General features: G+C 35.3%; 1 protein-coding gene across 14 annotated transcripts; it reads left to right on the plus strand.

Annotated features, from left to right (window-relative positions):
• The first annotated feature begins 45,954 nt into the window (after positions 1 to 45,954).
• TMEM161B (transmembrane protein 161B) lies at positions 45,955 to 114,530 on the plus strand. 14 transcript variants are annotated; one of them, XM_057739659.1, is made up of 13 exons: positions 45,980 to 46,082; positions 65,815 to 65,918; positions 74,311 to 74,376; positions 77,391 to 77,474; positions 79,578 to 79,675; positions 83,081 to 83,237; positions 102,915 to 103,066; positions 103,498 to 103,558; positions 104,067 to 104,207; positions 106,897 to 107,010; positions 110,777 to 110,951; positions 112,008 to 112,104; positions 113,245 to 114,475. In XM_057739659.1, exons 6-13 carry the CDS (start codon positions 83,173 to 83,175, stop codon positions 113,520 to 113,522), a joined length of 1,083 nt encoding a protein of 360 aa, XP_057595642.1. In that variant the 5' UTR covers positions 45,980 to 46,082; positions 65,815 to 65,918; positions 74,311 to 74,376; positions 77,391 to 77,474; positions 79,578 to 79,675; positions 83,081 to 83,172; the 3' UTR covers positions 113,523 to 114,475. The 14 variants fall into 14 exon arrangements, 13 of the variants coding, with proteins under 13 accessions (XP_057595681.1, XP_057595606.1, XP_057595616.1 ...); XR_009054360.1 differs by lacking the exon at positions 74,311 to 74,376 and having other exon boundaries at positions 45,958 to 46,082; positions 112,008 to 112,338; positions 113,245 to 113,284; XM_057739623.1 differs by lacking the exon at positions 74,311 to 74,376 and having other exon boundaries at positions 45,958 to 46,082; positions 113,245 to 114,530.
• The last annotated feature ends 29,649 nt before the right edge of the window (positions 114,531 to 144,179 follow it).

Consider the following 144,179-nt stretch of genomic DNA (forward strand, 5'->3'; position numbering starts at 1 on the left):
ACTTGTGACAATGTCTTCAATTCTGCAGATGCATTTTGTTTGTTTCTTTCTGATCTTTCACTTGGTTCCCAGCCAACTCCACTTTTATCCCAGTCTGTGTTTCATCCTTTACTGCCTGATTCATAGAATCTAAATTTTCCTGGATTTGGGGAATTACAGGGAAAAGCTTTAAAAATTTTCCTGTAGTAAATGTTCTTCAAAACTGTGCTGTTCATTTGTATCATAAAAATGATATTTGAATTTGACACTGCAGAAAATTTTCACAGGCCTCATATTGTTTTCTTTTTCTATACACTTATAAATTAGGAAAAATCTATCTAGTCCAGTCTTCTCCTCATTGTCTATCTGGTTGTTCTCGGATCCATTGTCTTAGATATTAAGTTGGAGGGCTGGCTGATATGTACTATTTTTATTCAACTTTCTGGATACTTAAAATCTCTTTACTAATGTGCATCTGCTGGTCAAAGAAATATTTTGATTCTGCTGCCTGAGTATCTGAGTATCTTGCTCTGACAAGTATAGCTTATGCTTGGGCAATATGAGGCAACTATGAGTTATTCTCTTGCCATGGCTCTTCCTGGTTGTCCCCCTCTTTTACATATACAGCTATAAATTGACACCCACTTTAAACTTCTGAGCCCTCCCAGCTCTTCTTTTGGAGCTCCTGTCAAGTTAAATAGAGAGGTGAAAGTTCAGGAATGGGTGTGGGGAGAAGTAGAGAGTGAGGAGGTTGCAAATAGAACTGTCCTCCTTAGAAAACACCTTATACCCAGTGTGAAGGTGGTTTGCTTCTCGATGGTTGATGTGGGCCTCTTGTCTTTAAGGTAGGAAAAGACACACCATAAGTGGATATATGGAAATCTCCCACTGTTTTTCACCCAGAGCCTGACCCTGCACTATAGAAACGTGTGCCCACATATTAGAAAATGAAAATTTCCATTATCCTTGCTCCACTGTATTGCCTTTGCTAATTTGTCAAAGATAAGTTGACTACATTTATGAGGTCTATTTCTGGGCTCTCTATTCTGTTCCATTGCTCTATTTATCTATTATTTGGCTAATACCACATTGATTTGATTACTGTAACTTTATATAAAATCGTGAAATTGGGTAGTGCCAGTCTTCCAACTTTGTTCTTCAATATTATATTAGCTATCCTGGGTCTTTTGTCTCCCCATGTAAACTTTAGAATCAGTTTGTCAATATCCGCAAAACAGCTTGCTGGGATTTTGATTGGGATGGCATTGAATCTATAGAGCAAGTTGGGAAGAACTGACATCTTGACAATATTAAGTCTCCCTTTCCATGAACATCAAATACCTCACCATTTATTTAGTTCTTTGAATTCATTCATCAGAGTTTTGTAGTTTTTCTCACACAGCTCTTGTTCATATCTTGTTAGATTTATACTTAAGTATTTCATTTTGGGGGATACTAGTGTAAATTGTATTGTGCTTTCAATTTCAAATTTAACTTGTTCATTGTTGGTATATGGAAAAGTACTTGACTTTTGTTTCTTAACCTTGTATCCTGACAACTTGCTATAATATTAGTTCTAGGAATATTTTTGTCAGTTCTTTTGGATACACAATCATGTCACACGTTACACAAAAATTAATTCAAAATGGATCACAGGGACTTTCTAGGTGGTGCAGGGGACATGGGTTCGATCCCTGCTCCAGGAGGATCCCACATGCTGCAGAGCAACTAAGCCCATGCGCCACAACTGTTGAGCCTGTGCTTTAGAGCCCATGAGCCACAGCTACTGAGCCTGTGTGCCGCAGCTACTGAAGCCCATATGCCTAGAGCCCATGTTCCACAACAAGAGAAGCCATTGCAATGAGGAGCCCATGTACCACAATGAAGAGTAGCCCCCGCTCGCTGCAACTAGAGAAAGCCTGTGTGCAGCAACGAAGACCCAACACAGCCAATAAATAAATAAATAATAAATAAATTTATAAAAAAAAATGGATCACAAAACCAAATGTAAAATTATAAAGCTTTCACAAAAAAATATAGGAGAAAATCTCTGGGACACAAAGACCAGGCAAAGAATTCTTAGGCTTGATACCAAAAACATGATTCATAAAAGAAAAAACTGATGATTTGATAAAAATTTAAAACTTTTAGTCAGTAAAAGACTCTGTTAAGAGGATAAGAGAAGCTACAGAGTGGGAGAAAATATTTGAAGCCACATAACTGACAAAAGATAGGTATGTCTTTGACAAAAAGATATTCTGTATCTAGGATATATAAAGACCTCTCAAAACTCAAGAGTAAAAAAGCAAGAATCCAACTAGAACATGGGAATGGCAAAAGACATGAAGAAATATTTCATCAGAGAAGATATACAGATGGTAGATAAACACATGAAAATATGTTCAGCATCATTAGCCATTAGGGAAATGTAAAAAAAAAAATTAAAAAAAAGTTATTAAGTATCACTAAACACCTACCAGACTGGCTTAAAAAAATAATGACATCACCAAATATTGGTGAGAATGAGGAGAGTCTAGATCACTCATACATTGCTGGTATAAATGGAAAATATACATTAGTGGTACAGCCACTTTGGAAAATAGTTTAAAAAATAGTTTAAATATAATAATAGTGGTCTTAAGAAACTAAACATGCAAATATTTTCCAGCCTAACAAATATACTCTTGGACATTTATCCCAGAAGGCTGAAGACATAAATTCACACAAAAATCTGTATATGAACATTTAAGCAGCTTTATTTGTAATAGCCAAAAACTGGAAAAAGAAATGGATGTCCTTCAGCAGGTCTATGACAAGACAAACTGGTATACCCATGCTATGGAACACTACTCAGCAATAAAAAGGAGCAAACTATTGAATCACTCAATAATCTGGAGTAATATCACCAGAGAATTATTCTGAGTGAAAAAAAGCCAGTGACAAAAGTTTACACATATATGATTTCATTTATATGACATCCTTGAAATGATGAAATTATAAAAACAGAAAACAATTAGTGATTGCTAGGAACTGAGGAAGGGGTGGGGGGCAGGTGGGAAATGGGTGTGTTTATAAACAGACAAAAGATGGCTCCTTGCGGTGACGGAAGTGTTTTGTATCTCAACTGTACCAATGCCAATATTCTGGTTGTGTTAGTGTGCTATATACTATACCATATTGTACTAGTATCACATTATTATTGGGGAAAACTGGGTGGGTAAAGGGTGTACTGGATGTCTGTATTATTTCTTACAACTGCATGTGAATCTACAATTACGTCACAGCAAAAGGTTTAATTTTAAAATAGAATATTTCATAAAAAGGATATTTGAACATTTGCCAAGAAACCACAAGAGTGGCAAAATGGAAAGTTTTTTTAATGGAAGTGGGGAGGGAGCATAGAAACTGGAGGGGGAAGAGAGCCTTCCAAAAATAAAGAAACGCCCATAGGCAATATTCATGCTTACACTAATGTAAACATAAAGTACAGTTAAGTACTTGCTCAGGCAAAATGAACTGACTCAGGTCCCCCGGTTGTAACCTACTAAAAGATTTTGTCCTGAGAGAAGGAAGGATAGAAAGTGAATCTCAAACTGATAAGCACTCTTTCTCCAAGGCATGGTTTACTTACCTCAATATGAGACCTTTGGAATAAGACCCCATCTGAACCTTCTAGGATTTAACTTGACTACAATGCCATCTGATTTGCTTAGAGGTTATTTATTTTGCACTTCTAAGTATATTAACTGAAAATTGCTGTGAATTGGGAATCCTGTGTTTTTCATCTCCTATTTAGCTGGTGCTAAACAACTGTAAAAAAAGAATTTTCTGCAATTATTCATAAGCTTAATGGACAAATTGATGGCTTTTTCTTCTCTGGCCTCTGCTATCACCTCTCTATATTTCACATTATTTAATGTCCACTTCACCATTAAATTGCTATAGCCCTAATGTGATAGTTCTAATATGACAATAATGGCTAATCTTTACTGAAAACTTACCACATGCCAGACACATGCCAGGCGCTATTTAAATACTTTACCTTTTCTTTTTTTTTAACAGGAGAAAATCAATTTTAATTTTGTGTGTCTGGGAATCCCACATATATAAGAGGTACAGAGACAGAAAGGTAAAGTGAAATATATATACCATCCTGAGCTATGGAATGGGATAGGGACTGGGGCTTCCGGGGACAGGAGGGTCATTCACAGGACAAGAAGAAGAAGAGCAGATGTTTGGTAATTAATACTTTACCTTTTTTAAAAAAGTACTTTACATTTATTAAACTCACAATCTTCCTAGCAATCCTATGGGTTAGATTTTGTTATTATCACCATTTTACAGATGAGGTAGAGAGAGGTGAATTAATTTATCCTAGGTGACACTGGTGCTACAAATAGTGAAGCCAGGAAACAAATCCAAGTGATTTTACCCTAGAGTTCATACATTTAACCACTGTGCTTTATTGCCTTCCACAAAATTGTACTATATAGTGAAGTATAAGACAGTCCTCTAAAAGCCCGATGATACAAACATAAGATGTGACAGTTCCTGACTAGTTGTATCTTGCATTTTGATGTAGCTGGTGACTGAATTTTGGCTAATGGTATGTGGGCAGAAGTGATGCAGGTCATTTCCAGGACTGACCGTAAAGGCTTCCCACCATGATTTTTCCATTTGTTTTCCCCATCTTTTGGCTGAAGGGTGAGGAATTTAAGGACATAGAGGAGGGCAAGCCACAAGATGAAAGGAGCCTGAGTCCTTACATCATTGTTGACAAAAGAACTGCTGAGCAAAAATATCCATGTCGGACTCTTGCTTGAGTGAGAAATAATTTTTTATTGTTTTAACCATTTAAATTTGGCATTGTTTCTTGTTAGCCAATCTTGAGTAAATATGTTATTGGTAGTATTACCATCTATGTTCTCTTCTGTCTTTAGCTCTTTTTTTGTCTTGTATCAAACCAAACCCCTAATTCCCCAAGATTTTGTTCTCAGCCCCCTTGTCTTTAGTCTCTTTATTCACTCACCTGCTCAGTGATTTCGTGCTTCAATGGTTAGTTCCATATGAGTCCCAAGTTTCTCTCTTCACCCGTTCCTCTCTCATAAAGGGTATCTTTTAGTCACCTCTATCTAGATGTCCTCCTCCTAGCCCTTCAAACTTGTGATGCCTAAAACCTACCTTGTCGTCTTCACTAATTTGGATACTGCTGTAACTGAGCAGGACCCTATGGGGCCATCCCAGAAAAGATGCCCTCCACCGTGTCCTCTGCCTGCCTCTTGTCTATAGAATAATTTTAGCTTCCTAGGCCTTCCCCAAGTTCCAAAGAATAAATTTAATCTGAGAAGTGAGAAAATGTAGAAAGAAAGGAAGACAGTCAAGCAAGTCAAAATAATAATAGTTTAGCCATTAAACAAAGTCAAGGACCTTTATTTCCTCCTCAAGGGCTTTAGATAATATTCTGAGCCATATCTTGCTGCTACTAAACCCCCCAGTGGGTGGAAGGAGTTAACTATATGCTGTGCACAAGCACTAGACCCCAGATTGATTGGAACCATAAGGTCGGTGATGTTGACTCCCAATTACTTCACCACCAACAAATCAGGAACGTCCATGAGCTGATCACTCACCCCACGACCCCTCTCTCTCACCCTGTCTTTAAAAACCTTTCCCTGAAATCCTTCGGGGAGTTGGAGCCTTTTAAGCACTAGATACCTGGATTCATTGCTCGGTGCCCTGCACTTTCCTTCACCACAAGCCGCTGTCAATAGATTGGCTTTAATGCATGCAGGCAAGCAGACCGAAGTTTGGTTCAGTAACACTACCAACCCAGCTTCTTGCACCCAGACTGGAAACAAAATCTTAAATCTATCTTTGACCTTCTCTGTCCTCTGTCTCTCTCCTCACAATTCAATCATCTTAATATTCTCCCTCTATAGTTTCTCTCTTTCCTGGACGTTTTATTCCATGTCTACCATCACTATTCTTTTCTGGATTACATAGCCTCTCCTGAACTTTGTAATATCCTTCTAACTGGAATTTGGATTCATATCTGCTCACTCTAGCCTCTTTATTCCCCCCATAATCAAAGCTTTTAATCAAATCATAGTGAAGTCACCAATGGCTGTTAACTACTGTAATAATTTAAAATTTCACAATTTGGTATTCAAAGACATTGAGACAATTTTTTAGTTTTATCTTATTCTCCTATACCCCAATATATACCTCACACTTTAGCCAAGCAGTGTAACACGAATCTAAACAGCCCTGGGTTTTTTCAACTAATGTCAGAATCTCATTATTTCTACCCACACTTTTTGGTTTATGGAATAATGCCCTTTTGTCAAAGTCTATCTTCAAATACCACTTCATTCATGAAGCCTTTTTAAGAAGTACTTTTTATTATGAAAAAAATGGACAAAAAATGGACAAAAATAATGTAATGAAGCCCCATGTAACCATTAGATAGTTCAATAATTACCAATTCATGCCCAGTCTTTTTTCATCTCTACTCCTACCCAACCTCCTATCAGATCCCAAGTTGAACATAATCCCTCTATCCTCTTTGTATCTCTCTTGCAGCACTAAAGTTGTGTGTGAGCATTTAATAACTATTGGCATACATTTTATACTCCTAGGTTTAAAGTCTGTTGAGGGTGAGGTCTGCATGTTGCTGCCCTTCAGCACCCATCCAGCACAACATAGTACCCTGAATCTGAAAGGAAAAACAACAAAAATTTGAATTTGAATTGAAATACCTAATGCTATTTTAAAAGAAATTATTTTCCCCAGAGTTAATGATTGTATCTTTTGACAAAATTATCTCTGTACAAAGCCAACATGAGCACCAATCCTATTTTTAAATTTTCTGAGAAGGAGATCCATGTGCTTCTTTAGTAATCCAATGTCCTGTTTGGATTATCTCAATAATCACTCAATTCTATGCTGAGCCTCAGCTCAGGGTGACATTGGATAAATCATGTGGAATTAGCATAGTGAATATATTCTCTTTGCCTGTTTCCTTATTAGCAAATTGCATCTTCCCATTCTAGCTCACAAGAGAATTATGAGATTAAATAGGGTAGTCACCTATTGATTATACAAGTTATGAGCCATTCAGAATTTTTTTGCCCTTTTGAGATCTGTCATCCAATTTTGTGTTTTTATTATTCACTAGCTCTCCCCTCAAAGGATGATGCAAAGGGAGAAAGGGCATATTAAGCTTAAATTATTTAGCGGTGGGGTCAGTAAAAAAATTTGGTAGGGTGGAAAATTACAGGCATTAACTAAAATGAAGATCATCTGTTCTTCATTAACACGAATGATAAAAGAATCACATGTGAAGCATTTTGAATTCCTTAGAGAAAGTCTTTATGTTCATTTGTTTTTTTGCATCTGAGTGCATGTGTATTTTTATCATGGAATCCTTACTTTTTCAATTTTGATATTTCATTGGTTCAAAATTTTCATCACACCTTAAAAGTACATATAAAATTGAAACATGAACTTCACAAAATCATTTACTATGTTTCCATAATTTCTAATGCTGAGAATGAAATTGTGGGTTGTATTTAGTTTCTACTATGCTTATGCACACTTTGAAATGAAATACTAAATCCAACATTAAGTCAAAACTGGGATTATATAAAAAATTATGCAAAAAACTCTTCCTGAACAGTTATATTATGCTAAGTTGATGTGAGGGAACAAGTTACGTAGGTAACAATGAGCCTAGGGAATTATCCAGCATTGTCATATCAGGATGTTTCCATAGTTTTCTGCTTATTTTATGTGCAGTTACTGTGATAAAATTATGCTATACTGGGTGAGAGGGAGTATATGCCCAGGCCACCCAAGATGGCTGTTCTCTTGCTCTGTACATCCCCTATTCAACCAGTGCCTGCTTCACCTACACTCTGCTCACAAGACTGATCTTCCTACATACTTGCCCCAGGCCCCAGCTGGTGATTGTTCTAATCTTTAGATCAGAACATCTTCACCTTGAGAGCTTATCAAGGGGCGGTGGGGGTGTGCCCTTCTGCTAGTTTTCCTGGTAGTGGATGAGCCAAATTGACATCATTTCCTCCTCCTACTAGTACCCTCCCCCTCCCGCAAAGACTGCAGCCCTTTCCTACCCGCCCTTGTGCCACACACAGTGGGGTGTCACTCCAGGACCTTGCTCCAGACATGTAAGATTCCCACCCCTCATCCACTGATGTCTCTGTTGCTGACTACAGGTTCTTTCTTTGGTCTCCAAGCTGGGCAAGTATAGGGCTTGCAGGCCTGCTTTAGTGCAGCCCAACAGGGAGTTAGTGGGAATAATTATGTTTTGGTGGTATTGATGAATTAGGAGATTTGTAACAATCTAAGGACACATCTTTAAAAAGGCCAGGCTGCTTTATCATTGATGAGGGAATATGGAGGACGTGGAGAAGTCATCTAATCCTCTTTACTTGTGTTGGGTAATGCCCTAAAATTGTTCAGGGAAGCTTGGGGGCCATACTGAGACATGTTGGGTGCCCCATCTGCATGTCAGCCAAAGCAGTTCTGCTTTCATTGGTCTTAGGGAAATGTTGTGCATGGTTGCTTCTTTTTTATTTTTAAATTTAAGTGCTCACTACTAAAAGTATTTGAAAACTACTTATCAGATTCATCACCAACCCCACTCGCCTCTAATTAAGATTTCACTTAAACTCAAGGACTGACATATCAGTTAAGACCCCATATTTGAAGTCCAATTATAGATTATATGATTATTAGTACATTCCTGAGTTAGATACCATCTTTCAAAATCTTCATTCCAAATTCTTTTAGTTACCACTTCACACTAGGGAAATTATTGAGTTCCTTTCCTAAGAATTAATTTTTTAAGTATAACCCTCCCCCTCATTGGCTCTTAATCTTCAGTTGTTCTTCACTGCTTGACAAATTACAGGCAATCTCTGTATGCTGACATTTGAAGTCCTCAATCGTGTGGCACCTGAGCTATCTACCATTGCACACCTCCACGCACCCTGGAGTGCAGTAGTTAAAGGGCCAGGGCAAGGTCTCACATATGTTGGGTTGAATGAAATCTCATAGCAATAATATCAAGCAACCACATCTCTGTTACTATCTCTGTTAATGCTTCCCATTATTAGCCCCCAAGTAATTAATCTTTTAAAAAACTCTGAGGGAGAGAAAAATGTTTTTTTTCTTCTCCCTCAAAAAAAATGCTTCTTAAGTTTATGGCAAGTGAACATACATATTTCTTGGTTCTGTATTTCTTCTGTCTTTCAAGAAATAGCCTATTTCCTCCCTTTAAAAATATTTTTCAGGATACACAAGCAATATGTTTAACATTAAGTCTGATGCATGGTTATAAGGTTAATAAATGCTTAATAAAACCGCCAGTTTGTTTTTCTGAAATCACATAAGAAAATACAAATATAACTCCTTTTTTATGTGTATAAATATAGTACTTCTGCAAGATGTCAAATGAAGGATTGAAATCCTTCATTTATGACCCAGATAAATAAAATATAGGAATAAAACACAGAACTCTATCATAGTTATTTAAGCTATTAAGTATTAAGTATTTATGCTGTTAAGTTTTATTTTAGGAATAATTTAGAGGAGACATTTTTAACATTTACAACCAGGAAATTTTAAATCAAAAGTTTAGGCCGCCGTCTCCACATCTGCGCGGGCTGCGGCCGGGACTTCAAAAAAAAAAAAAAAAGTTTAAAAACCATGTGGTATATTTTGACTTAATATTAACTACAGTTATGCAAACAATTAGACTTATTTTCTGTTTACTTCTATTCCTAGAATACTTCTAATACAATCTTAGTGACCAATTTTCTAGACATAGCTTGCAGTTTATCAGCTTGCTTCCATTCAGTGATCATTAGAGCATTTGGATACACTAAATAGAAATATATGACAGATTTTGATAAAATATACAATCTATCTTGAATACGTGTGGTGATTGCCTAGGGACTAGATTTATGCATAATATATCTATATTTATATGTTATATATAAATACATATATATTTTAGAAACTATATTATAGAATGAGTGACTGTTATGTGTCTTCTATTATAGTATATATTTTTCTTTTTCCTTGAATGGCACTTTGCAGTTTATTGTATGAATCAGCTACTAAGCACAGCCAAAAAACTGGCATTGCGCACACATTGCTTGTTTTGGGGGGAAGGGGGGTGGGGGAGTGGCAGAAGGGAGGGAGGTTGTAGAGGTTATGGAAGCATAGAGAATAGTGAGGAATCTCAGTGGCTGGGTCCAATAGTTTCTTTAGAAACCGTAATCCAATCCAGTTCTCCTAGGCCTTGTATTTGCAATTATTGGAGGTTAGTAAATATTGTCATTTGTTTAACATAGTAACTTTTTTTCCCCCAAGTTCATGTCCTCCTATGACTGTATTATCATAAAAAGAAATATATAAAAAGCAATAATTTGCTACTGCTGCTTTCTCTGGAGTACATACCTAGAGTTGCCCATGTGGGAAGCAGCCGATTGCAAATCATCTACCAGTTGGAATCCTGTCTCTTAGAAACCATTGCTTATTTACGTCTTCCATTTGCACCTTGTTGCCTGTGGCTTGTCTCTCCCAGTGAGTAGTTACATGCACCCCTTATTGTGCTTCAGTTTCAGCTACCCTGAGGGAGCATCACATTTTCGAATCTTTAGTTTCACTCAAATCATCTCAAACATAATCTCAAATCTGGTGAAAATCAGTTCTTAAATGCTGTGCTTTTTTGTCACAAAATGGAAATGTTTTATCTATGTTACATCATTTTATTCACTTTACATTATTTATTCCTCAGTACAACCCTATGAGGAAGATATTCTTACTGTTCCCATTTTACATATGAAGCTTAGAGAGGTTAATAATTTGCTGAAGGCCACACAAATAAAAGCAGCTAGGAATTACACCTGCTCTATCAATCTTCAGAGGTCAGGCTTTTAAGCAATGCATAATATTTATCCAGCCCAGGAGGTACTGAAAAATCTAATTAAGAGAGAAAGAAACAAAAAATGAGAGAATTTGGAACAAATTAGTAAACAATTATACCCCATTGTATAAAACCATTATGTGATAATAATTACCTTTTCTAGTTCATGATCTGGACTATTATTTTAAAAAAATTATATATGTTGGGGAAGTACAGCACATCTAACCACACTTTTAAGAGACGAAAAATAATTATAACCTTAAATGTGGGTTTTCTCTGTAACTGGATAGCTGAAAGTTACCTAGATGTCAACTAATTATTAATTTTAAATGCTACCTTGAGTTTGCTCTCCTATATCCACTGATCCTTATTCTCTGTCTCCCCAGGGAAGTGTCTTTCTCCTCCTAGTCTCACCACTACCCATCACTCAGACTTTAGCACTCAATCTCTTTCAGTTCATCAGAGATCCCATCCATTCAACTTTAATTACTATGTAGATGATCCTCTGTTAGACTCAATGTGACAGTCTTCAACAGAGAACAAAGGTTGAAGTTACTACTTCTTCCTTAGTTTTTTTTCTTCTTTCTCATTCTTCTTATCTTAAGCTGACCCCTGGTAAACTAAACTCTATCTCATAGACCTTTGCTATTCTACACTCCTTAGAAGGCTCATCTGGAGAGAAAAATATAGGCTCAATACAAGAGTCCATACTCTTATGCCTTTGGATATCATCTGGCAACTGCATAGTTCACTTTCCTTATTTTCATTCAGCCAGTTCCTGAACTTGACTTGGAATGCTTTCTCCTTTGACCATCTGCGGGTTCTCACCTCAGGCTGCTCTTAGGCCATTATATTCCCTGTGATCTGTTTTTCCCCTGAGTCTCTCAGTTTAGTTTTCCTATGCATTCCTTTACTATTTGCCTAGTTCCATTTTAAGTCAACTGAAAAAGTACCATGGGGATTTCCCTGGTGGCACAGTGATTAAGAATCTTCCTGCCAATGCAGGGGACATGAGTTCAATCCCTGGTCCAGGAAGATCCCACATGCTGCGGAACAACTAAGCCCGTGTGCCACAACTAGGGAGCCTGTACTCTAGAGCCCATGAGCCACAACTACTGAGGCCCGTGCGCCTAGAGCCTGTGCTCCAGAGCAAGAGAAGCCACCTCAATAAGAAGCCCACGCACCACAATGAAGAGTATCCCCACTCACTGCAACTAGAGAAGGCCTGCGTGCAGCAACGAAGACCCAACACAGCCAATAAATACATAAATTTATTAAAATATATACATATTAAAAAAAAAAGAAAAGAAAAAGAACCATGTCCCACTTTACTTCTGTTCACGACCCTGAATTAGGTTATCCAGATCATTGAACCTGGATTCTAGCTGATGAGATGCTCCAGGGGGTATCACACCTTTAAAGAAAAGTGCTCCCTAATTTTGACATCAGGTTTATAGTTCTGTATAGGGTTAACCACTGGAGAAAAAAGAGATATTTTTACCAGAGAATTTATTTTATAATTTCCTAGGTAGGCAAAGTTACTCAAATAAAGTTAAGAATTGAAGACTAGACACCGAGAGTCCTGCTTCTCTTTTACTTTAAGACAAATATCCCAATTGCTGGATTCATTTTGACATCATATCTGTGGAATAAGTGTTGCACACACTGAACATGAAGTAGTGCATATGCTTAAAATAGGCTTTTATACCTGAAACTGTAAAATTTGCAGCAAAAATAATGATAAAGAAAACAATGACAGGCATTAGTATTAAGCTTTGCTATTTTAAATACGTCTCTACTTAAAATTACTTTTCTAAGAAAGACCAATTAAAGTAAGATACAATCAAAAGTGAAAAGATAGTAGCACCTCTCTTTGAAGTGAAAAAAATTCCCTTGGTCCAACTAGGAAGTGCTGACTTGGAAAAATTGGTAGTTTGACACTGTGAAAGAAATAAAATTGTCATGAACAAAGGTGAAAAGGGATTGTATTTGTCAAGCAGTGGCTCCTACTGGATGAACTGTCTGAGAGCTGTGGCATGTCACATCTTGTCTTGGAGAGTTAATGACTGGTAATGCTGAAGGAATAGCTCTTTTGTCAGATCATTACAGCAGTCCTAGTTACAACTGCCTCAAGATGTAATGACTGGTTCAAATAAGGGGCCAAAATACTTCATGTGAAACATGACTCAATCCAATCACCTTCTACAGATTAGAAGAGGGAATCCAAGGCAGTTTTACCTAGAAAGTGCTGAGGGTAAGCCCTAGGGTGAGAACACAGAAGCTGCTTTTGGTCCTCAGGAAATGAGGGTTGAAATTTGCATGGCCTCTGATTCTGTACGCGTAGTAGACTACACACTGCTCAGCCTTGCTCTATTATGACTATACTCTTCTTACTTAAGCATTCTGAAAGAGTGAGAAGAAAAAATTAAACTGGTAAATTGAATGAGGCTGGATGAAAGGTGTTATTACTCCTGAATTAAATGAAACACTTTATTGCTCCTTAGAAGAAAGGAAAAGATCCCACACAGTTTAGGTAACTCAAGAATATCAGGAAGACACAGGGAAATTGTCCCTTTCCAAGATTACCAGAGTTTAAATTTAATGCCTGGGTATATTGAAGGAACATTGGTTTTTCTCACCCATACTGCGTATCAGATATGGATGTGTATCTAGAACTCATTTACTAATGTTAACCTGGGGACAACACAGAAAGGCTCCTATTGGAAAAAAACAAACAAAAAAACAAAAAATCAAGGGACATCGTTACGATGAAAAATATACTTTAAACTACACTTTAACAGTTAATTTAAAAAATATTTTCCTCTGGTTTAAAAATATCAAAAAAGTTTTAAACGGGACAGTGCCTAATGCACTACCCAGCTCATGGTAGGTGCACAGCAGATACTAGTGTTCTTTCATTCCCTTTAGTAAAAAAGAACTAATCTCTTCATTTCAATTATAAAGCAGTTTAAAATTACAGAAATTTGGAAAAATTTTAAAAAGCTTGAAGGAGAAAACAAATCACCTTATAATTCCACTATCCAAAGGTAGACACAAAATACTGCTTATTAATTTCTCTTACTAAAATTCTAAATACTTCACAAATACAAAAATCACCTAGCAAGCTTTTCTCTATGATTCCACCTACTGTAGATTTCAGAGCTAGCAGTGATCCATTCGTATACCTCTATTAGTTAATTATTTCAGAAAGCCATAGCTACAAACTGATGGATGTCACTTAAACACCTAGATTCATCAGACACTGTATAAGTGAGGGGCATTGTAACAGAGTTGTTACGAGCTTTAAAAATTAGCTTCCATCTCTGGCAAAGGGAGAGTAGCTCCTATTGAGCAAACTTTCACAGGTAACAATGATAAAATATGGACAATATATCAAAAACAACTATCTAAAGGCATGGGAATGTGACCAAAGGTAATAAAAAACAGGAGGGAAACAGAAAAATTGATAAAGTTAATGACACTAAGTGAACTTCCTGCTTTTATGAGTTTTTGGCCATCTGGTGCCATGCTGGGTGATTAAAAACTAGATAAAAACTGGCAGTCTTACAGGCCTAAAGAACTAACGTTCAATTAGCTTAAAAACTGTGGATAAACAGACAAAGAGGAATAAAAAGCTAATGGGACAAACAGAAAGGGAATAGTAAAGTGGTAAGAATAGAGACAGAATAATAGTTACATTAAATATAAATTGGTTAAAAACACCAGCTAAAAGATAGAAAATTTCAGAATGGATAGTAAAGGGCAAGACCCAACTACATGTTCTGCTAAAAAAAAATTTAAATATATGACTAGGTTGAAATTAAAAAGATGGAACATTATATAAACCATGCAAACAATCAAAGAAGGCTGAAGTAGCTATGTTAATATCAGATGAAACAGACTTCAAGACAAAGGAAATTAACAAAGATAGGTACAATTCATAATAACAAAGGGATCAATTCATTAAGAAGCCATAATACTAAAAGACCTTTAAAGCACATGAAGTAAAAATTGACAATTAAATGAAGAAATAGGCGAACATATAATCACAGAATATTTAACACCCCTCTCCCAGCAATTCACTGAACAGCCAGAAAAAAAATCAGTAAAGATGTAGATCTGAACACTACCAATTTCCTTGACCTAACTGACGTTTATAGAATACTTTACACAACGGCTGCTGGAATATTCATTCTTTCCACGTACACATGGTATGCTCACTGAAATAGATCATATGCTGAACAATAAAACAAGTCTTAATACATTTTAAAAGACTGAAGTCTTATAAAGTATCTTCTCTGATCACAATGAAATTAAATTAAAAATCAATAATAATAAGATATATTTCTAAAAATGCAAATATTTGAAATTTACATTACCTGTTTAATTAGTCCACTGGGTTAAAAAGGGAAATCACAATGGAAATTAGAAAATATTTCAAACTGAATGATAATGAAAATACAACATATCAAAATTTATGAGATGCAGCTAAAACAGTTCTGGGAGAAAAAGTTATAGTTTTAAATGCATGTATTAGAAAAGAAATTATAAAAATAGCAACTTAAGTTTCCAAGTGAAAAAGTTAGACAAAGAAAAGCAAACTCAAAATAAGTGGGAAAAGAGAAATAATAAAAATAAGAACAGGAAGTAATGAAATAGGAAACAACAGAAAAAATTAACAAAGCCCAAAAAACAGCTCTTTGAAAAGATTAACAAAAGCGATAAATTCCTAGCTAGACTGAGGAAGACAACAAACAAACAAACAAACAAAACAACAGAGAACACAAGTTATCAGTGTGAAGAATAAAAGAGGGTGTATCAGTATAGATCTTAAAGAATTAAATGGATAATAAGGAAGTATTATGAATATCTTTATGTCAATAAATTCAACAATTTATATGACATAGACACATTCTTTCAAAAATATAACTTAACTTTTTACTAACAAAAAACGGAACAGAAAATCTCAATAGCCCTTTACTTGAAGAAACTGAATTTTTTACTGAAAAACCTTCTGGCAGGGAAAGCTCTAGGCCCAGATGATTTTATTGGTGAATCCTATCAAATATTTAAAGAAATAACTCTTGTCAGAAACAAACTTAGGAAATGTACCAGGAGAGAACACTTCCTAAAAAATAAAATAAATGGTAGCCACTTTAAAAGTAGGACATGTAATTCTAAGATATTGCATAGGCACTTAGGTTGCTACAATATCTTGGCTATTGTAAATAATGCTTCAAAGATAATTGGGATGCATGTATCTTTTTTTCTTTTTTTAAAATTAATTACTTATTGGCTGTATTGGGTCTTCGTTGCCACGTGTGGGCTTTCTCTAGTTGTAGCAAGCAGGGCTACTCTTTGTTGTGGTGTGCAGGCTTCTCCTTGTGGTGGCTTTTCTTGTTGTGGAGCACAGGCTTCAGGTGCATGGGCTTCAGTAGTTGTGGCACTCAGACTCAGTAGCTGTGGCTCTAGGGCTTAGTTGCTCTGTGGCATGTGGGATCTCCCTGGACCAGGAATCGAACCCATAAGCCCTGCATTGGCAGGTGGATTTTTAATCACTGTGCCACCAGGGAAGTCCCCATGTATCTTTTCTAATTAGTATTTTTGTTTCCTTCAGAAAAATACCCAGAAGTGGAATTGCTAGATCATATGGTAATTCTATTTTTAATTTTTGAAGAATCTCCATAGTGGTTGTACCAACATACATTCCCACCAATAGGGCACCAGGATTCCCTCTTCTCCATGTTTTTGCCAACATTTGTTATTTGTTGTCTTTTTGATAATAGCCATTCTTACATGTGTGATGTGATAACTCATCCTGGTTTTGATTTACATTTCCCTGATGATTAGTGATGTTAAACATCTTTTCATGTGTCTGTTGTCCATCTGCATGTCTTCTTTGGAAAAAATGTCTACTCAGGTCCTCTGCCCATTTTTGAATTGGGTTGCTTTTTTTTTTTTGATGTTGAATTGCATGAGTTCTTTGTACATTTTGGGTATTAACCCCTTATCAGATGTATTGCTTGCAAATATCTTCTCCCGTTCAGTAGGCTGCTTTTTTGTTTTACTGATAGGTTCTTCTCTGTGCAAATGATTTTTAGTTTGATGTAGTCCCATTTGTTTTTTGTTTTTATTTCTTTTGCCTGAGAAGACAGATCAAAAGAAATATTGCTAAGCCTGATGTCAAAGAGTGCTCTGCTGATGTTTTCTTCAAGTTTTATGGTTTCAGTCTTACATTTAAGTCTTTAATCCATTTGAGTTTATTTTTGTATATGGTGTGAGAAAGTAGTCCTTTTTGATTCTTTTGCATGTAGCTGTCCAGTTTTCTCAACACCATTTATTGAAGAGGCTGTCTTATCCCACTGTATATTTGTGCCTCATTTGTCATAGATTGACAATAAAAGCATGGGTTTATTTCTAGGCTCTCTATTCTGTACCACTGATCTATGTGTTTGTTTTTATGCTAGTACCATACTGCTTTTGTTACGGTAGGTCTGTAGTATAGCTTGAAATCAGGAAGCATGATATCTCCAGATTTCTTCTCCTTTCTCAAGATTGTTTTGGCTAGTCAGGTTTTTTGTATTTCCACACAAATTTTAGAATTATTTGTTCTAGTTCTGTGAAAAATTCCATTGGTATTTTGATAGGGATTGTACTGAATCTGTAGATTGCTGGGGAGTATGGTCATTTTAACAATATTAATTTTTCCAGTCTATGAGTTTGATACATCTTTCCATTTGTTTGTGTCATCTTCAGTTTCTTTCACCAATGTCTTATAGTTTTCCAAGTAAAAGTCTTTTATGTCCTTGGTTAGATTTAGCCTAGGTATTTTATTCTTTTTGATGCAGTTGTAAATTGGATTATTTTCCTAATCTCTCTTTCTGATAATTCATTATTAGTATATAGAAATACAACAGATTTCTGTATATTAATTTTGTATCCTGCAACTTCACTGAATTAATTTTTAATTCTAACAGTTTCTTTGGTGGTGTCTTTAGGATTTTCTATATATAGCATCATGTCATCTGCAAACAATGACAGTTTTACTTCCTCTTTTACAATTTGGATTTTTAAATTTCTTTTTCTTTTCTGATTAGGACTAGGACTTCCAATACTACATTGAATAATATGATAAGAATGGGCATCCTTGTCTTGTTCTTGATCTCAGAGGAAATACTTTCAACTTTTCACTGTTGAGTGTGATGTTAGTTGTGGACTTGTCATATATGACATTTATTATGTTGAAGTATGCTCCCTCTATACCCATTTTGTTGAGAGTTTTTTACCAGAAATCGATGTTGGACTTTGTCAAAAGATTTTTCTGCATCTGTTGAGGCGATCATATGATTTATATGCCTATCTTTTTAAAAAAGTCCTTAAAATATAAAATAGTTGAAAATATTAAAATGTTATATTTGCTAAAATAATCATTTGATCATTTCTTGCTTCTTCTCTGAATTCCTGTTATACTTTTTAAGACAGATGGTATTGCGTAGCTATGGATATTTGGGGTATCTGGGCAGGGGGAGGTTGAGTTGAGAAAATCATTTAATTTGGATTTAGGGGAATATATTTAGGTGACTCATTGTCAATTTTTGAATAGTTAACTTTTCTTCCATGGCGCTCCCCAGTGTATGAAGGATCTTAGGAATCCTGCTTCCAACTGTGCTGACTCACCTGGCATAGCTACAGAGCCTAGGGATGTATCATGATGTAAGTGTGTCCCATGGTAGCCAGCACTGGAAGTTATGCAGATAGTTGGGGGGACAGAGGGACTAAGCATCAAATATACCCAGCTAGAAGACAATTTGTGGCTTAGCTTTCCAATAATCAGAAATGCAAAATTGTAAGAGAAAATGTAGGGAAAAAAGTACTATAGAAGTGTCCAAGACAGTTAATAAAAATATTATGTTATTTTCTATATTTTGTTATGTTTGTGGAACTATCATTTTTTAAAGATTTGTAAATTTGTAAACTTTAAAAAGTTATATTTTGTTCTGATTTCTCATTCTAAATAAACATTCACTCTCCCAATTTTTAAATTTAGAATTTCAAATTATTTTAAAGAGGCTTCCCCCAAATTGTATAAGCTTCAAGCTGTACAAAAATTGGATCTGCCTCTATTTGAGTTGTAGGAGAAAGTGGGGGAGAAGGACAGAATCAAGGGCAGGATTCAGATGCTGCTTAATTCTACACTTTAAGAGCAAATATATATCAAATAGAGTTTAAAATTTAAAAATATATGAACAGACAAAAATAAGATGTATACTTTCTAAAATACTAAAATAAGAAAAAAAGCAAGCTTAATTCCACAAAAGGCAAAAAAGAAAAAAAAAGTAGTAAATATAAATAAAATGGCAGGAATAAATATAATCACAATAAATAAAAGTAAGTTGAATCCCCATAATAAAATAAAATCTTTATCTAATTGGGCTTTGAAAAAAATCCAGTCGTATCCTTTTTTAAATTTAAAAATTTTAAAATAGACTTTTAAATTATGTTGGAACAAACTCATGTCAGAACCACCTAGAAACTTAATATCAGAATCACCTAGAGAAGTCATTACATTAGAATCAGGGGGTAGACTTTGGGATACAGAGCTTTCTCTATTCAGGACCCTAAAAAGTTAAGCAGAATTATTGGCATATCTGGGCACTGACACTTGTCATTGCTTCTGGAGAAAGAGAGTACAGATGAACAGGAGAGAAGGTACCTTTACTTCTGCTCTTCACCATTTGCATTTTTATACCCTTTTGAATTTAGTTTCTTCATTAACTTGTTTTGATTTTCTTACCAATTGAATGTATTGTTCACTCAAACAATATCTTTAATAGAATATTTAGGGGACATCATCACACATTAAGAATTATGTGATTGGACTTCCTAGGTGGTGCAGTGGGTAAGAATCTGCCTGCCAATGCAGGGGACACGGGTTCAATCCCTGCCCCAGGAAGATACCACATGCCACGGAGCAAGTAAGCCCATGCGCCACAACTATTGAGCCTGCGCTCTAGAGCCCGTGAGCCACAACTACTGAGCCCATGAGCTGCAACTACTGAAGCCCACGTGCCTAGAGCCTGTGCTCTGCAACAAGAGAAACCACCGCAATGAGAAGTCTGCACACCACAACGATGAGTAGTCCCTGCTCACCACAACTAGAGAAGGCCCATGTGCAGCAATGAATACCCAACACAGCCAAGAAAATAAATAAATTAAATAAATAAATTTATTTAAAAAAAAGAATTATTTGATTTATGACAAAGGTGTAAGTCAGTGGAGGAAAGGATAATCTTTTGAATAAATGGTTCTGAATCAACTGAATATTTATATGCAAAAATTTTAACCCTGACCTCACATTATACACAATATTAACTTAAAAGGGATCAAAGATCTAATGTTAAAGGTAAAACAAGGAAACATCTAGAAGAAAATATAAGCAAATATCTTCATGACCTTAAGATAGGCAATGTTTTCTTAAATACAGAAGCACAAACCATGAAAAAAGAGACTTACAAAATAGACTTCATTAAATTAAGAACTTTCATTCATCAAAAGACATTTTTAAGAGAATGACAAAACAATACACAGTGTAGGAAAAGAAAAATATAAAACAACTATTGATAAAAAACTTACATCCAAAATACATAAGGCACCACTATAAATCAATAAGAGAAAGACAATTCAATTTTTTGAAAAATGGGCAAAAGATTTGAATATGCATTTCATAAATCTAGATATCTAAATGATCAACAAGCATATGAAAGAAGATTCAATATCATTATTTATGAGGGAAATTAAATTAAAACCATAATCGGATACCACTGCACACTAAAATTTTCAAAATTGGGTACTACTACTCTTGTGCATTGCTGGTGGGATATAAATTGGGAACAACTCCTGTGCTCCTACTGCTTCCATCCTCCCTACATGCACCAGCCAATTCTCGTCCTGCCACAAACTCCTTTGCTCGTCACAAGGTGATAGATTTTTCTCACACATAGTTTTGCCCAAAGTTCAACTGGCAAATATCAAGCACAAAATAACAGTTAAGTGTAGAAATCTGTACCAGCCTCCTTCCATATCTATTTATCTCACTTTTACTTTTTGTATGTCGCTTGGTTCCTTGTTGTAAGACAGGGACCTGTGTTTCCTCACTTATTAGGGGATGGGGTCTTGATGTATCATACTCAGTTTAACAGGTAAACATTTTATGCATTGATGAGTGAATTGCTTAAGAGAGGACACATGGAGAGCTCCTCAAAAACAGAAAACTTAAAAAGTTTGTATTACCCTCAAGGTGCTCTATACATACTAGTCACTCTACAAATGGGGAATTAATTTAGCGTTATTATGGTCAGAAAAAAGCTAATGATCAGGATATTTAAGAAAGTGGAGTTGCTCTCACATTCTAGGCATGACAGGGAAATGACTCTCCTACTTTGGTTGTGTCATCTTCATTGTATCTCATCATACAGTAGTATATTTTCTTTCTTCTATTGTAGATGCCCAGAGCAACAAATGAAAAAAGAAACCCACTTCTTTTTTCTCTTTCTCCTCACAGTTATCACACATTGAAATCACTGTTTTCTACGGCCAAAGATTTCCCTCTAGCTTCTCTTCAAATGTAACCTGTACTCTTCCAGCCTTTTCTCTCCATAGCAGTCTTACAGTCAAATCAGAGTTTTCAGGAGCTAGTGTTACCTCTTGGTCTCAGTGCTTTCAAAATTCACTTTCAGGGAAAGAATTGATAGAGAATTCACTTTTTTCCCACCGGTAACTGCTTTAAGGAATTACTGTTTAAAATGCAAACAAATGAATTTCTAATGGTGGATTTTTAAGTTCTGACAAGGTGGTAGGAGGTTGGTTTTTTAGGCTAGTAACCCCTGTAACCTTTCCTCTGCTCCTTATAACTATAACACATAATCTCTTTTCCAGTAAAGCTAGCTCTGTTTTCAACAGACTACAAAGTATAGCTATCTGATCTGCCCTTAGTCCCATGTAACTTTGATCTATTTTCTTTCAGAAGTATTCCCTTCTCAAAAAGCCAGGAGGAACTGGCAAGGAGTTGAAAAGAATTCTTTTTTTCCTCCCAAACTAAAATGACCTAAGTTGCAAGGACTGGGTGATCTCAGTTTCTCTGGAAAGTACACTGTTGTTTTTCATGGTTGGTACTAAACAAAGAACAGACACATCATTTGCAGCAGTTACCTAAAACAACCATTCAGTTTATGATCTAGGGGAACCTGAAAAAAAATGCAAGCATTCACGGCTTCTGAAAGAAGCATTAGCAGCTAAACAAGATCCAACCATTTCTGCCTTTGCACTGAGCATGAATATTTCCACAGTCAAGTAGGGAGACATCATTTCAATAGTTTATAACATATGGTGTTCAAAAGTTACAAACCTGCAGCTTTAACATTTTAAAGTCAGTGCCTCAAAGTATGGAAGGTCTATAATCCAAAGAGATCAACAGTATTACATATTATGTTAATACATTGCTATTATATGAAGTACAAGTAGGTAACCAATGCAAAAAACTCAGAGAGATGGTGGGCTCAATTTTATTTGGCCTGTGAACTGTGCCCTTGTAAAAGACAGCTATAGAACTCTTGAAATTCTCATTTAATTCAAACACTGCTTTGTCTTTTTGTAGAAATAGTAAACTACCAAACAAATGCCAGTGATATGAAGGTTAATATTAGTATCCTTATACCTCAGTCAAAACTGGACAGCTCAAAAAGATTTATACACTCTGCCCTCAATGTGTGTCTTTGACATAGCTTCTTGTTTTTACATAGAAACTTGGAATTTGTTATCTATAAGAAAGGAATGAACTTATCCAAGGAACTGGTAGCCTTGGCCTAAGGAACCAGCATGACAAAATGACTAAGCATGTTAATAACAATAATAATAATTGCACTTGCCATGCATAGCACTTAATGTGTCAGGAATGGCTTTAAGCCCTTAATGGATATTAACTCATTTATTCCCTGCAATACCCTATAAGGTAATTATTATTCCCAATTTACAGAGGACAAATCAAAAGAACAGTGAGGTAAAATCCTTCTTAACATTACCTAGTTAGGAACTGCCAGAATTTGAACCTAGGCACTCTGGCTCTGAAGCAATATTTATATCCATTTGAGTTCATTCAATTAGTTACTCAGTTATTGAGTCTTTAATCAAATATTTATCAAATATGCACTATGTTCTTGGGCTCCAGGGCATACATAAATGAGTTAAACTATATACGGTACTTGCCCTTATAGAAAGTACAGCAGTAAACACAAAATTAAATAATTACACAAACAAAAGTAAAATTGCAATGTGACAGGTACACAAAGGAGGGAATGTATGATGTTGAGAGTTAATCAGGGAGACTGGGGGAAGTTTTGCTGAAGAACTGACATATAGACTAGATATGAAGGATACACAGACTTGAACTAGACAAAGAGGAAAAGGAAGAGACTTCAAGGCAGAAGAAACACCACATAGAAATTCTCAGTTGTGAGTGGGAACAGGAAAAGTACTAGTAATTGAAGGAAGGCCAGTGACAGCCAATCAGAGAGCAAGAGTGAGAAGAGTTCAAGACACACTCAAAGAGTTGATAGGACCAGACTGGGCAGGAGTTTGGTAGGTTGTGTTAGGCTATGTCTTTGCCTTATGACCTTTTCAGAGTCCCAAAAGATTTTAAATATGGGCAGGGGTGGTGGTGGAGTTACTTGAATAGATTTGTGTTTTAAAAGGATCACTCTAACTTTAATATTGACAATGGGATGGAAGAGGACCAATGGGTATGACTAGATGAGTGAGAAGATTATTGTAATGGTCCAAGGTGAAAGATGAAGGTAGTCTGGACTGGACTGATGGTGGTGATAAAGAGAAATGGATAGAGCCAAGATACAGTAGGCAGAAAAATCGATAGGCCTCTCTTGCAAAATTATCTAAGTCAATTTGGTCACGCACAACTACTTTGTTCTTTTTGACAGATAAAAGTAGCCACCAATTTTTGATAAAAGTGAAGAGGGTGGTTACTCTGACAGAGCTTTGTTACTAAGTTATAGTGCAAGCAAGTATTAGATCAAATTCTGTCATATAAACAGACATAAAAAAAAAAGTTGCAAGGAGGCTTACATACAACAGTTCATACAATATCTTCTATAAGTTCAATTAAGTTTCAGCTCTCTGTCCTTTTATGTACTATGATGTATTAGTTATCTATTGTTGCATAACAAATTACCTCAAAACCTAGTGACTTAAAGTAACAATAAATATTTATTATCTCATAGTTTCTAGAGATTAGGGATGAATCACTTTGGCTGGGTAGTTTTGGTTCAGAGTCTCTCATGAGTCAAGATGTTAGCCGGGGCTGTTGTTACCTGAAGTCTTGACTAGGCCTGGAGAATCTACTTCCAAGACGGCTCACTCACACAGCTGGCAAGTTAGTGTTGACTACCAGCAGGAGACCTGAATTTCTCCCCACATGGATCTCTCTGTAATAGCTTCAGAGCATGGTGGCTGTCTTCCTCCAGAATAGATAATCCAAGAGAGAAAAAGGCAGAGTCTGCAATATCTTTTAAGACTTAGCTTTGGAAGTCACTATCTTCATTTCCAGAATATCTTATTTCCACAGGTCATCTCTATTCAGTGTGGGGGAGAGGGGAGAACTACACAAAGGGATAATGACTAAGAATCATTGGTGTTAAGGGCATTAAGGATCAATTTGAAGACTGGCTACCACATACGACTACAACATGCATGAAAGGTTCACTTAAGGTAGATGCAATAATATTTAGAGGCAGGATTCAGGCAACCAGAATCCAATGAAACAATAGTTGGATACAGGACATTTTAGGGATCAAATCTTGGTACCTTTCCTAAAGATACAGATTATGGTGCTTGCTAGATTTTTATACCCTATTCAGCAAAAGTGTAATGTCTAAAATATATTAGCCAATCCATATACCTTGAACAACACTAATTTCACCACTGAAAACCAATTGCCAATATTCATTAAGCTAATAAGCAAAATTCTGGTGTTGGTTAAGATAAGTATGACCAAAGCACTTGTTGTAGCTCCCTCTGGACTGTGGCCTTATGGCTAAATATCAGCTGATCATCCCCGGGAGTGTGAATTTCTAAGTATGGCAAGCAACAGCACTTATGATGTAGCCTAAATTAACACACATGTATATTCACACATAATAACACGTTATCCATGCTCAATTATTTTAAAATAAATTACATACATCATAATACCATCCATGATTTAGAAGGTGCAGCCCATGAAAAGAGTAACTATCCCAGCCAATGACAGTTACTGAATGGGGATGCTCATACTGGATAGAGTAACTTAAAATGGAAATTAATAAATGGTCGTTAGCAAAGCATTTCTGGGATTGGGGTATGTTGCAGAAAACACCTATATTGATTTTTATTTTTGAAGGCTAAGCATTTAAGATTATATTATAGGGTTATTTTGGGAATTACATGAATTAATACTTTCGAAGCTCTTAAGACGTGCCTGGCTTATAGTAAAATTGTCAGTAAATGTGATAGTGATGGTGTTGGTGATCGTCTAACAATGCTAGACAGATAGATAAATGCCTCTTTATGATTATCAGGTGTACTGGACACTGGGGTAGATTCTACTGACACCATATTCCTCTTCAGGACTGAAGGACTTGCTTGTCCAGCTGCTGGGAATGCTGTGGCCCACAGCTCTCAAGATGTCAGCTTGATCCAGAAATTGCCTTACCCAAGGTCACACCCACTTCCTGGGGGCAGTATTTATCCTATGACTGATCACTGATGGGTATACAAGGGCCCAGCACCCGTCTCAACTTGGAACACTTCTGAAAGGCCACCCCAGCTTCAGAGCCACCTATAGGGTTGGTTTAGGCTTTGTTATAACTATTTCACAGCCCAACTTCTCCCTCTATCCAATCCTGCATTTCACCACAAGTGTTAATTCCAAGAGAACCCCCTAATAAATTTTCCTGCATGCAAATCTCTACCTCAGGGTCTGCTTCCCAGGGAACATGACTAGAAACATCAACGGTTATTTAATGAATTAAAATGCTGCATAAACAAATGTATCCTTTTTTTTTTTTAAATCTGTCTTGAACTTTATTTTTTATTTATTTATTTATGTATTTATTTATTGGCTGCGATGGGTCTTCATTGCTGCACATGGTCTTTCTCTGGTTGCAGCGAGCAGGGGCTACTCTTCCCTGCGGTGTACAGGCTTCTCATCGTGGTGGCTTCTCTTGTTGTGGAGCACGGGATCTAGCTGCTCGGGCTTCAGTAGCTGCAGCACACGGGGTCAGTAGTTGTGGCTCTCGGGCTCTACAGTGCAGGCTCAGTAGTTGTGGCACAAAGGCTTAGGTTAGGTGCTCCGAGGCATGTGGGATCTTCCCAGACCAGGGCTGGAACCCATGTCCTCTGCATTGGCAGGCAGATTCTTAATCAATGCTCCACCAGGGAAGTCCCCAAATGTATCCTTTTTCATTGGTTGGTAATGATTAGCACAGGGTGTAAGTTTGAGATACAGGTATATATAATTAAAAATATTGTTCATTTAGATTAGACATATGAGATCTTAAGTTGGTGGTAGAGACTAATAGAATAAGTTATTAATTAAAGTGCTAATTATATTAAATATTATTGGAAAAGCTGTAACATATAACTATCATCTGAGTATAGAAAACATAAAAGGCCATGAAAACCTTTAACATAGGCAGTTAGTATATAGATTCTATTTGTCAGGTAGGCTAGGGAATGCTGCAGCAATAAACTATGCCAAAATCTCAGAGGCTTATCACATCAGAGTTTCTTACTCAGGCAAATCTGCTAAGAGTCCCTGAGTTTCTCCATGGCAGCCCTTCATGTAGTGGCTCAACATTCCAGATTGCTTCCTTCCTCTGGTAACTCCATCTGAATGATGCCTCATGGTTCTTTGTGCCAGGAAAGACAGCATGGTGAATCATGCACAGACTTGTAAATGGTTTGGTCTGGAAGTAACATATCACCTCTGGTCACCGTTTGTTGGTAGAACTAGTCACACAGCACTGCTTAACTTGTAGAACTAAGAAATGTAACTTTTTACATATCCAGAGGAAAAAAAGAGAATTGAAAATATTGAACATTGGTAATGTTAGCCACAAGAACAGTCTTATACTATCTGAGAGACACTAATATTTTGGTATTTGTAAGGATCGTCTTATTTGAGAAATTTACTTTTGGGACAAACTCTCTGTGTAGATCTTATCTTACCCTAGAATAGGAATTAATTTTAAGCTTCTGTGTTTATTATGCAATTTGAGTGGAAGTAAATTTAGTTCAGTATAAACAGAGAGAATCAGCAGCTAAAGTACAACCTGGAAAGGTGTGGACAGTCTCTTAAGTCATAAGATAAATAGTTAAAATACAGATCACATTTAAGTGAGCTGTGAAAATTTATGTAAAATATTTTTCCAGAGGCTTCCTTAAAAATGGAATAGTAAAATTTAAAAATAAGAATAAAATATAAATAAAAGTGAACTTTACCTGAATTTACTTTCACACTTGATCACTTATTCCTTTAAAGAAAAATAATAAAATTACTGTTCAGTAAATGCACCTCACACCCTATTTCTATGGCACTCTTCAATAAAAAAAGTTTCATATTAAAACATTCCATATTATTGATTACAAGACAGTGCAAAGTGAAACATAAAAAGTCAATGTAAAAAAAAAATCTGCAGCACCTGTACTCTCTAAAAGTAATTCCTAAGGAGAAATATTTTGGATGACTGTGTACTTTTTAATTGTCAATTTAGTTTTCAATAAAATATCTAATTTTAAATAAAAAAAAAGTCAATGTAAACAAAAAGTGAATAATGATGCAAATTATCTTGCTTTCCAGAATCTTGAAGATAAAAATAATTTTTTTTTTGGTGTGTAGTTCTATAAAATTTTATCACATGTAATAGTTAATGTAGTGATCACCACAATTAGGATATGAAGTTATTAATTATTCCACCACCGCAAAGTAACTTCCTCATGTTACCCCTTTATAGCCATACCCTCCCCCAACCCTAACTCCTGACACCACTTATTTGTTCTCTATCACTATAATTTTGCCATTTCAAGAATGTTATATAAATGGAATCATACCATGTGTAACTTTTTGAGATTGGTTTCTCATCAGTACAATGGCCTGAGGTCCGTGCAAATTAATTACCAAAGTTTATTCATTCACCCATTGGAGGGTATTGGGTTGTTTCCAGTTTTTGGCTATCACAAATAAAGCTGATTTGAACATTTATATACAGATTTTGAGTGAATGTAAGTTTTCATTTCTCTATAGTAAATATCCAGTAGTTGGATTACTGGGTTTTATGATACATATATATTTAACTTCATAAAAAACTACCAATAAAGAATTACCAACAGTTTTCTAGATTGGCTGTCCCATTTTACATTCCCCTCAGCAAAATATGAGAGGTACATTGCACCATATCTTGTCAACACTTGGTATCATCAGTGTTTTTTTTTATTTTAGTCATTCTAATAGGTGTGTAGTGGTATTTCATTGCGGTGTTAATTTGCAATTTCCTAATGGCCAATGACGTTGAACTATAATGTCTTACACAGTTTTCCGTTTTTACAGGTACTTTTTTAAACATAGAAATTAATTCTCACAAGTATAGTGTGATGTATTTCAAGTGATAAGAGGCTAATATCAAGTAAATCTGGAGAAATCAGCCAAATGTAATCACACTAATGCAGAATCAAAACAATTTAAAACTCAAAAGGAACATGGAGGTAATTTAGTCAAACTTCCCCATTTTACAGAGAACTGTGTCCCAGAAGGGTTAAATGACTTCTCACACAACTGGAATCATACCAAAAGCCATACTGCTGATGCTTGAATCTCTTCTATAATGTCCAGTCAAGTAGGTACAATTTATGCTTGAATCCTTCAAGTGACTGGAAATCCACTCATTTTTTGTCCCATTCTGTTAGAAAGTGTTTCCTGACATTGAGCTGAAATGGCTTATAAACAAATAAACAAGTCTTTAAGTGTTTTGACATCGACCTGAAATGGCTTATTATAGCTCTTGCCAGTGGGTCTAGTTTCATCCTCTGAGACTTTCCTGAGGAAGTATGGACCCTTTTCCATACGACAGTACTTCAGATGCTTGAAGACAGCCATCATGCTCTCACACATATACTCCAGGCCAAACATTTGCATTTTCCTCCAATTATTCTTAGATGAGCTTGTTTACCATCCTTCTTGCTTGTGTGTAAACTGGTCCTAGATTTCTTATGGTGGAAAATACTGAACAAAATATATCTAGTAACACAGCCAGAATTATATACATTTTCCAGTTATACAAATTCACTACAGGAAATAATAAAAGTTTCTTTTCAATTAGTGTATTTCTTTACATTGTTAAAAGATATTTGTAAGTGTATTTTAAAAATTTTAGGCTGAATACTTTTATTTTTAAATTGTTTCTTTTTTGAATGTGTTACATGCAAATGGCACAAAATTCAAAACGTCTAAGAAGGTTTATAGTGAAAAGTCATGATCCCTAGGCTTCTAGTTGAATATAATATAATATAGTGTAATATAACATTGCAGACACTAATATATATTATAATATATAAGACGCATAATTCTGACTATGACATTCCATCACATGGCGGTACATTTTAAAAAATTATTCATCTTAATTTTTTATTAGTATTATTAAAAGTGCTGTTATGGACTTCCTTATGTATATTTTATGTATATATTTTAGATTATTCTTAGACTCCTAGAAGAAAATAGCTGCATGCACAGTATGACTTGTTTTACTACAACTTTCCACAGTTACCATTTTATACACATACAGTGTTTATAAATATATACCAGTAGTTTATGTGCCCATTTCACCACACCTCTGCAAGCACGGAATACTATTATTTATTGATTTTTTTTTCAAATTTGTTCTCCTGATTTGCTTATCATTGAGAATGAATTTTTAAGTATGTTTTTATATCTCTACTGGCTATTTGTATTTCCTCCTTAGGGTGTTTAAGTCCTTGTTAATTTTTAGAAGATCAGTTTGTATGAGCTAGAATAAGAGTATCAGCCCACTGTCATATTCTTAACAAATATTATTTTGTCCAGCTTATTAATTTCTTAAAGGTGTTTTACATATACTAATACCAGTCCATTCCAAACAATTAAATGTAGTTACTATAAAAAATTTTTTTTGCTAAATATAAGGCCTTACAATGAACATTTATATTGTATTATATCTTATCTCTTTACAAGTCTGTTTCACCTATCAGATTTTAAACTAGTGCAATCCAAGGACAATACCTTAATCTTCTTCCTAAAGCTTAATATAGACATTTACAGAAAGTAGATGTTCCCTAAATTTATGATATCTGAAATGAGTGAATAAACTTCAAAATCCCTATTAGTTTGTTGGATTCTGCTTGTATGGTTATAGATCCCCCCAATTTTTAAAATTCTAATTATGACTATCTAGAATTTAGCCCAGAGTCAATATCAAGCTGTTTTAAGGTTTGTTATACCCCCTACCCTTTCCAACTTTGAATCGGGTAAAAATTTGATAAATATGGGTTTTCTCAAGTCCGTGAAATACAGTGTTGACCCATACAGGGACTGTAGTTCTACACTGAAAACCTCTGGAGAGGCTGACTGCCCTGCAGGAGTTAGTACCCTTTGGGTATTAAGTCACCGCCTGAAGGTACTATCATCTAACCTTTTTTCCTCCCCAATTTACTTGTAAATATATGATGAAAAATGTCAACAATGCCTGTTGGGCACAGACAAATATTGTCTACTGCATTTTATTGGTGTACTGATCTAGTAAACCTGTCAGGAAGAAAATAATATTAGAGAAATTCTGGTTGATAAACCCATACTGTATTTGATTGATTACTGCTTTCTCTTATAGATGCTCCCAGAGCATCCTTTTAATAATTCCTTTTAGATTCTTGCCTAAGATCAAAGTAGTACTGGTGGAGGGTTACAGTTTTTAGGGACTCTCAATAGAATGAATGAAGTCCCAATCAAGTAAAGACTGAGGGAAGGTTTCCAAATAATATGATATGGATTTCCATTCTATATTACTGGAACTCCTTTAGTTGTCCATGATCTTTTCTCTGTTTCTGAGAGTTTGAGATTGTCAGGGACTATTGAAAAAGTACGTTTTCCTATGAGTTGTTTGGATAGGATTGCAGAAGGTACTGGCATACAGACTGCTGTTACTCCTGCTACAGATCAAGGGAGTGGGGAGTGAAAAGCATTTGTCAATCAAACAGAAACTCTTTCTGATGATATGAAATACTCTTTGGGGGATCTCTGAATATTAGATTGGCTGCCACATGGCTTTCTGGTTCTGGAAATGCATGGTAACCCTGTCAGGTCTCTTCCGAACTCTGTCTCTGTCAAAGCAAAGACTGTGGGGTTTGTAATTTGCTAACTCCACCCTGATTCATATATTTCCTCCAAGGAGTCTCTCAGACCTTCTTCACCCTTCATCATCCATTTCACAATCCCCCACTCCCTCCAACTCAGGGAAGCCTAATCTTGAGATCCTCTTTATACTGTGTATTAACTTCATAGAGTTGCTGTAACAAATTACCACAAATGTGGCTTAAAACAACAGACATGTATTCTCTTACACTTCTGAGGCCAGGGGTCTGAAATTAAGGTGTCAGCAGGGCTGCACTTTTGGAGGACTTAGGGGAGGATCTGATTTTTGCCTCTCCCAGCCTCTGGGAGAGCTGGTCAGCATTCCTTCACTTGTGGCTGTATGACTCCAATCTTAGCCTTGTTGTCACATTGCCTCCCTTTCTCTGTGTCTTCTCTTCAGTCTGTCACATAAAGATACTTGTCATTGGATTTATAGCCAAGCAGACAATCCAGGGAGACTGATCTTTTCATCTCCAGATCCTTAACTTAATTACATCTGCAAAGACCCTTTTTCCAAATAAGGTAACATTCAAACATTCCAGGGATTGAGACATGGACATATCTTTTTGGGTGCTACTATTCAACCCACTACATCTGGCTTAAGGATACAATTTTTTCCTTCTTCTTTTAAGCTTTACTTCTTGAAGCTTTGAGGAAATTCAAGAAACCTCTTCTTTCTTCACCTTAGCTTTCAAGACTGTGTCTTCACATTGAACACTTTGGGAAATTCAATCTACTCCTTTGTTTCAGTTGCTTTTTTTTTCTTTTTTCTGGATTTTTCCCTTCCCTGGGCAAATGAATATTACACCAATGGGAGGAAACATCCCAAATAATTCCAGGTTTTAGATTTCCACTTTTCACCTTGAAGGCAGACATTTCCCATGTTTAGTGTTCTAGCACTTATTCTATTTCCCATAATTCCTCAAAGATGGGAACAGTTGTTCTCAGGTCTCATTTGTACCCCCTCCACCCTCAAATGATGGATTCTAAATTGGAACTGTTAGGTACTTTCTTAGAATTTCTTCTATTTGGGAAGAGTATTGCTTCTTGTCAGTATTTATGCTACTCTTCTGAGTAATATTAATAAGTTTGTATTTATTGAGTCACTACTATGAGCCTGGCTCAGTGTTTTGAATGCATTACTTCCATTACTCAGAACAACCCTATGAGAAAGATATACTTATCCCCATTTTACAGATGGGGAAAAGGAGACCAAGTTTAAAACTGGTTCCAAAGTGCTGAAACAGAGCATTAAATCCAAGTTTGCCTGACCCCACAAACACACATAGTCTTTTCTACTATGTCAACCTGCTTCTCAAGTTTCCTTTGTAGTGAATGAAAAAAATAATATTTAGGGAGTCTGCTTTCTTTCTCAGCTCTAACCTTATACCAGAAGCTGTAAGTGGGCTTTTCCCTTCCTTGATCATCTTCTGCCTTTGAACAGAATTTTAAAAAGCTCGTTCTTTGTCCTCTCTTAGTATTTTTTGCAAGTCTCACCTCATTTGGGAGCTTCAGGTTTCTTGACACTATGCTTGAAGGCCCATGTTACCCTCTTATAATTATCCTTGGTATGTGGTTGTTTTCTCCCAAGGTTTCTGTCACTTCCAATTAGCCAAGCAATTCCTCCTCGTTGGTCAGAATTAGGTTCCCCAGTTGCCCTGCAGGGACATCAAATCATGAGAAAGGCAAATCAAAAACTTGTCAGATGATTTGTTTTTAGCCCAATGAAACTTTTAGGAGGTGTCCAGCTATTTGAATTTTCTTTTTTGATTGTTGCATTGCTGCAGGTATTGACAAATATACCGTGTATATGTATATACTGTAGGGTATCGTGGTATCAATATTGAATTCTTTTATGAATAATTGCCTGTGGCAGTACATATTTGGAACCAGTTTTAAACCTCTTCAATAAAACACGCTAAAGCAGTTCCAAGCTTCCCATTGTCTATGTGTACACCTAGTCATTCTAACACATTCCTGTTTCTCATCCCCCACTCAAGTTCATCACATGGAGAAATATTCTTTATTTCTAGTAAAGTAGTTTGTGTATCTCATTTTGACTGTAATCCCAAACCAGAAAGTGGAAGATAGGCTGGGAAATATGACCTCTCTGAAGTAAAACATATATCAAGACATCTATGAATTAAGGTCATAAAACAGAGGATTGTGAATTTTGATGAAAAAAAATTATAACTTAATTTTTGCTAACCTCTAAGTGAAATTTAGCATTTCTTTCAATTGTGAACCCAGGCAACAGACCAGTGTTATTAGAAATACCACTGACTTTTTCACCAATAAAAATCACAAATATTTCCTCGTCACATTACTATAGTTGTAGAAATCTCAAGATATAGTGTTCACTACCTTAAAATTATAGACATTATTCGACCCTTTGCTAGATTTTGTTTTTCAATGCGTTAATAATGAAGCACATGTACAGCACGCTTTTATTGAATAACTTGATTACTGTATTTTAGTATAATTGGTTTCATTCATGATCCTATGCATATTTTATGCATTTAAAAACATGATTCTATAAAGAGCTTTATAGGCTTCACTGGACTGCCAAAGGGATCCATGGCACAAAAAAGGATTAAGAATGTCTATTATGGATTCTGGCATTGTGGTTAGAGCATGCAGTCCGTTGTCACATTGCTTAGGCTCAAATTCTGCTCCATCATGGTATGACTTTGGCTAAGTTACACATACATTTTGTGCCGTGTAAAATGCAGGTAATATTATAATACTTACCCAAAACTCTTGCTATGAGGATGAAGTAATATCTGTAAAGGGCTTAACACAATGCCAGGCACATAGTATGTTATTTATCTCCACATCTACCCAGATGATAAAGGTTTCATTCAATTCCTATTCACGTTTACGCTACATCCAGATTTTCTTTTTTCTACCGTGTTGTCACTGTCTAAAATTTAAAATTACATTATAAAACATTGGCTAGTTTCAAATGGGTGTTTGTAAAATACATGTGTGATATAAAGAAGAATTATACAATGAAGATCAATATGCTCTCCATCCATGTTAAAGGGAAAAAAGATACTTTAAAAAGGATGAACATACAATCTGTTATCCAAACTAGGACACTTTTGAGAGTGAGAGTGCTGTTAGTTATTACATCAGGAAAATAGGCAAACTAGGACTGTTCTAAGTCAACAAGTATAATCATACTACTTTTATGTTGCTTGTGTTCCCCTGCCTTAGTCCATTCCCATCTTTCTGCAGCTAGAGAAGATCACTCCTCTCAATTTTGTGGTTATCATTCTGTTGCTTTATAGATTTACTTCTTATGTTTGTACTCAAACAAAATATTGTTTACTTTTATTGGTTCTTTAATTTATAGAAGTGAAATGAAAACCTACTGTACTATTCTTTTGTGAATTGCTTTTTTGCTCAACATTGTTAGAGACTCATCCATGTCCATGGATTTGTGGTTCATTTTTCCCACTGTTGTATTCTACTGCATGAGTATACATAATATATTTAACCACTCTACAGTTGATAGACAGTTGGGTTGTTTCCAATTTTTACTGTTATAAATAATACTATTAGGAATTTTCTTGCTCATATATCCTGATACACATTTCTCCTAGGCCATAAAAGACATGCAACTTCAAGTTTACTAGATAATGCCAAATTGTTTCCCAAATGGATATATCTATTTATACTCCAATTTTTTCTTATGTGATGGGTTTGAAATGATATTGAGCATGTGGTTGAGCATCTCTTCAGGTTTCCTCCTTTATGAATTACCTGTTTATAGTGTGGTAGTTAAGAGCATTATCTATTTTTTTTAAAGTTTAAATTGTAGTAATTCTTTACACAATTTGAATATTAATCCCTTTGCCAGTAATATGGGTTGTAAAGCTCTCCCAGTTGTGTCTTGCCCTCTACTCTCCTTATGATGTCTTTTTGGTTTTTTTACTTCTTATTATGGAAAATTTTAAACATATATAGAAGTATAAAAGTATGCAGAATAGAATAATGAGCTCCAATTTACCTATTGCCCAGCTTCAACAATGATCAACTCATAACCAATTCAGCTTCATTTTCACTACCATTCATGTTCTCCATCTCTTAATATTTTAAAGTATATCCCAGGTATTATATCATTATATCTCTAAATATTTCAATATGCATCTCTAAAAAACAGGGATCTTTTAAAATTACTGTTATAAACACACACAAAAATTTACAATACTTCCTCAATATCATCAAATATTCAATAAGCATCCAAATTTCCAGTTATCTTAAATGTGTGTGTGTGACTGTGTATGTTTTAACATTTGTTTGAATCATGATCCAGATAGAGTCTTGTGGTAGGAGGCCTTCAAAATGGTACCCAATGATTCCTACTCCCTGGTATTTACATGCTTGTGTAATTTCCTCACAGTATTTTGGTTGGTATGTGTGATCAATCTGTGGGTCACGTGTCTGTGTATTGGTATGCCACTTTTGATAGTAGATCAAAAAAGACATAAAAGGCAGAGTGGCTCCTGTCTCTTTCTCTTGGATTACTTGCTTAAGGGGGAGCCAGGCAGCTCTGTGGAGAGGCCTATGGTGAGAAACTGACATATTCTGCCAAATAGCTAATGAACAACTGAGGCATCCTGCCAATGAGAGTAAGCCATCTTGGAAGTGGATCCTCTAGCACTAGTTAAGTCATTAAATGATTGTTGCGGACAGATTTACTGTTACTTCACAAGAGACCACTGAGCCAGAACCACTCAGGTAAGCTACTCCTGGATTTCTGACCCTCAGACACTGCATGAGATAGAGACGTTTGTTGCTTTAAAAATTATGTTTTGGGGGTATTTTCTTATAAAGCAATATAAAAAATAAAAATAAAGATTTTGGCATCTGGAAGTGGGGTGCTGACATAACAAAAACCTAAAATGTAAGAGTGGCTGGGATTTCCCTGGTGGTCCAGTGGTTAAGACTCCATGCTTCCACTGCTAGGGGTCCAGGTTCGATCCCTGGTTGGGGAACTAAGATCCTGCATGCTGTGTGGCATGGCCAAAAAAACCAAGAAACAAACAAAACAAAACAAGAGTGGCTTTGAAGTGCAGTGGGCAGAAGGTGGAAGGACTTGGAGGAGAGTGTTAGTGACAGTTTGAAGAGGCTTGAAGAAATTGTTTGTAAATGCACGATAACTTTGAGGAGGCTGCAGACGAGGTCTTACAAGTTTAAAAAGTCTCATTGGAAATTAGAGGAAAGTGGCAGAAAGTTTAGCAAATTTGTCACCTGCAGTTATGTGCAAAGTAGAAGATATGCCTAATGAACTGGATGATCTAGTTAAGGCAATGTCCAGCCAGAATAATGCTAAAGATGTCACCTGGTTTCTCATTGTTGCTTATAGTAAAATGTGAGAGGGAAGAGATGTTAAAGGAAGAACTGTTCAATAAAAAGGAGCCAGAAAATTTGGGATTTGAAGATTCTGTCTCTCTAGGTGGAAAATGATGCTAAAATTAGTAAATGGCTAAGAACAAGAACAAATGCAGGGCACTAACAGGAAAATAAGAAGTTGAGGATGTAGTTTTAAAGCCCTTTAAAACCTCAGAAAGATGCAGCGTGGTGTTTCACAGTATTTTTATTCAGATATAAAGTGTGTGCCTGACAAAACCTCTCAAATTACAGATTATAAAGATTTTAAGGGTGTGGTGCATCAAAAGCCCAAGATAGAGAAGGGTTTATATGGAAAATATTTATGGGTATTGCTTTGTCTAATGGCGTGAGCTCAAATAAAATTCAGAGGAGATCCACAAAGTTTATAAAAGAATTATATTAGCAGAATATAATTTTTAAAAGAGACTTTTAAAAGAGAATTATGTTAGTAGGCTGTTTGCCAGCCTGAACTGAAAGGGACAGAGAACCAAATCAAAAGAGGCTTTTGGACATCCAAACTTCTACTGGCAGAGGCAAATACATGGCTGTAAATATGGAAAAGGAAGGATAACTCAGTGGGTGGATCCAAGGGACCAGAATGCAGAGTTAAGAGCCCTGGAGATTTACTCTCAGGCCTTGAATCTTTTTTTTTTGTTTAGGCCTTGAATCTTAATCAAGAAACTGCCAACCTGTTCCCAGGTGGATTTCAGAATTTCTGTGAACCCGTGTATTTCATTTCCCTCCTTTAAATGCACATCTATAGTGGTTACCCTATTTTATATTGTGTGGAGGCAGATACTGTGTGTCTTTAGTATACAGGTCTTCAGATCAAGAGGAACTCTATTTAAAGACCTGAGCTTAAGGAAGTACATCCGAAAATCCTCATCTACACCTAGAATTGATTTACACTTCTAGACTTTGAGTTAATGCTGTAATAGGATGAAAGTTTGCAGGGAGCTTTGCAGGAGGATGAGTGTACTTGGCATACTGGAAGAATGTGACTCTTTGGAGGTCAAATTGTGATAGCCAGCTTCCTGGTATTCACGGCTTTTGCATAATTTCCTCCCATACTCTATCAGGGATCACCTGTGGGATTAATAGAATACAGGACAAATAACAGTACATCACTTTGAGTGATTTTAGCTTGACTCTCTTGGATCACCTGCTCTGGGGAAGGCGAGGTGCCATGTTGTGAGGACACTCAGGTAGTCCTATGAATAAACTATCTTAGAGGTGAATCCTCTATAACCAGGTCAAGTCTTCAGAAGACTGCAGCCCAGCCAACAGCCTGACTGCCAACTCATGAGACCCTGGGCCATGAGACCTAGCTAAACCACTCCTGGATTCCTGATCCTCAGAAACTGTAAGAGATAAGTATTTGTAGTTTTAAGCTGTTAAGTCTTGGGGTAATTTGTTATATAGCAATAACTAATAAAAATTCACACATTACCTCATGTGTCTTTTAGGTGAGTCTCTTTTAATCTACATTTTTCCCCATCTTCTCTCCCTCCTGCAACGTATTTGTTGAAGTTATATTTGTCCCATGATTTCCATAGATGAAATTTTTCTGATTGCACAGCAACAGTGTTTAACACATTCTCTGTATTTCCTAATCTCAGGTTCAGTTTTTTTGGCAAAAGATTTTAATAGGTGATGGTGTGTTTTTCCATTAAGAGGAATACAAAGTTTCCTTATTTGTCACGTTAGCAGCTGTTGATATACAGTGAATAAACCTATTTATTCATTAGGAATCTTAAAATTTTCTAATTTTATCAGTCATTCTTCATGTATTAATACATTTATATAGAAAAACTTCCTCTCACTTACTATTTGGTTACCTATGGTACAGTTCATACAGGAAAGGCAAGACAAATACTCGATTACCTTTTTAAAAATTGGTTTTCAAAATAATATTCCATAACATCCTTCAATGTTGACCAATCAGATGCTTTCTGTTAGTTTTATTATCATTAAAAACTCATGAATTTAAGGACATTTGATAATTTCAGATGTTTGAATCCATTGTATTTGGTATGTCCCAGTCTGTGCTCAAGGTGATTTCAGAATTTCTATGAACCTGTGTGTCCTTATTGACACTCAAAGTGTTCCATCTTTGCCCAGAAGGATGCTTTTCAGTTAGCTCCTGAGTCCATTTGACCTGATCCTAGTAGCCTATGACAGCTTCCTTGCTAAACTGCACAACAAAATGTCCCTGGCTCATTGTGTACATTTCCTGCGTACCTGACTGAAATCAACTACTCCTCCAAGGGCTTATGATGTCTTTTGAACAGAGGTTTTAAAAATGTATTTGAATGTAATTCTTTCTTTTTATAGGTTTTACATTTACCTACTATAAGAGCATAAAGATCTCACTATCTCGTTTTCTGAGGGTTTAATAGGTTTTCCTTTCACATTTAAATCTTTAATTCACCTGGAACTGATTTTTCTGTATGGTGTTAAGTAGGGAGGTCTAATTTCATTTTCTTCTATATGGATATCCAATACCATTTATTGAAATGCTCTTGCTTTTCCCGTTGGCCTACAATGTCATCTCTGTCCTAAATCAATATTCCTTATAAGAGTGCATCTATTTCTAAACCTGTATTTCAGTACAGACATACTTCATTTTATTGTGCTTCACTTTATTGTGCTTCACAGATATTGTGTTTTTTACAAATTGAAGGTTTGTGGCAACACTGCATTCAGCGAGTCTATCAGCACCATTTTTCCAAAAGCATTTGCTCACTTCATGTCTCTGTGTCACATGTGGTAATTCTCAAAATATTTCAAACCCTCCACCAGATAAAAGATTACAACTCACTGAAGACTCAGATGTAGGTTAGAATTTTTTGGCAACAGAGTATTTTCAAATTAAGGAATGTACATTTTTTTAGACATAATGCTATTCCACACTTAATAAAATACAGTAGTGTAAACATAACTTTTCAGTCACTGAGAAACAAAAAAATTCACGTAACTTATTGTGATATTTGCTTTATTTCAGTGGTCTGGAACTGAACCCACAATATCTCCAAGGTATGCCTGTAGTCCTGAGAACTTAAAAAGCTGGACAAAATGTAAAACAAACATCTGAAGCCATCAGGGAGAGCTAATGAGGCAGCAGAAAATCCAGAAGAAAAACCCAGAGTTGTTGAACCCATTATTTATGATAGCTTTTTTGGGGTATCTGCTGATTCCTGAGAATAAGATGGCTGAGAAGCTGAACAGAGCTTCTAACTCAGTGAATAAAAAGACAAAAACTGGAAATCAGAGCCTGCCCTCGTTAACTCCACAGGCTTCAAGTTGAGATCTCAAAGGTCTATACCCTAGGAAAAACTTTGAACTAGAAGTAGACCTTCCAATCATCTCAAGCACTGACCAGATTAAGGTGATTTTGGATTACTAGTGCCCAGAGCCCCTGCCAGGACATAAATCCTTTCTATAATCATTTTAGATCTCAAAGCATAATTTCATATACCAGTTTCAGCATTTAATCAAAAATAATATAAAATTAATTAACAGTTTTATAAGTAAAAATGATATAAAATAAAAATACATAAAAGTAAATATGATAAACAACAAACACAACAAAGAAACAAAGAAGTTTCATACAACAGCAGACCCCACAGTTACTAGACACAAGTTTTAAAGTAGTATGCTTAATATGTTTCAGAAAATAAAGGATCAGAATGAGAACATACCTGGACAGCTAACTGGAAACTATAAAAGAGAACCAAACAGAAATACCTGAACTGATAACAACCAAAAACATAATAACTGAAATAAATGCTTCAACAGATAAGTTTAACAGGAGATTAGAGACTATTAAAAAGAAAAGAGTGAACTTAAAGAATTATCCAGAATGAACCACAGAGAGTCAAATAAATGGAACATAAGGGATAAATTGAAATGACTGAATACACATTTAAGTGAAGTAACAGGAGAGGAGAGGACAGAGTGGGGCAGAAACAATAACTGATAAGAGATGAGAACTTTCCAAAACAGAGTAAGACATGAGATCCCAGATGCAAGAAGCATTACAAACTTCAAAAAGAAAACAAACATATTAAAAAAAAAAACAAGAAAATATTTAGTTACATTATAATAAAACTGCTTCAATTTTATGATGGACATCTTATAATCAGCCAAAGAAAAAGACATTAAAGAGGCAAAAATAAAACCAACATTATTACTCAAACAAAATTTTGGAACCCAGAAGCAATGGAATGTATCTTCAGAATGATAAAATACAATAGTTGCTAATTCAGCAAAAATGTTATTTGAAAATGAAGGTAAAATAAGTAGTTTCAGGATACAAAAACTGAATTTGTCACCAGCAGCCATCTACAAAGGAAACAGTAAAGCATGTTCTTCAGGAAGAAGAAATAAGATCCCACGTAGAAGCTTAGAAACTCAAGGAGTCAACAGCCAAATTAAATGTCTGAGTAAATATAAACGCACATTAATTGTATAAAAATAATGTCTTAAGGAATTAGGAAATATATATTAAGTAAATACAATGTATATAACATGCAGTGGGGCAGTAAATGAAGTTGATGTGTTTTCAGGTTCTTACATTGTCCAGGAAGAGTATAATATAAATTACTAAATAATACATAACTGTCAAGCTTATGGCGTAGAAGAAATGGATTAAAAATAATCAATCTAAAAGAAGGCAGAAAAGGATAAACTCAACAGAGGAGAGATGGGACAAATAGGGGGCGGTAAGTCCCCTACACGTGAATGAGTTCCGTTCTGAGAGCGCATTCATAAGTCCAAGTTGTTCGTAAGTCCAACAGACTTAGCCTAGGTACCCAACTAATACAATTGCCTATAGAGTACTGTCATGTAATAGGTTTATAATACTTTTCACACATATAATACATAAAAAACAACAAATACACATAAATAAACATTTTTAATCTTACAGTACAGTACCTTGAAAACTACAGCAGTACAGTACAACAGCTGGCATATAAAGACCAGCATCCAGTGAACAGACAAGAAGAGTTACTGACTGGAGGAGGGAGAGGAGGTGGGAGATGGTAGAACTAAACGATCCTCAGCAACAGGAGATGGAGGGCAAGCTGCAATTTCACTCACACCTGACACTGATGGCACGGTTCTGGTTCCTTGCTAGATTCAATTCTATCCACCCTTTTGAAAAAATGATCCAGTGATGTCTGGGTAGCTATACAGTACTGTAAAGGACATAAAAGCACAACCACTTGTAGAGGATGCATGCATGTGACAATGTACACCAGACACGTGAACTAACTACGTGACTGGACACGCGAATGTACGTTCACATTTTTGAAAGTTCACAACCTGCAGGTTCGTATATACAGGACTTAGGATAAAGTCCATGTATGTTAGTAATTGTGTTATGTGTAAGTCAACCAAACATTTCAATTACAAAAATATTATCAAAGTATATTTTAAAAACATATTCTTGCATATAACTCCTCAGGTTTAAACGCTTTTTCCACCACACTTAGAATAAAATCTAAACTCTCTCCTGGCTTTCAATGCAATCATAATTTAGCTCTTTCCTACCTCCAATCTTAATCTTTTTGTAGTCACTATGCTCCAACAAGGCAGGCCTTCCTTTGGTTCCCAAAATATTCCAAGATAGTTCATGCCTCGTGGTTTTACATTTTTGTCCCCTCTGCATGCAATGGTTTTCCCAATTTCTGCAAAGCTGCATTCTCCTGTCAAATAACAGTTTAAATAACACTCTTTTAGAAGTTTTTGTCAGTCACCTGATCTAAAATATTCATCTACTTTAATTCTCTGCCTAGCACTATTACTCTTATATTTTCCTTGTTTATTTATTTATGGTCTATTATCACTAAAATGTAGTAGGGACCATGTCTGCTGTATTTACCACAGTTTCCGCAAGTCTAGAACAGTGACTGGGACAGAGTAGATAATAAATACTTAAAGCTAATCTAGGTTTTAAACCTTTCTTACGGTTTTATTGTTCTTGTTGGTGACTGTTTAAAGACTTTCCTGATACCAAAAGGTTTCAAATGATATCAAGATCCCACTTATATACATTAGTAATCCTTGAAAATGTATAATCTGCAGGAGTTTTTCCACCATTTAGTCAGACATGTAGTATAATCCTAGATATAACTACAAGTAAATAAAGAAAATGTTCAGAGGAAGGCTACTGAACTATCAAAAAGTTGCAGTACACTTCTGAAGAACATGTGTGTTTGTATGTTTTTCCCAAATTGGAAAGATGAGAATAAAATAGGTGGATGCTACAAAGCATAATTGGGGGTGGGGTGGGGGGAGTGAAGCTCTTTTCATCCACTCCTAAAAAAATTAAAAAAACCAAAAATTACCCCCTTACAGAAAGTTTGTTTTAGAGTGTAATTCCTGTAATGATGATTGAAACATTTTGATTACTTCCTTTTTCACTCTTTGTTCTATACTTAGAGGAGTTTTTTCACATCGAAGTAATCACACTGGCCACATTTTCCATTAGAAAGACTAGTTTAATGGCTTTTTAAAAATAGCTAGATAATATTCCACTAAGTATACATGATTGAAAGTGACCAACCTCTACTTGTCAAAGATTGTCCTAATGTTTTTTACCATAAGTTCCTACAACTAACATTTTTGTCCATAAATTATTTTAAGGGAAGGGCGGTTTAACTGAAGTGATTTTTGTCCACAACATTCACTTAAATGGTATTTCTCAAGGGGAAGAAGGTGGGCAACACAAGAAGGTCCCAGGCATTTATGTCTAATTATGAAAAAAATATCCATTGCAGGGAGGTGGGGGGATTACAAAGGCACTGCACAAGAAAGCATGTTATTATATTTAATAAAGTAAGAAAAAGCAGTGGAAATTTCTTAGAGGAGCTAATCTGGAAAACATTTTGCAAAGAATATGGAGCTGGACTTCAAAAAAGTGAAAGGTCTTAATGGTTGAAAATGTTCCAGATAGATGTAGGTGCTGAAGGAGGAGTTAACTATTTGCCGGTGTTCTTAACTATTAGAGGACTGTTCTCACTCAGGACAACTCATCACAAAGCCTGAATAGTGAGCAACCAAGATTTTTTTTTACCAAAGATCGGACTCCTAACTCCCTTGCCAAAAACAACCAAATTTCTCCTTAATCTCCATCATCCACATCTTTTTTCCCTTTTCATTATTCTCCCCTTTTTTGTACCTTTGTCAAAGATGAAATAAGTAATGGAAATAGGTAAATTCCTCTACTTCAAGGCATGTAATCTTATACATCACAGCCTTAAAACATGCATGCATTTTAATCTTAAAAAAATTACTTATAACGGATTTTTCACACTGTAATAGAAACAGGATCATTAAAGGATATTAACCAAGAGTTATTTATCAACTTGCCATACACCAAATAAGGAACATAGAACCCCATGATCTATTAAAAATGATCAGCACATAATGATTACTGTGATTTCCTTTTGTAGTTTTACTCTGGCAGGGATGGATTCCACCATAATAATTCCAGTCTTATTGCCACAGAGGAGGAGATGCTTTGCGAACCTCAATGAGGCTGCCAGGTCTAGGGCAGATGTAAGACCCATAGTGCCAGAAATGAGAGTAAGACCTCACAGGATGTGTCACTGACAGACTTATAGCCACTTTCCTTCACCTTTTCTTCCTCAAGGATTGCAGCTGCTTTCCACAGACACACCAGCCGACAGACTCCAATTCCTCTCTCCCACAGTTACCATTTGCAGATGCTCTGGAGCTTGTCTATTTACAACTTTGTCCCATACAGCAGAAGTGGAACCCTCAGAGAAGTTCTGGATTCATCCTCAATAGGATCTGTTTCACAAAATATTCCCCAGCCCCAGTCCACCTCCAGCTGTTTCCAATGCTAGTACTTATGATTCTTATATCTTCTCTAATTGTCGCACTATTCATCCCCCAATAAAATTTAAAGTAAAAACTAATATAAAGCAACTGCCCTGTACATGCTTCTTTTAGATGGCTCAGGACTCTGATTCTCAGGATCTTTAGACCATTTATGGCTTGGGTATCATGCTCTTCAGATACTTTGGTAAGGAAGATGAAACTTAACATCTCTAACCACCCCTGCCAACCCAATTGTCTTAAGTTCTTCTGACACTTCCTTGTTTCCCATCCCAATTCCAGCTATACAACAAAACTAGACCCTATGGCAAAAAGATCCACAAATGAAACTGCAGATACAGGCGGGGCTTAAGCAAGGAATCCCTAAGTTGTGAGATGAATTTCTGGATACAGGTATTCTGTATATCCACTTCTAGTCTGCCACTAGTACTATGTATAACCAAATAAAAAGCCAGAGTTGACAGGTACAGAAATCACAAATTTTTGAAGGTCTACGGGAGTTGTCTTGGGGGGGGAGGGGGGGAACCCAACACAAAATTAGAAGTTATACGGGAGTTTGACTTTTTTGCATCTGATGATACATATTTTTTAACCTAAATGGAAACCGTCCATATTGGAGTGTATTAAATAGGCAGAATTCTCTTGCCGTTTTCTCTGCTCTTGGTAGATGTCCTTCTGGCTTCAGCTGGTATCTGCGAACAGTGAAGAAACTTCTCAGGGTCAAATTCCACTGCCCTGAGGAAGGGTAGAGCTGGAGGACCCTCTAAAGCTGGGAGCAGAGACGACAGAGGAACAGGTCTCTAAGGATTCGATAGGTCTCCAAGAGGGGATAGCCAGGAAAACGAGAAGGTAAAAAGATAAAGGGCGTGGCTGAACTGAGGCAATTTCACTGTAGTCTCAGCAACAGCGCGGCTTAACTGTGGTTTTCTCCCGCACGAAATCCGCTGGATCTGAAGCTGGTTCTCACCCCATTCACAAACCTGCACCTCCATCACCTTGTAGGTCGCGGGTGCGCTCTCGCCCACACCATCCACCCTACCTCTGGATTCTGGCAGGCGCGGCAGTGGCGCGCCGCCCGCCCACCTACCTGTGTTGCGCCTGCGCCTCCCCCTTGCGCTCTCAAGGTCAGCACCGCCCCCAGCCTCTAACCTAGCACCCACGGAAGTGGCAATAGAGGACGTCCTGCGTAGTCTCACCTCTGCGTGGCGTGGGGTCGTCGGCGTTCAGTAGAGGGGAGGGACTTCCTGTCCCGCGCCGGCAGAACTTCCGGCAGAGCCGGAAGACCTTCTCCCTCGCGGTGCCGAGTGGATCCTGGCTGTGGAGTGGGGAGGGGAGGTCTGGGACGGCCCCGGCGACTTCTAGGCGTCTCGTCCGCCACCTGTCCTTGGCGCCATGGTGAGTCCTCCTGTGAGGGCTGGAGTAACAACAGTGGGGACGAAGGGGCCGGGAGGTCAGTCCTGTGAAGGGAGCCGGTCGGGTGCCCAGTTGATGGAGCGGGCGGGAGCAATGGGATGAGCGACCAGGACCTACCACCTGGCCAGGGGCGCCAGGGCACCAGAAGAAGCAGCATCTGCCCTGCCCAACCGCGAGATATGTCCGCGAGTACGGAGTAGGTAGTCAGAGTGTTCGTGGCGCATTCGCTGTGTACGGCCGTAGGGCCAGGTGGTCCCAGAGTTGACCTTGTCGGGTTGATCATCTCCTCCCTTCACTCGGTTCTAGGGCAGTGGCCAAGAACTTCAGGTCTTAGAAATGCCTGTAGTCTTTCCAGATGGACACAATAGATCCCTTTCTTGTAAAGGATCGACACTTGTCAGTTAAAGAAAGGACAGTTTATCTTTCAAACTCAGCCCTTGTGGAATTGGAAAAGGTGTCAGATAAAAAATCTGGACCTTAACAAGGAGGGTCTTTATTCTAAAGGAATGTTGCGAGGGCGTGGGCGATGGAACTGTTGGAGTGGAGAGAGTGCCCAGACCATAAGATCTGCAAGAGTCTCAAAGGTTAGGCAAAGGGGGTTTCTTTTATGGCAGAAGGAAACAAGGCTAGAAAGAACTGGGTGTGGGGAAGTGAGATGAAAGGGTAATATGATTGGACAGTAAATCACAGAAAATTTTAGTTAGACGGCAACCTGTTCTGAGGAAAAATTGTTGGGGGGTTGTATCTTGTTTCAGATTGAGGGTAGGCCAAAGTTCAGGAACCTGGGGGAAGAGATCTTATAATTTGGGTATTATTTTGTTCCAATTGCTCTGTGGGGACAAGCAGTTCAACTAGTCATTTTTGAGGCAAAGAATGGGAATTTGCAGGCGCTATGTCTGCCCTTGTTATAGGTAAACAAAGGGGTGGGTAATTCCTGTGTCTTGCTTACCTAAGTCCTATGGGGATTGTTGGTTCTTTGCAGTAAGCCATTTCCATATCACAGAAGGGTGGCGGGGGGGGGGGGGGGGGCGGGATTTCTTAACTTTTGCTGTTTCTCAGTATCACGGGGCTTCAGTAACGTTCAAAATTGTCATTTACTTGACTATATAAAATACTTAAAATCCTTGTCTGGAGGACATTCTTCTTGGAATTTGGAGTTTGCCATGTTGACATTTTTCAGCTGTTGTGTATGATGATTGACTTTTGAATGACTTATAGAAACTTAACTGTGAAACAAAAGAACTTCAAAACAGTGTGGTTCCTGGTACTCTCTACCAGCTAATCTCTGAGTTTGGGGCACTAGTGTGTATGTGTGTGTGTTTCTTTAAACCTCAGTGAATAGTAAAATTTGGAATCATTAAGAGTTTTTTTCCCTTCCTTTTGTATCAATGAAATTAGACAAAGATAAGGAACAGTAGAACTGCAAGGAACCAACGATACTAACTAGCCTAACCACCGTGTTCCCTCCCTCCACCGCCAATTTTATAGAGGGAGGAATCTGAGGTCTAGAATTAGGCAGTGATTTACTAACAGCAATAGTTTGGCACAGTCTGGACTATAACCCAAATCTCCAGTTCTTAAATTTTAGCTCAGTTTTTGATATCTTGGTCCAAAAAGTTGAAGATAGGATATAATTAAAAACTATATAATTGTCACAAAGAAGCTGAATGTGAACTTGTTCTCAGTATTCTGTAGTAATAGAAGTAGAACCCTTCTCCCCCTGCCAGCTCAAAAAAGGTAGTTTTCCTTTTAAGCTAAGGTAAACTCATGTTTATCAAAACGTTACTTAAGAGAATGTCATTGGGATACTGTCACCAGAGGGCAGATAGTTGACTCTTCATTTTGTTATTGCTTATAGTTCTGAGTTAATTACTGAACTTGCAGCTTTACCTTCCCCAACTATGAAATTGATGATGTCTGTATATGCAAGTGTGGTCACTGCCTGGAATCCTTCAAAAGAACGGGTTTAGTTATTATATGAAGTGAACAAGAGTTGAATTTATTTAGGATTCACCTTAGTTGAATTGAGATCTTGTGCACTGCTGGGGCGTAATGATATAATGAAAAGAATGCAGTCCTTGAACTCAGAAAACGCAGATTCTGCCAATTATTAGTTATGTGAATGTGGCAAAATCACTCAACTTAGATTAAGAGTTCCAGTTTCCTTCTACATAAGAGAAGTGGAGCTTGATGGGAATTAAAACACGTTTTAACTCTAATATTTATGATTCTGTGATTTCACCAAGGACTTTTTCGGAATGTTCAGAAAGTTTCTGATTAAGTAAAATTTAGTCCGAATTCCACTGTCCTGTCCCTCCACCCCCCGCTTTGGTTTCTCAAGTTTGGTTGTTTTTTTTTTTGTTTTTTTGTTTTTTTAAATCATTCACCTTTTCATTTTTTAATTTATCAAGTAGGTAATACTTGGAATCTTTGTCAGTATGTTTGGTCAAGTATTTTAACTACTGTCTTAAATACTACCACAGAATGGAAAACAAAGCCTTTTTTATTTTACACCTTGATTTTATTTTTGTTTTAATCAATATAGACTCATATGATCCAGACCAAAAATATTGAGTATTCACTCTTGATTTTTTTGCTTTCATGTTGTGAGAATGGATAGTCCATAGAAAATTTACGAAAGGAATAAAGCCATTTGTTTTATCATACTTTTTGAAAATTATAGACCAAATTTAATCAAATAGATCTTTACACTATTTAGGCTGATCTGTGGAAGAAAAGTAGATTAGAGCTAGCTCCTGGAATTGCAGGAATCTCATGGCTTATTTTATCTACATAGCATCCTGTAGTAACTTTTACTGCTGGGGTTGTGCTGTAGTGTGTTGGTTGTCGGAAAAAAGGTTGTGAACCTCTGGTTTAATCAGAGAAAGTTCTCCTTTTGGGGAATGGGGAGGGCTGTTGGGAAGAGATAATGTGATAAAAGTTACAAGAGAAATACATATAATGTGTTCAAAGAATAGTACAGAGGAAAGAAATTCTAATGGGTGGGTGGGAGTCATGTAATAGGTGACTTCACCTGAGTTTTGGAAAATGGATTAGTACACTAGTTCTCAACTTAAGTTCACATAGGATTCACCTGTGATGCTTGATAAAAATGCTTCTCTGGCTCCATTATTGGGAGGTGAAGTCCACAATTTAATTTTTAGTGAGTTTTACAGTTAAGTCTGAAACTTCGTGGTCCTTAAAGCACTTTGAAGGAACTCTAATGCAGATGTTAGAAACTTTGATGTAGACGTTGAGGTTTTTGTGCTTATGATAATCAGACATGTGGTTTGTTGACGTGGTGAATTACTTTGATTTTTGAGTGTTGAACTAGCCTCAGATACCTGGAATAAATTCCACTTTGTTGTGGTATTTAATTCTTCTTATACATTGCTGAATTTGATTTGCTGGTATTTTGTTTAGGAGTTTTGCATCTGTCTTTATGAGAGGTCTTGGTCTGTAGTTTTTGTTTGTTTTTCTTGTAATGTGTTTACCTGGTTTTGGTATTAGGGTAATGCTGGCCTCATAGAGTGAGTTTGGAAGTATTCTCTTTGCTTCCATCCTCTGAAAGAGTTTGTAGAGACTTGGTATAATTTCTTCTTTAAATGTTTGGTAGAATTCACCAGTGCACCCTACTGAGCCTGGTGTTTTTTGTTTTGGAAGGTTATTAATTATTGATTCAATTTCTTTAGTAGATATAGGCCTATTCAGATTGTCTATTTCTTGTGTCAGTTTTGGCAAATTGTATCTTTCAGAAATTGGTTCATTTCATCTAGGTTATAAAATTTGTGGGTATAAACTTGTTCATAGTGCTTCTTTATTCTTTTAAGGTCCATGGACCTGTAGGATATCTCCTCTGTCATTTCTGATATTAGTAATTTGTGTCCTCTTTTTTTTTTTTCTTACTTAGCTTGTCTAGAGGCTTATTGATTTTATCGATCTTTTCAAAGAACCAGCTTTTGGTTTCATTGATTTTTCTCTGTTGGTTTCCTCTTCAATTTCATTGAAAATAATTCATATTATTTCTTTTCTTATGCTTACTTTGGATTTAGTTGGCTTTTTCTTGTTTTGTAAGGTGGAGCCTTAGGTAATTGATTTAAAATCTCTTCTAACATATACATTCAATGCATAAATTTCCCTCTAAGCACTGCTTTTACTGCATCCCATAAAATTTGATAAGTTGTGTTTTCATTTTCATTTGGTTCATAGGAATTAATATTTTTAATTTCTCTTGAGATTTCTTCTCTGACGCATGTTATTTAGAAACGTGTTGTTTAGTCTCCATGTATTTTGGGATTTTTCAGTTATTTTCTGTTACTGATTTCTAGTTTAATCCCATAGTGATCTGAGGGCAGACAACATATGATTTCTATCCTTTTAAATTTGTTAAATGTTTTATGGCCCAGTTTGAAGGATGGATTCTGATCAGGTTTCATCAGTTTGCCACATAGTGGCAGAGATTTGGGTCTCTTTTCAGTTCTCTGACTTTCCTCTACTTCTTTACTACTTCTGAAGAGGCTTAGTTCAGATAATAGTAGAGACTGTTCTCTTGATTAACATTTGGTTGATTCAAGGTTGATGCTTAAGACTGGTTTGGGCTGTTATACTTTGGGCTCTATCCACTTTTTAGATAGTTAATTCATTTGTTTGCTCTGGGATAAAAGCTTAAAGCAAATATAGTTGATTTTAGAAAATCAGAACATATTCTAATGTGTTCATTTTTTGAGAGAGAATTTATTGTTTTCTTACTATTGTGTCGTGGTTTTCCTATGTTTCTAAGTCAAGAATGAACACCAACTTGCCCCAAAGGAACGTTGAAGAAATAAACCTGTTTTGTAAACTGCCCTCCTACTCTTTCTATACCACCTACCCTTGAGTTACAGAAAGAAAAACAATCTTTAAAGTCCTGGTGAAATGAACATTCCCTGGTTTTTAACTGAAATGATTGCGCCTTTTATTTCTGAACATCTAAAAAAATCATGCTCTTACTTCAGAAGTATTTGTTCAATTGTTTATTCATTGTCTGTTAAGCAGTATATGTATGTCACGTACTGTTCTTGGCAACAGAGATATAACTGTATAAAACAGAGACATTCCTGCCTTTATGGACGTGATATTTTATTGAGGGAGTCTGATGATAATCAAGAGAGACATAATATTTGTTAATTGTAGTAAATACAATAAGGAAAGATAGAACAGAGTTAAGGAAATGATTGGGGTGGTTACTTTACATAGGGCATTCAGGGAGAGCCACAGTGAGGAGGTGACATTGAAATAGATTTGAGTTCACATATATAAACAACCTGTATACCTGGTATATTTGATTATGTGTTTATGAACTGCACGCTAAAAAAGTGTTAGTGTCAGGCACAAAGCTCATAGTGTCTTTAACAATAGTGTGAATCTTTCAGTAAAGTCATGTATTATCATCTTTCCATACAGTGAACAGAAAAGTAATAGAAATTTGTTTTTTAAAATTGTATATTAGTAGCTGATATTATATTTTACTTAATAGATTGCATAATTTTTATTCCACATATCCCTAGTCTTTTAAGTTATTACAGATCTTGAGGGAATACAACTTATTCACTCAAAATATTCTGATTTTACCTTGTGTCTTTTACTTACATTAAATAGACTTAGTAATTCTGTTGTTAAAGTAAATTGAATATCTTTTGTGTTTTGACCACAAACAAGATTTAGAAAAACCTGAAATAATTCAGCTTTTGATACTTCAGTATTGAAGGTTAGGATCTTAATATCTGATTTTAGTGTTTTATTTACTTTTTAAAAAATTGTAAGATTTACAAAAACCAACTGCTCAATCATGCATATCTTTTAAAATGACTTTGGGAAGAAACAATAAATATATGACATTGAAAGTGCTTGAACCAGAACTAGATGACCTCTATAGTTTGTTTCAAGGTTCTGGGATTCTGATTATGTGATTTTGTGAATGTTATTGATGTACTTTTAGTTGAATGTACATTGAGGGGACAAAGGAGTTGAATATTCAATTTGTATGGAGTTTGAGTAGGATTTCACAAAGGATTGATTGGACTAGGTCTTTGAAGGGTAAGTAGAAGTATGTCAGGTGGATAAGAAATTGAGCTTTAGTTTCCATCAGTAGCAGTAACAGCTACATTTATTTAGAGTTAATATTTATCTAGTCTACTTATATTAACTTAAATATTTATGAAGTCTTCAGTCTTGAGTTTCTTTTTTTAACCTTTTTTTTTTAATCTCCATATTTTACCTACTTTCTTTTTTTAACCTGTATTTTACAGATGTAGAAATGGAGGCACAGCGAGATTAGAGTAACTCATCCAAAATCATACATCTATCTAGTGGTGGTGGAATCTGACTTCTAAATCAGGCTGTTTTGCCACTGTACTGTTGTACCAGTCTTATTGTTTATCTTTGATAAGTTTTAACTTATGAAAGGATTGAACTTCAAAAATATTTTCCTATAGAAGTAATATTATAATTAGTGATTATATTTCTAGAAAATCCTTCCCAGCCTAGTTACTACCTAGTATCACATCTCATGGTATTAGAGAAATTAATTATTACTCTCATACATAGTGCTGATGATTGGCATTTCTAACTCAGATGCTAAATACATCTGACACTGCTGCAGTAAGTCACAATAAGGATTCCTGTTACCTTAACTGGCACTCCTTTACACCAAGGCATTAATTTCCTTTAGGCCTGGGGATGAACTAGTAACACTGATGAAGTGAGGAGCAATTAGAGAACTGGGCATGAGAACCTATGGTGAATTGGAATTTATCATCAGTGTAAGCATGTAGTGTATCACATTTGTTCCCAGCCTGTCTCACAGCCCATTTATTTTCCTGAGGGCTCTGAGGATTGGCTTGCTCCTTTTCTTTTCACTTGGATTACCTATTGCTTGCAACTAGAACTTTGTTTCCCCAGAGTTGCAAAGAATGAACATAGTCTTGTAAGAGTGTTTTGCCTTCCCTCCCAGACATTTAGCACACTATAGTAAAGGTTTGTACTGCTAGAAGAATTTGCAAAAGTCATCTCCCCATGTAACATCTGACTGACTATAAATCAGCTAACTGATTATCTAGGTAGCTAGCTAACTATTTATCTTAAAGATCCTTTAGGGAAAAAAATAGAAGTGCTAGGTGATAATGATGGATCTTTACAATAAATTCTTGAAAGTAGAGAAGTTTGGATGGTGAAGAAGAGATGAGATGGAAATACGAAGGGGCATTGTTTAGAGAAAGGGAGGCTTTTCTCCAACAGTAAAAATTACTTATGAAGAAGGAACTTCAGCAAGCTCCATATTGTAGATATATGATTGTAGACTGCCATCAGTTAATGTCACAGATAAGGCACTTCTAAGGCTATGGCTGTTCTTTTTCAAATAAACTTAATACTTTTATCTTTGTGACAAGAAATAAAGTCTTTTGAAATAGTAATCTTGAATTGCTTATATTTTATATATAGTTTTAATATCTGCCCTTTACACAGTGCTTAACTGATTTTTGTTATCTTTTACCTGTTGATTGCCACTGTTTGCCTATGTGTAATGATCCACTTAGAAAAAGCAGTGCCATAGTTTGCTGCTGTCTTTTCCTGAAAGAAAAAGTCATACTGGAGGGTTCTGCTCAACTAAAACTTCATTAACTTGAGTGTTTATTAAGTATTTTTTATCATTTCTGAAGATTTTGGCTGTTTTTATGGTGAGTAATTGATTAGAAAATAGTTCCAGTTCTTTATGGTTTACTGGCATATGTATTTAAGTGTCCCATAACCGGAATCATTTGTTTCTGGATACAGTCTTGCTCAAAAGAGAAGCCATGCTTTTTTTTTTTTCCTCAAAACTTTTGCTTTTATTAGTAGCTAATTCATTAGTAGAATTTTACTTCTGTTTAAGTTTATACTTACTTGCCTCCCCGCTCTGTTCCCTGTTGTCTTAATTAACTTTAAGACAGTGAAGCCTCACTGTATCATTTATTCTTTGACAGTTTAGTTGTTTGGGTAGGTCAGATGTTTCATGTTGAATATACTAATCTTTTCCTAATGCAATATTTAAGACAGAAAGGAATTTGAAAAGAATCTGGATAACTGCAATTAGAATTAATTGCCAGCAAAATGTATTTTCCAGTCAGGAGGGACAGATAAGAAAGCTTTGGTAAAATTAATTGTAGTATAAGTAGTAACTTTAACTGAGACATTAGTTCTTTAAAACTATTTTTTAATTTGATTTCAGTTAAAATTTATTGAGTACTTATTCTTGATTTTGGTGATTTCTCAATCATTACTATCAGAAGTTGTTAAGGTCATCATAGTTCCTCCTCTTGATAGTCACTAAAACATTTTTCAGATCATAAAGGAAATGAATCATTTAATAAGAGAGAATTGGCCAAATAGCTGAGATAAATTAAAAAAAAAAAAGACAGTAGAACTTCTGGCATTCACAAATCTCCTAAGAGAAATTCCTGCAAACTGCTATTTGAGGTAAGAATGCTGTGCTAGGGGTACACCTTTACATTAACTTGGAGCTCTGATTTCTTTTCAGGTCTCCTACAAATATTAGCTCATTTAATACTTATGAGGAAGGGATAATTATTCATTCCCATTAGCAATAACTACATCTCACAGGCTTTGATGGTGGCTTAGAAATGGTAAATATGTGAATGGCAACAATTTATTGTTTATTTAATTAAAGTATTGCAGTCATCATCAGTAAGCTCTCTTAAGATTTTGGAGATCATTTGCCAACTCTTGTCGTTTTGTATGTAAGGAATGAGTCCCAGAGAGGGCTTGTCTAGTTGCTGTACTAATGCTAGTTAGTGACAGAATTACCTCGATTCTAGTCTTTAATTACTCAGCATATTAAAATATTCACAATAAATGCATTTTTTTAACAGTTAACATTAGGGAGGGTGCACATTAAGTTCTCTTGGCTTTTGTATTTGGCTTAAAATTTAGAGATAAGCTGAAATTTTTATTTTAAATTGTTTAACAAAGCTTTATTAGCTCACTTACCAAAGTTTGAAAGAAAGTATTTGCAATACTTATTGCATTAAATTGAGAGGATTATCTTGTAAAAATAGCTACAACTCTTAACTCTGAGGGATGCAGAAAGCATGATATATTGTCTTTCAATCTTAAAGTGAATAATTTTCTTCTTTATGGTAAATAAAGTTCAGTGTTTGGCATGTATAGGGACCTGAATGCAGTAAAGAACAGTGGGCAAATTTATGCTTTATCCTCTTATTTCATCTAAAAAGTAAATATTCGACTTGTATTGAAAGCCTGCCTTGCGAGGCACTTTCCTGGGAATGGAATTGAGGCTGAAGAAATGAGAAAAATATGGTTCTAGTAGGGCAGAGACCCTTAAATTACAGCTGAGCATGATAAAGGCTGTTTGGGAGTTATGCATATGTTCTTTAGTAGTAAGGAAGGTTTTATAGAGGAAATGAACGTTGAGGAATGAAGAGGATTTGGTTTGAACAAGCAAGGTGATTTGTAAATAGCAAATATAAATTTATTAGTTTTGACTAATAGCTTTTTTGAATATAGATCTGTAGGGATATTTTTTATATTGTCAGAAAATACTTTTACAGTTAAGGGAGAGTGGCAGAATTTAGGGATGTCTTCTTCCATAGAATCTTTTGTTTGTTACTTCTCAGTATTATAATAAAAAATTTATGGCTGCTCTGGTTAAAGTAGCTTGTTAACAACTTTAAAAATGTTTCATTTTTCATCAACATTTTAATGACTGTATGGTATTGCTTTATATGAGATGTTGCATAATTTATTCAACCTACTGTAACTGGAAAGTTATCTTTTAAAATAAACTATTAATTTCAACACTGATGTTAAAATGGTTTATGAATTGTATTTAATTAGAGTGTCTTCTATTCCTGTGAAAAAGTGTCTTGGTTCTTGCCCTTTATTTGTTATTGGTCTTCCACATTGCCTTATCAATGTATATCTTAAGTAAAATATCTTGTTTTTTTTTAAGTTTAATCAAATTCTGAAAAACGGCTTTAGAGCATCATCTTCAGCAGAAAATCTGGAGCTGCTGTTTTTGAATGTAAATTCATGCATTCTACTATGTTGTAGGTCTAATTAAGATACTTAGGGTGCACCTAGACATTTTTTTGAAAGTTTGTGGGTTTTGGTCTTAAAATACATTAAATTTCTTATTCTGAATTGGGAAACAATGAAAATTTCTGCCTGTACTTTTTACTTTACAGAAATTAAAAACATATTTTGTGGTGCAGAACATTGATGTTGGTAAACATTGATGTCTGTAAACATTTTAATTTGAAAACCTATGTTGTTTGAGTTCAAATCATAGTTGTTGATAACTGTGTTTTCCAATTGCCTTTCTGTCATTTTACCTTCTGTATATGTTATGTATAATTTCATTTGTAGTAACGATTTGAACTATATGAAATTGCTGTTTTGTAGGTAAGAACAGTTAAATATCTGATTTCGTATGACTCAATAAGTCTGTATTAAATACCAATAGGTGACTTTATTCATATTCTTTAGCTGCTTTCCTACCAAAACCTTTTGTTATTTTCATTTCATTTGTTTAGCAAAGGCCTCCTTTTCTTATTTTCAGGTCTGTTTCCTGTGTCTTTAAGGGCTGGAGCTAAGATGTAAAACCACATAAAGGCCATGATGATAGCCTGTATAATCAACCCTGGGATTCTAGAGATGGTCTGTGGGGAGGAATTCTCCTTGCTTATTCATGATTGCTTTATGCTTTTACGGCATTATATGGAAGAATTTCTCTTCTGGGTGAAATTTAGATAGCCCTCAATTCTATTAGAGAACCTATTGGAAGTAATTGTTTTTAAAAACACAGCTTGGGTTTGTCAGTCATCTACATGTATAAGTTCATCAGACCTTTCTTATGTTTCTAGACATCCTCTCAGTCACGTTGCCAGGATCCTGACCTTGGTGTGGTTATTTTTCTAGATCTCTCAGACTTTGTCCACTTTGGTCATTTCTTTGGCTCTTTTGACCAGCTACTTAATTATCCTGCAGATTTAACCTTTAACTCCACATCTTTCATTTCTCTGATGTTGTGCCTAAGCTACTGAGTCATGCAGACTTGCAGTTGCTGACAATTTTTCATTCATTTCTTCTGTTACTTTTATGTCAAAATTCTCACAACTTCCTGCCCCTCCGCTCTTTTGTTTTACAGATCAACTCCCTATCCTATCATGGTTTTTAGGGAATGATCTGAGAACTTTGAAATGATATATAATGAGTTTCCAAAATGACTATTCTGATTCTTAAGCCATACCCACAGATAACTCTTTTTCAGACTATGTAGCAGCCCCTTTACATTGGTTCCTTGCCTTTTGCCTTAAGCATGTATATTTTCCCCCCACAAATATATATTTTTATATGTGAACCATTCTAGTAAGTGTCAGATTTTCCTCTTATTGCTTAATTTCTCCAAGGAATAATTATGGCCATTATTCTCATTTTATTTTTAAATAATCACATAAGTTTAATTTTTACCAACTGATACTTTCCTTGCAGAAATAATTATTAATCTCATGCCGAATTCCCTTTTTTTTCCCCTCCAAAAAATGTTCTTAATTTTGCTCTTGTTTTTGAAGCTGTTTTAGTTTAGGTTTTTATGGCATTGGTTGGACTGTTTCAGTGGATTCCTAAGTTAGCTCTTTGCTTCCAATTACTTTTACCCCCCTCTGCTTTATTTTTCCACTGTAGTGGCAGAATTATCCTTCCAAAATACATTTGGTTTAGTTACTTAGAATCCTGGAGTTATTTCTAAGTACCTGCAGAAGAGTCCATTGTGTGCAGTCCATACCAAAATCTAGCCAAGCGGAACTGCTCATTATTTCGTCTCATGCCATTTATATTCTTGGTACAAATAGGTGTATCTGTCTAAACTTGTATTCCTTTTCTGTCTGATGATGGGATACTACTTTAACCTTGTAACATTAGATGTCACCCCTGTGAACAAGTCTTCCCTAGCTCTCTCCTGTAGATTTAATCACTCCGTTTCTTGGAATGCTCCCAGAACACTGGGCACTGACCTTTACCATACCACTTATCACATGCTATTTGTAGGTGGTGGTGCGGGGTGGTTAACATTTAAAGAGTTTGATAAAATCAACACATGATGGAAGAAATAAGTTGTCCTCTCCCCTTGAACTTAGATATGGATTATTTCCAAGACTTAAGGTAGACTAGATTTTATCCAAATCAATGGTATTTACATGTCAAAAGATAAAATTTTAGATAGGTTTTTGTCTAAAGAAATAGGACTGGAAAGTAGTTTTGTCATTTGAAAGTCTAGAAAATCAGTTTAAATAACCAGAATTGAACATACTTATCCAGAACTATTTAGGTTTGACAGTATTTATGCTCTAGAGGGCTATTCTGTGTATTTCTTCAGACTTCATCACTGCCTGAATGAAATATCCCTCAATACTGCCTTTTGCTCTGAATCGCTGCTTACTAAGCAGCCTGCTTATAATTTGACTTCCAGTGTATCAAGACAGTAATGGAATGGAGCACTTAGTGAACTTGAGCCTCTGATCCAGTTGATAGCTTATGTTTCACTGTATATTAATTGATAGAACTCTTACAAACCTGATTATTGCCAGTCTGTCTGATGTAGCTCGGTCATACGAGAGAAACATGTTTTGTGTGTGTTCTGAATGGCTGAGGATGCAGCCAATTTAGGAGGGCTGTGGTAGGGTTGTTAGCACACTTCCCTGAGTTTCCTTCAGCCTGCAACTTTTCTGTCCGCGGCTCTAGGATTCTACCAGTCACTAAAACTAAAATATCCTGAAATAACCTGAGACATTCCTGTTTTATTCTATAGTTGTTTTCCTTCATGTTCATTCACACTCGAAGTTTGATTGGTTTTTTACTGAGGAGCTTTTAGTTTTGTTCTTTTCCTTCCTAGTTTCAACTGTTTCTACCTTAGTCTTAGGTTTTCTCTTTAATTGCTCAATATATTGCTATGTCTAATTTATATATGTTACTTGCATTATTTTATTCTCCTACTCCTGACCGTTTAAAAGCCTTCCAAGGTGATCTTTGTAAACACCTCAGCTCAGTGCATCCTCTTGGTTTTAAAGACTCTTAACAACCTAAAATTCTGTCTTCATCTGATTTGTCATAATTATTTGTCATATACTAAATTCTGCTTTGGTTGAGCTAAGCTTTTTGCTGTTCCATGGTTACTCTGTTCACATTTGTCATTTAGTCTGGAATTCCCTTCCTTGATTTCAGTTTACTCATCTACTCTGTGAAACTTTTGTATTCAGTTTTTTGAATTTCTATAGCCCTTGTTCATAGTACTATGCAATTTTGTGCTCCAACGTTGTCTTAATGTATTTGTTGTTACCTAATATGCTAATTTTAAATTTTAAGTTCTTTTAAGACATTGTTTTATAGTAGTGTCATTCACTCATTCAGACCTACTGTGTGCCTTAAATTATTCTAAATGTCATTTCTCTGACTATTTGAGATATAATAGTCAGTGAAATACAAAGTCCTTTGCCAAGTTTGTAATAATAGCCCGCAAGATAGTGGATGTATGTGAGGCAGACAGCCTGTATTTGTTAATTAAATTTTTGTTTGCTTTACTTATTTACAGATATAAATAATTTCTTTAGTGACATAATTTGAATTTATAGATTTTTAGCATTGTTTGACCGAGACCCTGACTCATTTGTCATATAATATATAGTGATTCTATACAGTTGTTATAACCATAGTAAGAGAGGCTGCACCCCTCCTTCCTGCAGTACTGCTGCTACCTTTAGTGCAGGTCCTTCTTTCATACCTGAGCAGTTGTCTTAGTGCTCCTGGGCTATCCCTCATCCAGTCTTTACATGGTATCCAGAGCAACTTTTCTTAAATACTGATCTGGTCATATTACTTTTCATGGGTTTCCTTATCGTTTTCAGGTTAAATTCTAAACCTGTAAGTTTTGCGCTTTAGTACCTGGTTTTGGACTACTTTCATCCTGTGTGAAGCAGATATCACTCATGGTTCACCAAGCTGAGTCCACTGAGTCTTGACTCATGCTTTACTTTCCATAATGCCCTTTCACAGCTTTTTACCCTTAGCCCGCCCCCCCCCCCCCCCCGCCCCAAACTGAAGGATCCATTTACTCTCCTAGTGAACTGGCTGCACGTTGATGGCAGGACTGTGCTTTTTCTCTCTGTTGTGTGCAATGGTTCAGTGCATGTAATTTGTTGTTCAGTGTATATTCATTGAATGCACTGAAACAACTTAGTGGAAAAAGTATTCGATTGGGAATTAGGGGTCTGGGTTCTAGATAAGTCTGTGACTAATTCTGTGGTCTTTGCTGTTTGGACCCTGATTTCCTCACTTGTAAATTGTTCAGAGATGGTTTGCTTAAATGCTCAATGTGTGAATTCTAAGTTTTATGTGAATCTAGATTGAAATAAAGTTCACACCTTTTCTAGTATAAATTATTTGAGCATCTCTAAGAAGTCTGTCTCAACATGTTTAGCTATCACTAAAATATTTAAAAAGTTAAGAAACCAAAAATAGGAAGGTCATTGGGTAATAGCCTTTTTTTTCCCCTTCTTTTTTGGGGGTGGGGAAGCGGGGGTGATAATTAAAACCATTTGGGGTGGTGATTTGAGTCCCAAGTATTTATGCTGCTGTGCCTTCTTATGGTAAACAACATATATTTTGTTTCAGTCTGTCAGCAGGAGAGCTAGTTTAATGACACAAAACAAAATGTCAGCTCCACTGAGGTTGACATAACATTGTTCCAGGTTTGAATTTAAAAATTGCTGGGACTTCCCTGGTGGTTCAGTGGTTAAGACTTCCCCTTCCAATGCACAGGGTGCAGGTTCGATCTCTGGTCAGGGAGCTAAGATCCCACATGCCTCTTGGCCAAAAAACCAAAGCATAAAACAGAAGCTATATTATAACAAATTCAATAAAGACTTTAAAAATCGTCCGCATCAAAAAACTCTTAAAAAAAAATTGTAACGTTTGTTTTTAAGTTTGGGGAGTTTTTTTTTTTTATGGCGCACGGGCTTAGTTGCTCCGTGGCATGTGGAATCTTCCCAGAGCAGGGCTCGAACCCATGTCTCCTGCCTTGGCAGGCAGATTCTTTACCATTGCACCACCTAGGAAGTCCTGGGGAGTTTTATTGTCAGTATTGTCAAGCAAGATAAAATACTGCTATTTGATATATTTTATTTCTTGGAGAATTGTTTAATTTTCCTTGGTAAGAATTTTTTAACCTACCCAGAAACGATTACTAACAAAAATTGAAATGATCATTCTTCTATAGACTAAAGGCAAATAACTTTTCCTTGCTCTTCATGGCCTCAGGTTAATAGATGTGGAAAGGTTGAAACCTAAGTTGCCCCAATGTTTCACCCTTCTTGGGTACTTATGAGCTATTTCATAAATGACTTTCCCCAGTTCCAGTTATCAAGAGAATTGGGGCCCTAGGGGCAATGAATCCAGACAGAAACCATCTCTTTGGCCAAGTTATTGTTTTGAGGCCCTAATAAAACCATTAAGGCCACTTGGGTCAATGACCCATATGGTTGTATATTTGAGACTTCAGCCATGATGGGCTTTATCATTTCAGTGCATATCTACCCAGTTTAATAGTTTTTTCTTGTGAAATTTATGGGGTTTTTTTGGTTAAATTTACTTAAGCATTATCTTTTAATTAAAAATAATGAAGAATATTCAGGAAATTTGGTTTTTAATTTAAACATTTCGAAAATTCTGTTTTGTATGACCTTAGACATAACGTGGACACTTACATTGATCAGTGAAGGCAGGTTATTTAAATGATTGTATCTCTTAGTTAATGAATTGAATAGTTTATATTTTAATATGTTAATCCCTGGCATGTACACTGTAATTGTCAATTATATAGTAATTTCAAAAGTTGATCTAAGTTTAGTATTAATAATATATTAAATTGATAATATATAATTCTATAAAATGGTTGCCATTTTGAATATATATTCCAAGGACTCTTTTCTAAATATATATGAAAAGGAATAACTTCAGGGACATATTTCCCACATAATTTAAAAATTACTTCTCCAGAAAATTGGGTAGATTCTTGTATTGGGAAAAAAAGCAACTTATTTTCTTTCAGTACCACATGTATAGTCACCTCACAGCTGATTCATTCCCAGAAAGGTTTATTGACTTCTATGAGAAAGTTGGAAGAAAACTTCTATTATATATTTAACACAGTATATAGATGAGGTTTTGAGAAAGTATTTTCAACTTCGTTTAAAAAGATGGAAATGGCATAGTAAGGTAAATGAATGGAGTGAAGTTACAAGTTTCCATTGGCTGTTTTTCAATCAAACATTAATTACAGCATTGAAAATGATGTTTGCCTTTCTCGGGGTTGATCTGTTAGTTCCTCTTTTGCCTCAATATACCAACATTCTCTGAATTCTTCAACAGTATCCTTAGAATGCATTCTTCTTCTGAGTGCCAGAGATACTACTGTAATTTAAAGCGTCATCATCTCTGCTCTGGATCATTGCAGAAGCATAGTTGCTATTCTTATTTCTAGTCAGTCCAGTTTGCTGATTTTTGTTTGTTTTTGCCTTCACGTGGTTTACATTCTTCAGTAGTGGGTTTATCAGCAATACCTCATTATGCTTAGTGATTTGGAATAAGAGGAGAGAGTTTGGAAAGATGCCTTTTTTCCCCAGTTCATCACAGTCCGTCATATATATATCTTCCAGAGCAGTCTTTCTGAAATGCCATTTAATACCTGTAACATTTATTAGATGTGACTAAGATATGATTTCTGCTATTAAGGAGCTTACACTCTAATAAATTGTTATATATGTTTGTGAGAGGTTGTACTAGATGACCTTGAAGATTCTGTGATAACTGTCACATTTCTTTCAAGGCTAGATTGAGGTTCACTTTGTCCACAGAATTTTCCCTGACTAAAAAAATTATCTTTTGCTTTTAAGTCTATAATCTCAAATAGACTAACCTTCTGACATACTTGCTAATATATTTCTTGGCCTTGTTCTGCCCGAAAGAGTTCTTTGTAATGGCGTTCATTGTATGGAGATTGCAGAACTTCTATCACAAACTACATAGAAAATAGGATAGTAAATTCAAGTGATAGGAAATATGAAAGAAAAAAGGTAAAAATGTAACCTTTGATGTTAGGTGAATATAAAAGTGGTTTGAACCTTAACACACAGTGAAACCAGAGTTGAGGCAGGTTTCAAAGGCATTTTAAAACATTTTTAAAAACAGTCTTGTTTAAGAGCCATTTTACTTCCTTTTTTTAAGTGTCAGTACATATTTGTTCTTTTTAAATTAGGCATTTGTTCTTTTACTAATTGATTTATAAGAACTCTCTATTTAATATCTAATAAGTAAATTATCCCTTTGTGATGAGTTACAAATGCTTTTTTACAGTAAGTCTTTTGATATTGTTTATCTATGAATAAATTTGATTTGATTTTTCTTAAAATCGCATATTGTTAGAGCAGTTTTAGGTTTGCAGCAAAATTGTTTGGGAAGTATAGAGAGTTCTGTATCCCCTGTCCTGGCACATGCACAACCTCCCTGACATCTCCCCATGTCATGATGGTGCGTTTGTTACCATGATGTACAATTGATTAAACAGTTTGTTACAGTCACTGAAATCTGACTTTTTCAAAGTGTTCTTTTATCACTTAGCAGATGGGTGTCATTTTTTATGTATGATTCCATTTATTTTGTTTTTTTAATTTATTTTTTATAGAAGTAACATTGGTTTTTTTTGAAAAGCGTTCTTTATTCTTGAAATTTCAAAAAAAGTTATCCTGTAATAGTAGTGATAATAATGACATTAACAGCAGGTAGTACTAATTCATATTGACTGTTTACTTTGCAGCAGGCACAGTTACTAACCACAGCTTGATTAGTAGGTAGGTTGAATTACTAGCTTCATTTTATAGAAGAAGAAATAGAGGTACAGAATGTTTGAATAACCTGTCCAGAAGTCACACAGCTAGTAGATGGCAGATTCTATCCCAGGCAGTTTGGGTCCAGAGTCCATGCTCTTAAACCAAATATGCTATACTACTTTTCAAAAGACATTTTAACATTTTTTTAATGTGCTTATTTGGCATATTAGGTTTGAGGTAGGAATTCAGCTTGTTTTTGGACTGCTTACATAGACGAGGAGCCAACAAAGAGGAGTATAAAGAAACGGTCATCCAGGTGGGAGTAAAGCAAGGGATGTGGTAGACCTTGTTGGAATATTGAGATTTAAGATAAGGAAGGATAATTTGGCAAGATGAAGTGATTTTGATGGTAGGTGTTTTCATGGAATGGGCTGAAGCAAAAGTCGAATGGGAACTTTGCGGGCATATGAGAACATAGAAACAGTGAGAATAAGTCTTTTGCAAAGTGGGTATGTATTTGAGGAAGCAGAGTGATGTAGAATAAGGGAAAATTATTGTTATTTTTTAGAAAGGTGAAAGGTATTAGAATGCTGATAGGAAGGATTTAGATAGAGAAGAGATTAAAGAAGATACAGGAGGGAAGCTATTCAGTGGTTGAGGTTACTGAAAATCAATGAGAGGATGGGCTCTGACACATAGAGCGATTTGCTTTATATTGAAGATGCCCTGATATTTCTAGAGGGTGTGGAAGAAGACAGGTGCATATACAAGTGAATGTGAGCTTGTTGGTGGCAAGTGGGTTCTCCTTTGATGCTGTTGTTTTTTTCTCTGTGAACTGGAAGATGTCCTCTACTGAGTAGAGAGTTAGAAGTTGGGGTGGCAGGGCAGGGGGTGGGGTGTGGTAAATTAGGAGTTTGGGATTAGCAGATACAAATTACTATATATAAAATAGGTAAATAACAAGGTCTTACTGTATAGCACAGAGAACCATATTCAGTATCTTGTAATAACCTATAATGGAAAAGAATATGAAAAAAGAATATATATATGTATGTATATATAACTGAATCACTTTGCTGTGATTGTAAATCAACTATAGTTCATTTAAAAAAATGTAAAAAAAGAAGTTTGAGGGAGGTTGCAGGTGTGAGGAGGTGGGAGAAGGTTTGAATTAGGTATCACGGAGAACAAGAGAGGGATTGAGGAGCGCAGACTATGGGCATTTTTGGACCTAGTTGAAGGCCCACCCACTGAAAGTTGGTGGTGACAGTATGAATTAAAATTTCTTTTCTAGCAACTTTCAGGCCGGTTCTGCCACCACACTTAATATAGCTAATGCTCTTTAGTCATTCACTACCACCCTAGAATTAAAAATGAGGCATACTGCTTTTAGAACTAGCCAAGCTAGTGTTTTAAGTGTGTTGAATAGAGTCAATTAGGAGAAGGATGAAAAAAAATCACCATTTTTTACTTCATTTTCGTACACTTAAGTAATGGAGAACTTTTCTTGGGAATAGATTTGGAATGTGTTTGCTACTTTAACTTTTGTTAATATGGATGTGACCCTTCGATAACTTGTAGAGGATTATGAGATGAGATCACACATTTTAAGTTTAAACATATGTGGTCTTGAATACCTAAATGGAAGATAAGTATGTATTTTGATAGTAAACCCATCTTTCTTAAAGTATAGTTTTCAAAATGTATAGAAAGCTTTTCAGCAGTGTCCTCAAATCTAAATTCATTCATTGTTAAACTTGTTTGTTTGTTTCTTTACACAGGGTGTGATAGGTATACAGCTGGTTGTTACCATGGTGATGGCCAGTGTCATGCAGAAGATTATACCTCACTATTCTCTTGCTCGATGGCTACTCTGTAATGGCAGGTAAGGCAAGGATAGGCTGATTTTGACTAGCACTTTCAAATCTCTGTTTAGTTTACCAGGCTGATTAACTTCCTAGAAGTTAAGTGCTAATTCCAGTTTTCTAAAAACATGAAAAAGGAAAATAATGAGAAAAATCTAGCTTCTTTATTTCTCTTACGTGAGATATTAGTAGTTTATCTGTTTAGTACAAAGGTAATAGGGTCATGGTCAAGAATTTAGTCCCTTTCTTTCTCTATCCCTTTCTGTCCATGGCCACTGGAACTATCACTTGACTTTTCTAGTTATCTTTAAAAAAAAGTTGGTCAACAAGAATACACTATAAATCGAAGTGCTTATATATTTTTACCATTGTTGGAAAAAAATGACTCAAAGCACATGTCCTATTATTGGTGACTTATTTGAGAGTTTATTATGAGATCTAGGGGTATTTTGTTTTGCTGCAAATAATTTTAAACTTTAATTTAGCAAGGAGGGGGTAAAGTTATTTTACAAGATTTTAATTTTGTTTACTGCACTGTAAGCTTACTACTGTCCCCTCCTTTCGGCAGAGGAGGTAAGTTACTTTGCTGAAATTTGTACAATAAAAGAATAAAATCAAAAGTAAAGAAGTTAAATATAGGAGATGTAGTAAGGCAAAAGCAGTAAAACTCTGCACACAGAAATACATGTCACAATCTTATGTAATTATGAAAGGTAAATTATAGATTTGGTACCATGACTGTAGTTTTACTCCAATTTTTCATCTCTAATAACCAAGTTCTGTTATTGATTTGTATATCAATATTCTTTTGTTTAGACCTTTTGAAGTTAGAAGGCAAGGATAGCCATTATCCTCCTAATGATTTCATACACTGCAAGACCAGTGAAGAGCCATTCTATCCACAAAGCTTGAATTTATTTTCTAGTTTTAAGTATATTTTTTCTACTGTAATGCTTTATATGTTTTCCATATTGGTGTTTAAATATAGGAAAATATTAGACTGCTTAAAAAGTTCTTTTGAACACTGTTATGCACACTCGTGTGTGTGGAATGTGTGCGAGAACAGCAGTTTAAAAAAGCATATTTTATTAGCAAAGAAAATAATGACTAAAGTTTTAGTAAAGTTAAAAGCTTCATCAAAGCTTTTTATAAGTGAAAAAAGTAAATCATCTGTGACTAGTTTTTAACTAGGTAGGTTTATGCCCTGGGCAATCTTGCTTCCTTTTTTTGCTTAGCGAAAACCCTTTTTCATAGATCATGAGAGGGTGAACATCTGCTGGGCAAATACTATTAATTTGAAATAAATAGAATCTGAATTAATAAACTAGATAAAATACACATTAATGTAGCTTGCTTTCTACTGAGAATTGCACATTTCTAGATTTTGTTTATGGTGAGTCCCCAGGTCTCTTGGCTTTAAAGATCTCGGCAGTCTTGTTCCTTTCTAGTCTGTAGGCAATTTCTGCTTTCTTACATAATCTGCAATCCATTTGTTTCTATAAAACTAAAACTTCAGAGATTGAAAACTGATTCTTTGTTAATATTGGAACAATATATTGCATTTAAAATCTTTACTCTTTTGACAAGTTAGTGTCATGTGTATACATATTGCTAATTTGAAGAGGAGCTCAACCTTCAGAAATAAACATGAAGTTGGTATTTTTTGTGATCTTGATTTGCTTTTATAAATAGATTATCTTTAGTGTTAATTAATACTGTCTCTAATTCCAAATCAGGCTCCAAGGATACCAATCAGGATTTTCTAGTAATAGTTACTCTTCTACTGTAGTTAGTTTCATTTCTCTTCTGTTTTTGTTTGTTTTGCTCTGTGTTCTTAAGATCATATATTTTTCTTTAATATTAATTCTGAAATTTTTAGGTCATGAATCTATATTGCTGAATGTTGTCTAACTCTTGAGTAAGAATATTGATTTTATCATTTTGGGATAATTATTGTTTTACCAACCTTTTGTGATCTGAAATGATAGTTTTAATGTTAATAAAATCTAAAATCTCTTCTAAATTGCTTATGTAAAAATATTATTGATCAGAAATGACAGTTTGCATTTTAAATCATATGATGTTGCTGAGTTGAAGAAAGAGAAGGAAAAGATCTGAGGGCTTTTTTTGTCATCTATAAAATACTTGAAGTAATTTAAAGTGTGAGGCTTATGAGGACTTTTAAAATTATGAATAGTATGGGATGGTTTGTGAGTGACTATATCAAATAGAACTATTTAATAGAACTATTCAAGTGAATAGATGTGTAGATACTATGATAGGTTAACCATGGGTATGACAGAAGAAACTTCTTTTTTAGTTTTGGTATCTGTCCGCTTAATATTTATTCCAGTAGTATCATATCTTCAAATTATAAATATTCATATTTTTCTTAAAAGTTATGGCTTCTCTTTTTATCATGTAAATTAGTTTCTGTTCATATCTCTCATCAACCTCTGCTCTTTTAGAATAGAAGATGTGAAGTGGCACCTGTTTCAGTTATGTTGACTTAATGAGTGAGCCTGCCAGTTTCGTGAAGAAGTCAATACCATGAAGGAATTAGGAGTTTTTGCTTATAAATTAGCCTGCTGATTTTTTTATGTTAAAAAATTGACTAGTTTTCTAGCTCCTGTTAAATAACATTTATATATTGTAATTAGTGTTGTAGATATCTAGTTTTTTTTTTTTTTAATGCAGTCTTTAGCCTGGTTTAATTCCCTTAATATTACCTTTACAACATTATAGAACTTTGTACTGATAAAATTTTTACTTCTGTTATCTTATTTGGATCTCTACACTCTGAACTTGGAAGAAGAGATGTATTGGGGTATTATGTTATGACCTCAGAAATCTCGGTGTCTGAACTTAAAAGTTTCTCATTCAGTTCCTCAGACAGGAATTAAATGAGGGGTACCTGAGAGGGGTCAGGCTGCTCTCCATGTAGATCCTTCACAAAATGATGATTCAAGGATTCAGCTATCCTTCAAGTGGTACCTTAGGGATTCTAGGCTTCTTCGGTCCTGTGCCTCCTCTGTTCCTTCTGTTACTTTGGAGTCCTTCTATTAGATGCTATGTTGGTTGGCGAGTAAAGAGAGAGTGGGCTGTGGATTTTTCAGGAGATCCTAGGGGCCAAGCTTAGAAGTAAATATATTGTTTCTGCCCACATTACATAGTTCGGAGCCCTATGACTAGTTCAGGCTGGAGTCCACAACAGTCTGGAAGATATACTTTTCATTGTACCTTGGAAGTAAAAGCAGGATTGGTGAGTGCCTAGTCCTTCTTTGCTGTAGGTGATATTGTCTCCATTTTTACAGATGAGAAAATTTTAGCTTTACTCATGTTCACATACTATAAAATGAAACAGATCCAGGCCTCTTACCCTGGAAGTCTGATTCATGGTCTAGTAATTATTTGATTTATGGCTGCTCATCAAACTCCAGACCCTTGTCCTGGAATGGACATACTTGAACCGCATTTTGAATTTGGTGGAGGTGAACCTTTCTGCAACAACTGTGACTTCTGCTAGCAGTTTACAGAGTAATTTAAGATTTTCTTTTTTCTGCCTTTTTTCCCTAGCTGTGCTTAGCCTTCTAGAAGATATTCTCAGGTTATAGGCAGTATATAGTTTCTCTTTACTTACTTACTCTTTACTTATTCTTCTGGCTTCTCTAGGACTACAGTCACCTTTTATTCTGATTACCAAAAACATGCTAAGTGTGAAGTAGAATTTAAGAAATATCATCTGTTAAAATTATACCTCTCTTCACCATTTGAGATTAAATTTATTCCACATTACTAAATTATGATTATTTTATATTCGTCTTCCAGTTTTTTTCAATAGAAAAATGTTTTTCTTCTAGAAAATTTTATTCTCCTTTTTTTACATGTGTTTTTATATGACTATCAGACCATTGAGGCATTCTGCTTTAACAAGAATTTAAGTAGCAAGATTTTTCTTGCCATAACCTGTGAGCAAGTATTAGTGACCTTGAAAAACTCAGGTGTGAAGAGTCTAGTGCTCTGATTGTTCTACTCTTCCCTTCTTCCCCAAAGGAAAGAAAAATTGTGAGAAGTAGGTTTCTCAGTACTTTTACTGTGAACTGCTTTCCCTAACACAAGGAACATTTGTTCTAACCATTGCTCAGATTGCCTAAAGACCTTAGTTCTTTATCATGTTCAGTATACCACTTATTTGTAGCCTAAGTATTCTCTACTTTCTGTTGTAATTAAAGTTCCTTTCTGTTTTGAAGTTTGCTTGGCCCCTCTTTTCATGGAGAGGTAAGTGATAGGTTACATTCTTTGTACATTTGAATAGTGGGTTTTGCATGAGGAGTAGGATTTTGCTTTTTCTCCTTTATAGCTTCCTTGTTGAACCTGCTTTCCATTTTCCTGATTGTTCAGCTCAAACCTTATGCATTTTTCTCCATCCCTTTGTCCTCGTAGGCTCTCACTTTGGTCTGCTACTTCCCTTCATATGTCCCAGATTGAAAATATATTAGTTGGATTTATTCTGATTTTGTCTCATCCTATATTGGATAAAGAGGGTGTGACAACACCCTATTCAGTTGCTGTTAATTCTTTTTTGCCTGTTGTCTTTTGCATGTTGCTTGATACAAGAATTTGCCAATTCCCTTTGGTGAGAGAAACCTACTATTCAAATGCACAGTAGGTGGGACCTATGACCTAAGGGAAAGGTTTAAACCTTCAGCTACTACCCTTATGCCTGAGTCCTTGCTCTCCTGCCTTAGCTGTCTTAACTTCCAGTTCAAGAATGTCATGATATTCTAGTAAAGTCTCCAGTAAATAATAAGAGAATGCATATGTATAATAAATATTTCAGTTACTTGTACTGAAAGATTTTCTAGGTTTTAGGTAGTGTTTGTTTTCCCTTGTTTTTTTTATTTTTGTTTTGTTTTGTTTTGTTTCACTTCTAAATTATTATTTAGAGATTTAGAATGGAGACTAAAACTGTGTTGTGACCTGTGTTGTGAAAGAGTTTTGTATGATTATTTATGTCTGAAAGCTTTTTTTAGCTCTCTCAGTACTAAGCTTTTCCATATTTTTTCATGTTCAGATTTTCATTTTAAATTTATGAAATTTTTACTTCTGAAAATTTTTAAGTAGTTTGCTTTAAATGGCATTGCTGCTTAAATTTTTTAAAAGAATCTAGGTCAATACATTCTGTATTTTCTGGTGTATGTTTTTTCAGTGCTCTTGAACTGCCTTAGTAAGAACGGTTGTAGCCTGATACTACTTTATGTAAGAGGTTTATGCAAGAAAATTATTTCAGTGATTTCGTGGAGTATAACACCAGATTGGCTTTGTTAAGTGAGATATTGCTGACAGTCTGAACATAAGTAAAAATAGCCAAAGTAAATGTCATAAAATACAGTTTAACTTTAATGCAAGAGGTTGAGTTTTGTAGTGAGATTCTATTACTACTTACTTTTTTTGGAGTTTATTTTTTCTATTACTAACAATACTTGCCTATGATGTAGAAAAAGATGGTAAATTGATAAAAAGGAAAAATGAGTTAACAAACTATATTCCTTTCAGCTAAAGACAACCTCTGTTTAATTTTTTTGTGTGTTTCCTTCTTTTCTATTCATATTTTCCCCTCATGGATGTGATTATTTCATGTATAATTTTACATCATGCTTCTTTTGCTTAACATGAAGCATTTTTCTCTAATTGTATTTTTGTAACCATTATTATTAACATTGAATCTAAGGCTAATAAACTCATATCTGTCTCCTAAGCCCATATTTGAAAGGCCTAGTGCAGCCAGGGCAAGCAAATTGCAAGGAAAAAGACCAAAAATTGAGACCAGAACTTAAGGTATAGTAGATGGGAATCGTATAATATGAAATCAAACTGTGTACGGAGCATTCACTGTTGAAGAAAATTGTGCAACTGTACTTTTAGGTTTCACTTTAAATTCATGTCCTCAGAAGGCTACTCCATGCTGCCCGACAGTCTTTGTGTGTTCCACTTCTCAGACAACTTTTTCAACCCAAATCTTTTCATTTATATATGTGTGCCTCAGCCTTACTCTAAGCTCTTGAAACGAGAGCCAATCGCTCTCTTCCTGCCATCAAACCCACAACCCTAGTTACATGTGCAGCCTCTCTTTGTTTTTTTAAAAATGTTTATATATTTTAATTTCGGCCTGTGGAGAAAGTATCCTGCTATCAAGACCCAATTCTGGCATTTGTGGTCTATACCCCGTTCCCGCTAACCTTCACCCAGACTTTGCTTCTTTGGCCATTTCCTCTCTTCTGCGCCATTAATTGCTTCATTTCTGTTGGATTATTCCTGTTAGCACATACACATTTTTTTAAGGTCTCCCGTTAAAAATAATAACAACAACGAATGTGACAAGAGTCACAGCTCTGCCTCCCTTCTTTCTTAAAAAACAAAGCCCCTTCCATAACCATTCCTTAGTTTTTGGCCTATTTCCCTGTTTTCCATCAACGCTGAATTTGTTACATACTTGTCTTCATAAACTTGATTTTTGTACTTGTTAACTATTTAGTCTTCTACCATGTTTTATTTTCCCCTTTGGTGATCTTATTCATGTCTATGGATTTAAATACCACAATTATGTAATAACCCCAGGTTATCTCTGAGCTCTGGATTCTAATATACAGTAGCCCTTGATATTTTCACTTAACATCTCATAGGTACTTAAAAACTCAGCATGTTTAAATTCTTGATTTCTTCCTGCTCTACTCCATGTGAGAAAATATACCACCATCTTCCTCAAATCAGAAATGTAAATATCATCCTTCATTCCATTGTTTTTTTCCATTCCTTACCTTTGGTCCAACAATAAGAACTGTTGATTTGGTATCTGAAATATATTTCTGTGCTATTCTTGCCTTGTTCTAATCACAGAGTAGCAAAAGAAATCTTAAAATGTAAATCAAGTTACTTCTGTCTCTTGTTTTGAAACCAGTATTTTAGCATAAAATCTGCACTCCATACAGTGACCCAAGAGGCTTTGCATGACCTGTTGCCTGTTATCTCTTCAGCCTCTCTCATGTGTTTCTCCTTGTACATTGTGCTACTGCCTCCTTGCCCTTTTGGTTACTCAGTGTTTTGAGTTCTTTTATGCCTTTGTGCTTTTGGACATGCTCTTCTCTGCCTGGATGCTCTCACCCTCCATTCTTCTCCTTAAGTTTGCTGGGCAGATGTCATCTTGGAGAGGTTTCCTAACCTGATACACTAAGGCTTGTCTCTCATTCTCACTACTTATTTGATTTTTTAGTGTAGTATCCAATATATGATGTTTGTCTTTTTTTACATTGGTTAAATTCTGCCCCAACTGAAATATAAACATCAAGAAATCAGGGACTTGGCTGCATTGTGTGATTATATCTCCATTGCCTGGCAGAGTACTTGACCATAGTGGCCTCCATAAATGTCTGATCGATCAGTGGGCGGGTGGATGGATGGATAGATGAGTAACAGACTGGAAGTGTCCCTAAGAGCACCCAGCACTTTTAGATTCTAGCTTTGAACAATAATTGTTACTAATGAAGATGAACTGAATGTAATAAATGCAATCCATTTTAGAAGAATGTTTTCACAAAATAAGATTAAACGAGCTTGAGAATATTTTAAAAGAAAATGGGTCCTAGAAAATGTAAGGGTCTTAAAATATTTCATTATTATAAGACTCTAAATGTAACTTAAGTTTTCCTATGGTATTGAGTCACTGATAATTATTTCTCAAAGAAGTAAACAATTTTAGTCTTTCTAAATGAGTTACTGCTTCTGTGTTCTCCTAAATGTTATATACTCAATCCTCATTATTTGTAGATTCTGTACTTGTGATTTGCCTACTTGCTAAAATTTATTTGTCACCCCAAAACCAATACTCATGGTGCTTTTGAGGTCATTTATAGACATATGCAGAGTGGTAAAAAATTTGAGTGGCCTGTTCCCAGCTGAGGCCCAGGTTCCCAGCTCAGGTCTTTTTGTTGTACCTCTCATATTGTAAGCAAGTATCCTTTTTGGTGGTCTATTTAGTGCCATGTTTTTCACATTTTGCCTTTGGTTGGTGACTTCGCTATTTAAAGTGGTCCCCAAGCTTCGTGCTGAAGTGCTTGATATCTAGTGTTCCTAAGCACAAGAAGGCTGTGATGTGCCTTGTAGAGAAAATTCACTAGAAATATTCACAGAAATCAGGAAAATACTATACTTATGATTATAGTTATTAGATAAGCTTTGTTCACGCATGAGCTTTATTACTGTTGGCCATGAATTTAATATTAATGAATCAACAGTGTATATTAAATAAGGTATCTTTAAACAGAAACACGCATAAAACAAGGGTATGTATTAATTGATTGATGAAGATGTTGTGACCGGAGGGCTCGTGGGAACCTAACCCTGTATTTCCCCTAGGAGCAATGGTTCAGTGTTCGCGGCGACTTTATAGAACATAACTACCGCGAATAACGAGAATCGACTGTAAGTTAAAATTCTGGACTTAAATCAAAATTTCAGGAAGTGCCTCCTTACTCATGTTAAGTATAGTTTAGGGAATTTTGGGTTGGGGTGTATATTTTATTTTAAAACCCTTGAACTGAATTCATTCATTGATCCTTTTTGAGCACTTACTATATGCCAGTAACTGTACTAGTTTTGAAGTATATAAAAACAAGTAAGTCATAAAATCTTCACTTCAAGAATCTAGGGGATTATTCCATTTTAACCCAACCAGTCTGATACCAACTACAATTCAATTTTGACACTAACTACCTGGAGTTAGCACAGATTCCACAGGTTAAAGGCAAAGTCCTCCATAAGAATGCCCAGGCTTCAGATGCCAGCTGCAAGTTCTTGGGATCCCTGGGCCATACTTCTGACAATCAACTACTGGCTGCAAATTAGGGCATCCCCATGACCCGCTCCGGTTCAGTAATTCTCTGTAACAACTAGAACTCTGGAAAGTGCAGTGGTTACAGTTTTATTATAAAGATTAGACATCGGATGAGGTTTGGGAAGGAGCACAGAATTTCCATGTCCTTTCCCTGTGGAATCAGGGCATGTCAGCCTCCAGGCCCTTCAGTGTGTTGAACAACCAGGAAGCTTCTCTGAGCTTCGGTGTCCAGAGGTTTTATGATTTTTGATTGGCATGATTTTTAATCATTGGCCACGTAATTGAACTTAATCTTCAATTCCCTTCCCCTTCTTGGAGGTCACCTGGCTGAAAGTTCCAACTCTAATCACATGGTTGGCGTTTCTGGTGACCTGCCTCCATCCTGCAGCTATCTGGAGGTCCACCCTGAGTCCCTACATTAGCATAATAAAGACTCCCTTATCACTCAGAAAATTTCAAGGGCTTTTGAAGCTCAGAGCCAAGAAGTGGGGACAATGACCAGGTATATTCTTTATTATACCACAGAGAGACTGTCTTATAAACCATTAAAGGTAAATTAGGAGTTTGCCAATAGTGGCATAGGTGTTTACAAGCAGAGAAAAGAATATATGCAAAAATGCCAAGGGATGAAAGAATTTGTGGAATAAATGTCATTTAGTCTAGGTGGCATGTCATGTTCAAAAGGGGAGTTCTTTTTTTTTTTTCTTAATATTAGTTTTTTGGCTCCGTTGGGTCTTAGGTGCAGCACGCGGGATCTTTTGTTGCAGTGTGCGAGCTCTTCATTGCGGCATGTGGGCTTCTCTCTAGTTGCGGTGCGCAGGCTCAGTTGTTACGGTGGGCAGGCTCTCTAGTTGTTGCATGTGGGCCCCAGAACACACAGGCTCAGTAGTTGCGGTGCGTGGGCTTAGTTGCCCTGCAGCATGAGGGACTTTAGTTGTGCTACCAGGGATCAAAACCAGAGTTCCCTGCATTGAAAGGTGGATTCTTAACCACTGGACCACCAGGGAAATCCCAAAAGGGGAATTCTTGAAGGTGAGTCTGGTGAAGTAGACAGTAGTCAGACTGTGAAAGGCTGTGAAAATAGGAGGTCACAAACTATATTTAGCCTTAAAATGTGTGGTTTAGCTTTATGCAAATGTCTAAACATATACAAATAATAGAATAATATCATAAATATATGACAAATATAATGAGCTTCTATGTATTCACCCCAATAGCTGGTGGACAGTTTGTTTCATCTATGCTCCCCTTCATCTCTTCCCCCCAACATTATTTTGTAGCAAATACTATTATTATTTCATTCATAGATATTTCACTGTATATCTTTAAAATATATGAGCTTTTAAAAAATTACTGTAATCCCATTATTACAGCTAAAAATTCTTAACAATAATTTCTTTACCTCATTAAATATCCAGTTATTACTCAAATTGCCAGTTCAGCAGTATTTTTAAAACAGCATATCAGCAGTAGCATTTTTTAAAAATTGGCTTATTTCACTTTAAAAATTTAGATTTTTGTGGTTGAAAAATTGGAAGACCTGTCAGTATCTGTTTCTTTTTTATAACAGCAGGGCATTGGTCAGAATCCTTGCCTAGCTGCCTTACTCACTGCCTTGCTCACTCCTCTGTGAGGAATCTTGGAAAAGATTTATGCAGGCATATATATCTTGATAGGATTTGCAGTATGGAAAAATAAAGGTGGGGTCAGAATGCATTTAGGAGAGTGTCCGGGGAAAGGAAGGGAGTTTTGCCATAGTCAGAGCTAGAGAGGAAAATATGCTGAACTAAGGTCCTTTCAGAGAAGTAGGCAAGTTTAGAATTTTAAGAGTTAAAGAACAGAATTAATGATAATATGTGGAAAGGGCATGTTGAAGGTAAAACCCAAATATCAAATTTAGGTGGCTGGCAGATAGGAGATTCAGATGAGACAGGAAATTGAGAATGAGCAGGTGGGGGCTTGGAAAAGAATAAATGTCTTGTTTGGGTTGTTTTGCCTGGGTGGTGGAGGTAAATATAATCAGTTGTTTTTGGAGCCCTAACTGAAGAGGGTTAGATAGAGCCAAGAGTAAAGGGTTTTGTAAATACAGCAATTCACTCTAATACTTACACACCTAAAGTTTGAGAATTCTTCAACTAAATTAAGGGAAGGAAAAAAAGAAAAGGAAAGCAAAGACTACTTGTAGTTTTGAGGGCATTCAAAGAATTCTCTTTTTAAGACAAATAACAGTTCTTTCTGTGTAAATGAAGGATGGGTGGAGAATTCTAGTGCTTCTGCCCCCTTGCCTGCAGAGTTCACACCATTTATTTAAAGTAAGCCAATATGATCTTAATATAAATTAATACACTGTCAGTTGTAACAAAAATTCCTACAAACAACGTTGCAGAGTCTGGCATCTAGTAAGTGCTTGGTAAGTGTTTGCTGAATTTGAATCTAAACCTTTTTAAGGCTTAAGCAGTAGTATCTGTTTCAGATTAGAGTTTTTCACCTGATATTTCCCTGCAGTGTCTTCACAATTAGGAAACTCAATAAATATTTGTAGAGTAAGTGAATAATCCTGGTGATTTTAATTCTTTGTTTAAAAGAACTAATTTTTTCTTAGTTTGAGATGGTATCAACATCCTACAGAAGAAGAATTAAGAATTCTTGCAGGAAAGCAGCAAAAAGGGAAAAGCAGAAAAGATAGGTAAGTTATATTGTTGAGCTTGTAAGGTGCTAAATATGTAACAGAATTTATATAAATATATTTTGGCATTTTGGTTAAAGGAACATTTACCGATTATGCTGTAAACACTGAGATCAAAATCCATGATCTAAAATAATATTGAATCACCCTTTAAGAGCACCCAATATGTAGTAATCTAATATATAAGCACAAAAGTGATTATTTTACTTAAGAATTGTTAGTAGGGGGTTGAATGGGGAGACACATAACCCATGTCTGTACAACTCATTTAAAGATACCAGTTGGTTATTTTTGTTTTGTTTTGTTTTTTCCAGATTTTACTACCACTCAGATATTGGGTGAATTCATTTGCTTTTTACCTCTGTTTTCTCATTTTTTAAATAAAAGGGGTAGACAGTAAAACTTCTTAGGTCCCATTCAGGATCTTGAATATTGTACTTAAAGTTTATGAGGAAAACTGCCTGCTAATAAACCTCACTGAATAGACCACAGCAGCCTCATCTGTGAAGTAGAAGGACCAAACATAGTAATTTTGAAAGATTCTTCCAGCTTTAAAATTTTATATCTCTGTTTATATTGAATTTTCAAGGAAAGTACATGTTAGCCTCTCTAAGTGAGTCTTAGTTTCCCTTAGCTGCGGAGGACTTCATAGAATCTGAATCTGTGATTCTAATATATTATAAAATGTCAGTGACAACATATTGTCACCAAATTCCTCATGTGTATCATAAAAATTATATTAATGTGGGCTAATGGGTTTATAGGTGCTAAAAAAATTCTTTGAACATTAATGATTATTTGACATGAAATTGGAAGGTTGAAAAGACTCTTCTGATCTTGCCACCATTTTCTTTTTCACTCATTGCAAATAAACCTTGAAGCTCATTGGAATATTAAGTATAAATCCTCCTTCTCTGAATTCCAGTGGTTATCTTCTTTAATAAAATATTTCTGCCTATTATAATTTTCAAAACACTTTTACAGTCTTATTTAATCCACCCAATAACTCTAAATATTCACTATAATATAATTTATATTTTACTAATGAGGAAGCTGTTGATCAAAGATGTCACATGAGTTGCTCCAGTTCACATAACTATTAGGAGTCAGGATTTTAATCCAGGTCAGTTTTTAGTTTCTGTATTTCTTTTTAAATATACCACATTTGCCTTTTCACAGCTACCATAGTCAACACTTGTAAAACTTAGTTATGTAGTATAGTATTTAATGAACATTTGAATTCTTATTACATGCCTTGTAGTCACTAATTTTGTTATTTTTACCATAATTTTTATATGTTGAAAATGCTTTACCTTTACAAAAAGATGCACTAACAACACTATCCTGTTTTAGTAACAGTAGTTTTTGATTTATTGACATGAATTAAAAATTTCACTGAGGTTTTCTCAGTTTATACTTATTTAAGAATAAATGCAAAATTGTTTCTTAGTATTATAATTATTGTTCTGAAACTTAGTTTATTGCTTTTGATTTATGTTTGATTATGTTTAAAAATTAAATTTGGATATAATACACATATACCTGAAGAATTCTGTTGTTTTCTCCATCCATAATTCTTAGTAAAAGCAACTCTGAGCTAGCCTTTCACATTTCTGAATTTCTCATGCACATAAATCTTGATATATTTTTTCAGCTCTGACTTGTTTATAGCTACAGGTCTGTTTATATGTATGTATGTGTGTATGTGTATAATTTCAAAGTGAAATGCATTTTGTCTTCATTTGCTTTTACTCTTGTGCCTATGAAAAGAGATGTTAGGGCTGTCTTTAAATCTACAGAAGAGAGAGCAGGAAAAATGGGGTGCAGTGCTAAGCTAGCAGTCAAGGTTTTGTTTCTGTCGCTAGTTTAGGTAACTCTTTCCCTGGTAATCTGTATATTCTCATAATAATTTACATTCATATTTTGTAGTTCCCCTTTTAAAAACTACTTTTGAGTGCCTTACCTCCTTTGTAATGAAATATTAGAAGTTCTGCTTCTTTTTCACTGTGAAATTTATAACCTCATTTGTAGTTAGTTTGATACAAACACTTAAGTAACAGTGAGGGTAACTTGTTTTTTGTGTCACTTGTCTGATTTTTATAGGAAATATAATGGTCACATTGAAAGTAAGCCACTAACCATTCCAAAGGATATTGATCTCCATCTAGAAACAAAGTCAGTTACAGAAGTGGATACTTTAGGTAAGGGAAATCTGGGTAAAGTGTTCTGTAAATCTCAGTTTTATATTACGCTAGTGAAAGTACTTTAATTTATCTATTGTTGTTAGACTTTTTGTTTGTTTTCTTAATCATTAAGTCCATTATACAGACTGAAATCTTTCTCAGAGCTTAGAAGCTCAAAATGACTTCATCGGAATTGAATTTGTCTTTCTATCCACCTAACTTGTAGTAAGGCTTATTTTTCCCGTTTTTCAGAAGAGGCTGTCTTACACAAGTTTGTTACACAGTTTTTGTTTGTGTTGAGATTACAGTCAGTTTTTATTATCTTAAATTCTATCCTGAATTGTCATCTGTACCAGTTTACTCGTTCTATAATGTTGCTTGCAGAAATGCATTTGTATGTTTGTATTAAACTACCTATATTTATAAACTACCTATATTCAACTTTATGCCACATTTAGTAGAAAGGAAAGTGGTTTTAGAATGGTGAATTGGGTTAGGAATAGAAAACTTTACTTACTCAAGATTTGTTTTTACCCATTGGATATCTCTGAATAAGTCATTCAGTTTTTTCCCTGTGTATTAGTGTTTATAATTTTATAATAACTATAATGATTTTAAACTTAAAATGAAATTTCTATGAAATTATTCAAAATCTAGAAGAGAAAGGCATCTAAGGTGGTATTATTTAGAACACTAGTTTTCAAACCTGGGCTGTATGTCGTAATCACTTAAGCAGCCCTTTAAAAGCAAATAAATCTAGACTGAGTTCTGGGAATTTGTATTTTTTTTTAAATGTTCTGTGTGGTTCTGATTTTTTTGACCAGGCTCGAGAACTAATGGTTTACATGATAAGTGAGGAATTAAAATAACACATTAAAAAAACTGATTTTGGTAATGCCTTGTACGTATCATTATGTAATTTGGTTCTTCTTGGGTTAAATCACACCACCTCAGAAAAACCTTAATAGATTCATTTAGCATCTCATAAAGAATTATTTTGTGATACAAGGTGGCTTCAATACATTTGAAAGTTGATTCTACATTTACGAAGATTAAATGTATATATATGGAAAGGGTATCCTAGAAAATGTCAGTGAGGAGCAATATAACTGTTGAGACTGGTTATATCATCCTCTTTTTCTTTTTAACTGTTTTTTGTGAAAAATTTAAAACATGTAGAAGCACTTGAACTTTTTGATTAGTTGTCCCATTTGTTTTATTAATCCTACATGTGTGTTTACTTATAGAAGAATAGTTGAAAACACGTTTTCTGATTTCTAATACAAATTTTTATTTTTACTAATAGCTAATGTTTATTGAATAATTATCAGCTTATTAACCTTAATAGTTTAAATTGAGTACTTATCAGACATTGTTATAAGTGCTTTATTTGTATTAACTCACCCTCACAATTCTGAGGTATGTTACTGTTATTGACTTTTTTTTTTAACTCGTTAGAGTAGTTAAATAACTGGACCAGGATTACACACTGAATGTGGTAGAGCCATTTAGTGAGAAAATTAGGCTATTTAATAATGAACTCAAAAAATTGAAGTTAGGGTTAATGTGGCTTCAGCTTATTTAATATCTTGTTTTACAATTTTGGGAACTAATTGCAAATGGTACTAGTTAAACAGCTGGTCACATAACATCAAGATCATTCTAGTTAATCAGAATAACAGATGTTTTATTTATGTTTATATTTATGTAATCATCCGTGAATGCATGCTCTGTGTCTGTGTTTAGGTAAAAGTAGAGGGTTTTCTGCCTGAACTTTAGGTACTCTCAGGAGGTTAATGCAAACCACTGGGATTGATGAACTCTCAGTTTTCTTTTTATTTCAATATTTGATTGAGATGCATGTATATAATTACATTATTGAATACAGAAAGAGGATTATAATACTTGAGTTAAATGTATAGCCAAGAATATGTATAATTTGTTTTTTTGTTGAGTATGTATATATTAATATCCCAATAACTATCTTAAAAGTCTCTCAATTTGTGTTAGCTATTTATTACAAGAACCTCTTAAAGAAAGAACATTTGAATGTCACTTGGCTGTTTGCTGTGAATGAGTTCCCTGGGGGAAGCCTGTATGAGTGTGGGCAGGCATGGAGAATTAGAACATTTACTTTAACTTTTGTTAATAAAAACTGAAAACCTTTAGATAAACAGATATTTGTCTGTCTATTCCATCCATTTCTCTGCTGTCCTTCCAGAAAGTTATTTAAAAAGCTCAACTGAGTGACTTTAGAGGGGAGGAGGGGGGGCCTACAGAGTAGGAATTCTGCAGCCACTTTAGGGTAAATCTTTCAGACTAATGTTCAGAAGCTATTACAACAAAAACTAAAGCAGTTAAAATAACTTGAAGGCAAATTAAGCGTGTGTTAAATTAAGTTGAAGCAGATTAATTTACCCAATTATAAAAGAATTTGGAATTTTTGCTGTCACCTCATAGAGATGTAAGTTTGGTTTGTTTTGACATTTTAAATAAGTCTTACTTTGAGTGGTATTTTATTTTTAAAACATTTTTCCTGTAAATTCTGATTAAAAGTATCCTCAGGTGTTACATTTTACAACTAAAATTTTCCCAAAGCAATGTAGATCATTTCATTATGTGCCAGTGAGAACATAGGAAATATTTTAGTACATGATATAATTTTACATTTTTAGGAGGCCTTGTACAAAATGATGTTGATATTTTAGACTGCTGTCTGGCAGAAGTAAACCAGAATATCTGAGAAGAAATGGAGATGGAATCATACTTACTTTCAGACAGTGCTAATTTTAATGTCAGCCCTTTAAGGATGGAATAGTTTGTTGAAGGAGTATGGCTGTATGGAAAAGTGACAGGCATGAGCTTTTCTTGCAGGAGTAGAAGAGAGAATAAAAAGTATATTTAATTTATTATTTTAATCTACAGTAACTCACAAAATTACTAATCCTCCACTAGAAGAATGGTTAAGAAGTGTGACATAAAGTTCAACTCTCTTGCTTCACAGGAATGAATATAAGTAAATCTGTAGTACTCTACATCAACTTGTATTCTAAAGCTAAAATATTATAGCTTAGATTCTTTTAAGAAAATCGTGATTTATAATTTCTGTAAAAGCTAATCAGCTAAAGAAATACCAACTCATTTTGCAATCGTGTATTTTTTAACAACAATTTAAATAATTTTTGGTAATCATTTCAGGTTTACTTTAATTATTTGATTTATGAGGTTTTAAAATTTAGTTTTGGGTGCCAACATTCTTGATCTGTTTCCTGCATTTTTAGATTTTCATATTTGCAAACCTGACATTGTAAATTATCAAACAGAATACCATCTAGCATGTTTGAAGTTAATTATAGATAAAGCCTCCTAAGCTGTTTATGAAAGTTTAAGTAAAACTTTCTTTCTTAAACCTTTATTTTTCAGCATTGCATTACTTTCCAGAATACCAATGGCTGGTGGATTTCACAGTGGCTGCTACAGTTGTGTATCTAGTAACTGAAGTCTACTATAGTTTTATGAAGCCCACACAGGAAATGAATATCAGCTTAGTCTGGTGCCTGCTTGTTTTGTCTTTTGCAATGTATCCTTCAAAACATCATTAATATTAATTTATGAATTTGTTTTCCTTTTACAGCTAACACCATTAGATCTCATCTCTCATTTTAAAAGGATTTTAGATCATTAGAGAATTTTTTGTTGTTGAAATACTCTTTATTTAGTTGAAAAAAAATTTTCAAAATAGAAGTAAATAGTTTAAAAAGTGAAATACAAGGAAAGAGACCAGTTCCCTGCCTTTCCTTCCCTGTCTGGCTCATGTCACAGGAGAGCCACTTTTACCTCTTTAGGTATTTCCTTTGAGATATCCTTCCATATGTTTAAATATTATGTAATAATGGTATTTCTTTACTTTAAAATTTTAATTTTATTGCACCTTTCCCCCCCTTCCTTTTCCTTCCCTCTTTCCTTTCCAGATACGAAGGAGACAACTTTTTACTTAAATCAGTAGTTGGTTTTAATTACACCTGTGAAAATATTATTTATAGTTAAGCATTGTAGTGTCTTGTTACCCTCCTTGAACAATTTTCTATTCCTGTGGTATAGGAGCTAAACTCTTCTACAGAATTCTAAACCTTGGTAGTTCAGATATATCATTTCTTTCTTTCTATTTATTTATGTATTTATTTATTTTATAAATTTATTTATTTACTTATTGGCTGTGTTGGGTCTTTGTTGCTGCACGTGGGCTTTCTTTAGTTGTGAGCAGGGGCTACTCTTCATTGTGGTGCGTGGGCTTCTCATTGCCGTGGCTTCTCTTGTTGTGGAGCATGGCTCTAGGCTCGTGGGCTTCAGTAGTTGTGGCACATGGGCTCAATAGTTGTGGCTCATGGGCTCTAGAGCACAGGCTCAAGTAGTTGTGGAGCACGGGCCTAGTTGCTCTGTGGCATGCGGGATCTTCCCGGACCAGGCGTTGAACCCGTTTCCCCTGCATTGGCAGGTGGATTCTTAACCACTGCGCCACCAGGGAAGTCCCTCTTTCTTTTTTTTTTTAAATTGAAGTATAGTTGATCTACAATATTGTATTAGTTTCAAATGTACAGCATAGTGATTTGGTATTTTTACAGATTATACTTTATTAATAAAGTTATTACAAGATAATGGCTATGATTCCCTGTGCTGTACAATATACCCTTGTTGCTTATCTATTTTATACATAGTAGTTTGTATCTCTTAATCCCATACCTCCAATTTGATCCTCCTCCCTCTTGCTCTTAGCATATGCCTCCCCTTCCCTTACTCACACTGACCCTCCAGAAGCTTTTTCTCTTTTACCAGAATCCTTATGGTATTCTGAAACTTCATCATTATCTGTGTTAAGTTCTAGGTTTAGCTTTTAAACTGGAAACTCATTTCCTTTAACACTGGGCAATATTTTTGTTTTATTTTTTAAAATATTGTATTGAAATTAAACATTTTCTCTTACATTTCCACTTGCCCAGGGGCAACTTTTTCTAGCTCCTTTCTGTTTGATATTTATTTCCATATTTCCATATGCATACAAGGCCACTGCTTGATTTTAATTTTAGGCTTTAACTATTGTCATTTCACTCTGAAAATGAGGACTAAGCACATCTGCCTGGGTTGTCACCTGCCATTGATCATTTCCCATTCACCCCACCTTCTGACTATAGTAATGTCATATTTTAGGAAAATATTCATTATTTATATTATGATCATGTAAACACTATTCACAGATAAGTACTTTCCTTTTCATTTGCATTCTTTTGTTTGTACATATTGTTAATTCAACTGCAGACTCTCTCAATGTATTCAGAAGCATCAGGTGGTATGTCAGTTTCATCTTCCTGCAGAGAGTTCTTCAGGAGCCCTCAGATAGGCCCTGGCCTGGGTTGGTTAACCCTCCCAACTGTTGCACAGCTGTTCCCCTGGAAGCACCAGTTATTGTCTTCTTAGGGATTTTTACATCTCTCAGACTGGGGCTCTTTTTGTTATATTCCACTTCTGCCTCTTGCTTAGTTTACTTTCTTATTTTGGTGGAGCATATGCTCCAGTATTATCTTCAGAAAGTCTGTGTGGGAAGTGCATTTTTTGTGACTTCATGCACCTGAAAATATTTTTATCCTCCCTGAAAATTAATTGATCCTTTGAGAATTGATTTCTAGGTTTTACATCATTCTCTTGATAATTTTGAAGGCATTATTTTATTGTCTTTGAAATACTATTCTTGCTCTTCAAGGATTCCAGTTGCCATTCTGATTTATGATTTTTCGTATGTCGTTTTTTTCCCCTGTATGGAATCTTTACTATTTTTTCTTTGGCTACCTGGTATTTTTATGAAGATATGAAATTTTATGAAGATATGCCTTCTCCTGAGGGTTCTGTTTTCATCCATTGTGTTGGGACTTCACCAATCTGGAAACTCGTATTCGTGACTTCTAGAAATTTTTCTTGAATTATTTTATTTGTGATTTCCTTTTCTTCATTTTCTGTATTTCTGAATGCTTATTGTTCAGATATTAGATCTCCTAGACTGGTTCTCTAAGATGTTTATCTACTTTCTCTCCAAAAATGTTTATATTTTTGTATTTTAATTTTCTAGGATTTTTTTCCCAACCTTTCCAACCCTTTAATTGAATTTTTGTTTTTAATTTCTGTAATTTTTAATTTTCAAGTCTTGTTTTTCTTCTGTTTCCATCCCCCATCCCCTATGGAATCATAGTTGTTTCAAGATTACAGTATCTTCTCACGTGTATCTGAGATATTGGTAGATTTTGTAAAAGTTTTCCTTCTACCAAGCATCTTTTTATTTGGAGTTGATTTTAGTTTCTTTTGGTCGCTGTCTTTCATGTTAAAGACTTAGAGAGATCTGGTGATCCACATTTGCCTGTTCTTATTTAAGTGTGAGGCAGTAAAAGGCTGAATGGAAGCTCTGAGCATTTGGTGAGGCAAGTTGTTGAATCATCTTGATAGTCCAGAGATGATCTTTTTTTTACTCTCTCCAAAGCATAAATCTCTATTTAGACTTTTTTTAGGAGGGAACAGTTTGAACTGGTTACTTTTTAAAAGTACTTCCTTTTAGTAGTACTTAGTTTTACTGTCTCCTGCTACTTCCAACACATGTATTTACACTTTCACCCCAATGTAGATCATTATTTGGCCTCTGACCAGTTCCTTATTCTTTCTGGGATTTCTGCAGGTTGCATCTTGACTTTCTGATTGAGCTTCTTAATTCTCTTCAGTCATTTACCACTTAGCTGCCTGCTTTCTGCTTCAGATTTTTACTACTTTTTCTCTTCCTGTTCAATGTATTTCTGTACTTAAAAGCAAATTCCTTTACCGGCATTTTGATGGGGATTAAGGAGAGGCCAAAAGTAAGTGGAGTTCTCCAGTCCATTCTCTGTATCTGGTTTGGGAGGGGGCGGGGGGTGAAGGGGAAGCTGAGACGAAGCGAGAGAGTAGCACAGACATATATATACTACCAACTGTAAAATAGTCAGTGGGAAGTTGTTGTATAACAAAGGGAGTCCAACTCGAGGATGGAAGATGCCTTAGAGGACTGGGGCGGGGAGGGTGGGGGGGACTCGAGGTTGGGGGGAGTCAAGGAAGGGAGGGAATACGGGGATATGTGTATAAAAACAGATGATTGAACTTGGTGTACCCCCCCCAAAAAATAATAAATAAATAAATAAATTAAATAAAATAAAAAAGATTTATCCCAATTTCAGAGATAAGTGTGAGAAAAAAAAAAAAAAGTAAGTGGGTATGCTCAGTGTGCTATTTTTATCCAGAAGTATTATATTATCTCTTTGGTAAGATTCTCTATTTTCTGTCTTCCTTTTTAGCAACTCTGGTTAGTGAGATGTTGAATTTCTTTTAATGATTCTTTAATTTTTATCTCCCCCTTTCCGTTTATTTTGTACTGTTTTCTTAATTTTTCTCTTAATTTTCTCTTTTAACCCTTATCATTTTTTTGACTTTTTCTTTGAAAATTCTGTTTTCATAGCACTCTTGTGTCATAGATGTATAATATCTTTTTATTTTTAAGAATATTAGGGGCTTCCTAGGTGGTGCGGTGGTTAAGAATCCGCCTGCCAATGCAGGGGACATGGGTTCGATCCCTGCTCCAGGAAGATCCCACATGCCGTGGAGCAACTAAGCCCATGTGCCAGAACTATTGAGCCTGCGCTTTAGAGCCCATGAGCCACAGCTATTGAGCCCATGTGCCACAGCTACTGAAGCCCACGTGCCTAGAGCCCATGCTCTGCAGCAAGAGAAGCCATGGCAATGAGGAGCCCATGCACCACAACAAAGAGTAGCCCCACTTGCCGCAACTAGAGGAAGCCCATGTGCAGCAACAAAGACCCAACACAGCCAATAAATAAATAAATTTAAAAAAAAGAATATTAATAGCTTTTAAGTTTAAATTTGCACCTTGCATTGTTTATTTTCTGAGCCTCCCACCTCCCCCTTTTTTGTTTTTAATTACTACCATGTTGAAGATTGTTCTTGAATGTCGTGTGCTCTTTGTGTATCTGTGTATATTCAAGAAGGAGGTGTTAAAAATCAAAAGTTTTGTGCAAGTGACTGGAGCTTGTTGATTGGTGGACTTTTTAGTGGATGATTGAGTGGAGCCCTGGCAGTATCCTTCCGGAACCTCTAAATTTCAGTGTCTGCTGGTTATTGGGCTTATTGTTTTCTCTAGAGAAGAACTGTCCATTCTCCCATTTGTGGGATCTAAGTCTGACAACCAGTTTTATGAGAGCTGATTGGGTAAGAAGGCTCAGAGACTCAGCATTCAGTTTGCAGGCATTAATTTAAATGCATGTCTGAATCCTCCCCCTCCTCCTTGTTTTCAGCTCTTCACTGTCATCCTAAGTTTTGCATAATACCCCTAAGCCCCATCTTCTCTGGTTTAATATCCTGTTTTTTTAAAAAAATTATTTATTTATTTACTTACTTACTTACTTATTGGCTGCCTTGGGTCTTTGCTGCTGCGCACGGGCCCTTTCCAGGTGCAGAGAGCCGGGTCCACTCCTCACTGTGGTGAGCGGGCCTCCCACTGCGGTGGCTTTTCCCGCTGTGGAGCACAGGCTCTAGGCACCCAGGCTTCAGTAGTTGCAGCACACGGGCTCAACAGTTGCCGTTCATGGGCTCCAGAGAGCAGGCTCAATAGTTGTGCACGGGCTCAGCCGCTTTGTGGCACGTGGGATCCCCCTGGAGCAGGGATCGAACCTGCATCCCCTGCACTGGCAGGCAGACTCCCAACCACTACACCACCTAGGAAGTCCTAATATCTTTAAAAATTAATTTTTCTGGGTTCTGCCAGAATTGGGGAAAAGCCGTCATCTAACCTCTATGATTAGGCAAGACTGAAGAATTTCTATGCTGGAATACTGGGAAGTCTAATACACTAATATAGACATTCAGCCAATCATCTTATTTTCATACATTTTGCAACCCTACCTTCAGAGTCTCTTCTGTCGCCGATTCCTGACTTTTGTACCATGTGTTGTGAATAAATTGGCTCTCTTCTCACTGTGTTCCTCACCTTGTAGATCCAGCATAGTAGAGAAAACCGAAATCTACAGCAGTTACTGCTTGTCCATCTACTTAATGTCTTCCAAAATGTGTTGAAATTTTTTTCTACTGTCATCTCTTTTTCCTATTCTTTGTTTCGGGGAGTTTTACTTTCCTTCCTGTGTGGTTTATTTAGTCAGATTTTTGGAGTAAGCAGAATTAATACATGTCTTACATCTTTTATTTTCAACCAGAGACCACTGAAACTTCTTTTAAAGCTGTTAGTGGATACCACTTAAAATGTATATAATTTGACATTCAACCCCACTGTGCTATCTCTCTGTTGACTCTTTTGGGTTGATGTAGGTATAATTTAGACTAGAAGAGCCAGAACAAAGCCTTAAGAGTTGATATCTTCACAGGGTTTATATTGTACTGGGTAGAAGTACTGACACTGCGTGTCAGTTGAGAAATACCCCAGATATTCAGTGTTGTACTTATTCAAGAGCAGATTAAATTCAAGGATTTAAAATATTACTATTTAGTTCTATACTATTAAATATGTGAAAATATTTAGCCAGAATAAAGACCATCCCTAGACAAGTCATATGAAACACTAAAAATATTTTAACTTGATAATTAGCACCAGCTGAATATGTCTTGTTACTTTTTTCATAGAGTTTTTATGTTCTCTGAAATATTGTTTATTATGGAATATTCTTGTTTTTGCTCCATTTTGTTAATGGTTTGTAGCTATGATGTATTTATGTAGAAATGCATATCTTGATACCCAGTTTTATTTACTGTGATACAGCCCTTATAATACCTAGTTACCAGAGAAATTAGAAAAACGTACTTCTTAATAGCTACTCAAATTATTGTTTATGTGAATAAATTTTTATCTTTCATTTCACTCAGTAATGCCTAATAATGTGAGAGCAAAGGTCCTAAACAATCTTCAGCACTGAACTGGCTCTGCTTAGTTTTAAGTAGCACACTCGTGAAAGGCACCAAACAATAGCATCCCTGCGGGAATCTAGTAGCTGGCTGTCTCTCCATCCCAGAGAAGACAGAAAGTGGTGAAGGGCTTTATAATCCAAGCTATTTTCTGCCAACTTTGACCCTCCACAAAGGGGGTAGGAAAGAAGAAGGAAAGTAGAATTGTGTGTATGATTTTCCTTCGAACTTGTAGCATGTGAGAAAATGACCTGCTCCCTTCAGTGGCATTCAGGAAACCAGAATTAAATGCCCGATATTCAGATTAACACCAAGGAGGAGTCTGTTAATAGCCTATCTTTTATCTTAGTTATAACATATCTAGTGTGCCTTTCACACCCTATGAACAGTCTAGCTGCAGTGACCTCTGTCTGGCTTCTCTTTATTTTCTTATTGTATGTGCCTACTTATTAGTCAAACACGTCTCCATTGATTACATAGGACAATGGCTCCACTTAATTCCAGAGTCACACATACATCAGTTGATTCAGAAATTCTCTGCAGTTGTTACTGATGAAATGTCCTTTGTTAAAGCGGTCCCCAAATTAGACACATATAACTTAAATATGTTGGTTCACTTCAAAGTGGGGAAGAAAATTATTTTATTTTTGCGGTCATTTTCACCCCCATCAGTTTTATTTGACATTCTTGTGTCAGATAACAATTAAAATTTTTACAGAATCTTGAAAATTTTAAAAGCATGATTTTTTAAAACGTGACACTAAAATCTTGAACCCTGGAACCTAAAACTGATCCATCCCTTGACATCAGCTCTGCTTTCTGCTTCAGCTGAGTTGTACATGCATCTGAGCTATCACAACTGCTTCCAGTCTTACTCCCAAACCCACACTAATTCTCAGCTCTACTCTCTTGCCCATTTGTAATTCTAACCACCTATTTGTCCAAGTCTGTGTGTTCCAGTTCCATTTATGCCAAGTTACATGGTATATAGAAGATAAGGGGTAAAGAAAGCCTTATAAAGAGGATGGAGCAGCTGCAGTAATTGTCTTTCCTGTATGATGGCCCATAAAGTCTTAGAGTCACTGGAAAAATGTCTACTGATTTCATAGTATGAAGCATGTAATTTTCATTTATGAATAAAGGAAAAGTAAAAAGGTAAAAATGGTGCTTGCAAAAAAAATCCAGAGATCCTTTGGTGGAAGTAAAACTTTTAAAAATTAAAATATTCTACAATTGATGGATTTTTTTTAAAAAAAAGAATCTTTTCTTTATGAATAAGCTGTATCGCAGAGTAATATTGAGTCAATTACGTGAATTTGAGTGAGAAGAAAGCTATTCTACAAAGAATGATAAAGCTTCTCAGTAGTCCTATTATATTTGGTTAAAGGACTGGATCATTAGTCACATTTCCACAGTGCTTGTATTTTACAATGTGGATGGTTTAAGGTACAAAACCCTATTATGTGTGTTTTTAAGGCTATGTTTTAAAATTTTAATTTGCCTTGGTTGCCAGACATGCAAATTTTATACAAAGCAGAAAGTTGTGAATGGTTTAAATTGAAATAAATTCTAAGGTTTTCTGTGTTAAATATGCAGTTCTATATGTAGATTTGTAAATTAAAGGTCTACAAATTAAATACTGTATTTGTTTGCTGTAGGAAATAAACTACGGCAAAGTAGTGCGACTTAGTCACCACTTCTGAATTCCTTAAACAATTCCAAATTACTGTATTCTTTACAAAAATGTTCTGCTTTTAGATTTAATAAGAAAAACGAAACACTAAATCCTGAAGTGAACTGCATAAGATATCATGTTTCATAGGGAGAAAGAAACAGAGTCAAAGCTGTTGAATCTGAGCCAAGGTACTTGTTTTGTCTTGAAAATTTGTACATAGTATGTTGTGTCAAAACTTGATTCTTTAACAGACTTTTGGAGATCTGTGACATTAATGCTGTCAGATTATTCACCTTTCTGGTCAGAAACCTAGCATTACATAGGGAACTTCCGAGGGAGATAGGACTTTTTCTGTTTATTAAATTATAGTTAAGTATGACATTTTTTGCTTTTTAGCTAGGAAATGATAATTTTCCTTCTCAATCTAAAAATATAAGGGTAACTGATTATTTTGCTTTATTTTAATCAGAAGATTTGTTAGTAGTTTTTTGTTTGTTTGCTTTTATTTTTTAATAAAGCCTGTGTTTTTATGCTTTCAAAAATCTTTGGCCATCATTTCTTTCCATAGTAGGTTGAGCCTGGCTGTAAGCTGTTTTGTGGGACGGGTTTTAAAGTTGCATAATAGTTTTTGGCTTATATCTGAGAGAATTTTAGGTTTTCTTTCTTTTCTCTTTAACTAAAATAAAGTATTGAACCTCTCTCTCCAAGAAAATATGAAAAAATGTTTTAGTTAAAAGTTATCCAATTTTTTTTTTTTAACATTTGAAGACAGGATCAGATTATTTTTAAAAGGATTTTATTTGTAACTCATGAGGATTACTTTATTGTTAGTTTTTAATGTCCGTTCTGTAGCAGATTCTTGGTATAGTTTCTAGGTTTCTCTGCAGCAAGAATGCAAAGTATTATGTGTTTTGAGTATTTTGTTTGCCTTCTCTTATGGAAAACTAGACATGGTAGGTTTAATCGCTTGAATAAAGAAAAAGGGGTTTTTTTTTTTTTTTAATTGGTAGTTACAAAAACAGTATAATTCACAGATTAGAAAAACTTGCAGTTTACATGGAAATTGCTTAGTTGAGTGGAAATGTGATTTGTTTTAAAAAGGTAATCATACCTTTTGTAAAAAATTTTGAGAAATGTCTGTGAAAACCTCTGTGTTTATTCCTTAGGATACTATATGTTAGATTTGTGTATTGGCAAAAAAATTGGCAGCATTTCTTATCAGAATATGATTTCTTTGTATATCTTTCCTTCTCAAAAGAGCATTTATAAAATATCTTTGAATAATTTCAAGATGTTAGGGTGTAGAGGACATTTTCTTAATCTGAGAATTGGGTCTTTAAAGCAATATAAGTATAAATTAAGTTTAAACATGGTAGTGTTTTGACATGTAAATGTTATTAAAGTTGTTATTCTAGATTAGAGAAATTTGCCAGTTTTAGAACTAAAAATTAGGCCTGTTCACTGTTTGAAAGCTCTTATCTCCAGTTCAAAGATAAATATATTTAAAATATTTTCCTACCAATTAAATCAACAAGGGGGAGAATTATTAAAGAAAAAGAAAATGACTGTTTACATCAGTGGTTTTGCATTTATAGTTTTGAATATTTACTAATATAATATTCTTTATGAAAATCTAATGTACAGGATGACCTATGAAAGTAATAATAGTGAGATAAAGGTAGGGAGAAGCATTTACTCAAGAGAAGGTACTTGGCCATTATTTCCATTAAGTCATAAATAAGTAAATGTTATATTTTTACCTAGTAAGTGTTTTCTGTAATACATGTACTGATAGAAGCCTAATTTGGTATTATCATAATGTTATTTACATTATTGTGTTGTGTTTATGTACAAAAGGGTTAAAAATAACTATATCTGATTTACTTGGAAATTGTGGACAATTTGAGAAGAAAGATCAGATTCAAAGGAAATAGTTCTTAGATAAATTTTATTTTCGAAAGCCATTTCTATAGTATTTCAGGTGTAATTTATTATTTATTTTCCTATATGAATAACTAATTGTTAATAAGCATATTCATGGGATTAGAGAAGAAAAGGATTTTTCTTCCTTACTTAGAAACAATTTGTTATATAAGTATTAGAGAAATTTGATAAGTGTCTCAACAAGAAACTTTGTTAATCTCTTGGCTAGTACAGAAAGTCTATAAATGATCTCAAAAGAAAGTTACCACAGATGTTAGTGAGGAACTACATGTGGTACCCTAATGTATATATTTCTCGTCCCTTTAAAAAAAGCCAGATTTATATTCTGATATGTCTAATGCTAACAAAAGTCTGTCTTCTTTTTAGGAGGTTTTTGTTTAGTCTACTGCCATATAATACTGTTTGGGTCTGTTATATATTAATCGAATAAAATACACTTTGCTCTAAAAGTTTGGTAGAATGAGCAGTTGAGTTTTGAGTTGAAACATAATGAAACATCTACAAAATAAAATCCCAGGGTAGACCAGTTGCTTCAGCGAATCTTTGTGTAACTCTTGGCCAGTATCTTCTTGACAGAGAGTGAACTGCTAAGAGTTGTTGCTGGAAAATACTCAGACTTTTTTATTTTGTAGGGAATGTATAGTTATTAGAAAAGCTGCCTATTTACTTCTCAATAAAATAGGTCAGATACTTGTTCTGTTCTGTTCTGGGTGTATGTATGTCAGATCTTTGCCAGTGAAGGACTTAGGACCTTATTGAAATCTTAAGGTTTTTATGATCATGGTGTTTAACAAGCATGGGAAGCTTTTCTAACAGTTGATTAATGTTAATCATAAACATTTTACTATTTTAATTCATAGGACATGGAAATAATCTCAGTGTGTGTGTGTTTTACATGGTGAATTTGTGTGTCATTTAGGTTCTGTTAAACTCTAGGACATAATGTACTTTTTTCCAGAGTGGGGGTACATTGTAGATCAAGATTTTATCAAAATCTAGATTGAATTTTCCAAAATGTTTACTTTGATTAAATGCTATGACTATGTTTTTTGTATTGACAAAAATTACTAAAAGTGTTGTATTAAAAACCAAGAGTCCCCTTCCCTACCCTCTTGCCACTTCTTCTGGTCTTGTTTTAGTTGTTTATTCTGGCTTAAAATTTTTTTTCATATATAATGCTTATACTATTGACACTTAATTCATCACTTGTAATAACTGAGTGTTTTTCTTAAACTGTCATCCTCTGCTTTCTCTTTTTTATGTTCTTAATATAGTTTACTTTACAATTTTTGGTGAAATCAGTTATTCAATGATTATTATAGCTATATATTGTTCATATGTGAGCATTATAAGGTATTATATCTTTTTTTTGCAGTTTTTCAATTAATAATTTTAAAAATTTACTTATTTTTTCTATGTGTTTAGTATTAATTCCAGTAGCTTTTTGGTATAGTTATTTCACAGTATCACTTATTATTTGTGTTAGTTTCTCATCCCTCCCACCCCCCACCCCCCCCCTCCAGTGGAGGTACCCTTCCCAGAGACCGCAGTTCTCTGGCTTTTATCTAGACCGGTTGACCTTCAGGCTTGCCACACAACTATCATCCTCGGACTTATTTTTGTTGTCATCCTAGGAATTCCCTTTGCCTTTCTCCGAAGTTTAATTTCCCATTTCCACAAATCAGTGTTTTTCCTCTTTCTTGGTTTGTTCAAATGTTTTGGTGGAGCTTTCTGCACATGTGAGGTAACCAGTTTTGGGCTTTGCAGTTTTGAAAGTGTCTTAATTCTCTGCTCTCATTTATTTAATTGGTATTTTGACTGAATAGTGATTTCTAGGTTGTCAGTATTTTTCTTCATAATCTTGAAGACATTGCTCTGTTGTCCTCAATGTCAAAAGTTGCTGTTAAGAAGTAGAATGTTACAATGTTTTATCTTTCACATGTGACTTATTTTGCTTTATTTCTCTTTTCAGAAAGTTTTTTTATAATCTTTTCTTTATTTGTCTGGTTTTTGAAGGTTTATGATCATGTGCTGTGTTGAGAATCTTTTTACATTCTTTGTGCTGGGCTTTTGATAGTCTCTTTTAATTTAGAAACTTCAAGTTTGGAAATTATCTTGTATTATGTCTTTGATAGTTTCTTCCCTTCTGAAATCGTCCTATCCCCTGTTCTCTTTCTCTCTGTCATTTTGTTAGTCAGATATTGTGCCTCATGGGTTGATCATCTCATTTTATTACCCTTTCTGCTTGATGGGACTTTTTCACAACTTTATCTTTCAAATTTATTTTTTAAAATATATTTGTCCTATTTTTAATTTTTCTGAGCTTATTTTTGCTAATTTAACCATTCCTTTTTTATAACATCCTGCTCTTGTTTCAAAGATGAATTTATCTTTATTTAGCTTTATGAAATATAGATGTATCTCATATATAGATATCTGTATAAAACTTGTGTATCTTTTTATATGTATATGTAAAACTTTATTCTACTGCCAGTATTATCTCTAAGTTGCTTTTTTCCCATTGGTAACTTTCTCTTTTACATGAGATGCTATGCTCTAATATACAGGAGTTAGTGGACCATAGCCTGCTGTATCTGAGTTGGCATCCTATTTTTGTTTAGCTCTTGAACTGAGAATGGCTTTTAACATTTTTAGAGAGTTGTTTAAAAAAGAATTTTAAGCAGACAGAAGAATACGCTACAGAGACTGTATATAGAATATTTACTGTACGGTTCTTTACAGAAAAAGTTTTGTGGTCTTTGCTCTAATGTCTAGGGATTCTTGGCTTTTTTTTCATATGTAAGAGTCAGACACTAAAAGCAAATTGGAAGCTCTGTGTATAAGTAGGGTTTGATTAACTTCACTGAAGAATAACTTGGTAATGCTGAAGCTGGTTTTATTTTACGTAGCCCATAATATCATTATCTATTGGTCTTTTCTTTGGGACCTTTTGGCTTCTCTAGAGGAGAGTCTAATCTCCTGCCTGGAGTGTACAGGCCTGCTGCATATGTTGCAAAGGTGAGTACACTTTTGAGTATGTAGACTTTGACTTAATTATTCTGTTTTCAGTACATTGCCTTAATCTAAGCTCCACGGTACCTCAGATTTGGTTTCTTCAGAGACTAAATCTTAGCCTTTTACTGGAATCAGAGTGGAGTTTGTTATCTGACTGCACAGAAAGGTAATAGGAATGGAGAGTTGGGAGTCCAGTTTCTGTGTATGTAGAGGTCAACTCATACCTCTGTTTTCAACCCATACCATACTGCTGCATTTTGTAGAATCTTGTACTTCACAGATTAAATTTTCATGGAAGAGTTTAAAAGATTTAAACACAACTAGGAATTGCATCCAAAGTAAAATTAACTTAGTTTTTTTTTTTATCATTATGTAATCCACTTGTCCTTGTGTATATTCCCATATTTTTGATACTAGAAGTTTGGTATTTTATTCAGTTACATAGAAAACATCAAATTATTGCTGAGAACTATAAAGAAATTTCAAGTTTTCAAAACAGTTCTCTGAGGTGGTGGATGTTTGAGTTCCATTTTGCAAATAAAGAAACTAGAAATACAGGTTAATTAACTTCACTTGGAAGATCACATAGTAAGAGTAGAACCAAGATTCAGCCAGGCAGTCTAGATCTATATCTAGGGAATGTTTTCTTTTATCTGTCTTTGTATCACACTGCAGTTCAAGGTAGCTTGTTGTGTATGTGGCAAGTGAGTTATAGTAGTAAGTGCTGTTGCATTCAAAAGGGGAGGGGAATGGTCTGGGCGGAAGAGGTTAAATGGTAAGCTTCATGAAAGAGGTGGAGCTTGAGTTGGTAGGTAGAATCTTTGATTAGGTAGAGGGAAGGGAAGAGGGTAGTTCAGGTAATAGGTTATGATCCAAGACAGTATAACTGTTACACTTAGGAAATGGTAAATATACTGTGCTAATTTAAGTGGAGGTTTGAATGAAAGCTTGAACATATGGGCATAGCCAGATCATAGTATTATATATCAGAATATTGTTTGTTTGTTTACACTGTGGGTTTTGGGAAGGTTTTGTTCCAGTGTAAGGCGCAATAATTAGTTGGTTTTAAGATTTATGTATTCAGTATGAATTCAGGATGTAGGTATTATAACATTTTAGGTGTTTGTGTGGTGTAGGATTATATTAGATTAAAGTGTTAGTGATATAAGAAGCTTATACTTCACACCTGGATTTGGCTGCATCTAATTTTGTTTTGTTTTTTTCTTTAGTGTTGACATATTTTGTAATTTATTTAATAATTCTGTGCTAACAAAATTTGGCAGTAGGTATAATTTTTGAGAAATTTCATTTTGGTCATGTTGATATCACTTTTGGCCAAAGACATTATTTTGCCTTTTAGTGTAAGTGAAGGAGTTGGAAATTGTTTCTTTATAGACTCTAGTATCCATTTTCAGTAAAAAATGAAGCAGTGGTTTTCCAACCTGGGCTTGGGGCCCTCAAGCAATGAGAGCGATTATAGCTAAACCTCCAAAGCATTTCATTTGTGGTTATGGAGTTTTTATGAGCTTTTTTTTTTAATCTTATTCCTTTTTCCTTATTATCTCCTAATATGTAAGCTCTTCCTTAGAATGCCAAGAAAGAGATGAACCTGTAGTGTTTGATACTAGTAAAATGAATCACTAGCTTTGTTTCTTTTAAGTTTTGGAGAAGAGATAGATGAGTAAGGAGTGTGGGATTCAGAGTATCCTGGAGAGAAGTTTGAGCATCTGTATTCGAGAATCTCATCACCACTCTTAAACAGTGTTTTGTGTTTCATAAAACTCCATCTTGAATGTTGAAAGTTAGATGCAGTTTCTTTTAAGACTTGTAAAATTGTTCTTAACTTGCTGTCTTAGAAAACTTGATACTCTGCTTCATTACAGAAGAGCTACTATTTGCATGGGAAAAAACTCTAGTAGTTCTCTTTATTTAAAAATCAGATTTTTTTCTTTGTTACCTGCTTTTGTATTTTTTACACTTAACCTGGCTTAACTATTACTGAAGTGATTGATATCACTTATTAATCATAAATATAATTAGGTTATGCCTTTAAAATTACATAATTTAAAAATAATTGTGTTATAGACTCTTATAGTGCTGTTCTCTCCTATAAGGAGTTCAGAAGATTAACCAGGAAAGTCTTAACTTTGTAGTTTTTTTATTAGTTGAACTACTAAAAAAATCAGTCATAATGTAGATTTAAACTACAGTGTGTTTGTTACTTTGGTTAATTAGAAAACTATTCCAAGACCTTAGTTTATGCAAGATGGTTTAGAGTTATTATGCAACATTTTTTTGTGCCTGCACACACAGCTGACTCCTCTCAGAAGCATCTTTCATTACAAATAATGTATTTTCACCCAAGCTGATGGGATGGGTTTGCACTTATGGTGGGTCAGGTCCTGCCTTTATCTCCTCTAGCTGGAGACTGGTGAATACTGCCAGAGTTCTGTCCTAGATACATAGTCTTCCTAATTTTTTTTTCCCTATAAAGTCTTTTTGCTTTAAGCAACTATAGACTACCAGTGTCTTTGATGTGAGAGCATAAATGCAAAAACTCTGAAATGAATGATATTCTTATAGAAAAGGAGGAAAAAATAGTGGTAGGATATATGCAATAATTAAGTTATAGAGAAGTTTAAAAAATTCACATTACATCTTAAAATGACATGGAAACTAAATGTGCTTTGTTAAACCCCCATTAATCATTTTAATTGAAATTGACATGCTATCAGTTTGACAACCCTACTTAAGCGTAATATAACAAAATCATGCCAGCTTGTGCAGTGATGCAGTATACTCTTATTGCTTATAAATGATTTAGTAATTGTTAGCCAAAATAGGAAGAGGATTGACAACTATGTTTAGGGAAAACTTGTACAATAATGTTAGGTGATTTTAGAAAGAATTTTGAAGGAATAACACATGGAAATACCACAAAATTTTGCATTACAAAGTAAGAACTGGAGTGTAAATATCACTCTTTAAATTCTTACTATAATTTGCAAAGATTGTTGGTTTTGCAGATATATAAGACTTGAGGATTTATTTCCCTTGTTATAAAATAATTTAGCTTCCCTTTTCCCCTGATGTTCCGTATCAGAAAAAATGACATCTATTATTATGTGGGTTAGCTCTTTTACTTCAGTAGTTTCACATAGCTGTGTATTGCAGTACTCTGGTTACAGAGTACTGCAGAGTTAAATTGAGCAAAGTAACCTTGTGGCAGGGTGCTAAATATTTGGTTGGGGAAATAATGTAAACCAATGGCATTTGCTTATTTATTAGTTTTAATTTTTACATAAGAAAAGTAATTTGTTAATGAGAACCTACTGTATAGCACAGGGAACTCTACTCAGTACTGTGTAATGACCTATATGGGAATAGACTCTAAAAAAGAGTGGATATATGTATATATGACTCACTTTGCTGTACAGCAGAAATTAACACAACATTGTAAATCAATACTCCAATAAAAAATTAATTAAAAAAAGTAATTTGTTCAAATACTTGACCATTATATATATATAAAACCTGAGTTATGGTGAATATAAGAAGACATTTATTTTTATTTTTTTAACTATATGAATTTTTAATTTCCAAATCTCTTTGAAAAGATAATTCTCTCTAAACATGATAACAAAGGTATTGATTTTTATAAGATTTACATAAGATAAAAGTTCCTGAACAATCTGCCAATCTTGCCAATCTTGGCAGATTGTTCAGGAACTTTTATATTTTTCACAAGAAAACGCAAGTTTCTTTTTTTATTTTTTTTGTGATAATACTCACCAATAATGGAAAAAAATGTGGATTTTCAGATACTTTATTAGCTGTTTCAAAATAGTACTATTCTTTAAACTTGTGATTTTTGATAAATTATTTATCTTTGTTTTATCTATAAATATGTAAAAAATATTTAAACAGATGTACCTGTTCTGCTTTCACACTTACATTCAGAATGAAAGTAACATACCTGATAAATGTATTCATCAGGTGTATGCTTAAGCTCGATAGTATTTCTGATTATATGTATCCTAAAGCATATATTTCTTATAGCAAATATGAAAACATGCAGAGGTCTTTATAATCAAAAAGTTCACAGGTTATTATCTAGCTTTTCACGATCTGGTTTTGTCTTAAAAGAAAATCAGGTACTTTATTTATAGACTGTAGCATTATAAGTAATATCATTATAATGGCCTATAAAGAAATATATTAAAAAGTTGAAATAAATTCCTAGTACCGCAGTTTTTAGATTGTACCTGCAACTTGCATGTAGATTGTATTCTGAAATGCTTGGAAATAAAATAATCTTTTTGGAGAAATAATGCTCTAAATGACATTTCCTCTCAGATTAGCCCATGAAAGTTAATTTGATTTATATTTAGCACACAAGACATTTTTTTCAAAAAAAAAATAATGCTATTGTTAATAAATAATTAGGAAAATAAATTTTAGCAAGTATTTATCTTGAATCATGAAATTTGAGAAAAAGCAGAGAGGTTTGTGTGAAAGGAAGACTAGTTAGAGTGGGATTAACTGAGGTGAGAACACTGAAAGTCAGGAAAGGGGATGATACTCGCTGAAAAATGAGGTGCTTGACTAAAGGAGGTTAATAAAGATACTTCCCATCACAGACTTATGAGGGCCTGATTGCCTCAGGAATAGGTGGATAAAAATGAGCTATTCTTCTACTTCATTTTTTTTTTGATATTTAAAAGGAATATCTTATAAATAAGCCTTAAGAAAACAAAGCCTAAGTCTTTATAAAACTTAGAACATCCTTTAAATTTATAACTCTTGAGTGCTAAATAATTTGTATTTTTATTACCACTGATAAAAACAGATCTTTGACTAAAACTTTTTCTGTATTGTTTTTTACTTTGAGTATATTATCCCAGAGAAAGAGTTGTTTATATTTCATTCTTCAAAAGGTCTATTTACCATTAAAGCATAGAATTAATACTGTTTGAGCTTACCTAAACTACCATGTAAAACATTATTTCTGTGGCAAAATTTGTTCACTGATTGAGTACCTACTGTATGCCAGATATCTCTTTTGATGCTCTAACTAAGCAGTGAACAGGAGACAAGAATCCTTGATATGGAGTTTACATTGTAGTAGAGACTTATTTCAATAAGTTGCATTTGAAAGATACAAAAAAGCCATCTGTCTTTATTACCTTCATATTGGCTTACTTAGGGTAGGTTCCCGTAGCTAGAACAGCTAAGACTCTACATTTATATCCAGTATCCTAGGTAGGATCCTAATAGAGAATGGGTAATAACTATATTAGCATATTTTAAGTAGGCAGCAAAGGACAGCTTCATTTTAAGGAGCAAGGACAAGGGTTCTTATCCTTGCCCATCCATTCCTGAATAAGAATTCTTCTGATTATGAGAATGTTTGAACGAACTATTTACTTCTGTCAAGGCAGCTCTGTTTTTAAAATGATTTCATGTGTTACTGCTAAACTACAGCATACTTAAGGTGTTGTATACAGTTTCATAGAGGGCAGTATACTAAGTTGTTAGCTGAACATACTCTGAATCCAGACCACCTAGATTTAAATCCCAACTGCCTCTACTCTAGCTGTGTAACCCTGGGCAAGTTACTTAACCTATCTGTGCCGCAGTTTTTTAAATTCTGGGAAAGTAGTGATAATAGTTGGCTAATGTAAGGATGAGATGAGTTAGTTGGTAATGCTTATTAGCACTTGGCAAGTACTAAATGACAGCTGTTATTATCATCCATGCTTGACATACAATTTAAGTAAAAGTTGCTTTTCTAGATTTTTTCAGCGAAGCATCTTATTTTGTTTGCTGGGTTTGTCCTTTCAAGGAGAGTAATTTGATATAATGGCAATCTGGATTCTAGCTATGGATCAGCCACTGATTTGTTCTTGATTTGATTAATTTTTAAGGGGGGTAAGGGCTCAGATAAAATAATCTCTTTGGTATTTTCATATAAAATTTAAATATTTTTAAATATGTGAGCATGTTGAGGCTTTGCTTGTTTTTGAGTATTCAACAGGAACTTGTTTAAAGTTTTTTGTTTTGTCATACCTGTGAAATTGTGATCCCAGATGCTTAGTTTTTGTACCACAGCTTACCATTGGCTGTTAGTAATTCTCAAATTTTGAATTAGTGGATGATTTACAGATGATTCCTGTGATGTGTGCTTGATCCTAAATATAAACTACTTGACAAACATGCTCAATAAAAGTTAATTCCCTAAGATAACTTGTACCTTGGCTTTTCATGTCACTGAGAACCTATTTCATAAAATTATTGCAATAACCTCCTAGTAAATTTGAGTTAGGTAAACTAGAAATACATTCTTTCCCTAATTACAGCTTAGTGTGTGTGTGTGCACTTTTTATTAATATTAAAATGTTATAAACTTCACTTAGATTTGCTTTGTTTTTATGTCCTGTTTTCTGGAAGACTATTCAGATTTTCATTACTTTTTCACTTCCTTCCAAGGGGCACCTTGTAGATAAGCACGTTGTAGAATCAAAATGGATGTTGTAGTCAAGTTTTATTGGAGTTCAAGCCCTGAAAAGATGGTTGTGTTTAACTTCCACAAAGTTATTTGTGGTTTTTCCTGAACTTTTCCTTCTGCAGCAAAGTTCTATTTTCATTAACTACACACTATTTTAAAGTAGAAGATGGTGGTGAAAGATCAGTCTGTGTTACATTTGGATTTTTTTTCTTTGTGAAAGCAATGGCAGTCTTGATTGTAACAGAAAACTATCTGGAATTTGGACTCGAAACAGGTAATTTCATATCTGATAAGTTTTTAAAATTAGGTTTGAGGTGTATATTCTGTAATGTTCTAAATAATTAACCTTTATTATTCTTAAGATCTTTTTTTAGCTATGTTTTTTGCTACCTTTTTCCAAACATTGTCCCCTCCCCGTTTTTTTCCTTAAAGTTAAATGTTTCTCTAATGCCTAAGTTTACTTATATACGTAAAGATGCAAATCTTATGCATACTCATGGAATGTACAAATATCAAAGGGATGTTTTCAAAGAGTATTTCTCCTAATAACTAAATTTTATTGCATTATGACATACTAATTAGCACATGAAAGAGCTCAGCTCGTCACTTCAAAATTTAAGATGTTCTGTTTTCTGGTATTTTATTTTCAAAGAAAGATTCTGTATTTTACACCTGTGATAAGAGTAAATTATTTTTCCTCTACAGGTTTTACAAATTTTTCAGACAGTGCGATGCAGTTTCTTGAAAAGCAAGGTTTAGAATCTCAGTAAGTTTTTTTTTTTAATTAAATATTCTTCAAATTTTAGTTTTTCCATTTTTAGTAAAATAGCATTTACTGTAAGTAGTTCTTTGTTTTTAATCAGTGAAAAGAGTTCTTTTTCAAGTAGGACTGTCTCTTTTAGTAGTATCCTTACTCATATTTTTTACCTTTGTATAAAATATCTTTTATAGAATTCTTATTTGAATTTGCTCCTATTTAACTTAATTCCTTTTCTACCAGAGATTAAATGAAATTTATACGTCACACGTTATTTTCTGTGTTGAATATGTAGGTTGGATTGTTAAAACCATGGTTTAAGAGATGTCCGATTTACTTGATACTTCACCAAAATCCATTATAGATGATTGAATAAGAGCAGTCTTTTTGTAGGAGTTTACTTTGTTTGTATTACTGCTATTATTGTGATTTGTAAGATAATTGATTAGAAGAAAGGAAATTTCTAGAAAGTTAACTTCAAAAGTTTATCAGCTTTTTTTAAAAATTTTATTTTTAGGGGTCCTGTTTCAAAACTTACTTTCAAATTTTTCCTGGCTATTTTCTGTTCACTCATTGGGGCTTTTTTGACATTTCCTGGATTACGGCTGGCTCAAATGCATCTGGATGCCCTGAATTTGGCAACAGAAAAAATTACACAGTAAGCGGAAAATGTACATAAGCACATGCAGATAAATATATGTTTTCCATCTTAATGAAGGTATATTATTGTAATGAAATCATAAATTATTGTATTGAAAATTAATAACCATTTGATGTCACACTACTTCCTCTTTCTACTATAAGCAAGTTTCTTTCATTCACTTCTAAATTTTAAGTCCTTTGTGAAAAAAAAAATTCTGTTTTACCTGTTAAAATGGAAATACCAATATTTATATTCTTGTAATCTTTGCCACTAATCTAAGGATACATGGAAATTTCCTTAAATCAGAATTTTTAAGTTAAAAATACTTAGTTAAATTTCATATAAATAATTTTATTTAAACATTTTAATATTTTTTATTTAAAGTATTTTTTAATGTTTTGAAACAATCTGTATACATAAGAAATGTTTGTTTGCCTTATGTTATTGATTTGTTTGTAAAATTATTTTAATTTGGGATTGCTAATACTGTACAATGTTAAATACCATAGATTACTATTTTAGTTTTCAAATGGAGAAATCGTATTTGAATCTTTGCATGTAGTTCAGAGCCCATTTACTGTATCCCTTGTGGTTGTCACAGATGGTTTGTTGGTGGTGGTATAGACACCTTGGCAGAGCGACCGATTTTTATCTTCTTCATTTCATATCCGATCCAGATTTTCAAGTCCTTTTTTTGTTTTGCAGTAGACACCCAAGTTAAGAATATTCCATTTTGATATATGTATTTATAGTCATTAAGTTTCTCTGAGTAATCACATTTCCTAACATTTCTTCTCTTTAAAAGCCTGTGTTTAATGATGCTGATTCGCTGGTCTTTTCACATTCATATCTCTCTTACCTATGTCATTTTCCTTTATTTTAATTTTGAAAGTTTTTTTGTATTTTTCCTTACCTCCATTTCTTTCTGCATATGTTTTGTGTGTGTATTTACTTATTCTCACCTCCCAATACACACTCCGTCATCCCTCTTTTTCTGCTCCTTTTACTCAGCATGCTCTTTGGCTACATCCTGCCTTTCTCCCACCATCCGTTTCTCTAATGGCTTCTTTTAAAACAAAACCGGGTTCTCCCCCTCCTCTCTACACACACACTTAAGTCCACTAACCCCAGTGTTATGATTTAAATAAGCTGAAAGGGTGGGTGGAGGGGAGCCCTTCACCAGCTACTGAAACCGCTGTGGGCTGCTCCTTGATACTAGAGTGTTCCCTAGCAACACTGCATACCTAATACTGCTGCTTTCTTCCCCCGCACCCAATGGTTTACCCAGGCTGTGGGATGAAAGAATCACTTTAGAGAAACATGTAAAGCATTTAGTGGTGGTTTGGAGTTGGGGACAGGGGGCACATTTTAGTTTCCTTCTCAGTAAAATGTGGCTTCTTAAGATTTTTCCCTTTGGGAATTTGGAGTTTTATTTTCAGTGTATTGCAGCGCCCTCGCCCCCCCCACCACACACACACACACACACACACACACACACACACACACACACACACACACATTGTGTAGTAGCACTCTGCCCGGATACAGGGTGTGGCAAGCTAGTTTTGTTGTCAGAGCAGCATGACTGGCACAAAGAGTAGCATTCTCCTCACCCCCATGGCCAGGCAGTAGTACTTGTTTTAGTGCCAGAGCTTAGAACTAGAGTGCCACCTCTCCCTGTCAGGTGTTCGTGGTTTCCTGATCTGGCCATTTTCTCACATAAATTACTGTCACCCTCACTGTAGTGGTATTTTAATGTGTGTGTGTGTGTGTGTGTGTGTATTTTAAACTGCCTGGTTTAGCGCCCCCAGCATGGTTGATAATGAAAGCCGTACATGGTAGTAAAATAGTCTGAAGAATTTGTCTTTCTGAAATAAGGACAGTCTTTACCAGTCATCTGTCTCTGTAGGATACAAACTTGGGACAACAATTAACAATGACGTTACATCTCACACCTGAAACTTTTTTGCTGTGTTGGGTATATTGCCTTGTGGGAGTAATGTAAATTTCCTTGGTTTGTATAGGATAGGGAAATTAATTTCAGGTATGTTCATAATACTTCAAGAAGAAATAAAAATGTGAATCATTTATGATTTTAACAATGTAGTTAAAACATTATACATGATCATTACATATTGAAAGTTTCCTCATGTATAAGTTGCTGCAGTAGCTTCCGTCTGCCATATGCCTTCTAGTATTATGGACCTTGCTAATCACTGTCTCTTACTTGTAAATAATGAGAAGGCACTTTGTTTTAATTGACCTGAAAAGTATCAAAAGATGACTCCTATACTGAAAATCCATTGAATTTATTGATTGTGTAAAGAGAATCATTTAAGTACCAGTGTATTAAATCAGGGATACAGTAGGAGATTGTTAAAGAACACTAGAATAGAAGTGAACAGATCTAGATTTTAGTGTTAGATCTCCCTCTAACCTGTAATAATGCTATGAGCAAGTCATTTAACTTTCCTCAATCTAAATGTTCTTGTCTGAAAAATTAAAATAATGAGGTATTTTTGCAAAAGCTCAAATCAGTGTTAAGCAACTATGATAAATATAAAATAATGCTGACAATAGTACCTTAATATAGGATACTGAAAATAAGTTCCTACCTTCATTTTTTTTTTAAGTCCCAAGTTTCTGTAGTTTATTAGAGTATTTTGTTTCTGGATTTTTATGTTTATTTCTTACATACTTTCAGAACATTACTTCATATCAACTTCTTGGCACCTTTATTTATGGTTCTGCTCTGGGTAAAACCAATCACCAAAGACTACATTATGAGCCCACCATTGGGTAAAGAAAGTGTCCCTTTGTAAGTATGGGTATTTGGGGGCTAATTTTTATTTCATTATATAATCAAAACTTTTCTAAAATGTTATTTACTGTGTTCATGTTTTTTAATGATGATATTAGGACACTGCATTTTTAAAACATTAATAGAAATGTTTAAAAATGTATTATAAAATGGAAACTACAGGTCATCATTTAACCTTTTCGTGATCTTCATTAATGGTTGTGAGTGATTATTACTCTGCACTAATATTATCTTCTACAGTTCTAAGTTTTTCTGCTTTTTTACTTGATATCCAGTTTTTATCTGACATTTTTCTTTTTTTTTGTAGTGCTTCTTTTTAAGACACTGTGCATTTCTGTTATTTTTTCATAACTGTGAGAATTATGGAGGAAAAAAATGAGTAGTGTAAATGGAAATTCATATATTCAATCCCTTAAGAGTTGTTAACATTTTCTACATTTGCTTCACTGTTTTTTGTTTTGTTTTTTGATGAAGTAGTTTTTCAAGTAAATTAGAGGCATGACATTTTGACCCCTAAGAACTTTAGTATGCATCTCTAAAAAATAAGGATATTTTTCTACATGACAGTATTATCATCACACCTATCAAAATTAAAAATAAAGCCTTAACATTGTTATCTAATATTAGGTCGGATTTCCCCAATTAGGCACCTGTATTTCAACAGAGGCAAAAGGAAACATAGGAACAACTTATGAAAAGGCATTAGTAACTGTACTTGATATCTTAACTCATTAGCCTTATGGAACTATGTTAGAGTAATAAAAAGATTCAGGCAGAGCTGGTTCAAACCCCAGTTCTGATCCTCACTAAAACTGTCACTTGAGGGAGATTATTTAACTTCACTGAACCTCTGTTTCCCCATCTGGAAAATGAAGATAATAGTATCCTTCTCACAAGGTTATCATTGGAATTAAATGAAAGAATGCATGTAATGCAACTGGCTGGAAGTAAGTGCTTAATAAATGTTCCTTTCACTGCTTTGCCTCATCAAAATTAAAATAGAAAATCTTGACTAGTCATTGATTCCATAGAATGCATTTTATATTATCTATTTTCTTTAGATCCTGGTACAAATTTGTCTTGGAGTAAGTGTAGAATCGATGATGACCATGTTTTTTTTTTTAAACACTTAATCTTATTTGAACTAGGAAAGTATACATTGAAGTCATAACATTTTTCCACACAAGTAAAGTTTAATGGTAATTGTAACTTGACAGGTTCACTGAGTAATAAAGTAATCCTAAGTATCATGGGGATCTAGACTGAATCTCAGGTAAACTTTCTTTCTCACGTCTTTGATGCTGAAAGCATTCCTAGCCCTTCCTTGAAGTTTGATCATGAAAGCTGGGTCTTATACTCCTGCAATTTTGTTTTCTGATTTTATATTTGCCTTAGTTTCGTTAGGAAAACAAGGAAACTAGCATTTGTGACATACAGAAGTTATTATGCTGGGTATTGATACTTTACATATTTTATTTCATTCATTCTTATTGTAATTCTCTATTTATGATTGCTGTTCTTATTCCATTTTATAGATGAAATAACAGACTCAGAGGTTAAATAATTTGGCTAAGGTTATTCAGCCAGATCTGGTATATGTAAAGCATTTAGTAGTTATACCAACATTCATTTCCCACTTTTAGCCTATAAAACTGTGTATAGATTAGTAGTGAATACTATGCTTAAAGGAAGTAGGAAGAAGGAATTTTCCCCTTGGTATATTAAATTATAGGAAAAATTTTGTTGCACATGAAGACATGGAATCCTCTTCCTACGGCTTTATTTCCTTTGTCCCATTCCCTTTCTTGACCTTCATAAACAGTTGAAACAAAATTACAGTCATGTTGCTGCTCCATTTTATTCTTTTTTACTTGTCAGATCATTATATTAAGTGATTAGATAGAGGTGATTTTTAATTTTTGTTTAAAATCCAAAGTCCACGTGGTAGATTGAGAAAGAATGGCTGCCCATAAACTCAGGTTCTTCGTCTGTCACATGGATTAAATGGTTTGTCAAAGGCTTTTATTTGTAGTCAGAAACAAAATGGTTAGAATGTAGTTTCAACCTTGGAATGTATTTAAACTCATCCATCCATGTGTTCTACTTGGGCATCAAAAAAATGTGAGCAAACAGAGTCCGTGTGTGTGTGTAACCTTGTGAGAAGAAAACCAGAAGAAAACATCTACTGTGAAACTTAGAATGGCTTTAGGAGTTTGGAGAAATTTCTTCTGCCTGTTCTTTACCTGTATATTTTGCCCCAGCTCAGACTCTTTCCTGAGATACCCCATTAGTTAAATAATCTGAATTAGAGGTACTATTTAATTAGGACTGTTATCTAAATCCTGAACTCCTTATAAATGGAGCAGATATTTTTTGATTCACTGCCTTATACCATTCCCTTCATTTCTATTACCCGTCACCCTCAAAGTGTATGTAATAGCTATCTTCAGAATACTACCAGTCAAGCCTCCTGGTTGCTCCATACCGGGGAGCACAGTATTGCCTGTAGGCCCCTGGAAAGGTTCAAAGCTGTGGATGGTCTTGATTTTTGTGTACTGTCGATCTCACATGACTGATGCCTTAATCTCATTGTTCATTATAGTGTAAATATATTGATAAAAAGTTATGCCTTTATGCTTCCTCACCAACAGTGTGTTTCTGTTGGAGTTTTATGTCCATGTTCACTCATGACCTTGTAAAAAGGAAAACAGAAGAGAGCATACTAAAGAGAGCATAATAAAGCCTTTGTTCCATCCCTATTTGACCTCCATTTCGTAAATAGTTCAAACAAAACTGCACACTTTCACATCTTCTCCACCTGTTCTTCAACTTTATTTCCACAGGCAACTTCTTCTATATTGTAGTTTAGTCCCTTTCCTAGGTGCTTTCACTGGATAGATGGAAGGGGTGATAATGGAGCCTATTTTGGAGCAAAGTGTAAGGTTTTTTATCTTTTCCCACTTGTTCTTTATCTTTATAGCCATCCATCCTGCCCTCATGGTCCTAAGAATTTTGGGAAGACCCTTCTGAGTTGCAAATCTTGTCTGGCAGATCACTCCATGCATTTCAGCAGTCAATATTAAGTGCCTGATATGCACTAGAGCTTTGAACAGTCAGGCGTGGTGTAGGCATTATTTTCAGATTACAGCATTATCTTTTATCAAAGCAGAAACCATGGTCTTCTAAAAACGATAAACCCCAAAAGGGCATCAGAATTTAGCTCTTCTTTCTAAAGTTCTTTAAGGAACATCCGATTTTGTCATAATATATCAGAATTCTTGATCCCAATCAGGAATTCAGCAGAGTGAAAGATCCTACTCAGGTCTTTATATGATCAAACAAAACTGTAGCCAGAAATAGATGGGTTGTTAACTTGATAGTTCCACAGTCAAGCTCCTGTGGTTTCCTTTCTTCTTTCTTACAATCTCCAGTTGAAGAGCACTCACCTTCCCTTTTAGTTTTATAGCTGCTTCCCCGCTCCCCCCCCCCCCCATGGAGGAGGGTAGATAGAGAAAAGAATCCCAAGCATTACTTGAAATCTAGATTTCTCTGGTACTACTTTATTTCATGATACATTTATGTGTTATGCAAATGAAGGTATCATGTTAGGTAAGTCTGTGGTAGAGTGGAATACTTTTTATAGCTCCATCTGTAGCTCAGTCTTGATTTCTTTATATCTTATATGATGAACATTAACACATGTAACCAGCATGCTAGCATATTTTGGTCTTTGAGAGCACCATATCAACTTTTTGATCTGTAGAATGACAGAAGCTACATTTGATACTCTGCGACTCTGGTTAATAATCCTGCTGTGTGCTTTGCGGTTGGCCATGATGCGTAGTCACCTGCAAGCTTACTTAAACTTAGCCCAGAAATGTGTGGATCAGATGAAGAAAGAAGCAGGGCGAATAAGCACAGTTGAGCTTCAGAAAATGGTAAGTTTTATACTGTAGTCAAAATGAAAAATAGCAAATACTGAGTTGTAAGAATAAAAGTGTTTGGTTTCCTTCAATAGTAATTTCATCCCATAATGTTCTTATTATAAATAGATGGGATAATCTTAAACTGACAGATGTCAGAGACTTTAATCTGATTTTGGTGCTAGGTGAAGAAAGGATCTCAATTCCCCTTGCCTTAAGTACTTTAAGTATCATACAGTTGGGTTGTAAAGCTGTGGTATATCTACTTTTGCTAAATGGGACTCCCCTAGGTGATCTGAAAGACATCACAATGTATTATACAGCCTTTATGACTTAAAGAAGAGGAAATATTAGTTTTAGTGACTAAATTTATTCCTTTTAACATTATTCCAAGTACTTGAACATGAAACAAAATTTAACTTAAGGGGAATTCCGAAGAAGGAAGGTGCTAGGAACCCATCCACCTTTGTAATGGACTGGACCTATAACCTGATTGAGTCTTTTTTTTTTAAAGAAATGTGGTGTTGGGTCCTCTTGTTTTTAACTCTTGAAATTTCATCTTGAGAAGCATCTATTAAGATTCAAACAAGTTTTTTTGTGTTCTACCTTTCATGTATTTTTCACACTTTGTAATTTTACCTCAGTCGAATATAAATGGGGATTAATGTTTTTGTTTATGCCCATATATGACTCTGTTACTGTTATTTAGTTTGACATTTTAGGTGTCTGTCTTTAGAGATTTTAGCATTTTGTTTTATATTTGAAACGGTAAGTGATTATATGCCATTTGAATTTTAGTGGTTTTGTTTCTCCAATTTGCATTAATCACTTAAGAACTATTTTTAAGGAATTTGTTTTAATATTTTCACATTTTATAGAACCTTCGAACTGAGCCTTTCTGAAGTCAGCCTGGGGGCGTTTATAATGAAGTACAGATTTATTACCATTTAGTTTTCTTCCCATGAAAGGATTGTTTATCTCTTAAGCAATTCAGTTTGACAATTATATGAAAGTTTAATTCATTCATAACATGTCAGCGTGATAGAAACTTAAGACTGTTGTTGGTTGCAGGTCGCTCGAGTCTTTTATTACCTTTGTGTCATTGCACTGCAGTATGTGGCTCCTCTGGTCATGCTGCTTCACACAACCCTGCTTTTGAAAACTCTAGGTAGGCATACCTTGACAACTGGGAGACATTGCTTTACTTTCTACCTATAATTAATACAAGGAAATATGCCTCTTAAAATTGTTTTTCTCTTTAAAAGCTTTAAAAGGAAACAGGAAACTTCAAGCTGTGGAAGTTGATTCATTGATTTATCATCTTGATTTTGAAAACTCAGGCCCGTGTGGTTTTACGATGTTGAAAGAATTGTTTGCTAAAGGTTAATTCTGAGTAACTTGAGTGAGCACTTTTCATCTTAATATTTTTGTTATAAGAGAGTGATTTAATATTTTGTTAGAGCATAACATTTAAGTTATTACAAAGTACTTGTAGACTTATGAATTACAGAATCCTTTGGTGAGTTCTGCTTCAGATAACTTCTGTTAATAAAGATTTTTCAGTAGCAGAGCAAAGTTCTCCTATAAGTCTGTTCACTAAGCCCCTCTGTGTTGTTACTCAAGGATTATCTATTACTGTATTGATTATTTCTTTGTGTAGGTTGAGAAGTCTGCCAATGTGGGGGTTTTAGAAGCCCAAAGGAACTAAAAGCATTATTGGGTGCGCTTATAGATACTACAGAGCTAATGATAGATGTAAATGGCCTTCAGGCATCTATGAACATAACAGAGTGGCTCAGTTGTAAATTATGTGACTCATATTCTATCCAACATAAGAAAGTATATGGTGAAAAAATTTCTGGAAGCTATTAATAGTCTCTTACATTGACATCAGAGATAGTTTCTGAGAAAGAAATTTATTCTGATATTCTAGAGGTAGAAAAGATTCTAAGAAGTTGTATAGTCAGTCCCTGTCACTCCAGTAGAGGTAGTTGATTCATGGATTATACAAGGAAAAAACAATGTTTTTGTTATTTTACCAGATTTTAGTGCAGTTAATTAAAAGTTAATTAGATTTTAGCTTTTAATGTGTACTTCTACTGGAAAGGTTAGATTATAGTCTGGTCAAGTTAAAGTAATTTTCCCCGGATGTTTAGAAAGATTATTTTATTTTCAACATAAAATAATGTGTTTTGTCACGGAACTTCTTGCTCTTAATTTCAAATATAAGTTAAAGAATTTATTTTTTTTCCAAAAAAGAAGCTTTGGAATTACTCTTCAAGTTTTATTTGCATCTTGAATTTTTTAGGTAATCATTCCTGGGGGATTTATCCAGAATCTATCTCTACCTTGCCAGTGGATAATAGTTTACCGTCCAATTCTGTTTACTCTGGATTACCATCTGCTGATGGGAAGATGAAGGTAACTGTTACACAAATAACAGTGGCACTGAGCAGCTTAAAAAACGTTTTCACTCCTCTGCTTTTTCGAGGACTTCTGTCTTTTCTGACCTGGTGGATTGCTGCTTGTCTCTTTTCTACAAGCCTTTTTGGGCTTTTCTATCACCAGTATCTCACTGTGGCGTGAATCTCAGTTAACAAAAAAGGATATCGAAGTTACACTTTGAATTCAGATATTCGTACCCTTGAAGGGCTGATGAAAACCAGAAGAGAAAGCAAATACAAAGGAAAAAAACCATATCAGAATATCTTCTTTTAAATACTTCCTCTGTATTCTCAGGGTGGATTAATGGTATTAATATTTAAAATTATAGAATAGATTGTTAACTGCTATACTGTGGCATTGGAATTTTAACTCCTTGTATTGATGGATGTGAGAGGGCTCCTACAAGTGTAATACTTTTGATGGCCTTGGTTTACAGAAACTGCCATCAGTCTTTGAAACTTCTCGTATGACTCCAGTTATTGATTGGTTGCTCTTAATGGTATTAAGGTACTGTTAATATTCGTAGTGGCTGCCTATAGAATGATCTTCAAACTGAGCCATGCTTTAGGGGAGGGAAAGGAGCTGAAGTCACTTCTGTTGGTATATACCAGTCACTCTTCAAACAGCAACAATGGCAAAATCCAACAGAAAGAAAAAAATAGCTGCTGTATATTACAGTAAGGAAAGCTGCATAGTAATTTTAAATTTAATGAAGATGTACATGCTTAATATCTACAAATATTGCTGCTTGAGAGTAGCAAGAATATGGTTTTAAAATGCATTCTGTCTAACTTGAGGGATCTTTTAAAATGGTTGGCTACATGAACGTTTGCAGTTTTGTCATTAGGTTTGGACCTCCCATATTTTATTTTATAGTTCTTTTGAATAGTGCAAAGATATTTATCAACATTGATCAGACTTTTAAAAAATTACTTTGTAATCCTACTGACTACCTGTATGTATTGTAATATATATTATATATTATATATTAAATATATAATATATTGAGATTATAAAAGATGAAAATATTGGATTCTTATAATATTTTAAGTTGCTGAATGTATGTTAAAATGTGATTGAATGAGATGTGTTTGTATCTAGAAATTTTCTTTCTTTCTGGAATAAGATTAAAATACATTTGAAAATTCATCAGAGCAAGTGATTTATTTGTGTTGCCTATGTGTAAGAGTACTCCCGGTTTTATAAATACTTACGTGATTGCTCCCAAATTAAAATCCTTTTTCTGTCATTAAAAAAGAAAATCAGAACCTTTCCCACTCTAGACAGGTTTACCAGTATCATTTAAACCTATGTTGAATAGGACTTGTTTTAAATTTGTAGTGTTTTTATTTATTTTATTTGTTTTTGTTTTATTTGTAATGTTTTTACTTTATATGGACAGAAATTGAAGTAATTCGAAAGAAAAATTCAAATGAAATAGAAAAAAGAAGTAAATTTTTGGATGTTTTTTTACACAGGGAATGAATATAAGAGAGAAACAGTTTTGTTTTGTTTTTTTCCAGTTGAATAGAATTTACTGGTAAATATTCTTTCATATGACTGTCTTGAGAGGCTGTATGTTATGTTTCAGTGCTGTTGTCACTATTGAAAGCAATTTTGAAAGTCTTCATTTGGAATTACACTGGAAGTTTGCGGTTCATATTCATTTGAATAATCTCAGTACAGCAACTTCCTGTCTTTTGGTGTAGGTTAAATATTTTGAAAATAGTTGATATTTTAAATAAGAATGAGTAATAAAGTAAATGCTTAAGTCGGATAAAACTCTTTGATTGAAATGAATTGTGAATATAGCCTAATGATAGTTCATGTGTATTTCTAAAAGAAGCGTTCCAAATATATCTTGAGATACCAGCATCACTAAAATAAATATCTTATAACAAGATTACACTGAAGTATGACACTTATTTTGTATATGAAAGTTCTCACATGTTGGACTTGAAAAAATTTCACCTGGTATTTATAACCATTCTTATAAAAAAGCTATATTGTGAAAGTTATAATTAAAGTTATTATTTTGATTTTCAAGGATTGTGTAGCAGAGTATATGGAGGGAAGGGAATAGAATTCATTATTGGATACAATAACATGTATTTCTGAAATACTATTGATTCACTCTTTTTAAACTTGAATTCTCCCTAAGTATACTATGAACTTACACAAACTGCTCGTTAATTTAAGCGATGAGTTGGTTTAGGTTTTTTTAGCCTTAAAGCAAATTTTGAGAGAATGATGGTTACAACTACTAACTGGCTTATTTAAGCATGTTGTCTTTATACCAAGAATTACGATAAATGCAAAAGGGTTGGTACTTTATGTAAACCAAGTAATATTTTTTAAACTGAGATATGATTGGTGTATAATATTGTATATAATTTTAGCTGTACAACATAAAGATTTTTGCTACATGTATATGTTGTAAAATGATTGCAAATAATATTTTTGAATATCCCAGATGAGGCCAGAAGACTTATTTTTTGTAGTGGACTCTAGTCTGTATAAATGCTTCAGAAGTCAGTTATTTTTATTTTATATTTTTGCCAAATTAACTAGGAACCTGTAAAATCTTGCTTCCTGTGATCTGTAAATTGTTACTTGACACCTTATTGGTTCCAGCCCCCACCCCTTGCCCATCGCACTATAAAAATTAGAGCTCTGTTCTCCTTCCTACTCCCATTTGTCTGAAATGAAAAGCATATAATTTTATCTTAATGTCGTATACATTATGATTATCTTTGGTATTTTCCCCAGAATTTCAGTTATTATGCGTAAATGACCAGTGCATCCATGCAGTGTGGGCTCATTGTCTTATTGTTTCTGATAGAAATATCATTGGTAAAATAGTGACATTTCTCCTTGAGTTGTGATTCAGAAGAGATATTCATCTATTAATGGCATCGATAGGTCCAGGAAGCAATAAGTAGACTTCATTATGAAATCTATAATTGGAACTTCACTGGATAGATTTTATTCTTTCAAATGAAAGATTAAATTCTCAGTATTGTAAAGCATGGGGTCTCAACATTCTCTGAATTCATACACACTTTCTGAGCCATCTCATAATTGAAAATGGTCTGTCATGCTATATGGCTCTATTCAGCAAAATAAAACTAAGTGATTTTTGAATGTGGATCATCCTGTGTCTTCACAGAGCTTTAGGTGGCTTAAAGAATCAGATTTAAACACACTTAAGATCCTAGAGCTTGAACCCACTGTCTCAAATAGTCATGCAATCTCATCTTTTAATTCCCATTTGTCCCATTATGTCTATACCCTGAGGTTTTAGCTGAGCTGGTTATTTGCCATGAAAACTGACATGGACATTAAGGATGATCAAAGAGCTAATGTCAACGTCTCCCCCCCTTTAAAAAAAATTTTTTTAAAATTTTCATTGGAGTATAGTTGATTTACAATTTTGTGTTAGTAACCTTTCCCTTCTTTAAAGTGGTAAACATTTTACTTATTTTTGTTCCTAAGAAAAAAGAAAACCAGATATAGCCTGTTCATATGCTCCTCTTTTGTTACCATTGAACTCCTTTTTAGCTACACGATTACATTGGAAGGGCCTATCTTTAATGATTCAGAGAGTTTGTATTTTTCTATCCTGTTGTTGGTTTTTTTGTTTGTTTTTCTTATAACTCCCTGTACATAGTTACTCCCCTCCTTTCTCCCATTTGGCAAAAGTCCGCTCATTTCATTAAATGAGGTAGCAGCACAATTTTGTGGCAAGAATGTTGATCTAAGAATCAGGATGCATTTTTTCTCATCCCATTTTTGCCTGCAATTAGCTGTTTTTTTTACACTTATTAGGCATTCAACCCATACTAATTAAATAAAACCGAATTATCATATCACTGTTGACCTCAGGTTTATCATATGTAAAATAAAATAGTTTACATTAAACGTACGGCTATACATTTCCAAATCTGATATTGATTTATGTTTATGTTAGCATGAGAAAAATGAATAGCTGTTTTTGGCTTCAGGAATGGATACAGATGATGTTAGAGGACATTTATTTGTTGTTAGTTGAGAATGACTTTACAGAGAATATTTTCTCCGGGAGTATTTTGGTTTGTACTCGATTATTTGTTCAATAAATATGTATTGAGTGCGTATAATATTTCAGAAACTGACCTATATACAGCAGTAAGCAACACATCAAATCCCTGCCCTCCAGGAGCTTAGAGTCTAGTGGGAGAGTGCAGGCACTAAACAAAGATGAATATGAATCACATGTGGGATATGTTAGATAGTGGTAAGATCTAATGAGTAGGAGATGGGTGGGCATCCAGAAGGGGGAATATGACGTTGGAGGATAGGGGTAAAATTTTAAATGGAGCTTTGAGGGAAAGCCTCACTGAGAAGATGATTTCTGAATAATGCTTTGAAGGAAATTAGTACCGTCATAGTGTTTCTTTTCTTATTTCACTGTGGTTTGTTGATCAACAATACACCCTAATTACTTGGACTTTGCTAACTGTGAAGTCACTAAAGAAATTTTTTAAGAGATGGACAATATTGTATATTCCCCTTTTCAGTTGGTGCATTGTACAGGAAGGATTATTGCCATTGAATTAAATGCTGCTTGTTTACTAATGAACTAAAATATGCAATAAATGTAATCTCCTGAGTCTACTTTTTATAGTTTTTCTGTCAAGTGTTTTTTAACTTAATTTGGCTATTTTAACATTTTATTTCAGTAGAACTTTTAAAGATTTAAAGGGTTTCAAAAGAGTTGAAGATGTGTCTATTTCACAGACAATATGATCTGTATATGGCAGACAGATTTTACCCATAGTTCTTTAATCTGTCAGATAATCTTACACAAAGGTAATTACACAAAGGGTAGCATAGCTGAGGACAAATTTGGATTCATAACATCTTATCAAAATTTTAGGTATATAGCACAGTTTGAATATATTAAGTACCCATTGCTAAAGTATTAAATATGAGGGAGATATATTTTTTTAAATAGTGCTCTATGCAAAAGTTAGCTTTAACATCTGTTTAGTTTATTTGGAATGTATTTTCTTTCTGTAATTCTACAGTGAAACAGTTTTTACTTATGAATGGGAAATTCCAAAAGACTAAACAAATGAAACCATGTTAGTAGGTTTTCTTTAAATAAATAGCAATGATAAGATACAGAAATTACTGTAATTGTGTTTTGTTAACTCTATGTATGTATACTTGTTCCTTCCTTTCTATTTTTAATAATTCCTTAGAGCATGAAACATAATTTTTTTCCATGTATTTAAATTTCTATCATTATAGTATATGGTCTGTATTATAGTATATAGTCTGTTTTGGATAAGTGACTGATGTCTAAAGTTGATAGTCTGTTAATAGCCTGTTAAAACTGAATGTCAAGATCAGAGGAAGAATTGAATTATAGAAATAGACAAAATTTTATTTAAAACATTTTAATAACAATTTTTTAAAATTTAATAGAAAAATCTTAAAAGAGCAACTTTGCAGCAATGGAAAAAACAATCATTTCAGCTGTTGGCACTAGAGTAATTGGGTATCCACATTTAAAAAAATGAACCTCAATCCCTATCTCAATAGTACACACAAAAATTAATTCAAGAGGAGCTACATTTTTCATTGTAAAACCTAAAACCATAAAGATTTTAGAGAAAGTCATAAGAGAATAGTTTGATAATTTTAGGGGTAGACAAAGGTTTCTCAGGACACAAACAATTTTAACCAGAAAGTTTATTTTAATGCTATTGTGGTTGGCCAAAAAGTTCATTTGGATTTTTCTGTAGGATGTTATGTAAAAACCTGGGTGAACTTTTTGGCCAACCCAAATAAAATTTCATAGAAATTTAAAGTTTCTGCTCATCAAAAAACCTGTTAAGAAAATACACGTCATAGTTTGATAAAATATTTGCAAAATGTGAGACAAAGGACAATGTTCAAGATAAATGAAGAACTACTAAAAAAAAAAAGAATGAGCAAGAAATATAGATACTTCACAGTTAACCAAAAAGCACATGAAAAAGTGCTTAATCTCTAGCAATTTTAATATGATGATCCTTGTTATAGTTTCTTATATTTATTGCACTGAGTTCATTGAGGTTCTTAGGTCATTAGGATTTTATCTCAGGTCAGGTTAAGGACTGACTAATTTTTCCATCTGAGGAAAGAAGTAGAAACGCAGTTGCAATACATTGTTGGATTTTACAATAAATTTTTTGATAGCTCTTTCTGCAGAAGTGTTGAAGGAAAAGAGTGTTAGATCTTTAAAAGTTAGGATAGTTACATAAAATGTTAAATAATAGTACTGCCTGGGTCAACCACAGAAGGTTTTTCAATTACATGATCAGACATACGCAGTAAATTTGATAATAGTTTTCTTTGCCTTTTTAAGTATTGATTCTGCTTGAGGATATAAAAGTTCTTGGCAGAAGTAGTAGATTTCAGTTTTAGTATTTTAGTGGAAGACCATTTTCTGGTCTTGTCACTTTATTTGAGAATTTGGAAGTATCGTGTTTGTACTTAGCTGGCTTGCAAAACAATAAAAATTTTTTTGTCTGTTATTAAAAGAAAATTGAATTTGTCCCACAACTCACTGATACCCTGTTCATTTTTTTTATATTTTTCCCCCTCTGTTTCATTTTGGATAGTTTTTATTGCTGTGTCTTGAAGTTCACTACTTTTTTTTTTCAGTGTCTGATCTGGTACCTAACTCATCCAGTGTATTCTTTTATCCCAGAGGTTCAGTTGTTTTTTTTTTAGTCTCTAGAGGTTCACTTTGGGTCTTTTTTATTTTCTCTGTGTCTCTCTTTAACATGTTCCTACTGTACTTTCTTGAACATATAGAATGTATTTATAATAGTTGATTTGGTGTCTGTGTCTACTAATGTTATCTTCTGTGTCACTTCAGAACTTGTGTCTGTTGATTGATTTTTCTTCTCATTGTGGTTCATATTTTCTTGCTTGAATTCCTGAAAATCTTCCTTTTTTTTTAAGACTTAAAAAATTTATTTATTTATTTTTATTTATTGGTGTGTTGGGTCTTCGTTACTGCATGCTGGCTTTCTCTAGTTCTGGCAAGCGGAGTCTACTCTTTGTTGTGGTGCGTGGGCTTCTTAGTGCGGTGGCTTCTCTTGTTGCAGAGCACAGGCTCTAGGCGCGCAGGCTTCAGTAGTTGAAGCACATGGGCTCATTAGTTGTGGCTCACGGGCTCTAGAGCGCAGGCTCAGTGATTGTGGCCTACGGACCTAGTTGCTCCTCAGCATGTAGGATCTTCCCGGACCAGGGCTTGAACCCATGACCCCTGCATTGGCAGGTGAATTCGCAACCACTGTGCTACAAGGGAAGCCCCCATTCCTAAAAATCTTGAATTAGAAGCTAGACACTGAAATTCGCCTTCTGTACTGGATATTTTTGTATTTCTTTAAATATTTCTGAGCTTTGTTCTGGAATGCAGCTAAGTTACTTGGAAAGTTAGGAGATAGTTTTGATTCTTTTGAGGCTTGCTTGTAAAATGAGAGCAGCCTTTAAATTAGTGCTAATCTTTACCCATTACTGAAGAAAATCTGAACAAAGTCTAGACTTTAAGTAATAACAATGTACAGTATTGGTTCATTAGTTGTGATAAATACTAATGTAAGATGTTAGTAATAGGAGCAACTGGTTATAGGGTATATAGGGCTCTCTGCACTATCATTGAAACTTTTCTGTAAATCTAAAATTGCTCCAAAATTTAAATGTTTGTTTAAAAATATGTAAATATCAGACTCCAGGAATGCCAAGTGAGTAAGAACAGAGCTCATAGTTGGGTTTCTGAATGTAATGGACGATGTAATGTTTTTCATGAAGCTAAATTGATACAATTTAAAGAACTGTTATTTATTTTAAGATTGTTTCTAGAGTTTGCTATGTTAAAATATCTTTTGCTTTGAAATCATGCTGATGGTGGATTTGGTCTACTATTATACAACTACAATAAAGAGTTTATTAGTCCCTGAAAGAAGAGTCTGAGAGCCATAGACTTTACTCGTTCAGTTCCTGAAAGCTCTTAGGGAAGTTTGCTCTTCCTCCTGAGTAGAGCCAAAATACAATTGCTTTATGGTGTTTCTCTTACATCTACCTCTATGTATTTTTAATAATCTAGATAGGTTTCTGATACTTTCTGGAACCCTTGAGCAAAGGAAATAAAAGCAGAAGAACCAGATAAAAACAAAGAGTTCCCACAAGCTCATCTGGTATCTAGCGGTGACAGGAAATGCCAGAAACTTCCAAAGTTCAGAATCCAAGAAAAGAGCTCTTATCAGCTCTTTATCAGTGAGGTAGGAAGTGAAGACCCTGGAGAGGATGGCACCTGGACACAATGGATTCAGAAGGTGAGCGGTAGAAATCTCTCCATATTGAAACCCCAAAAAGGTTAATCATGGGTTTTTAGCCTGAGTTTTGGGGTGGAGTGAGCTGGGTTTTTTGTTGTTTTTTTTCCCCCCTAGATTACTAGAGTTGGAAGTTCCACTGACTAATCTTTTGAGGTTATCTGAAAATAATTTAAACCTCCATCAACTACTACAACTGCTATTGCCTTGTGTGGCAATAGCAAATTAAAAAAACAAGGTAACGTTGCAGGTGTTCTCATTAATAGTCATACCTCTATAAACTAACTGTATGTTTTAGTGATGTGTATCCCTCATTCAGATGTGCTTTAGTTTACCCAGCAAACATTTAGTGGTTACTGTTTGCCACTGTAATATGTGACGTGCATATACATGTGAACAAGACAGTCTTTGCCTTAAAGTGGCTCCTAATCTAGTTGAGAGACATGATTGCCTTACAGGATGGTAAGTGCTTTGTTAAGGATTAATGTAAGTTTGATTTTTAGGGAAATCTTCATGAAGGACAAAAGCTGCTTTGAAAGTTGGAGTTTGTGTGGCTGAATTGCTGAATGTTATGAAAATCAAGATATTAAGAGTTATCCATACTCTTATTGTTAAGAGCAACCAAGGCAGAAACCTCAAACTTAGCAGTTGGCATAATATTGAAAGAAAGAGATATATTCTAGAATCACAGATGGGGATAGCAGTGTGAAATACTATTTAAACCACTATTTTAGGAGTCTGGGAATCTGAATTATCAATTTGCTTTGAGCAGGAATGCTTATAAGATGAAGGGAAAAAAGTAAATGGTCTATCTCAGAATACATCTCCTAAAACTCTTTTCCCCCCCTAATTTATCAATTTTGTTTATGTTGTTTTTATTTATTTTTAAGTTGAGGTAACATTGGTTTATAACATTATGTAAGTTTAATGTGTATGACATTTTATTTCAACTTCTGTACACGCTACAGCATGCTCACCACTGAAAGTTTAGTTTCCTCTGTCACCATACAGTGGACCCCCCTTAAACCATTTCACCCTCCCCTGACACCCTTTCCCTGCTGGTAATCACTACTCTGTTCTCTGTATCTATGTGTTTGTTTTTGTTTTATCTGGTTTCTTTATTTTTTATAATTAGTCCACATGAGTGAATTCATACAGTGTTTGTCTTACTCTGTCTGACTTGTTATACTTAGCATAATACCCTCATGTTTCATCCTTGTCACGAATGGCAAGATTTCATCTTTACTTATGGCTGAGTAGTACCTCATTGCATATTTATGTACCATATCTTCTTTATTTACCCATCAGTGGGCACTTAGGCTGTTCCGTATCTTGGCTGTTGTAAATAATGCTGTGATGCACATAGGGGTGCATATATCTTTCAAATTAGTGTTTTCATATTCTTTGGATAAAAATCCAGAAGTGGAATGGCTGGATCATATGGTAGTTCTATTCTTAATTTTTTGAGAAATCTCCATACTGTTTTTCATAGTAGCTGCACCAATTTACCTTCCCACCAACAGTGTATGTTGGTTTCCTTTTCTCCACATTCTCTCCAACACTTGTCATTTCTTGCTATTTTGATAGTAGTCATTGTAACAGGTGTGAGGTGTTATCTCATTGTGGGTTTGGTTTTCATTTCTCTGATGATGATGAACATCTTTTCATGTATGTGGCCATCTGTATGTCTTCTCTGGGAAAATGTCTCCAGATCCTCTGGCCATTTTTTAATTAGGTTGTTTGTTTTGTTGTTGTTGTTGAGTTATATCAGTTCTTCATATATTTTTGGATATGAAGCTCTTATCAGATATTTGATTTGCAAGTTATCTTCTCATTCAGTAGGTTGTTTTTCACTTTGTTCATGGTTTCCTTTGTTGTGCAGAACCTTTTTAATTTGATGTAGTCCCATTTGTTTACTTTTGCTTTTGTTTGCCTTGCCTGAGGAGACATATCTAGATAGATGCTGCTTAGACCAATGTCAAAGAGCATACTGCGTATGTTTTCTTCTAGTAGTTTTATGGTTTCAGGTCTTAGACAATTTTGAGTTAATTTTCATGTAGGTTGTAAGATAGTGGTGTAGTTTCATTCTTTTGCATGTGGCTGTCCAGTTTTCCCATGACCATTTATTGAAGAGATTATCTTTTCTCCATTGTATCTTCTTTTCTCCTTTGTCCTAAATTAGTTGACCATATATGTGTGGTCTTGATTCTGTTCTCTTGATCTGTGTGTCCATCTTTCTGCCAATACCATGCTATTTTGAGTACTATAACTTTGTAATATAATTTGAAATCATGGAGTATGATACCTCCAGCTTTGTTTTTGGTTTTTTTTTCCCTCAGAAAAGGGGTCTTTCTGGGACTTCCCTGGCGGTCCAGTGGTTAAGACTCTGCACTTCCACTGTAGAGGGCATAGATTCCATCCCTGGTCAGGGAACTAAGATCCCTCTGCGTGCCACGCCATGCAGCCAAAAAAAGGAAAAGAAAAGGAAAGAAGAAGAAAAGAAAGGGGGGAGGGAGGGAGGAAGGAGAGGAAAGGAAAGAAAGGAAGGAAAGAAAGAAGGAGTCTTTTGTGGTTCCATATAAATTTTAGGATTTTTGGTTCTATTTCCATGAAAAAAGTCAATAAATCTGTTTATCTTTGTAGTTGCTAATGAAACACAAAGCAGAAAACACTAAATGAGTAGGCCATACATTTGTTCAGAGACAAAGCTAGTAGAGCCTAGAGGTGCGGTTCAGATTAGAGATAGTGGGGAAAGGGAGGAGTTCTGTCCCACAGAGAATAGAGGGGTGATCTAACAGCAGAGTGTCTTTCTACATTCATTGCCAAGGCAAAGGTCATGTGATGGTCTGAGATGAAAACAATTATTTGCTAATAGACAAAATGAAGAAAGTTGTAGCAGCTTGTTTTCCTGGATGTCTTCTGATGTTAACATTCTCTGCAAAATGTGCAGGTTAAGATGGCTGGCTCAGACTCAGACTTCCCCTTGTTTAACTGTTCCTGTTGGAGTAGCTGGGACATCCAGTTAAGGGGGAGTTGAATTACAGATATATGTCCTTCAGGGTTACTGGGGTATGTTTATGTGGCTTTCTGTCACTGCCATGTATAGTTATTGCTGGGCATCTAAGTATAGGACTGGCTTCTAGGATATTCCTAACTCCCACTATGCTGACTCATCCAGCATCATGTCATGAGATGCTGGGCTAGAGGTATGTCATCTAATAAAAATGTTATTTTTCTGGATTTTTTGACATTTGTGTTATTTTCAAGGTTGTAGTAATTGCGATTTGATGTGATTTTTCATTCCCAGTAACTTCACTGATTTTTAACCTAATTTTTTATACAGAATTATATATTTTTCTTAAAGAGAGTCCCCCAAATTGTTTATGCTTCAGGATCCACAAAACCTGAATCTACTCTTGTTAAATTCATCTGTGGGACTTCAGCTCATTCACTCTTCTGCTCTAGTAGTCAGTCAATCCAACAACGTTAATTTGTCCATCTGCCTGCTATAGCATCGAAGCACAAGAAGGTAAAATTTTTATTTCACATTTAAACATATAAATCTTGAAAAAGTAACTGCCTGGTTGAAGTAGTGTTTTCACCTGCTTGAGTTTCAGTTATTTGTAGCCAGTTATTCCAAAACACTACCTGACTGCCGCATAGTTCCCTGTTAAATACTGAGAGAGGATGAAAGGCGCAGGAATGCTGCTAGAGATGAGGGCAGTTTGTCACCAAGGAGGTTAACAGGTCAGAAGAAGGAGGCTGAGTATTTAGAAAGCCAAGCACAGCCACATCCCTAGTTATCATCAGTGTGGTAGTTATAAAGGGAAGCTGTGGACAAAGAAGCCATTCCTTGCTGTGGAACTTTTAAAAATAACTTCCCAGGACCCTTGAAGTTAGACTGGTTTTTAGGAAGCTGCCTCCAGAGACCACATAGTATGAGGATAACTACGAGGGTGAGTCAAAAATTATCCACACTCTGGTTATATTAAGACTTTTGTTGACCACACTGTCTTATCAGAGCTTTGCGTTGAAGGCTACTGTCTCCTCAGTCACTGCTGGGCAGGTGTGAACCTGTTACATCAGTTCATTTGTAACTGGAATGTGAGCAAAAGTGGATGCCCCACTTGTGATTTGCACGAGAGAAGACCAGTGTGCAGGGATTTATTTTTTGGGGTCTAAAGGTGTACACTTCTGCCCACACTGTCAACACACTGCAAAAACTTTGTTTTGAGGTGTTAAAGCATCCTCCCTATAGTCCTGATCTTGCTCCATCAGACTTTCACCTGTTTGGTCCCCTGAAAGCAGCCCTATGAGGACGAAGATTCACTTCTGATGAAGAACTGAATATAGTGGTGCATTTGTGATTCGCAGCTCAGCCTAAAACGCTTTTTAATGAGGAAATATGAAAGCTTGTTGACAGATGGACAAGGTGCCTTGAAAAGCAAGGGGATTATGTCAGAAAATGGTGTATTTGTCTTTTCTAAAAGTTAGTTAAATTCTACAACCAGAGTGAGGATGATTTTTGACCCACCCTCATATTAATATAATACTGTAAGCCTCTTGAGAGGTTTGGCAGCTTTTCTAGGCTTGATTTTTCTCAGATGAGTGGGAAAATGGTTAAGAGTTTTGGCATGTGGAGGAAGCTGATTGGGTGGATAAAGGCTGATGTAAGACTTTAGATTTAGTTGGATGAGTTTTGAAGGCTATTTTGTAGGTAAGAATATGTAGGTGAAAGGACCTAGGGAAGAAAAGACACATTGATTCCAGTCCCAGCAATACCACTTTATACCAATACCACCCAGTTTCCTCATATGTATTGTGAGAATAACAATACCTTCCAAGCAGAGTTGTCATGAAAATACAGTTGAAATAATCAGTTACTTGACAGGTAGATGATCAGGGCTTCATAATCTGAGGTACGTGAAGGACCTTGAGAAGGGAGGGTGCTCAGCAAACTCAGACTTCCATGCAGATGTTTCTGTGTGTGAACATTTTGAGGAGAAAGTAGTTCATACCTTTTATCAAATTCTCAAAGAGATCTGTGACTGAAAATGGGTTAAGAATCATTGAAGTAGGAGCTCATTTCTGCTTAAGAATGAACTGCAAAGGGAAAAGTCTGAATTTCTCTAGAATAGTCATCAAAAAGTAAAAGAGCTGGAACAGAAAAGGGTGAGGCTTATAGTGGAAAAAATAATCAAGTTGACATTGATTAAAGTAATTCTATATTTGTACTGAGTACTCAGCACTATTAGTTTGTAAATATATTTGGTTCTATGATGAAAAGAGTATAAAATATTTTCCTCTTTTCATGCCATGGTAACATGGCTGATATGTTGTCCATGCAAGAAATTTAAAAAAGCTTTGGAATGGGAGTTTAAAAATGAAGGACGTAGTCCTGGCCCTACAACTGAAAAATGATATGAGTTTGAGGAAGTCATTTGCCTCAGTTTTCCCAAGTGTAAAATAGTAGAGATAAACCACTCCCTAACAATAATGCTTAAAATTTGACTAATAAGTGAAAATATGTTGAATTCCGTTGAGGGCAGAAGCAATTTAAAATCAAGATGTTATAGCATATTTTTCTTTTAAAATTTAATCTACTCTTTGCACATTTTTGTTACATTATTGTTAAACAATAATGATATCTCAAATTTGTTTTAATCATTTATTCAAGAGCTTACGTTATTGGTATCCACACTTTAAAGTCCTTTGGTATTGATGGTGGACATTGTAAATAATCTGTTGCCCTGCGTGTCTGGTGATTTTTACACAGCTATATCACACCAGTGATATCCTGTTGCCAAAGTCCAAAATCTCCATGCCCCACATCACAACACACTCATCCACCCATCACCCAGCTAATCCTACACATCACTACATCGTTAGCATAAAGATCACCTTCTTAGAGGGGACCTTTCTACAGTTGAACAGCTTCCTCTCTTGCACTTATAATTACTTGTTCAACTCTTGTTTTCCCTGCCAGACTATAAGCACTAAGTTGTAGGAACTGAGGTTTTTTCCTATTACTGTATCCTTAGGACTTAGCAAACAGCCTGATTTATAACAAACTCTTAAAAAAAAAAGTTTATTATTATTGTTAGTTATTCTGAAACCAGCTTAAGTTTACATCACAGTTTTTAGTACAGAACAAAGGACTTTTTTTTTTAATTTGCTGAACTATGTCATAGTAAATTGCTTACAAAACGCCCCTTCACTCACTGATACTTTACTGTGTCTCTTTGCCAAAGACATTCTCCTATGTAATAATAATACAACCATCAAAATCAGGAATTTGATATTGGTACGTGACTTCCATCTAAACTTTAGACCACAGTCAGTTTTTGCCGCTTGTCCCAATGATGCTCCCTGTAATCCAGTGCAGAATCATCCACTGAGTTTAGTTGTCATGCCCTTTAGTCTGAAATAGCTCCTTAATTTTTTCTTAGCTTTCATGGCCTTAACCATGTTGATGACTGTTCGCCAGTTATGTTATATCAGAACTCTTAGTTTGGATTTTTTTTTTAATTAATTTTATTTATTGGCTGTGTTGGGTCTTTATTGCTGTGTGCAGGCTTTCTCTAGTGGCTACTCTTCATTGTGGTACATGAGCTCCTTATTGTGGTGGCTTCTTTTGTTGGTGGAGCATGGGCTTCAGTAGTTGCGGCACGTGGGCTCAGTAGTTGTGGCTCATGGGATTGGTTGCTCCGAGGTACATGGGATCTTCCTGGACCAGGGATCAAACCCGTGTCCCCTGCATTGGCAGGCAGATTCTTAATCACTGCACCACCAGGGAAGTCCCTCAGTTTGGCTTTGTCTGATGTTTCCTTGTGAGTAAATTCAGGTTATTCAACTTTGGCGGGAGTATTAGAAAAGTAGAATCTTGCCTATCAGCTGACACACAGTTACTGATGATGTTCACTGTAATCCTTTAAGGTGGTGTCTGCCTCTGTAAAGATGTTTTTATCCTTTTGTGATTAATAAGTGTTTTGTGGAGAGATACCTTGAAACAATATAAATATCCTGGTCCTCACCAAACTTATAATCATTAATTATTTAAATCATATGGCTCATGTTTATTAAATAAGCCATTCATTATCTGTTACATATTTTGATAACTCACTGTCATGTTGCCAGTGAAAATTCCTTCAAGCTGGCTTCTCTGACCTTTGACACATCCCCATCATTCTTTGAGCTCTTCCTTACACTCTCACAGCAAGATATTCCAGACTCATACTTTCCCTACTCTGGTATCAATCATTTCTCTAAGAAATCCTGGTTCCTTTTTTTTTTTAACTTTAATTGGAGTATAATTGCTTTACAGTATTCTGTCAGTTTCTACTGTACAACAAAGTGAATCACCCACTTGTATACATGTATCCCCATATCCCCTACCTCTTAAGCCTCCCTACCAACCTCTCTATCCCACCCCTTTAGGTCTTTGCAAAGTATCAAGCTGATCTCCCTGTGTTATGCCACAGCTTCCCACTAGCCATCTATTTTACATTTGGTAGTGTGTATATGTCAATGCTACTCTCTCACTATGTCCCAGCTTCCCCTCCCCCAATGTCCTCAAGTCCATTCTCTACATCTGCATCCTGGTTTCTTTCAGTGGAGAATGGTATTTAGAAACCATGAGATGAGCTTTTAGTTATGTTTATTGTTTTTGGATTGTCATCCTTCCCAAGCCCTCTCAGTGGACAATGGATAGAGCTATGGAATATAGGAGTGTGAGCGTGCACACACACACATGAAAACAAACATACACACATATGCAATTATATTAATTTTCATTTATTTTCGAGATATACTGACGATGGTAGAGCCCCCTCTTCCCAGCATGGACTACCTTGCTCAATCCACCTAATGCCTTTGTTCAAGAAGACTGCATCTGAGAAGAGGAAGGGGTCAAAATTACTTTTTAAATGTCTGAATAAAAACTAACTTAAGGGGCTTCCCTGGTGGTGCAGTGGTTAAGAATCTGCCTGCCAATGCAGGAGGCACAGGTTCGATCCCTAGGCTGGGGAGATCCCAGGTGCTGCAGAGCAACTAAGCTCATGCGCCACAACTACTGAGCCTGCGCTCTAGAGCTCTCGAGTCACAACTACTGAGCCCATGCGCTGCAACTACTGAAGCCTGCGAGCCTAGAGCTCGTGCTCCACAGCAAGAGAAGCCACCACAGTGAGAAACCCAAGCACCACACCAAAGAGTAAACCCCTTCTCTGCAACTACAGAAAGCCCAAGCACAGCAACGAAGACCCAATGCAGCCAATAAATTAAATAAATAAATAAATAAATAAATAAATAAATACTAACTTAAGATGTTATTAACTTTTGTTCCAAGTTTCTCCAGTCTCTTGATATGTTGTATGTCTTTCCAGACTAACCTGCATTTCTCTGGGTATGTGATAGGGAGAGTTCTGCTTCATTGGAAGAATATAAAAGTCCATACTTGATTTCTTTTATCCTAAGCTTTTGCATTTATTTAGCTCAATATTTTTGACAGGAAATGCTTTATTGTAGAACTGTGCCACGCACTGCAGGATACTTGGTATCCCTGACTCCTCACTCACTATTGCCACTGAAGGTCCCCTGCTAAAAAAACTTGGGATAACTGCAGAGCAAAAATAAAGAACTCCTTCACATTTCCAGCTGCCTCCTAGGAAGGCACCCTTCCTGCAGTTGAGAACCCCTGGAGCTCTTTGCAACTTGTGCAATAGCTGTTTCCTACTACATTCTTAGGTTCACACTAATTCACATGGAAACTCACTTAAAGTTTTACTACATCAGTCTGTTCTACATCAAGTGTGTTGGCCTTGTCAAATCAATGTTCATTTTTGATCAAGAGGGTTGGTAAATGTCCCCGGTTGATTTTTTTGGAGGGATTCGGAGCCCCAGATGCAAATGCTGCTTTGAAAAGAGGTTTTCTTCTGTTGTTGAAATGTTTCTTAAATTAATTGAAATATGTCAAGCCATAAATAAAAGCTGTCTGAAGCAACTGGGTAATCTTTAAATTAAGGCCCCAATACCATATATAAATTGTTTTTTTGGTTTGTTAGCTATATATTTTCACAACAGTGGTAGATTACTTGGGTTTGGGCAAGTTAACTTCTAGTTAAGAGCTGGAGCTACACTCAGCAGGCTTGTAGATAGAGAAGGTTTGAGGACCCTCTTTCCTGGGTGGCCCAAGCCTGTCATACCTGCTGCTGTGCTGAAGGCAGTACACTTTCCCTAATTAGGCGAGGAAGAGTCATGTTTTCTCAGGCTCCACTAGCCATGGAACAAGTTCATCCCCCTTCCTCACCACTGGTGTGATCAGCAGCTCACCTGCAGTGAGAAGAAGCCAGACCTTCAGCTAGAGATATATTTCTTTCCCCCTGTGTCTTAGTTCGTTTCAGCTGCTATAACAGAATGCCATAGACTGGGTGGCTATATATAAACAACAGGAATTTATTTCTCATGGTTCCGGAGGCTGGTAGTCTGAGATCAGAATGCCCACATGGTTGGGTTCTGATGAGGGCCCTTCTGTTGTGTTGCAAACAGCTGTCCTCAGGCTGTGTCCTAGCACAAGCTTGGGGGGAAGGGACAAGAGAGCTCTCTGGGATCTTTTTTACAAGGGCACTAATCCCATTCATGAGGGTTCCACTTTCAGGACCTAATTACCACCTCCCAAAGTCCCCACCTCCTATCACATTGGGGGTTAGGATTTCTACGTAAATTTGGGGAAGGACATATTTAGTCCACTGCACACTGGGACGCAAAAGAATAAAACCTTGCCTTTATGAATTTGAGCTCTTGTTTAGATGAGAAAAAAATCTGCTCCTAGTTCCACCAACTAAATATACAGGAAAGAAAAATAAGGTTCAACACATGTTTGGAGAAAAAAAAAAGATCATCTTAGAGTTGAGAGTAAGCTCTGTGTGAACACTTGGTATGATTAAAAAAATTAGTGGGGTACATCTGCTCTGTCTTGGGTAGAACCCATGGCAGAGAGATTTACTGCTTCCCAGATATGTAAGTGCTCTCGCATATTTCCCAGCTCTCTTGCAGTTAGGGCCACGTGACTAGTTCAGCAAAAGCAGTGAGCACAAGTGATGTGTGTCACTGCAACCTCAAATTTGTAAGGATATGTTCATTTTAACGCATGCTTTCAAGTGAACTAAATTTGAGTTGTGCTAAAACTGGACAGAGAATGTTTCTAAGATAATTTCCAGCTGTCCCAGGAAATGGAAGACTTTATTACACTAGTCTGGTGCAGCACCTTCACTTAGAAAGTAATGTGTGGATTTATTTGGTTTGGTGGTGAACAAGTTTGAACCAGGGCTGATGTAATCTGTTATCTAGAAGGATGTAATCTGAATGGGATCAATTCAATAACTTAAAGACAAAAACAAACTAGAATATGGCATCAACAGTTTTAGTGCTCTTCAGTTGGTGGCTTAATCCATAGGAAATTTATTTTAACTCAAAAAGAAACTCATACACTATAAAGTGCATAATCCATTTCCTTTGCCATCCCGCCTCTTACTTTCCCTCACAACATGGAGCATGTTATTTCAAGGGCCTTCCCCAAAACTTGCATCAACTGTCTTCTACCTCTTTCTGTTCATTTGGGATCCTGGACAGATGAAACTCTCTCTCTCCCCTTAGGGGATCTTACCTATAATCAAATATTTGTTAATCTGAGAACTTCTTAGAATTTTGATTACTTGGTGCTGTTGGAAATTGGAGATTTTTTGCATTGTGTCCTTATGACCTTTTTTTTTTTTGCTTTTTTCTTTGCACTTGGTGAACAACAAAAACAAGGAGAAAAAACACAGAACGATTTCATACCTAAAACTGAAGGAGTTGATTACTGTCATTTTGATGATGTGCCTTTTATAAGTTTGCAATGGTTAAGAAAGACTTTATGATTTGGAGCATGAGCACTTTAAAGTGATTCAAAATTATTGAAGAGCTACAAATTTTATAAAGTGCTTCAATTTGTTACTGACTACAGCTGCAGTGGAGCGATTCAGCAGAGCTTTTACTACTATGCACAGCCTCCAAATGCTCTCATAATCTTCCCAGGTGTAGCTCCTTTACACGTCGGGGCTCTGAGTGTTCCACCCAGGGGTACTCCATTGCTAACTTCAGCAGAGATTCTGTTCAGGAGACTTGCGTGCCACAGAAGAAGCGCTCACACATGAGTGTACTTTGGCAATGCTGCAAACTCCATAGCAGCCTTCTGTTGTTATTTGGCTTTGCCAGAATTATAAACTATTTAGGTCTAAAAAACTACTGGAATAATGGTGTCTGAATGGGTGTAAGTATATGTGGAGTGGAAAATAAGTGGGATAAGAGTGGGCAGGGGGGCGAAGACACTGAAAAATGAGAAGATGACCTTTTAGTCCCTTTGAGACACATGGAGACTAATGTTTAAATAGTTGGTACTTTTGAGAGTAACTTTGTAATAGCAGGTTGTAGTGATGTTTTTCTGCTTTGCCATTAACTTACACGATTTTGCTGGACTTTGATTTGCGTGTTTAGACCAACAGTAAACCCTGCTTATGTAAAATAGGAAAAATAAGGCATAATCTTTGAAATTTAAAATGACCAGGTGGTTTAGATATTGACTTGTAATGTGGGGTTCCACTGAAGCACATGTGTAATTCTGTCTTTTAAGATGGATTTACACAGCTGAGATGTCCTGAATAGTACATGACTTCTCTATGTGATGGCTGTAAATGGCACAACATTTAATTTCTTTAGAACTAGAGTTGTATTGATAGAACTCAGCTAGTTCATTAAGAAGAAGGTATTCTTAAATTGGTACAAAGCTAAATGCAGAGAAGTCAGTTCAAAGTCATAACCAGTTCAGCAGTGGGATGGGGGCGGGGGAGGGTGGCCTTTAGTAGCTCTCTAGTATGTGAGTATTTGGCAACATTAAGAGTGTTTGAAAAACCTTGGTCCATGTAGTTACCTCACACAGGTGATTCTTGCCGGAGCTGAGGTTAGAGTCCACATTTTCAAGACTCTTATATCACCAGTATGCTTTTTACCACCGTGCTGTTGGTCATTCATTCTATTTAAGAGCATGATGTGCCCCTTTTAGGAGAGGACTTAACATGTTAGAATATAGCTTGTAAATAATTTTTAAACCACATTATTCTAGTTTCTAATGCATAAGAAATAGAATTTACATTGGGATTTATTAATGTAATTAGAGTGCCCATCACCCCAAAATTTAAAGACACTAAGCATTTCTTCCCAAATGTCTGTCTTGGTGGAGTTTCCAGTGAATACCTCTGTGAATGCCTCTTTTATCATGTAAAATATGAAATGAGACTGATTTTTGACAAGCTCCAAGACTTCAGAGCTATGCTATGGTAAGGCAGGGTCCAGTTCCTCATACTTCTTTAACGACAGGAGTGGGAAGATTGTATGTCATTTTAAGATCAGAATTTTCTAGGAAAATAAGTTTATTTTCCCCTCTCTCTGTTTTCCTTCTTCTCTTGTCTCCTTAAATGAATTTGTATATGTAAAGAACTATTATTACTATTATTATTTATCATTTGTTTTCTTATTTCCTCCCCTTCTTTCCTTCTTTACATTCTTTTTCCAGATAGTCATATGTCTCCCTTTCTTTTTTGAGATGCTGCTTTCTCTTATCAGGAAAACTGAAATTGATGGTGACTCCCAACTCCGCTCCAAAGGGGGCACCAGATAATACTGTTGCAATTGTGTGCTCCTACCCACCCTGAATGTCATAGTCTGTTGCGGGCAGTGCTCTGCTGTGGAATTTCAGCCAGATTCATTTAGTTCTGCCTGATCCACTTTGCGTTTTATCTGATTAAAGTGCAAGCACCTGGATATTTGTAAACATATTAAAATATCCAGGCATTCTGTTTTCATTAAGAAAAGTTAAGAGCTACAAATTGAACCTGCCAAAACTTAGTAAAATAGTCAGGAATGAGAGATATTTGTCTTTCTTTCCAAAGCAGACAAAAAACTGTAAGGGACACTTGCCTATTGAATTGATAGTATATTTTAACTCAGCTCCAAAGCCAAGCAGATGTGGTATGAAGCTCTTTAACCTTGCCTCAAGAATGTGGTTTTATATACCAAGATGATTATGTCTAAATGTTGATTCAATAACTTTGATCTAAGAAAGAAAACCTGATCTGCCTTCAGTGCTTCTTTATGAAACTATTACTTTTGAATTCTGTAAGTTAGGGTTTTGTTTTTTAAGTTAAGTATATTGAGTGACTACAAACATTTTATAAGCTAGATATTACTTTAACTTAAACCCTTTATTCCATGTAAAGCTCTTGCCTTCTTATTTCTACCTATCAAAATCCCATCCCTCATTTTCTGCTTGATATTGCAATCATCCTGGCTTAAAGCAATCTTTCCCTTCTTTGAATGCCTATTATTGCACTTGCTCAGATGACCTCTATGACTTTTATCACACACTGCAGACTCTTATTCCTAATACATCTTAATACATCTAATTTCCCAGACCTGATTGTCAGTTTTAGAACCTCGTCTGGACACATAGTTCATTCAGCATTTACTTGATGCGTGTTTATCAACTGACCACAATGTGCAAGAGCTATGCTAGGCACTGGAGACACAGTGGTGGAAAATGGACGTGACTGCAGTCCCTGTGGAGCTGGTCTATAAAGTGAATAAGTGAATGAGGGTCAAAGAATATGTATCCTTTGCAGTATCAGGTAAAATGCTGTGACCATTGTCATGGTACTGAAGATACTTTTGAGGAGGAATCCAATATTCTGTGTTTGTTGCTAAGCAAACTTACATCTATCTAGTAATGGAATGCCAGCTGTTGGTGTATATGCTTTTGCTACAAGTAGGATATTCTAGTTTCTTTAAGTAGCTTTTGAAAATATGTGTGGTATAAATAAATTTCAACAAATCCAGCATTGTCTTTTCTAGGTTCTTAACACTAACGTAGGATCCCCTAGAAATAGGCATTTCATATCCATTTTATATTATGAAGCATAAACTTCAAAGAGTTATGTTTGGTCATTTAAATCATCAAAGAGTGTGTCTTAGAACTAACTTTCTTTCCAATTTATACTGTAAATTAAACTCAGGTTCATGATTAATTAGAAACTGCCAATAAAAAGTAGTAAATCAAAAAAAAATAGTCAGGTGTATTATGAAATAAGTATAAACAATGTAAAAAGGCTTTTAAATTTTTAAACATAAACTTCTGACTCAATATGGCAGTGTGACCCTCCTAAAACATTAATTATAGAAAACCATCTTTAAAAGTATAAACTAAAGAACATAAGACTCTAACAGCAAAAGAGAGATTTTGAAACATTCTAGAAGTTGAAAAACAGATGCAGGAGTGGCAACTGATATACCAGGAAAGAGGTATCCACCACCTAGAACATATACAGAAGTGACTCAGGCAAAGATGGGGCCAGTCTGCCCTGCAGAACTCTGGAAGCCTCGGAACTCAGAAGCTGCAGGGATGAGAGAGAATGGGAGTGAGTTGTGTGACTAAAAACAGGCATTTAATTCATTACATATGATACTATCAAAGCCCCATGCCAGTGTATAGAGTATGAAAAATTTTACCATTTCTCAGGCAAATACAATGAAGGGCCTTCTCAAGAGAAATTGCCAAAATGGCTCTAGGGAAGCTTGTGCAGGCAGTGACACCCCAGAAGTCCTTTGAATTATGGCACATGTGTGTTCTTCAATAAACTGGCTAGCTGCCCAATCACATTTCATTTATTGAACTGGTCGTAAATAAGATCCTACCAGTGTTCAGAGAGCGACCAGTGAGCCACTTCACTATTTCCCAGTTATAAATAGAAATAAGTATCTCTAATCATTTGAGAAAAGCCAGCAATATGAGTGAAAAAGGCCAAGAAAACCAGTCATTAAAAAAAGAAACAGGCAGGGAGATGGCTACATTCTGAAGAAAACAGTTCAGGAAGAACAGCTACAAAAAAAACTCCTTAAAATTTCTCATTCTTAACCACAGAAAGATGAAAAAACGTAATACATCCATAAAATAAGAATAGGATGCTATAAAAAGGAATAGGATGCTATGAAAAAGAAATTATAGCTCAAGTTCTCTTGCTATTTAAAAACATGATTATCAGATTAAAAAAATCAATTGAACAATAAAATTAAGTAAATTTAAAAGAAAATAAAACAAGTAGAAAAATAAATGGAAAATACAATGGAAATGCAAGGGAGAAAGAATTAATCTCAAAAACCAACTCCCAACAAGTAGGAATTTCAGAAACAAAAAAAGACAACTAAAGACAGGAGCCAGAGTTGAAGGCCATGAGTAATTAGCTCGAGAGTATCCACTGAATGTTCAGAACAATGAATAAATGCAAACTCCATTTGATACATTATTTAAATTTACAGAGCACTAAGGATACAGAGAAGACTCTAAAAGCTTCCAGAGAGGGAAAAAGCTTGAACTTTTACAGGGGAATGAAAATCAAATTGGCTCAGTCTTCACATCAGCCATAGCAAAAGACAGTGAATCAATGTCTTAAAATTTCTGAGCGAAATATTTTAAACTGAGAATTCTACACCCAACCAAATTATCAATAAAGTGTGAAAATTGAATAAAGAACGTTTTTACACAATTTTTGACTCAGAAAAATTGTCTCCTACGTGCTAAACCTTAGGAGGTTACTTGAGCAAAAGGGGCAGGGAAGTGGAAGGAATGATAAAAAAAATAATGACATGAGATCCAATGCAGAAAACATCAGCTACAGCCTGGAAAGTAATGAAGGGATGTCTTAGCCTGGCAGTTGTGAGTTAACTTGGACAGAAATTTGTCATGATTGGAACAGAAAAGGAGAGGCTCATAGAGGGAGGTTTTAGACAAAGAATAGATTCCAAAGATTTGATACCATCTTAGAGGCTCTGCAAAACTTATGGATGCAACAAAGACAGGTAATTTTTTTAAAAAAAAGAAAGGCAATAGGAAACTCCAAGAAAAACAAAAAGACAAAATGTAATTATGGTTGTACAATAAATAATACATTGACACAATTTAAAAACTATTGATTTTGAATTTTATATTCAACTTATAAAAATGTTTATAAACTTAATTTTATGAATTAAAAAAGCAGAATGTAATGTCATCAATTTTGGTAAGGTAAATACAAAATACAAAGAATGCTATTTGGGTGGTGAAAGATGGGAGGAGAGCTAAAGTGTGAAATCAAAGGATATCTGAGGTTGTTGTATCAAGAAATATATGTGAAAATGTATTATTTAGAATTTAAAAGGCAAACAATGTAGAAACAAAAAAATAGTGATGAAACTATATTGAGAAAATGTATGGAAAGTGGTATAGTAACCTATGTCTGCATTTCCTATGGTAGATGTATAAACATTTAACAAATTGGGGGTAATCACCAGAAGAAGAACAACCAGAAACAGTTTAAAACATTTAGTTATTCTTTATGAGGGGCATAATGAAAGCAGAGAAAGTTAGGGCAGGAGACTGTGGCTTTTCATTTTAAGTCATTCTATACTATTTTTTAAAACCAGATATATGCTTTGCTTTGATTAAAAATTTAAAGTATTATGGGAATTTCCTGGTGGTCCAGTGGTAGGACTCGGCACTCTCACTGCCAAGGGCCCAGGTTCAATCCCTGATCAAGGAGCTAAGATCCCACAAGCCCGGCAGTGTGGCATAAATAAATAAATAAATAAATAAATTTATATAATTAAATATAATAAATCTATAATTATAAATAAATAAGGGACAGAGAGAGCTCTTCTTACAGGAAAATTAATGACCCGATTCAAAAGACTGTCTACTTTCCTTTCAAGTTCCTTTATGCCCTTGCACAAGTCTTCCTCATATTTCAGGCCTCTTCCAGATGAGATATTCTTAACACTTTCAGGATTATCTCTGACATACAAAGAACATAACTGTTTGGTTTCATATTAAGTGTAACAGAAGCGTTCTAGAAAAATATCAGAATGGAAAAAAACAGGTGGAATGTCGTGGAAGTAGCTAGGGAAGCCTAACCTAACTGAATATTGTCATTTCAATTTTCAAAACAGAGCTGCAATTAGGACACAATTCAGTCTTTTATGTCCACATAAAAACTGACATTTATTATATACTTATTTTATATTAAGTATTTTGTACCCATCATGTTTATTCATTACAATTCCGTGGGCTTAGTATTTGTACTGCCAATTTATAGTTGAAGAAGTGAGGCTCAGAGAGGTTAGGTAACTAGCCTAAGGTCTCACAGTCAAAAAATGGGGAGTTAAAGATGTGAAGCCCAGGAATTGCCTAGTGGTTCAGTAGTTAGTACTCTGTGCTTCCACTGCAGGGGGCATGGGTTCAATCCCTGGTTGGGGAACTAAGATCCTGCATGCTGCGGGGCTCGGGGGAGGGGAGGATGTGAATCCAGCTCACCTGACTCTCTAGTCCATGTTATGCTGTCTATCTATCTACTTACTTACCTATCTACCTACCTACCTATTTATTTGCCATTAGCAATATAAGTGTAATCCTTGGATTCTTGGAACCAAGTACCTGCTATTTTTCTAAGTATTTATTTAGTTCTCACGTTCATATATTTCTTTCAACGAATTATATGAGCATCAATTTAACACGGTTTTGTGTGAGGTACCACCTAATGGCTAAGAGCTGTGTCTCTGGACTCAAACTGCCTCTATTTGCATCTTGGTTCCAGCATAGACCAGTCAGCAGCATCATATGATGCTGAGCAGTAAGTTAACCTCTCTGGGTTTCAATTTCCTTGCCTGTAAAGTGGTCATAATAGCCCATGTCTCAGAGGGTTTTACTGGGAGACTGAATGAGATAATCCACACAAAGCATTGAGAACAATGCCTGACACTATAACCTCCTGATCTTCCCAAGGAAGTTTAGATTTTACTTACCTATTTCCAACAGTTGGAAGACTTTTAAAAAGAATTTTATGATAATGAACTGCTTAACAATTTTATTTCAGATTTATGATATGAATTTAGTATTTTATTGTATTTATTTTGTATTTTTCATTTAAGAGCACTTATAATAAAGGACCCGTGATAGGTAAAATCACTAAAAAACTGCCACTTCTGTGGTTCCAAGTAGTCAAATAGACATTAGGTAGCCTGCATACTTATTCATTCATTTACTAATTCACTTATTCTCTGAGCCATATGCCAAGTATGCTGATGGGAATAAGGTGAAGACATACCAGTGTTCTACATCTGTCAACAAAAGGGCAGGCAAAATATGGTGCCCAAACTGGTATTTAATCTTCTGTCTTGTGTGAATCTGGCTGTAGTAGGAATTAAGATAATGGTGTCTGGAATTCTGAATGTGCCTCTGCTAAGTCACTTGTAATCTGTTAACATTTAACAATTAAATGGTTGTGAACTAGTGCAGCAGAATGGTGCCAAAAATCCTGTCAATGAATGCAAGAGGATCTTAAGCAGCTTATTGAAATTAAAAAAAAAAAAAAAAAAGGTAAAGTTTCAAAAATGGTTTTCAGCTTTTATTCTGTGATGAGGAGAAAAATGCCAGTGCTTTAATTGCAAACATGATTTCCTGAAGCATTCCAAGTTTTCCTTGGAGACTTTCAGGGCCAGAGATTGACTATCCCTGTGCCTGCTTGGAAAGAAAAGGGCTTGATAAAAGTGCTCTGTCTGCTGGCACAGTTTAATCACTTAATACCTTGTTCTAATTGAAAACATAACCCAACCCCGTTCAGATGATGGAGCACCTACACTTGATCTGTCTGTGGCTTGTGCAGTCACTGATATTTCCAAGGGAAGTCTTGTAATGGTCGACATAGAAATTAATTTCATTGACTTGGGGCCAATCTGAAAAAAAAAAAAATTCGTTGGTGTCGTTTGCTGCTGATGAGTCCTGCAAATGTTGCTCAGAGTAAATAAGCTCATGCCAGTCTGGAAGAATGGGCCTAAGTGTGGACTGGGTACTGGGAATGGAGGAGGGATGGAGGCAAGGAGGAAGAGAACTGAGAAAATATTCTTTATTACTGGAGAAAAAGACAACTTCAAGAACACTCTTGGAAACCATTTTCTCTGCATAGTTTTTGATTCTCATAATTGCTGAAATAAACTAGCTGTCTTCCAGAGAAAGTTGTAAAATTATCAAAGGTATTAATTCACTAACTTCAATAGCTGGAGGAAAAATTTAAGCTCTTTTTAGGGGCAATGCTTATAGACAACACCATTCCTGAGATCTTCATTTCCACAACTAGATGGAGTGCTATTGTAGAAGTTCACATAACAAAACATTTGGTGCCCTTAAACTACTGTAAGAACCAACCCTTTTATACATGCAAAGAAACGCAAATGCAGTGATCGCTGGGGTGGTTGTTGTGTTTCTGCTTTTGAGTGCTTCCAGTATAGATCAGCTGTTCTTAAACTTTTTAAAATCATGAATCTCTTTCGGAACTTAGTGGAAGATGTGACCTCATTTACAGAAGTATAGATATATGCATAAGGATACAGAACTCATTATGATCCTCCCTGTACATTCACAGACCCTTAGACTGTTAGGGGTGATGGATCAGGTTAGAAAGTTCTCCTAGACAGTTAAAACATAGAGTATTACATAGAGTAGACAGTTTAAATATAGACTTTGCATAAAATAGGACAATATTTTGATGTTAATATTCTCCTACTTTATGTAACTGCAAAATACATTGAAGTAAAATATTTCATAAACTCCACAATTTTTGAACTATAGATTATTTAGTTCAATCTCCAAACTTAACAAAGAGAGCCGAGACCCAGTAAGGACAAAAGACTTAAGTTCACCCAGCTAGTTTATAGCAGAGAAAATGCTATATTTTATGCATCTAAGTGTATGTGTATACTAAACTTTCAAACTGCTATGTGAAAAGAGTAGATTTAAAGGACAAATTTAACTTTTAAATTCCTTGTCAGTAATATCTATTCTGATTTCTACTCCAACATATTAAGGCATTATGTAGCAAAAGGAAGAATTAAATTAAGAAATAAATGCTTATAGCTATATTTATCAAATCAGAAAACTTCATTAGCATAAATATTCTTAATATCTATACATTTTAAAATGTCACCTATTTCTAATTTAATTGTGTAAAAATAGAGTATATTTATTTTTTCAAAGAATTTTCAAAGCAATTTCCATGAAGCTTTAAATTCAAGAAAAAATTTCAACACTACTTTCTGAGGAAAATTATTTGAAAATAGAAATAATTTTTGAATTATTATATTGATCAACTTGTTAAAAATCAGATGGTTTCAGTTCATGAATCAGATACCAACAAGCAGAACAAATAGGAAATAAATTAGGTGCTATTAGGAAGGATTTTAATACTGCAATATTTTCGTAGATGTGTGAGAACCTTCTGTGAAGAATTGCCTGCGGGTGGAGAGGGGCCCTGGCATCTGCCTCTGCTTGTGTGGCAGTTGGTCTGTGGCTCACACTCTGAGAAACCCAGACGTTGATCCTCAGCTTGTCCTGCTGAGGCATTGCTGCCTCCTCTGGAACTGCTTTTGTTTTGGAAAACAGTGGCACTTCTGAGACAAGAACCGTCCCCACTTCATTCATGTTCTAACCCTAAAAGTTTTGGAGAGGGAATGTTGTTTTGATCATAAGCTTCTTCCAGAAGACTGGGTTCTGAAGGATGTTACTGCCAGGTGATTAATTCCCACTCTGGATGCCTTCAGCCCTCTGGAGACAGCTGGTGTCCGCTTACTAGTGCAAGGGCTACCTTCTGCCACTCTGAGCGCACCCTGCCGCTCTGGGCCCAGAGCTCAGCTCAGGGTGGGCACTCATCTCCGCCCTGCACACCCAGCCAGGGCTTTCAGGGTTCAGGTTCTAGGCGTCTGGCTTTGAGCACAACTCACTGCTGAGAACTTGGGCCCGCTTGGCCAAAGGGATCAAAGACTCCGGGCCCGTCGCGTTCAGGAAGTACGGGGACTGGCCCTTCACTTCCTGGAAGTTCTGACAGCTTCGCTTCTGTCCATTTCCTGACCCGCTCTCTCCGGCTCTCTAAAGCTCTTTGGGGAGAGCTGGGGAGGATAAAATTGCCTCTCGAATCGCAGTGCTGGGAGGCCAGGCTCGTCGGGGTGGGGAAGAGGCACTCCGGCGCTCGGCGCCTGGTCCCGGCCCCCTCCGCCCGCGCCGGCCGGGTGCGAACGCGAGCAGTGGGTGGGAAGTGGCACCCCGAGTTCTGCCTTCTTGCTTCTGCTAGAGGACATTGCTTTGCGGTCTATCTTTTGTTTTCATTTGCTTTTTTGATTTCTACTTTTTCCATTCTGTTTGGAAACCTGTACCTGCTTTATTTACCTTCTTTCCCCCAATACATCCTCTTTACCCTTTTCCTGCACCCCTAACGCCCAAGATGTACGCGTGTGTCAGCAGCTACCCTGATTTGCCTCGAGTGACCAGAGCCCTCCGCCTCGGTCGGCCAGCCCTTGACCCCCGGGAGCCCTGGGGTCATACAACTCGATTCCAGAAGTGGGGTCCCTCCGCTCTGGGCATTATTTTGGGGATTTTTCCGCCCGCCACGGATTGGAAGTTAGAGAGCAACCACCACCAAGGACGCTTCAACAGCGACGAGCCCCGGGAAAGGCTGGGCCAAGCCCCACCCAAATCCTCTCGTTTGGTCTCAGAAAGACTTGTTAGGAACCCTGGTGCCTTTTCTTCATCGGAGCTTTACACTTCGCTACTGTTATGAATTTCCAAAAGGAAGGCAGCCGATGGGGGAGGGACCATGGAGGAAAAAAGAACGAACAGGAGACACTGGGATTATATATTTATTTCCTATAAAGAAATGATACATATGTAATTTTAGATTTTCTTCCGAATTAGAGTGCTGAGGCTATAGAAAACCTATTTTTAACACCCCCTTCTCTCATAACGGCCTTGATTACTTAAATTGCTTCTAATTGGGTGGCACACGTTACTGGAGACGAAGGACGCATGACAAGCAGCCCTCGTTCCTTCGCAGATTTAGATAATGTCTCTGGATGAATATCTTTTCCGATCAGGGTAGAACTAGAAAACTCTTAAACTGCCCACAGTTTTCCTAAGGGGTTTATCCAATAGGGGAGAAATGTCCTCACCATCTCATAATCATGCAAATAGATGGTATTTTACAGAATGCACAGCATAATAATCTAGTGCCAACGTTTTCCTCCGGATTTGGCGTGGCACAAAGAGTAAACATACTTTTCAAAAAAAACAAACAACAATAACAAAAAACCCTCACTTAGGCTTCTCTTATTTAGCATTTGTAAAAAATTTCACCAAACCTCTTTAAAACATACATATACCTTAGTTTCTCCCTCCCTCTGCCTTCCCCTTTCCCAAGGCTTGGGCGGCCCTGAGTGCTCCTGGCGCGGCGTGCCAGCCCCGACAGCAGCGAGCAAAGGTCATTACCGC

Source organism: Hippopotamus amphibius, chromosome 1 (assembly GCF_030028045.1).
Source record: "Hippopotamus amphibius kiboko isolate mHipAmp2 chromosome 1, mHipAmp2.hap2, whole genome shotgun sequence".
NCBI classification, from domain to species: Eukaryota; Metazoa; Chordata; class Mammalia; order Artiodactyla; family Hippopotamidae; genus Hippopotamus; species Hippopotamus amphibius.

Bases quoted from the DNA above. Each gene is read 5' to 3' on its own strand.
- TMEM161B (XM_057739623.1), top strand. The intron at 83,238-102,914 runs GTATCCTTCAAA...TTCCTTCTGCAG, and splicing joins CTTGTTTTGTCTTTTGCAAT to CAAAGTTCTATTTTCATTAA. The intron at 103,559-104,066 runs GTAAGTTTTTTT...TTTTATTTTTAG, and splicing joins AAGCAAGGTTTAGAATCTCA to GGGTCCTGTTTCAAAACTTA.